We start from the raw sequence: 121,896 nt of genomic DNA, 5'->3' as shown, positions 1-121,896 counted from the left end.
TATTAAATCCATATATTTGCTTTGTAGGCAATAAAATTTAAGCCTTTTGGTAAATCATTTTGAGGGTAAAGAGTCGCCTAGAGCCCATACCATACACACACTGCGGACCAATCTGTTGCCGGATAGTCTGATAGTTGGATAAACTATTCCAACTTTTTAAGTTTTTAACCAATTCTAATATAATAGGAATTCTATATACCATTATTCGGTTTCTCTTACTACAGTGCTTTGTACTGATAGGCTAACCGTAAATGATTGAAGACCTGAAACCGCGCCCGTCTTTCAGACCTGAAAGGTCGTTAACCTCTGTAACTGTAAGGTGATGTTATCGTTATTTTTGTTGTGAATTATTATCCTTTTGCATTTTTTCTCGTACCCCACGTTTTTTGCTTTGGATTTTTATGCCTTAACAGCCGATCACATGAATTTGAAGAAAACAAAATGTATTCGAATTCGAGGCGTCACATTTAGACGTATGACTATTTTCAAATCTGGAAAGATAAATTTACGAACTCACTGCTTTACCTTTTGACGTATAAAACCCTCTTCTCAGAAGTGGGATAAGTAAATAGGCGAGCAGATACTACAGTATACCTAAACATCTGTCAATATTACAATTATTTAAGCATCGTGCAAACATCTACAGTAGTTATTATAAAATCTACATTATCATAAAGTAAATTGAATTGTAATCATAACTGTTTGGAAAGGAAGCATATATTTGCATTATTTGTGACTGATAAATAAACGAGAAGAGTTACTGTTTCACAATAATAGTATAGGCATTGTCTCCCCTATTGATGATGGGCAAATAATAGGAACTCTAATATACCTACGCTATTTTAGAAAAGGTATCATAGCCTGGATGCATTATTGTATTTTTGGTCATCAGTCATGCTTATTATCAAAATGCTGTTGCATGTGTCTGTTAAGAATAATTTACAATAGTTCCAAGAAAAATACCGTTGTTTCGTATGAATGTATCAGGAGTTCATTGACTAGAAAATAAAAGGCGACTGTATTTTACATTCCAGACTTAGCAGCTGGTATATCATAATTGTAATAAAAATTAATGCTACAAGCTAAGGCTGATGCACTGGTTCTAATATTGTCCTGGAGCCCGATTCTCCTAATTTTACTTAAGCGACATACGATTCACATTCGAGTGCGATCCAATCACGACTCGATTACGATTGAAGCGTATATGGCATTCCGCTATTTTTTCATTAAAATAAACGTTTTTATCCTTTTCTGTCATTCAATAATGAATCATTTTGTCTGCAAATGATTTACGATTGCAATATGATTGTAGAGCAAACTACCGTATAGACCAAAATCACCGAAATAGCAGACCAATCGCAAACCAATCGAATGTCGATGGAATACGATTGGTTCATATTAGTAGCTGAATGCCCGATATGGTTAAAACTGCTATTGCGATCATATTGCGATTCGATTTCTATTCAATTTTGATTATTAACTTAGGAGCGGAGGAGGATCGGGCCACTGCTATTTACATGAACCATAACATAACAATGTTATTGAAGTTTAAGTTTTTCTTTTATCTATTTACTTTATGGTTGTTTGCAAAAAACTAAAAGATAGAGAGCGCCTAGTTAAATATTTACAGCAATACTGCACAAATCGGTGAGTAGGAGTAGTAGCAAGTGTATACCACCAGCTAAGACGTTATACATATTGAAACTCGTAACAGATTAACAGGTTTGAGGATATTGATTTCTGATACTTACGCGAATATTAGACATTTAAATAAAACTACTTTTACGGATTTTATCGCGTTATATTAATATTATTTAATCCCGACGTTTCGGATCCATCCATGGTCACGGGCAGACTAAGGTGTTGGTCGTCTTGATATATTAGTTACAAACAGCTACCCTACATTTTGTTGATTATTATTGACAATCCGATTCACGCAAAACGAGCTCACTGTATCCATAGGTCGAGCAGTTGTAGGCTTGGATTTTGATTTAATAGTTTCTATGATGGGATTCCAAGCAGGTGGTATGCACCAGCCATCTTCTCTATTGAAATTTGGATGTTTTTTAATTTCAATAGCCTCGCGAATCATCCTAGGTAGGAATCGGTTTTCTCTTGCAAGGACTTGTGGTTTATCAAATCTGATGTAATGCTGGGCCTTGTCTAGTGTGTGTTCACAAACTGCTGACTGTCTGGAACGGCGGTGTTTGACATCGGCGATGTGATTGCCAAACTAAAAGAAGCATAGGGACCCGCGTAAAAGAACACATAGCCAAACTAAAAGAAGCATAGGGACCCGCGTAAAAGAACACATCGCCGATGTCAAACACCGCCGTTCCAGACAGTCAGCAGTTTGTGAACACACACTAGACAAGGCCCAGCATTACATCAGATTTGATAAACCACAAGTCCTTGCAAGAGAAAACCGATTCCTACCTAGGATGATTCGCGAGGCTATTGAAATTAAAAAACATCCAAATTTCAATAGAGAAGATGGCTGGTGCATACCACCTGCTTGGAATCCCATCATAGAAACTATTAAATCAAAATCCAAGCCTACAACTGCTCGACCTATGGATACAGTGAGCTCGTTTTGCGTGAATCGGATTGTCAATAATAATCAACAAAATGTAGGGTAGCTGTTTGTAACTAATATATCAAGACGACCAACACCTTAGTCTGCCCGTGACCATGGATGCTGTAAAGGATCCGAAACGTCGGGATTAAATAATATTAATATAACGCGATAAAATCCGTAAAAGTAGTTTTATTTAAAGGTTTGAGGATGTTAAATCCTCATTTGTCAGTTGTTGATGGAGCTATACTTTCGTGCCTGTTAGAGCACATACAGCCAGCCTCACCGACTGTAACCCTTTAGCTGTTATTGAAGATTCCAGATCAGAAATAGTCAGATGGATTTGAGAAGTCTGACATCCCGGCTTATTAGGTGATTAATCCCGCAGTTCCGCAAAGAAGTAATTGAGAAATAAAAAGCTTTGTGTTTTGGTTGTGGATATAATTATTTAATAGATATAAAAATATAACAGTATGACTACAGGGCCTCACGTGGGCCGCTCGGGGCGTGTGCTCTTCGGAAGTATTATACACAGCAACCCGCTCGCTGGAACAGACAAACACATAGTTATACAAAATCCAGACATTCAAGTACCTAATAAACAGCTTTCTAAAGTCAGAAAAATACAATGGGAGAATTGGAGAGATCTAGCGCAGGACCGACATTTACGTGCTCTCCGATACACGGGTGTATCAACCACGAACTTGTAGACTACGGGCTGCTTTTGTGAAAGTTTCTAAAACCCAGAAAGCGATTTCAGCCCGACTCTGGAATCGAACCCGAGACCACATGTTCAGCAGCCGCGCTTGCGACAGCTAGACCAACGAGGCAATCTAACTGAACACTCGCTTATTTACGTAGAGTATTCAAAACAGACCACTATCCACAAAGCTCAAGCTTTGTACTAAAATATGAAACACTTAATCTAAAAGGACCAAAAGACCCGAAGTACTTACTTATAAGCAATGTTCCGAACATATATATGGGCACCACGCAGTGCTCGTCTACCAGGGCTCCGAAGACCACGTTGCCCACTATAGCCCCTATCCGGCCACACATCACTGTAACCGCCATAGCTGTGGCACTGTGGACAAAAGGAAATATGAACATAGAATTTTTTCTTGTCATTCGGAGATGACAAGGAATGAGTCTAAGTACTAACAAAATGATTATATGCTCTAAGGTGATGCATCTATAGTCATAGTTATTTATCCGCTCTGGTACATAAACGGCTCCAGAAGGAATACGATGGGATTAAATCAGTAAAAGTCTGACACTGATGATGAATATGAGCTGACTGATGAGCTCCCATCTTCACTTATTTTTAGTAGTCTATGTATCAAGAGATGGGCGTGCCTACTTGGCACATATCTAGACATTAAACCAATATGATTTAGGAATAGTGGAGACTTCAATGCTAAAGGAACCATTTGTGATTTCAGAGCACGAACTCATGTAACGGAGTCTATTAATGCAATAAATCATATACCAACCTAAATAGAGATTAATTTAAAAACTGCAATACTATTTAACAAGCAATTTAAAATTGCCGATCATCATTCTGATATGCAATTCTTTAACTGACTTCATTTGCACGTCATCATATAGCACTTCATTTGCACGTCATCATATAGCATATAGCACGCTCAGAATAACCAACTAATGTGGCCTGATGCATGACGAGGATTCCATCTTCAGTCTTGATGGATTTATTTATAAAAAAACAATACGTTAATATCATGTGACACCCTAAATTGAGTGTGCTAATGACGCTAGTCGAATGCGTGGGCGCATGGAGGCGTGCCCTGGGTGTGACTGTGGTGCTATCTGGGTGACTGATTAATGTCATCTCGTGATCAGGGTTTGAGGAGTCAGGAATTTGACATGTGACAAAAAATTTGTCACACCCCCGGACTGTATTTTAATGATAGTTGAACTTGATGACGGATTTTTAATTCCTTTGAAAGTCTGGCAATTGTTTTCATTCTTACATTGTGCCACAATGTTGCTCCAAGCAAAGTTCAGTTCTAGAATTCTAATTTCTAGTATGGTCAACTAGGAGTCGTTTGGATTTTAGAACATGCTAATGTTTGTGTATTCCAGTTGCAGCATTCAACAATATTTTAAAAGCAGCAGTTTTTTTGTGGCAATTGGTGGCGATATTCCTTCTTCTTGTAAAGAAACTAAATTGAATTTCAGATCCTTTATAAAACAATTGACAGTATCAGATTTGCTGATGAAAGGAAACACCCAGCTGTAACTAAACTGGCGTTAGGTCCGCTTTTGTAAAATGAGCTTAAATCCTTTAATTAAGGAAAAAATAAACATTTAATGAAAGCGATCTTTCATACTCACGCGACTTTAGTAGGGAATATCTCGCAGATGACACAGAACAGCACTGCCTCAGTGCAGCTGACGATGGCTTCGAACACACACGACAGGATGAGGTTCTCCAGCGAGGAGCGCACCAGGTTCAGTCCTAGCGCTGCCAGCCCGGAGCTGATCAACATCATCACTGGAGGAGAGGGAGATTTGTTAGTATTTGTGAAATCAGGTGGTAAAAAAGTCCATTAGAGAATAATTATACAAAATAATGCACTTGTTCATCGTATTATTAACTTGGTCTGAATATGACAGTAATTGAAATATCTTATTCTGCAATTGTAAGCCATCTTCATTAAAATAGCATATGTTTAAAAATATTATGATGATCCCAACCGCTCATATAAACGCTAAAATGACTATCTATTTGATCATGTTAATTTTCTGTTACAGGATGCTTTCTTAAATCCAGAATTTTAACACAGAAGAAACTAAATAACTCATTCCATATTTACATGAAGAAAGGTTTATAAGAAAGGACATGATTCAACATTCTATAAAAGACCAGGTATTTACTTACCTAACATAAGCTTCTTGCCGACTACGTTGATGGTGAGACCGACCCACAGAGCAGTGGGCACGCAACTTAACGCTACTACCAGAGTATGGATGTAGACTCTGTCATCTAGTGTCTGTAACTTGCCCTGCAGAGAGAAAATAAGGATATATATCAAAATAGATCACATTTTGTAATCATAGAAAGAAAAGAAAGAAAGAAAGAAAATAATTTTTATTGCGCAACAATAGACGCATACACACACTTAAAATTAGGCACATTATACAGAAATAATGATAGAAGGGGAAAATATGCGTCTTAAAGCGCGCAATACGGCCCTCGCTCAGCATAATGCTGCGACCCGAAACGAGACATAGGTTTTTCTTGTTGCAGTGAAAAAACAGAAAATAGAATTTTTTGCTCAAGTGATCCAGTTATCCATAGACTTGGAGTTTCAAAACGCTGCTTTCAGCAGAAATACATTATACCTCTATATAAACTCCCTGATTGTAAACTTTATTACGAGTAATTGTCAGTCCTATGACAGTTCCTATATATAAAAAATATAATATTTCAGAATATATTGTTGTGTCATTCATTACCATAGACATAATATTAGTAAACAGGACTGCGCATATAAACCCAAAAAACGAGCCGAGTGAAACAGTTAGTACGGAGGCTGTCTGTCCCTTTCTAATAGGGTGACTATGAGATTAAGCTATGTGAGACAAATCCGAATTTGCTAAGATTATTAAACACAGATTAGTATTGAAGTTTTAACTTACGCAGTTTGTGACCTTAAGATACTAATAAAGGCTTTTAATAATTAGCGGAAATTAGCAGTATAAAAGCAGGAAGATTCGAAGTGAAGACTGTTTTTTTTGTATTTCTACTTCATATATAGACTGCTGAGCCATTTATGTTGCCTTTCTTCATTTTTTTGGAAGCTATAACAATAGTACAACAGTTTTAAAATCCATCACCCATATTTTGACTCGTTACAAGAATTCATGGGCACCCTAGTTGTTTGGTTTACGAAAATGTTATTATTAGCTAACCTGTGGAACGATATATTGCAACCACTATAGGATTCACTTTTGCAAGTAGAAACGCAACACTTTTTCACCATTTTAATAGTTTAAATTGATTTAATACAAAAAAATATAAACAAAATTTTAAATGCTGATTACGCGCCAAGAATGTTCAGGGTTACCGCTAGAAAATAAAAAAAAGCAAAATAAAAATTTATGTTGTTTATGTTTTAATAATAAATACGAATAAATTAATGCGATTGCTATTAATTTGTTGACTTACAATTGTTAAAATAAGATAAAAATATAAGTGATTCAATTGTTTTTGGGAAGACAAAACTTTTGATCACAACATTTTTTTATGCTGGCAAGGTGTTAGAAAGAGACAAACAGCCTCCGTTCGAACTATCCCTCTCGGCTCGGATTTGCCTCTGTGTATTATGCAACCAATTTAGTACTTTATTGCGTTAGAATAGAGTTCATTTTCGTAAATATATATTTTGAGCGTGCGCAATCTTGTTTAGTAATATTATATCTATGTTCATTACACACACAATTACATACATAATTATGTATTTGACACTATCCTACAAGGCACGACATACAAGAAGGTGAAATAATACTCACAGTCAACTCAGCAGTATCATTAGCCAAGGCTAGTGACACCTCGCATACGCCGGCAGACACGTCAGGGTACAGAGACGAGAACTGGCTGAACCGCTCGAACAGGTCCGGGAACCACATCATCAGTGTGTAGTAGCTGGAAGAAGAAATTACGTTATTTTAGAGAAAGAAAGTGGGATAGCAAAGTGGCGTTATAAGGAACATCCAAATACTGTATTTTTGAGCACAGTCTAACTCTCCTATGGAAAGATATGTTATTTATCAGTGAAACATAAATGATATATGGTTGTATGATGGAATATCTCATGGTTTGTGGATTAGTTTTTATCCGGATAAAAGAGTAGTCCTCTCGGGACGCTATTGAAGCAATGGAGGACGTCTCGTTTATAATTAAGCTTCAACACTATTCCTTTATATATAGAGGTATAAGCACCGGTTTAAAGCTCTTTCTTCTTTTAGATCAAGACTATTCACCACGTATTTAAATATCAAGTTATTGTAGTACCTGAACATAAGTCCAAAGTCCACGAAGCAGCACAGCACCAGCAGGCCAATATAAGGAGGCATGACCAGCATCTTCTTTCTGACCCAGAAGGCATCCCAGCGCTGTGCCCACGTGAGCGGCGCCTTCGTCTCATTCCCGTTGTTGTCTGCTGACACCACCTCCTCCTCCTCACCTTCGTAGGCACTTATCATTGATTCTACCTGAAAAGCAGAATAATATTTTAGATCGTCTGCATCAAATAAGTCAAAAGTATCTTTTCGTATTTTATTGGTTGAAGATTCTGCAAAATATTGCTCGAAGTAATTTTATAGAGGTTGAAGATTTTTGGGATTTATGTGGTGTAGTGTAAAGCCATGTAGATGCTGAGACCTTTTTTAAGGATGGTTAACAAAGTCATGTGCAATCATATGTACGATTCTGATATCTTTTGTAATACTAAAAAAAGTCATATACAATAATTAAAAATTAGGCTAATCATCACATCGGCAACAGTGTCCTATTACTGCCAAATCTTACACAAAAAACCATTTATCTCCAAACTGAATCAAGAAAAAATAAAAACATGGTAGTAAAGCAACTTACAGGAAAGTCCTTCTCACTAAGCTTAGTATTGACCACAAATATCCTCTGCAGCACTTGCAAGGCCTGCTCCGCTCTGTTCGCATACAGCAGGTATCTTGGACTCTCCGGGAACGGTATGAGGAGCAGCACCACCAACAGGCTGGGGATACCACAGGCTGCCACGAAGACTCGCCATGAGGTGTACTGGAAGTCAGCTCCGACTGCTGTCAGGTTGAACCTGGAGTCTGGGATGATGAGGAATGCGATACCTGGGGAAGAAGATGTACTTTAAAGTTCCAATATTGTAAAGTATATCGTTTGTTATGTTAGGGCTCATTTTACTATTGGAATCCACTAACATTATAATGGATACCAGGGCAATTTTTTTGTGGTTATCATTTAATGTTAGTGCCTTCTTTTCTTCGTGGCATGGTCAAAAATAATTCCATTTTGCCTTTTTCCAGCTTAATTTTTTAACAGCATTTTGTGCCCTGTTTTTGGTTACAAATAGGTATATACATATGTTTCAAATGATTTCGCGGTATATACAGTTGCTCTTAAATACTTTCATGATAAAATAAGTTTAAATTTTTGTGAATCGTTATCAATGTTTTTATTATGTAAAAACGCTATTAATTGTAATAACAAATGCACCAGTATTTAAACATCGTGCTACACAATTGGCAGTCAATGTTACGTCTCTCGTGCCAGCGATATCATTCCGGGTGGCCTCACTCCGGCGCTGACATTCAGATTCCTGCTCCTAATATGCGGCATCATCAATTGTTTGTTTGTGTGGACTTTATTTCGAACTGATATATGAAAAAGATATTCTTTCAAAAATAAGTCACCTAAAATAAAAAAATAAAAAAACAATAAAGACTATAGATATATCTTGGACGCTAAAGAAACGCGAAATCGTCAATCCGTCTCAAGTAAACATGGTGATTAAAGCGTATTCTTTTTTTCCTGCGAGATGTGTGCCCTGCAGTGGGACAGTAAAAAAGACAGATGGTGATTTCTAGAGAAACCTTTCATAGACTTTCATCTGACAAAAGTATACTCAAATTTCATGCGCCATAAAAAGTTTTTATTTAACAAACACTCACCTGGCAACAAAATAGTGCCAAAAGTCCAGAAGACCTCAAGCCTGCACAGCATGACATCCCGGTGCCTGAGAGACAAGAAGTCTCCGAAGTAAGGGAAGATCAGCCCTGTGGCTCCGATGATGCCGAACCCGGAGAAGAACCTGCAAGAGGCACAAGTCTACAACGAATAGTTACGTCAAGATCGGTACAAATAAGGTTCAGAGTGATTGATTAATGATTCACCAGCTCCTTTAGTTTACCTGAAGTTATTAAGTTAGGGTGTTAAATGTGTTTTGCCCTTTTATCTAAAATTAAAGATATTTTTTTTTATCCCGATGGAATAACCAAATTAGACGCCAAACGTACACTCCACACATACCAAAATGAAATTATACGGAGGGATAAAGTTCCGAGTATCTTGATTACCTTAGATAATATTTCGTAATGAATTGGGCCATGGAGTCCCAGACAGGATCTCCAATATTCCTCCCCGTTATTTGTAGTAACAAATAATGTTTAGATACCTGCAGGCTAAGAACGCAGGGAATGACTGCACCACGCTGGAGAGGAAAGCAGCCAGTGCATCCAGCAGAAGCGCTCCGATGATGGCCTTCTTACGCCCCCTCGCGTCTGCCAGGTTGCCCCAGAAGTAAGATCCTACGCACATACCTGGAAGAAATTAAATATATTGTTTATTAAGTGTTTTCGAGAATGCAATTACAAAGGATTGAGAGGAATAGAGATAGAACAAATGACATGCATTTTAAGCATTGTGACATAATGTAATTGCAATGTATAAGAATCAAAAGGAAATGGAGGGATGTATAGCTTTACATAAAATCAAATTGAAAATCAAAGTAGAGGACTGATGATACGATAAGCTGGATAAGGGCGAAGACTTTAGTTAGACATTGCAAAAGAAACATATCCCACATATATTGTAAACCTGGTAAAACTTACATACCAGAATAACATAAAGCCTACTATTTATCTAAATGCAGAAAGAAGTTCACCCAGGACGCAGTAGAATTCTCTAAACAATTACACATTATAGAACTTACCAATAAGAGGCGTAGCAGTAAGCCTGCCCTTGTCACTGGAGGACAGGTGGAAGTCGTACTCGGCAGCCGGCAGCACGAAGCTGAGCGTGGTGGTGCTGAGCGCGCACACCGCGTAGATGGCGCCACATGACATCAGCAGCAGCCATTGGAAGCAGCCGTAACCTGGAATGAGAAATACGATGCAAATTTAATTATTTTCTTGGTGCTCTTAGAGCCAACAAAGATGTAGAGCTAGAACACAAGAATATATATATATATATTTTGCATTGTTTATCCTATATTAGCGACCCGCCCGATTTCGTACGACGCAGGGGCTAGTTGCTAGTTATGCGTATAAACCTTCCTCTTCAATCACTTTATCTATAAAAAAACATTCACCCTAACTTAGCTGCATCCAGTCGAATGCAATACTATAAAAGTAGAAGGAGGAAAAGAAATCATTTTTTTATTTATACCGATAGCAATTGCTAGAATATTTATAGCATCATTATAAAGCAGAAATCAAGGACAAAACAACAATAATTTATATCTGTGACAGTCTTTTTTAAAACCGATTCCAGACGCTTGGTCTAAATTGAAGGGGTATTGAAAACACTTGGACTAATGATCTTCAATAGATACAAATGCATTACGTACATATGGACAGATTGATATAATATTACGTGTATGTGCCGAGGTTGGTAATGGCTTTCAATCGATATGGCAGGCTAAGGTGTTATTCCAAGGTTGGGGTTTGGATGGGTGGTTGCGGTTGATTCCTGATGCAGTAGCTTCGTAAATGTGATTATGCCCTTTAATAGGACATTTTATTTTCAGGAATCAAATCGATTCTCTATGTTTCTATGCACGGTATGTGCAGTAATAAGTACACATAGCGCCAACATAAACATAATGGTAAATATTGTTCATACTGATAAGTACTATTCAAAAAGTTTGATTTTCCAATTCCTGCAGGTAGTGACTGACGCATACCATATAGTATCTGAAGTGTGTGCTTATATCTTAAGTGAGAGTTCTCCCCCTGCTCATAAAAGGGTTGTTCACACCACTTAAAACTAAGTGCCGATAATATTTTTCCGATACTTACTACCAACTTTATTTTCGTTACTCATAGAACACAATATGCTCTTTTTGTGTTGCATGATCTTAGAAAATACTTTATTTTTAACAAAATTACACCCACATCTTTCTTTACGTGTTAATCTTATATCGTTCACACTCAAGAACAATAAATTGAATTAATCAACTACATAGCTACTTTAAAGCCCAAATAGATGACTTAAAAGTAATTATCGAATCTAATAAGTACGAAAACCTGTGACATAAGCAGTAACTTCGCTAAGTCGGCTAAGCTAGCTAAGCAGAGCCACAAATTAGATTTGTGCTTGACGAAACCGAATCCAATTAATTGTGTAAACGCGACGGGAGGGCGCCTGTAACCGCTGGACTATGGGGGAGACTACGCATTTGTCGTTTAACTCAACTATAAAAGAAAACTGGAAATGTGAATTAAGGCAAGGGAAAATCCAACGTTTTCTGTAGAGAAACATTATTTTTTCTCACGTATCTGACTATGTATCAAACATGTATAAATATATCTACTGTGTTTAAATGTACGGGCTTCAAAATGCCTAACGTTAATAATAATCGGTCGAGCTCCCCTAGTTTCTGCCTTATACCATAAATATCATCTTAAAAAGTTGGCTGTGTAAGAAAACAACTCCAATAGTCACGGTGTCTTCCCCTGTATAAATTGTGTTCATTTTTTGTGACTGACAATGGTAATTGCTTAAAATTGTAAGTTCTTTCCGAAATTACGCTAATTGCTGAACCGCTATCAATCTCGAACTCCAAGGATAGACCACTAACCGTCTCACACTCTGTCCTGGGTTTCGCTTTTTTGCACCTAATATTACAAAAAGGTTTTCAATAATTTCATAAATAAGTACCTGAAAGTATAGAACATTTTCGTACTGTAAAAAAATTTCAAAACAAGAAATTCAGCGCTACCAAATTGTATATTACAATTTACCCTTGAACGAATTCCATTAATTAGTATGTCACACAATACAGTTTAGTTTTCAAGGTCAATACGTATCAAAACGTACAAGTCCGTCACTGTTATCCACCCTTACAAGGTCGAATATGTAACCTTAGTGATAGGTAACTTGTAAGTACTACTGTGCGAATAAGTTTGTTTTAGAAGGCTGTAGAATAATGTTTTGTAACTAAAAACAACTTATATCTCCTGGACTATTCAAAGTAGCAAATTAGGTAGGTAAAATAGGCTGTCTTTTACATTAAAGTTCAGATTCTATCTACCTATAACTAATCAAGTTTTATCGACAATGGTTTCTAACCAAACTCTTAACCGTTGAAGAATAAACATACGTTCCTCCAGCCTAGACAGACAAATAATTAGCCCTATGTCGAAATAAGAGCTTCTAAATCATCAGCGAATTAGTTGCTTTACGGATAACATAACGCCCATACGAATATACGATCCCTTGAATTGTGTTACAATTTGTGTAACATAGTGTTACAATACTTTCAGTTCAGTAAAATCGGAAACATTTCATAAAAAAAGCGACACTACAACCACAATTTAAATATCTATATATAACATTTTCAAAATAAAACCCAAAACCATGACGCAATAACCCCATAAGAATTTTCAGTAGTAACATCATGAACTTCAAGTCGAAGCGTGGCGGTAAAATAGTAAATAAATAAATATTAGTGAAGACGTAACAGTCTATCTGTACATGCGCAGTGTCACGGGAGACTGTGCACTTTGTACTGCCCTTCCAAGCTATTTTCGACGTAAACAGCTCTAAAATTAACTCCATTAATACTTTGTCTTGTTTCGATGTTTTGATTAGATCATTCGTTGTGATTGTGTTCATGCAATTTTTGTCATCGTCGTCATTAAGCTATTTTAAAGCGGCTAATCTAACGTATTTATTATTACCTATAGAAAGATGCTCATTATAGGGAGTTATTTTAAGTCCCTTAAAAATAGGGGGTGAGATTATCCTTATCATCAGCCTTGAACGTAAGCACGTCTGGGTCCAGAAAGATGAGAAAGGGTCTTCGTATCATTAAATCCAGCAGTAACATTGATTAATGCAGTCACCTACTTATTACCTACATTTGACAACACGCCAAATACAAAATTCGGTAGGTATACGCGTAGTAGTGTAGCGTAGGTAGTGTAGACCCCACAAACCATATTTTTATCCTCAAATATTCATAGAACAAAATGTCATATTGTATACTTTAATTTCAGTAGGAAGACGCTCTAACCTCACCCAGGGCCACTCAATTAACCGTGGCCCGCTGAAGTAAATTGTTGGCAGAGTTTCCTCCTCAGATATCTGACGCTGCTCACGTCACAGCCCAGCTTTCATCTGTGCACGAGTTCGCTGGCTCTCGTCAATGCCAAGTGACTGGGTGATGAGGAAGGGTTAAAAGTCAATATTCGAGACTGTCGAAGTCCGTATGACACGTCAAACTGCTTTGTTTTTAGTGTTGGTCGACTTGGAAACTACTTTGGCGCTGATTTCTAATATATAGTTAGTAAAAGTTATTGTGTGATTTCAAAAAGATACTTCTCAAATGTAGAACAGTTCTAATAAGCGTATAACCAGAACTGTATTTTCTCAGATATTAAAGAGCATAATATACAGAAACAGGTAAGCATAATATACAGAAACAGGTAAGCATAATTTACAGAAACAGGTAAGCATAATATACAGAAACAGGTAAGCATAATATACAGAAACAGGTAAGCATAATATACAGAAACAGGTGAGCATAATATACAGAAACAGGTAATTAATTTCGACATGCTTTATTGGTGTCTAGGTTTAAGTTAAAACAAAAGAAGCTTTATCATAACAAAGAATACTTCTTACAAGACAATGAGACTGAAAGGTCTTATCGTTTCGGTCACGTATCGTACTCGTTACGTCCTTTGTAAATAAACTCCATTCTTACAGAAAACTTTGTTACAGTCAGTATTTTTCTATGGATAATGGGAAATGCACTAAGTAATACACTAAAATGTGCATCTGTTTCCACGTCAATAAAAAAACAGTAGGTAGTCTTTAGTTAGTTTCATAGGTATACAAGTATATAAGATTTTATAGATTGCAACAAGATAACAAAAGAAATCATAAAATGTTAAGAATGGGATACAATGCTTAATGGTGTACCATAAGACCTGGTACACACGGACTCGCTTTAAGAGTAACAATGGTGATTTTATCGCTGATAACGATAGCAACAAACAACACATTACAATGTCTCAATAAGAAAAACACAAGAAATAGCTAAATGTCTTTTTAAAACAAGACTTGCTTCTCAAATCCAAGTTCCAAGTCCAACGTTTCAATAATAACAAAATTTAAAATAAAAGTTCTTTTTTTTATAGTGAGTGTAAATAAATTAAACCTCAAGTAAAGGTTGTAAAGTTTATATTTATACACAAGAATCAAGAGCCAAACCTATTTATTAAAAAAAACACCAAAGTGCATTGACCCTCAAAATTAGAACAATCAAATGTCATATTAACGTAAACATTCTCATAAAGCAACAAAAAAATCTAGACGAAAATTCTTCAAAATAGATAAACAGTGGAAAATGAAAAATAATGAGTTTACCCTCATTTTCTGTTGTCCCGGAGACTTCTGAAAATAGCCGAGCAGTATGGCCAAGATGAGACGGTATCTGATAAAGACTTGGCAGTCACTCTTGTTTCCGGAGCGGGGAAACTATTGAAATTACTAAGTATTACTACTAAGGAATTTCGGGAGACAAATTAAAAGCGTGTTACCGATTCTGAGGTACTTTTAATTGTAAAAAAACTAATCTACTGTCTGACCCATCTCGGCGCGACATCTCCGGTGGGGCGACTTATCTACCTAAGTTCTTAAAATTATAGTCAGCACATTATACATGTGTGCGTACAGACTTAATCTAGGGCCGAAGGCTGGGTGGTCACCATAGCTCCTCCGACCTTAAGAGGGAAATTATCGGGAGAATCGATTTTAGATTGGTTCCGATAATTTTTCTTGAAACACGTGTATTTCAGCAATTTGAGCCGAACAACATAAACGGAAAATACAAAAATACTTAAAATAACTAAACCTAAGGTCACGTACACCAAGGACGCACTGAAGCTACTGTCCCTTTTATCAAAAACACTTTCGATCACTTCACTATGTTTTAACGAATACGCCATATATTTCACTTCGTCTAGATTTATGCCCTTCATATCAAGTGCACGTGTACTGGATAGCTGTGCGTTAGTGCGTAACTGAGGTAAGGCGATGATTGGTACTCTTTTCACCACATCGGACTCTATGAAGATACGATGATTAATGTGTATGCCATGAATCTCCACCTCACAGGGTTCTTCGATGGTCATCAGGTAAGTACCAAATACCAATTGTCTACTGGTCTCATCCTTGCATCGTTCTGTTAGTGTGGTCTTCTCTTCACTATACAGGATCCAGTTGTTGTTAGCGACTTGTTGGACTCTGACCTGTTCGATTTCTATTGGATGTTGTTTGCAAAGGGTAAGGTCGTTTTCGAAATTCATAAGCTGTTCGACACAGGTAAGTTCATAGAAGGGGATCCTGTTGTCTGCAGTGCAGAGGAAGCGAGCACCGGCAGAGAATGGTCTACACGGTATTGCGATTGGTGAGTATCTATTTTCTTTCGCCAATAGGTAAGGGTATTTGGGGAAAATAGCTAGGGTCTTATTTTCGGTGTCATGGAAAATTGGTAGGGAGTAAATCTTATAATAGTTATAAGTAACATTATCGGTAAGTGGTATCTCCATTATAAACGTTATTTGATTACTTTTAATAAATGATTTAACACATATAATCTCTTCTATTTTTAACAAGTTCGCTTCGGCGGGAGGATATATTAAGCTTTCATATTCGGATATTAATTTAAGATGATATAAAAGTTCTGAAGAATTAACAATTGATTGATGTAAAATAGAGACTCTGCTTAATGCAAGTGCAGTTTCGATTTCACTTAATCTAATAAATATAGTACGAAAGTTACTCATGAAAACATTGAACAACCCAGTTAAGTACGTCAGAAAAATCCAACTATTTTGCTGAGCAGTTAAATCTTTAATTAATGTTTCAATTTTAGTTAACCTGTTATGGAAGTTAATTGTATTCTGTTCAATAGTTTCAGTGGCATTAATAAAACTGTCAAACATTTTAGAGACCAATGTTAACCTTTTAGATATAGTGATTTGACCTTGATTCAATTTAGAAATGAGATTATCATACTTCAACGCATCATCATGATCCAAATTACCGGTAACAATTTTTATAATAGAGCCCAGTGGATTAATGAGTCCTCGTTTAGATCGTTTGGATGGTATAAGCTGTTGGTATTTTTCTACAGTTAAATCACGTATGGAATCTGTATGCATTTTAATAGTCATAATTTCTTGTGAGTATGATGCATTCCAATCAATTAAATTACAAAGCGCTTGATAGTTGGTAGAGATGTAGTTAAGGTCAGTATAAATTTGATCTAGGCTGATGATCTTTACAATAGTCCACTGATCAGTTTGGAAATATGCATGACCTTGTTTCACCGGTAAAACTCCTGGATTACCTTCAAGATTTTGCAGATGAAGGGCCAGCGACAGCATCGTGACTGTCATCAATAATATGCCGCACCTGTGGAGGACGTTTTATATTTTTAATAGGAATTTTGGTATCCCTTTCTCCTATTTTTATAGGTAAAATATTTTTATCTGCTTTGCCTGTTACTACAGCTTTTATATATCGGGGCTTATCCTTACTTTTACGCTTATTTATGTCTTTACCGAAAACAATTTCTCCTTTTTTAAACTTTATTTCACCTTCACCACCCTTACTCTCTCTATTCTTTTCTTTAATATTAACCATTTTGTCTGCTAAGTGTTCGTATAATGTTTTTATTCTTTTTGCATGATCTTTTACTAATTTTTGGAAATAACGTTTTTCTAATTCTATGCTAAACGGACTGCTTGAGTCGGTATGTCCGAAGACAACTTCAAATGGTGCAAGTTCAGTGACTGAGTGAATAGTGTGATTGTATGCCAGAACAGAATAAGTCATAACCGAAGCCGCATCAGTACATTGTTTTTCGTATTTGGCCAGTCTGTAAATTTCTATTATAGTGGAGTGGAACCTCTCAATAAGACCCATTGAATTGGGGTTATTAGGGGTTCCAATGTGGAAATCAATTTTATGTAAATTCAAAAATTCCTTAATTAGTTCATTATTAAATTCGGTTCCGGGGTCTGAGCTTATTCTTCTGGGTGTACCGTAATACGAAAAATATTTCATCAGTGCTCTAGTTACTTCGGGAGTTGATTTTCCCTGAGTTTCGATTGCCTGACCTAATTTGCTAAATGCGTCAATTATAGTTAAATAAGTTTTACCTTCTATACTAAAAAGATCTATAAATAGCTCTTGAAAAGGCGCGTCTTGGGTTTGTGTTAGTTGTAATATAGGTTTGATGGGTTTCCTATCATATTTCATTCTACGGCACCCATCGCAACTGTTTATGACTGCTGTTACAGTTTCCTGCATTCTATTCCAATAATAATTTCTACGGAGCCTAACTAGCGTTTCTTTTATGCCTCTATGACAGGTCTTTCCTTCATGGTGTTTAAGTATAAGTGCCTTTTGCTCTCCTTCATCTTCTACAAAAATAACTCTTTCTGTACATTCAAATAGGTTAATAGTTCCCTTTCTGAATAGTTCAATTATTATATTGCTAAATAGTTTCCGATGTTCATTCTCCTCAAAATAAATGAAATATTTTAATTTTGGCTGTATGTATTCCTTTAAAAAGTCCTTTACTAATTGCGGATTATCTTTTGGCAGGAAAACTTCTAATATCTTTTGTTTGTCACGTGACAGGTTCTTAACATGCATTTGATTTTTAAACCATGAAAATATTAAGATTTGATTCGGCTTGGTGTCGATCGCCTCATGTAAAATAGGTATACCGGTTGATTCTAATTCTACAGCGGAATGAACGGTTTCGTTCGACTTACTGGACACTGATCGTATTGGATACTCATTTGTATCGTAGTGAACTTCTCTAATATTGTCGGAAAAATCTATAGGACTACAGGTCATAGTTCGACTAGAATCAGATATCGTTACTGTTGATGAACCTTTACTATCTGCACATTCATTTAGATTTTTATCTTCCTTCTCATCAATATTAACTGCTAGAGACTGATTTTCGTCGTCTGTGAGTAAGGCATTGATTTTTATTCTGGACAGAGCGTCTGCATTTGTATTTTGTTTGCCGTTTTTGTGAATTAAATCAAAGTCGTAATCTTGCAAACGTAACCGCCAACGTGTGAGTTTGCTACTAGGGTCTTTAAGAGATTGGAGCCAAGTTAAGGGACGGTGGTCAGTATATATATAGAATTTTCTACCGTACAGATAGGGCCTAAAATGCTTTACTGCCCACACTATAGCGAGCAGTTCACGTTCGATGGTACTATAACGTGATTCTGTATCACTGAGGGTACGACTAGCATACGCAATGGGCTTGTCACTGCCAATCTGTCCTTGTGACAGCACAGCGCCTAGAGCGACATTGGATGCGTCGGTCGTCAGTATAAATGTTTTGTCATAGTCAGGGTATTGTAACAGTGGGGCATGTGTCAGGAGTTCCTTGCATTTGTTAAATGCGTCTATGTATTTCTGGTCAATAACAATTTTGTTGCGCTTTTTTAAGCAGGCTGTCAATGGTTGAGTAATTTTTGCAAAATCTTTTATAAAACGTCTGTAGTAACCTACAAGTCCAAGAAAGCTCTTAATCTCTGTCGTTGTCTTTGGTAACGGGTAATTCAATACAGCGTTTATTTTGTCGTCATTAGGCTTTAGCCCGTCTTTAGTTATAGTGTGTCCAAGGTAGAGCACTTCTTTGCGTAAAAATTCAGATTTGTCTAATTGAATTTTCATGTTAGTTGTTCTAAGTCGGTCAAATACAATTCTTAATTTATTTATCATTTCGTCAAGGCTATTTCCGTAAATTATTATGTCATCCAAGTATACCATGCAGTGGAGTCCTTGCAGACCACGCAAAATATTATCCATGGTCCGTTGGAAGGTAGCAGGAGCGGTTTTAAGTCCAAACGGCATTCTGAGAAACTCAAAATGGCCATTTTGCGTCGAAAAAGCTGTCTTCTGTCTATCCTTCTCTTCTACTTCTATTTGGTGGTAGCCGCTTGCTAGATCCAATGTGGTGAAGTACACACTCTTTCCTAGTTTGTCGAAAAGGTCATTAATATTAGGTAGGGGGTATTTGTCGTCTATGGTTATGTCATTCAGTCGTCTGTAGTCTATTACCATCCTGTATTTAATTTCACCAGACGCATCCTTCTTTTTAGGGACAAGGTGAACTGGAGCACTCCAAGGGGAATGAGATTCTTGTATAACATTTTCATGAAGTAATTTTTCTACCTGATTATTTATTTCGTTTTGGATGAAAGGTGCCTGTCTATAGGGTTTAATGTATATAGGATCTTCATTTTTGGTACGTATGTGATGTTTAACCTGATTAGTAAACGTAAGGGGGATTTGGTCACAGTAGAATATGTCCTTATATTCCCTACAAAGTGCATAAATTTTCTCACGTTCTTCGCCATTGGTATGATCGAGTCTTAATTTATCTAAATTTTCTTCAAGTAATTTGTCAATTTCTAGAGGAGTATTGGTCGTAGTAAAATTAATGTTGTATTCTGTATTTTCATATGGCGTTACTGTGAAAGGTTGGCAAATAGTCAGTTGTTTTGGGCAATCTGAAGTGTTTTGAATTACTGTAAATGCGTATCCACTATCACAGTTTACTAAAGCACTAGGCATTCGTAGTCCATTTCGAAATTCTTGGTAGTCAAGAATAGCGTCACCTGAATATTGATCTACTGGCAATTTAAATCGTTGTTCTGAACGTGGCTGTACAGTAATTTTATAATTTAAATTATTATTGATTATTGGAATACAAGTGGAATTCGTTTTTAAGATTCGTTCTTTTAGATCAATAATTGCACCTAATTGCTGTAAAAGGTCGTTACCTATAAGCCCGTCATACCGTGGATCTACTTCGTATACATAGAACTTATGCCAATCGTCACTAACAAAGGTAGGTAGAAGAGGAATTTCTATTACTTCATTATGTCTACTAGTAGCATGAGTACTAACCACCTGAAAATTTTCATTACGTATATAGTCGTAAAAATACTCATATGCTTTTGTAGGACTAATGAACGATCTCATACTACCAGTATCTATCATCATTTTTGCGTCTATCTCTTCTACATAAATATACGGTAGCTCTAAATTAGAGTCAAAATTTAATTCTAAGATTTCTTGTCCGTCGAGGCACTCTCCTGAAAATCCAGTGCCTGAATTTCATTTTCTGATTGTAATTCATAGTCAACATGAGTCTCGTCATGATAATTAATTTCATTTGAGTCACCATAATAGTCATCGTCATAGTTAGAGTAATAGTTATTGTAATAAGGCTCATAGTCGTCAGCAGACAATTCATTTAAATTGAAACCTTGTGGTACATTCGATTTAGGTTGGGCTGTTCGCATAGACACATCAGTAGTTTGCGTTTGAGGTTTTAGTATTTGTGGGGTATTAGAATTATTGGGGGATTTGTAACCAAACTGCTGAGGTTGCAACGGTTTATAGCCAAACTGTGGCGGTGGCCTGTATCCTAATTGTTGGGGTGGCCTGTACCCAAATGGTTGAGGTGGCCTATACCCGAATTGTTGAGGTGGCCTGTACCCGAATTGTTGGGGTGGCCTGTACCCAAATTGTTGAGATTGGGGTAAGTACCCAGGCTTGGGGCGTGATGTTAATGCATTTGGTAATTGACCTTGGGGCTGATTGAATTTATTCTGTGGAATACCGAAATTAAATTTAGGTGTGGTAATATTATTTGGCAATAAAGGTTTGTATCCCGCTGGCGTCATTACCAATTTTGATCCGAAACTGCTAGATTGACCGTAAATGCGATTCCTAGTATTATACTGCTCTAAGAAATTAACTTCCTCAAGTACTATACTCAAGGCCGCTTCTAAACTAGAGGGTGCCTTAAGCCTTACAATACGAACCATATTCTCTGGGAGATTGTATAAGAACACATTCAAGGCCGTATTGTTATAAATAATTGTCTTTGCACTCTTCAAATCAGTATCCTCAATCATGTTGACCTTGGACATCAATAATGATCGAACACTTTGGATTCTATTACAAAATTCTAAATAACTTTCACCGGATTTAATTTTTAAGGATTCTAATTCGATATTAATGCACGCTTCGCTACGCGGGTCTCCAAAATGTTGAATAAGTAGATCTTTAAAAGCAGACCATGTCACAATATCTTCACGTTCTGATAAGAGCGCTGCGGCGTCATCTCTCAATCGACTAGTTAAAACATTATAAACGTAAAGATTTTGTTCGTGGCTACCCTTATATCGGTCAAGGACATACTGACACTTTCGCAAATAAAGATTTAACTGTCTTTTATCACCATTATACAAAGGTATTAATTGAATAATTTCTTTGGGTATTTGTTCAATAGTCACTGAAGTCGTCATGTTCACAGAGTAGAGAACGGAACAGATAAAACAATTCGTGAGAGTACAATTGACTATGCTATGAAACACACAAGATAACACAATTCAAACATAACACACGTAAATCAGAAAATAATTAGACGCAAAATGTATGTAATAGTTTAGGTAATAAAATTAAAAATATTAATGTATAAAATATATATATTTTTTTATATTAGGTGTAGAATTACATACACTTTACTTATTACTTTTAATAAAACACATTTATAAAAATATCAATGCAAAGAATACACTTGAGATAACAATTAATTGGCGTCTCTGAAAGTTTAACTACTCTATGTCGGTTCTATTTATAGAACACAATGAGATAAGCCAATAATCTAAATGAACACGTTATAATGAGAGAGGTTTAATCTCAAAATAATGTAGGTATTAAGTATTGGGGGATAGAGGAACATGGATTGGCGAAAAAATCACTCACCAGCCAGCTGCTACTCTAATCCTTGGTATTCCTTTGTTTGCCCACACGCACCAAGAGTAATTTATTTGGTTCGTCGGATTTCACTCGTCCTTAAATTCCCACAGCTATCGTGCAGCTCGTCCTCGAGACACGCGACGAATTTAAAACCGCGAAGAATTTAGGAATATAACAGCGAAATCCTACCGGCTGCGCCACTCTTGTTTCCGGAGCGGGGAAACTATTGAAATTACTAAGTATTACTACTAAGGAATTTCGGGAGACAAATTAAAAGCGTGTTACCGATTCTGAGGTACTTTTAATTGTAAAAAAACTAATCTACTGTCTGACCCATCTCGGCGCGACATCTCCGGTGGGGCGACTTATCTACCTAGTTAGCGTCAGGAACGCCGTCACAATTCTCCGATCCTCTCGAAATACATATAGAGAGTTGCTACCTAATTGCTACCAGCTACCATTAGTTGCTACCAATTGCTACCCTCGTGGTTTTGAAGATATTCAGCATCCAAAGGTGACAGCCATTCTGATATCAGGATGGCTGTCACTTTTCCCAGTGTGAAGAAACGGCGCAAAAGTATTGAGTTTTTTTTTCACCCAGAGTTGCTACCCAATTGCTACCCTCCAGAATTAAATTTTGGGCCACAACGATTCCCTGGATAAAAAGATATTTAAAAAATGAGTTTTTATGCCCTGCCAAATTAAATTAGCAAGCAGTCAGTTAATACAAATGAGTACTTTTGACGTAGGCGCTATCTATTATAATCCGACAGCTGATATAAATGCGGCCGAAAAGTGAACTAAAGCAAGCCACCATCTTTGAACATCATTTTTGATTAGGTGTATTTATAAATGTTACCTGTTGAATGAAATTTCCCGAAATGCATGAAAAAAGTATTTATTATAATTACCTCAGCCTTCGATTGTTAACACGAAATAATTCAAAATTTATTAAATCATGTCAGGGTATGATATACACTCTTTTGCAAAAAAAGCGGGCACCTATGCGAAATCTTAGTTTTAAGGACTTTATGTGTGTTTCAAAGGGTTTTAATGATTGTAGTATATTTCTAGCATCAAAAAGGTTAGCCAAGCATGCGTGAGAGTGTATTCTAAATTTGAATATTTTAAAATTGCTAAAAAATTGGTAAACCTTGTTTTGGACTAAACGCTGGCAGAATGTTCGTCGGTGTTTTGAAAATTTTTTAGTCCTTAAAACTAAGATTTCGCATAGGTGCCCGCTTTTTTTGCAAAAGAGTCTATTTTAAGTCAGTGACTGAAATAAAAATATTTTTTAATAAAATCAATATTGTTTTACTGTAACCAAATCAGTTCATGTTTTACGTAGAGTTGGGTATGATTTTTACACGACTGGCCTTACTGGATGTTTTCGTATTAACAATCGAAGGCTGAGGTAATTATAATAAATACTTTTTTCATGCATTTCGGGAAATTTCATTCAACAGGTAACATTTATAAATACACCTAATCAAAAATGATGTTCAAAGATGGCGGCTTGCTTTAGTTCACTTTTCGGCCGCATTTATATCAGCTGTCGGATTATAATAGATAGCGCCTACGTCAAAAGTACTCATTTGTATTAACTGACTGCTTGCTAATTTAATTTGGCAGGGCGTAAAAACTCATTTTTTAAATATCTTTTTATCCAGGCAATCTTTGTGGCCCAAAATTTAATTCTGGAGGGTAGCAATTAGGTAGCAACTCTGGGTGAAAAAAAAACTCAATACTTTTGCGCCGTTTCTTCACACTGGGAAAAGTGACAGCCATCCTGATATCAGAATGGCTGTCACCTTTGGATGCTGAATATCTTGAAAACCACGAGGGTAGCAATTGGTAGCAACTGATTGTAGCTGGTAGCAATTAGGTAGCAACTCTCTATATGTATTTCGAGAGGATCGGAGAATTGTGACGGCGGTCCTGACGCTAACTCTACCTAAGTTCTTAAAATTATAGTCAGCACATTATACATGTGTGCGTACAGACTTAATCTAGGGCCGAAGGCTGGGTGGTCACCATAGCTAGTCTGACAATTGTTATGATGGAGACTAACATGTTATGTAAATAAAGGTTAGCTAGCTTTTACGGAGAGTTGGTTTTCTTAAAATTTTCGTACTTTGGAGGGACTTTTTAGTTCGGATGAAAACCTATTTTATAACATTAATTATTTAATCATCGGCACATACGTTTACATCATTTGATACTTACTAAAAGTTTTTAATCAATTAAATAACACAGACCTATAGAACAAATTCAATTTCACTGGAAATTACAAATATTTGAAGCGAATAAAAGGGATAAATATTCGGATTTCCGAAATATTTTTCTTTCTCAACTTATAATGATACTTGAACTTATAATGACTGCTCAGGTTAGGTATCTCACATTCACACAAATATTAACGACATCAAGCAATAAAGTGCAGTCCATTAATTCGCGAAGTAAATACGAAGCTCTTCGTAACTGTAAACGGAATCATAAACTCATAAACAAGTCATAAACTGCAGTTTACGATCATATACAAATGACAAGGAGTCTGACATCTGTAGATAGTCGTTTGTTTTTGCTAGACAGTTTTAATTGGGAAGGCTGGACCTAGGAATAGTACTTCCATTTCGGTTAAAAGGTGCATATATTTTAATCAATGCTATCTTAAAGTTTTATAAGAAATAGAAATGTTATTGTCAAACTCACAAAACCCTCTTGCATGGATTTATCTAAACTAAGTTATACAAGACGTTATACACTCAGCGGCACGGAATCTGGCCCAAGCACATTTGAGCCTTATAACCATTATTTAAATGAAAAATCTGAATTTTTATTTTTAAATTGTTTAATTTACTAATTTTCCAAAAGAAAATGACTAACAAACAACAGAATTGTGAGGATTTTCATTAAGTTTCATTGAGTTAGAAAACAGAGTCCTTTATCGCAATAATCACCATAAACTTTTTAAATTCAACATTTTTAACAAAACAGAAAGTTATCGGATTTTAATAATGGGTGTTTCTTCCTCTTGATCTGATGACTGCCTGCATACGATCTGGCATGCTCTGGATGATGTTTTTTATCTCCACCTGAGAGATCTCCTCTCAGGTAGCTACCAGCGCGGTTTTCAGTTTACTAAGAGTCCGTGGTGGGTTACGACTTGCTTGGACCTGTCTTTTAAGCATGTTCCAGACATGATCTACAGGATTCATGGCTGGGTTTCTTGCAGGCCAGTCCAATTTTTTAATACCGACCTCGAACAAGTAATCCGTTACGCAAAGAGCTGAGTGAGATCGAGCATTGTCCTGCATTATACGAAATTCTTCCCTTCCTATGAATCCCTGACAGGGTAAAACATGATTTTGAAGGATCTCTTCAATACACCGCACAGTCAGACGACTTTCGAAAACCAATAATTCAGTACGGGCTTCTGAACTTATGCCTCGCCAAACCAAGATGGACCCACCATGAAAACCGACTGTTTGCTTGGTAGTGGTGGGAAGAAACCATTCTCTGCGCTTTCTCCATTCACATTCACGGCCGTCTGGAGCTCTTAAGACGACTCTGCATTCATCGGTCCATAAAATTTTACTCCATTGGTCATGCGTCTTATTTGCATGTTCTCTTGCAAACCTAAGTCTTTCTAGGCGATAGTACGGGAGAAGTTCTGGGCCTCAAGTTGGTCTTCGAGCACGCAGATCCCGTTCCTCCATCCTTTTTCTTATTGTGCGCTTGCGGACGTTGACTCCTCTTGCTGTTTGCAAAGGCTGGCGTATCTCTAACGCAGTGAGAAACCGATTTTTCATTATTGCACGTACGATAAATCGGTCGTCGTGCGCCGACGAACACCTTACACTCCACTTTCTGGTCTTCTTGTGTAAAGGCCAGTCTGGTCATACATTTTCTATGCATATCTTTAACTTCTACGCGGTGCACTTAAAGTTTCAACCATCTTCCGCTGCTTCCGCCCTTGACGTCTTAGCAACACTATTTGAGCAACTTGAGCTGCAGTAAGGATAATTTGAGATCAAATTGTGAAAAAAAGAGAAACAAAAAACGATCATAATCATAATTTTTTTTTGGCACGTGCTTAGTACTTCGGCAATTTCGATTTGAATTTAAACTTAACTTTCTGCTTTGCGTTCCAACAACGGAATCTGTTTCTAGTGTTACAAAAGTTAAACAGACACTCATTTTTCTGTATTTTAATTAACAATTACGAAAGGACTGACAATATGTCATATGAAATTAGAATTTACAACAGCTATCTGGGCTGATATCTACTTGTATTCGTTTGGGCCAAATTCCGTGCCGCTGAGTGTAGTAATAATTAGCTTCTGCCAGCGGTTTCACCCGCATCCCGTGGGAACTAATTCCCGTACCAGGATAAAAAGTAGCCTATAGCCTTCCTCGATAATTGGGCTATCTAACACTGAAAGAAATTTTCAAATCGGACCAGTAGTTCCTGAGATTAGCGCGTTCAAACAAACAAACAAACAAACTCTTCAGCTTTATAATATTAGTATAGATTTGGCTGCTTGAGTGTAAAAAATATAACATATTCATAATGAAAATAACAAAAAAAAAATGAAAGTCGTAGATTTTATTTCCTCCAAAACTTTTAAAAGTATTCCAGTATTTTCAATTATATGTGTTGTTATTTATCTATCGGCTTCCCAATTATCTAACAATTGGGTACGTTTTATTTTGTACAAATGTATTTTTTATAGTTTTAGTAAGAGTCATAAAGAGAAGATTGATCCACTTTTTTTGGCACCTAGTTTAATAGTTTTCATCAATGTCACTAAATAGGTCAAATTCTTTATAACTGCCGAAGTATTTCTTTTTATGCAATTCTCATTGTTACTGCGCACATTTTCTGAAATTATTTTACAGTGGAAACGTATTTTTTCAAGAAGTTTAAGTAACGTTTTTGGCAAATAACCCATAGGCACAGCTGCGGGTCTTCTACTGTTAAAACCACCAGATTACCTCTATTATTTTATATTTTCCACCAAATGTCCATTATGGTATGCAATTAATGATGAAAATATATTTCGAGTGATTTTTCCTACGAGATGAACGATTTTATTATCATTTTTTGAAAAAAAAGGACCAAAGCAATTTTATCCGTCATTAATTAACAACACCTATTAATTAACCAACCAATTAACATATCTATGCTCCAATTTCTCAATGTCAGCTCAAGGAAACTTCAACTAAAATGTTCGGAGGATATTTCCTTCATTTGTTATTTCCTATAAATGTTTATTTGTTCGTCTTTTTGTTCAGAACGCGAAGAATTTTCGAAGCTGTATTTCTTTTAGCGATTACATACAAAATGTTTTGCTTTTGTCTGCAGATTGTTGCAGTATGATGTAATTTTGAAAAATAGGTTACATTGAACTGTGAACTTGACTGAAAATCTTACAACTACACTAGGTAACGTAAACGTTTTTTATTTTATATCTTTTTCTACACTAATATAATAGAGGAAAAAATATAGGTACCCTAAAAGTTCCAAAACCACTGAGCGATTTGAAAAATTCTTTCACTTTTCCCGAGTAACATCAGCTATATTTTATCCCGATACGGGAAGAATTTCCCGCTTATAAAAATTAGGTCATGAATCATCATGTTTACTATAAAACATCACCTAAACCAATAACAGATCTGCCCACTCTTTGCTTTCCAAAGTTCAATCCAAAATTTCACCAAAATAGACCACCGCTGTGTTTTATACAGGCCGTTAACAATTTATCTGTGTGCCCGGGCACTAATGACGGACAGGTGAGGTCTTTGAACCCAAATATTTATAAAGAAACTAGATTTCATTCTAGTACATATTTTTGTTTATTTTTCAGTGCAAAGATACCACACATTACAAATACTAGAATGCCGTTCTTAAATCTAGTCTTTCCTAAAGTGAAAATCTGCTGGGTTGTCGATTTCAGACAGTGAAAGTTTCTTCAGGATTTCAAATCTAACGGGCTACCTGTAAAACTGTATATCATCAGCTGCCGAGCCTTTTCTCATATAATTGGTGCGGCTTCCAGTCCAATCGCATGCAGCTGAGTGCAAGTGTTTTCAGAGTTCCGGGCAAGCCAACACACCTTGGGACAAACTCCTCATGATAAGATTGTCACCCATCCACGGACCTACCACACCAAGCTTAACTTCATGATCAATCGACATATGCGGCTGTCACTTAGTCACGGGCTCTCTACACGCTTTATATGTAATAATGTATATCTACAGCGTAAAGTGTACACGAGACAGACAATTAAGCTATATCTCAACAGCCTAGCCATAACGTCGTAAACTGAACCATATACTGTAAATTGAACTCTTGATGTCACCACTCCAGAAACTTTCCGTCTAATGAAAAGCTTAGGAAAGTTTTAAATTGAAACAAACTTAGTTTAGGTAGGGTTTCTTCGAATTATAAACTTGCTATACAGGCATTTAAAGTCACATTTTGACTAAATGAACAATCGCAGGAAAAATTGATGATTTCTTTTTTTAGAAGACTGAAGATTAATCTTGGCTTTATTACAAACTAAGGAATTTGTAATTTAAAAACAATGAATAACAACAAATATTTTTTTACTAATTTACTTGCTTTAAGCGCTGAGACCGAACTATACTAGGTCCATATACTATGTTCTAATATGTATCTACTCAATTGTAACAGTACTTAAAGAGCGCTTTAGGGAATTACCTATAAAAGTTATTTTTAGCAATGGAAGCAGACAATCTATCGTAGATAACGTTACAGGCTGTCTCGCACGTCTCCATTAATCGATCGATTACGATAAAAACGTAACACAAATGACCAATGTTAGATATGGGAAAACTTTTAACTAGGTAAGAGAACTTTGTTCGTTCATCATTAACAACACTTCTTTAATAACTGGTACTGATGCAGAGATGCAGTAAAGTGTCACATTATAATTCTTGTACTTTCAAACAAAATGACACTTTTCTTGGTAGCAAGTAGTCATCTTTTTTCACTATACTATTTCGTATTAATATCTTATTTATCATCAATAATAGTTTTCCTTATTCTAGTAACATGTGTATTTAAAACATTTCTAATAAAATCAAGTAAACACTATCCATGCTTCCCAATAAAATAATATTCTAACCACATAAATTCATTCACTTCTAAATAAGTATAGTGTTAATTAATGTAACAAAGAAGTGGATACTTGTGTCATTTGTTTTGAAAACAGTCGCCAAACACGGCACTATGTGGCGCTGGCTATGCGTGGAAAACTACTCCATGGAATCGCTCTACCAATAACAAATTGTGACTGAAGGATGCATTGAGACTGTCCGTATATTCAGACATAATACTAAGTCATGTTTTGAAAAGAGTTTTCAGTGTATTATTTCTAAAGTTGGAGTTTGCTGTTGAAGTTGCCCTTAACATGAAAAAATCTTGAAAAGGAATATAGATTGTAGATATTTGGCAAAGGTCAGTATGAATTTGAAGGATTCTGTATCTCAAAAAAATCTGGTCATTTGGACTTCGCACTGTCAAAGAATACTACTCTGAAGTTGGTTAAAATAAGTCGGAACATTCGTTACAACGTTCGAACAATTAGAAGCCAGAAGGTCTAAAAATCAGTCTTATAAAGAGGTATCTCGAAGCTCGAGTAACTGGGTTGACGAAAGACAGTTACTTCCATAAAACACTGGTACTCTGCTTCATTTAAACTGTAAGACAACCCTTTCACAGTTTTTTTTAAAGCTAGGCAGATGGTGAATCTAGAAAGGTCTATCACATCAAAACTTCATGTAGACAATATCCAGGAAGCTTTGAAAGCTATCAATACCTTTCATGACGTATCAGTATATTGTCGATACTATAATTATCTGATATCGGTCAAACAGTAAACTTGCCGGTTTAATCTGCTTCATGTCGGAAAACTGTCGGCTGTCGGCTTATATTGCGAATTATGTCAATGCTCTGGGTATCTATGCTTAGTCCTATCGTAAAATAATAAAATGCATTCTTATTGTTTTATATACTACTCTTTGTCTTCATGAATTTGTCAGCTATCGTATATATCCATGGTAGATCTTAGGTACTTGTCCTTACGAATATTAGTAGCACAAAAGTAGCTGTATCCGTGTGCTTGTCACGTTTTCTCGCCGAACATCAGAACGATATAAATGAAGGGTGCATAGGCAGTCTAAAGCCTGAGAAATTACTCTACTTCTTATCCATATGCGGGAAGTATTTCCCTCGGCACACAAACGGAACCACGGAGAACAGTTAGATAGTATAAGTGAGGAAGAACGATTGACGAGCCAATTGGTATAGAGGTATAGTCACAAATTACTTTACTTAAAATGTATCCCATCACGCGATATTCAATCTACAGAGCTATATAAAATAGGAGCTGGGTGCGGCTAATCGCTGTATCATAATGGTTCCCGTTAGAAATATTGTTACATCCATCACTTTGTCAGTCAAGTGGGCCATGATGGCAACACTGACACACTAGCAGTAGAAATTCTACTTTGCCTAGTATATTGTAAAAATTATAATTATTTATTTGGTCATTCTAGAAGGAAATGAAGCCAAACGCAATGCCAGTTACCCTAATAAATACAATTAGCACGGTTTTGATTACCAAATCGTTACCATTTTTAGTATACTAGCTGACGCCCGCGACTTCGTCTGCGTGGGCAATTTGGAATTGTCAAAATACTACTTATGCCGTAGCGTAGGTGTATTCTTTTACATAACAATATAATAGGATTACCACTTAGCAGCAGCACGGGTTGATCAATCAAGGTGGTGTCGACGATGTGTGACTATTTATCTAAACAAAAGAAGTAAAGTTTGTGACGTTGAGGAAATCTCTGGATCTAGTCAACCGATTTGGAAAATTATTACGTAATTCTCACATAAAACAAAGGTCTGACAAAGTTGTCATTTGTACATTTTCTGCAGCAGCTGCGACAAATCAGGAGCCAGAAAGTCTGTCAAACAGTTTTACTTACCATGGATAACGCGGTGTCTAGTTCACTGGGTTGAAGAGATCAGATAGGCACTCCAAGTAAACATTGGTACTCAAAAAGATTCGGTTTGACTGGAAGCCAACACCCACACAATTGAGGAATAGCTGATGACTGAGTCATCAGGCAAGCGCATAGTTTCACTACTTGTGTTTCGGGGATTTTCTGTGCACTCACTCACTATGTTATGTTGGAATTCCACCGAAATGTTTGCATTAGTTCACGATCAGGTAAAGTATACGTCCGAGAGAGTAAGGGTCGGTTCATATCTGACGGAAAATGCGTCGAGCGTATTGTAAATGTATGATCGACGCACTATATAACGCATCATCGGTTAGGTGTGAATGATTGAATGTTTTATTGTATATTTGTCTGTTTTGGCGTTACGCGACCGAAAATACGCGACGTATGTTCGGTCATATATGAACCTACCCTAAGTCCAATTCGTGTGTTGGCACTTGAAGCCTGCAGTTCTTCCAAGATTTTCAAAATGTACGCTCGCAATTTGTCATTTCTTGGTGGAGCCAGCAGATCAGAAGAAACATAAGTGCTGTGTATACTGTGCGTCACTACTGCACAACCGTAAAATTTCGTCTTTATAAATAGCACAAACGTTCGCTCTCTTGCGGAGGACGTTTAAATACCATATTATGTGTCACACGTAGGTAAACAGGACAACAATATATTATCATCGAACCGCTTTCAAAGATCTGATGAGCGAACAGACCAGAACTGACTTGATCGCCTCGAGAAAATCAGAGCTCTATGAAGCGATCATTCGCTTTGGTTCCTACTGTTATTGTGGTTTCTGAAAATGTATTCAATTAACCAACGATGAATATAATTCTTAGCCGGCCAACTCTTTTGACTTCTCGAAAATCATAACGTTGGTTTTTGTGCAATGCACAAACGGAAATTCGATATATTACACATTCGATATTCACACTTCTACAGAATTGATATTAAAAGGTTTGACAGCGGGCTATAGTAGCGTAGTTAAACTAACTGAAACCATCTTAGTGATCCTTCAATAAAGTTAGAGAAGCGGGTGTGCATGATGAACATTAAGAGTTGGTAAATACGTGATGAAGATGACCTAATTCATTACTATTCTAATTTGTTCATGTACCACAAAACTCAAGTTAAGGTGGAGAAAAGGATTACCAAGCTCCCAAAGGCCTGGGCATTTGCAACACGTTGCATGGCATCCTGGAAAGTTACGTAATTCTCAGCCATCAGTTTGAGCAGCGTGAGGGAGTGTCAGGCTTTGGCCCTAGTGGGCCTCACAGGGGTTTGCTGAATCTCCTTGAGGTGCGCGTGAAATAACGGGTCTCCCAGAAGCCAGAAGGTCGATGACCCACTCAAAACTAATCGCTCACGCCTACGGTGGCCGGGAGTCGTCTCTCGACATCCGGCTTTCGTGGTGTCTTACCGCAGTGGCTGGGATGAGAGTTGGGAATTTTCAGTCGCTCCGCCGCCTCATTCTTTGTCATCCCATTTCTTCTCGCTCCAGATCATGGTTTAAACCGGGGCCGGGTGCGATAGGTCGCACAGTCCGCACAGTGGTGACACCCGCGCGCCACCTCCATGAGATCAGAGTTGGGAATGTATGTTTGCAAAAACTAATAGAACATTTAGCGAAAACATGTTTGATAGTAACATGTCTTTGTAACTGAATAATATAAATGATATAAACGTAGCTATATAAAAGGTGTTTTTTTAGACTCAGTCCGTGGGTCTGACTGTGACTGTTCGTAATTGTGAACGGTGTATTTGTGATATAATTCTTAGCTCGATGATTTGTGATCAGAAGTTGAAAGCAAGTATGTCTCTGGCCTGCGACGTGTAATTTGTGCGTTTTCAGAACGAACGAACTCTTGTCTTCTGTTGACATCTTGTTGACGTATTGTGACAGGTAGTTATTCCCATTGATGTTAATTTTAGAAGTGACACAATGTTTTCGGTCGTATTTTGCCTACATTCTTCATTACTCAAAAAGTATATTAATAAGGACCTTCTATTTATATGTAAGTGAATTCAAAATAATGTAATATATTAAAACCAGGAACTTATTTTTAAGGATGTTTGAATATTAATTACAATGTTTTTTTTTTATAATAATAAAATCTTAGACTCGCAATGCACTTTCAGTGTGATGCATGTTTGTTATTGGATGAAATGAATGGATATTCATGTTTATGAGAGGTATAGCTTATATTATGTCAGAACAACATATGTAGACTTTTTAAGAATGTGGGGAAGTTCATAATTTCTTCGGGACGTGGGTGCCGTTCCCATGGGAACTACTGCCCGCACCGGGATAAAATATACCCTATGTTACTCGCAGATAGGGCTGCCATCCGTCCGGGTTTCCCCGGATTTGTCTTCGTTTGGAGGCCGTCCGGGGGCCGTCCGGGCGGGGTTTCAAGAAGTGTCCGGGGAAAACCCGGACATTTTTCATGTAAGGAAGAACCTCATTGAATTTAAGTATATGTTAATAGTAAATGGATTACAAATTAGGTATTATTTTGTTTAAAGAAAATCGTACTCGTTCGGGGAAAAATGCGATTTACGCCAAATGTCCGGGTTTTTTTTAATGTTTGTCCGGGTTTGGCGAAATTCGAGATGGCAGCCCTACTCGCAGATAATGTAGCTTTCTAATGGTGAAAGAATTATAAAAATGTCCCTGATGATGCGCTGATATTTCTTGTAGTGTTTTTATAGTAGCGAAATACACACGTTGTCATATAATTTTTTCTTGAAAGTAAGAACATACCATGACAAAGTGAAGTCTGTTTTCATTGATATTTTACCTACTACCAGTTTTATGGCACATCTGTTTCTGCATGATTTTCTTCATCTATAATTTTAGGATATCATTTCTTTAAATTCAGTTTTTTGCTCAAGTTACTTATAAAAGCGTTATTTTCTATGTAAAGATTGATAATAGGCCGATAAACTTACAAAGTTCAACATTCAAATATGTGTCATTATTGCACCCGCTGTTGCAGAAACGTTAACAGAAATTATCGTTCATTGCTCATCCCCCGTAGGTGATAGCGTGATAATATATATCCTATATGTTGAACCGGCCCCCAGGTAATATTCATGCAAAATTTGATTTAAATCTATGCAGTACTTTTCGAGTTCAGTGAGACCAAACATACAGACAAACAGACAAACAGACATACAGACAAAAATTCTAAAAACTATATATTTGGGTTCAGAATCGATAATAGATCACCCCCCAAGTATTCTTTTAAAAAAATATTCAATGTACAGTTTTGACTTTCCTATCATTTTATTATATGTATAGATAAAATAAAATCTCTGTTTTAATTTCTAATTACTGTTAAATAGTATTAATTTTGCGCATCATTTTTCGATTGTTCTAAAACATCTACAATCAAAAATCGCTTGAAATAAAACAGCACTAGGATTATTGCGCAACAAAAAAATACCAGCTAGGTACAATGGAGTTTTTACATAACAGTGTGTAGCTGTAATAAATAACAAAGAACCAGATGAAACTACAAAAGTATCTTCAAAAGAAACGGCTAAATAAAAGCTACACTTTGATCGCAATGACAACGTTTGTTTTGGCGGCAAAACTTATTTTTGGTGACGTTTCACGGCCATCTTGGATTGCGGACAGTCGGCCACAGAGTATATATGGCGCTTTGTACATTGTTGCATGAAATGATACAAGACATATTTTGCATTCCAAGTTAATTTTACGCTTGTTTTTATCAAGCGCGCGAATTTTTCGATCTCAATTTTTAAACAGGTACTGTTTAACGTAGTTTCACCCACGCCCGAGGCAACTTCTTTTCCATCCCCGAATAAACCATAGCCAATGTCACTTAGGGATAATTCAGCTTGCCAACAGTGAATGAATTTTCAATTTGGCTCAATAGTTTCGGTGCCTTTTACGTTGTTTACAAGCAAACCAAGAAATCTTCTCTATAATATTAATGTACAAGTAAAGATTACATCACTTCATTGATCACAAAACATTTAACTTAATTAGCTTCTTTTCTAGAACGATCCATTTGATTCAAGCAACAAGTATACGTACACATACGAAGCGCAACAGGTCCTGAAACCTTAAAAACTGCTGTGTAATGCGTTTCATTACTGAAGCTATATCAAGGATTTCAGTATCATTGCTATTAATAGAACACTGGTGGAATAAGGCATCTAAGTACTAATATAGGTTTTACAGTGCTGTCTATCATGTCTAGACTGCACGTAGGTATTGTAAAAATATCTCATTATTTTATAGACTTAAGGTAAGATTTTTGTTTTTAGCTCTTCTCAATAAAGAGCAATCCTAACTATGAAGAAGAATTATATCTTTCTAGTTTACCTATAATTTAACATCCCCAAAGGCATGCATGTTTCTAGGGTATTAAACAATATTATTATCATTCCACGTTACCTTTACTCAGTTGGGAAATGTCTACTTTTATTCAGTTCAAAATCAGTTTCCCCACACATTTTGAACTACAATCTTCAACCACCAAATACCATAAAGAGACAGACATCTATATTTATCAAAGACAAACCTCGAGTTACACTAATAGCCGGCCTTGCCCCATAACCTTGATGACGTCACGGGCCCACCCCTAGTTAGCTAAAAGCTTACGCTTAATGTAATGAGTGTAGTTATGACCACCTAATGACTGGATGATTGAAGGCCAGCCTTGAGGTGAAGCAAGGTCTACCTGACATCGGATGCTAGTTAATTACGGGCTTCGATACGAATCTTTAACCCCGGAAATAAATGGACTTCTAATTTTATTGGTGACAGGCGTTTTAGCTAAATTGGTTCGGTTTATTCGGTGGTTATTGGTTTTGTGCGGATTTTGTTATTTTACTGTGGTATTGACCTGACATCTTTTATGTGATTTACGGCCGTTCTACACTTAAATATATATGAGACATTGGGTCTCACACAATTTAGAAATGACCTGTAAATATTTAAATCTAGATATTAAAACTACATCTCTCTGGCCACTAAAATAGTACAAATAATACTAAAGATGTACCAATGAAACAGCAAGGAATAATTTTGCACCCTGTACTTCCGGGAAAAATCTTATAGGTGTTTGTGGCACCCAATTTTTTTATGATTGTCGTCCCAAAGTAATTTTTTTTAGGCCAGAGTGAATTTCCATACAACTTTTAAATCCTGTAATTTATAACCCCCCATATTAACGTTCCCTCAAATTCTTTCGTCTAACAACTTCCCCATAAGACCACCATACCATATCTTCGTACAATTTTCACCCTAACACGAGGTTGTCACGCATGGTTTTCCCAAACACCATGGATGGAAAATCCCGTAAGTTGCGACAATCATTACTTTACGTATTGTAGCGCCCTCTGGTGGAGCTTTGGTGACGAAATGGTTTATTTGTATGCTAAAGGACTATTTGTGGTAGTGTTATAAGTATGTTTGTGTGTAGGATTGTGTAATTGTTATTGTTGATTGTTTATTTGGTTGTGAAGTTTTGTAGTCGCTAGAGACCTAGGCAAAGTTTGATGTGAAAGTTTACCCCTATCAATTTTATTAACATTATATTCGAGGTATTTTTTGGCGAGCCTATTGTCTTAGGACTTAACATTACAATTACCTACATAGTTACAAAAAGATCCATAATAAGAAATGTAAAATTATGTCACTTTCACACAATACTATGTAACTCACTATGTTATGTCTGTCCTCAAAATGTGCACAAAATTAATTAAATTATTTTGTATATCCCTATACAAAAACCTTTCTACTGAATTCACATATCAAAGAAAACCGAAGAATAAAACAAAAGATTTTCCTCAAAAACTAATCCATCTAATTAATCATAGTCATCACCGATAGTAACTATAAAAGGATGACGTCACAACCAAGATGGCCGCCCACAAACATAGTAAAATAGATTTACAATGAGAATAACAAAGAATATAAACATTTGTGAATGATTGACAGCCGCGGTAGGCTGGTTACTATCAACATTTACTACTTAGGTTAATGTTTAATTAAATGGCTGAAACTGTATTTTAAATTGTCAAGGTTGCTGTTAACATTTGACAGTGTAGTTGTACACTATAACAATACGACTCCGAAGTTGGCTACTAGCTAACTTTACAATAGATAGTATGTACAAACTTCAGAAATGCACAGGCTATGCATCAATTGGCAAAACTGTACTATTCTTACTCGAAAAAGTCGGTTTCCGAACTACACATCCCTACACATTTTGCATTACTTTTTGCTGTTCTCATGTAAGGAGATCAGCCAGCTGCGCAGGACATATAGTACACAAACATTTGCGCAGACACAGGTGCACACACTATTCCTTCACTCTCATAGCTCGATGGGACGGCAATCCGACACGACCGGAGAGAGATTAGGCGCAGGACCGACATTTACATGCTCTCTGATGCACGGAAATTTATTTACAAACCTATTTGACAACCAAACCAAAAGTACCTAAAGCTACTATAAATTACCTAATATTATTTAACAAGCTCCTTAGTTCGCTCTTGACCGATTCTTTATTTAGCTCAAAAACAATCGCAGGCACGTTAAATGCGCAGAACATAATATTTTACATATACAAATGTTTTCATGTATTACTGTTGAAAACAACGGGTTACATGTAATTATAAAACTAAACAGCTTTTTGATTTGTTTATTGTTGAGCTTTTTATCAAGGCTTTAGATTTTTCGATGTATGCCAAAGATAATTAAACTGCTCTTGTCTGAAACGAATATATTATAACTGCGAAAATATATCTGTCTGCCTGTCACGCTTTCACGCCAAAACTACTGAACCAATTTAATTGTGGTTTGGCACACAGATATTCATATGCCAAAGAAATGTCATAAGCTTCATTTCAACCGCGTAGGGGAAGTAGTTTCCACAGGAAGTCAATAAAACAGCGACTGTTTTTCGCTAGCTCAAGAGTTCATGTGTTTTCTTTTACCCTATTTATCCAGATATTTTGATCCAATTAATGTTACAATTTAGTATTAAAACAAGCACCCGTGCATCACATCTACCCAGAATACCGTATTTACCTGCAGGTTCGGTCAAACCGTGACATACAGTGGAACAAGGTTAATAGCTGCCTGAGACCGATTTAGACGCAGACAGACAAACAAACCGAACGGAGAAAATGTAAGTAGGGGAATTGTGTGATTGGAGTTTTTGGGTGTTATTGGATTATAAACTAGTCGACATGGTTCCACACTTGACTCCAGGGAAGTTTTTCCCGCACTCGGATAAAAGTCCTGTCTCAGGTTATAAAATCTGTGTAGGGGTTCCTTTCATTTAAATCGGCTCTGTAGTTTTGGCGTGCAAGTCGAGCGGACAAGTATTTATTACTTTCGTATTCATAATATTTACAGAGCTTAGTTAGGGTGTTCAATATGTCTATGAAAGATATTTTTATTATATGATAAATTATTTATTAGGAAAGCATAATATGCCATAATTGTTACATTGAATTATATGTATGTCCAGAAAGCACATAATACCTAATTCTGAAAATGAAATTAACGTTTGTAAAACCTCGTAAGACCAAAAAATCTCAAACCAAAAATAAAACAACCACAAAAATGACATTTAAAAATATTTCACCAGCAAAGGTAAAAAATGCCAAATCATTTCTTTCAAGGTCGCTTTTGTATGCGCAGGAGTTCGCGCATTGTCGCGTTCGCTTGTGCAGGTCATTGACCCCGCGGTTCCCGATATAACGAGACATGTGAAATGTGCTGAAAGTGTTATGTGCACAGAAAATTGTTTTTTTTTTTTGTGAAAATGTGAAAGAGTATTAATTATGTTTATGAAGTGAAATGTTGATGTTTTTATTGATAGTTCTTGGCCTATTTGTTGTGATATTAATTTCAAGTTTTTGTTAATAGAGCGTTCAGTGTGTAGAAATTGCGAAATAGTATTCTTATAATTTATTCAGTGTAGTTACGCTGTCTTTAATTTATTCTTAGAATCTAGCGCCGACTTCTACATCGTTGGGAAAAGGCTACGCGGGTGATGCTAACTTAAAAGCTGCAAACTGCCATGTTATGTTATTCATAAAAATATGGGAAAACCCTTCACAATTATTTAACTAATCAGTGTATAAAACACAACAAAACATCTTGTTTTCCTGAGAAAATCAAACAATAATTAAAAATAGTACACATTGGCCAGCCTCAAACGAACATTACCATAGTAATACAGAAGCCAGACATAAACAAACGAACCAGAGAGACAATGTTAGTTTTTATTGGACATTGTTTATGCTATGACGTACATTAGCAGTCTTGCTTCTTGTCTTGTTTATTGGTAAATCGACTGGACTGGTAGTTTTTTAATTAGCTAGAATTATAGACCAAGGTAAAGAGTAGATAGAATAAAAATTTTGACATTTTGACATACTCTGGCCCTTATAAAATTTGACTCAGTCAACGCAGCATGCTTTCATCTTCCATACTGTTCTGACGTCTCACAAGTAACACTCTTTCTAGCCATATCGACTTTCACACAATCCATCCATCGCTTCTGTGTTATCATCTTCGTGTACTTATGTACCTATATCACGTACATGCTATGCTACAGCCCGATCAGGAAAATAAACTTTTCAGTAAAGGCATGGGTGGTATTTGATCAAAAATACATTATTTTGCGATTCATACAGGTGTGATATGGTATACAATATCTTTTTCTCTCTCTTTTAAAATAACACTGTTAAGCCTACTGAAATTCTACAGGCTATAGTAGGCTTGGAATTCCCATAGCTATTAGTCCCATCGATCCCCCGTCTAGCCGACTAATCGATGGTGTCGACGCGTCTGGACCGGGAATGCAATTCCTATGATTTCCTCTTTACTTATAGTTAATTTTGAAGATTGAAGCGTAAGAGTACCTATACAATTAAATTGTTCCTAATTCTTCCACATTACTTAGTTAAATTTTATTTCTTCATCCTTCTTTTCTATCTTTGTTTTACCATGAACTCTGCTTCTCAAGAACTTTGAAAGTTATGGCATACATTATGTTTATTTTTCAAAACTTGAAAACTATACTGATTGAAAATGACTGAGTGAAAAAACATTCTAGCTCTATACATAGACACTTTTATCATTTTGTTTTCCCCCCGTATTTTTGACGAGTAGTTCTTGAGCATATTTGATATACCTACTTTTTACTTACTACTGCTTACCTATCCCGCAATTTTCTCAAATGAAATTTTCTTACCTTCCTCCCAACTACATCCGAACAAAACAGTAGTCATTAGCACACTCACCGGCGTGATGCAGAGCGGTCTCGAAGGGCGCGCGCTGCACTCGCTCCTTGCTCTCTGCCAACAATATATTAATACATCAGTATTGCTGCCAACAGCTGATTGGGAGTGCTTCACGTTACGGTGGATAAGGAAAATTTGTCATTTTGTATTTGGTGATGTGTACATTTATATGAAAAATGAAATGGAGAAAGAGAATTACTTTACTATTTTGAATATCTAAATCAGACTGTTGAATGTTCATAATTAAATGACATAACAAATTTTGCATGTAAAAAAATATTATATTAAAAATAAGAAAATAAATGAAAGCATAACTTTAAATGCAGCTGATGATAAGAGTAATTAGAAGTTTACAAGGACTAAAACAAGATTGTTAAAAAACGAAAGACTGCTATAATTATAACAATGAAACCGTCTATAGAACAATTTCAATATCGAATAAAAACAAATGACTAATCATAAAACGACAATTTACAACTTCCTAACACAGGAAAAATGTACACAATAAACTGCTAGACAATACTATTTTTATCGATTTACGACCCCAGATACGAAAAGGCTAGGCTTTTAATTAACTAACTGAAAAGAAAATACAGCTCAAACGACCCAAATACCTTAATAACCCACTTTTCTAAATAAACTGAATATTTCGTGCACGGTGAGTTCAAGAAACTCCAATGTTTTCGTTCATAAATAAATACTCGTTTTTTCTTCACGATAGAGAATTTATTTAAAACTGCATAAATTGTACTCGTGTTGAAATGTGTAAGATACACAATATGTGTTTCGGTTTAGATCTTATTTATTTTATAACAGAAAGACAGACTGGAATGTCCTTTGTAAACATTTGAAAGTATTGTAGATGCTATGCATCTACATGGTCTACGATTATTTTAGAAATTTCATTAATGGTGAATATAGCATGAAAAGCCATCATCACCCTCCGAGCCTTTTTCCCAACTATGTTGGGATCGGCTTCCAGTCTAACTGGATGTAGCTGAGTACCAGTGCTTTACAAGGAGCGACTGCCCTATCTGACCTCCTCAACCCAACACCCCTTGGTTAGACTGGTGTCAAACTTACTGGCTTCTGACTACCCGTAACGACTGCCAAGGATGTTTAATGACAGCCGGGACCTACAGTTTAACGTGCCATCCGAAACACAGTCAATGGTGTCTAAGATATACTTTGAAAGTACACACAAACTATAATTATATTGTGATGAGAAGCATGTATTCTTTAAAAACATAAAGTTATAGGTTTATAGTGCTCCTTGGCCCTCTTCTATATTAATTTTCTCACTTTAATGTGATTTCTATTTGTGTTTATTGCATTAATTATGATCTGCACAAATAAACAGTTATTTTTACTTTTAAATAAGATCGTGACACAATGTAATTATATTTATGTTGCGTTAATTAATTGGTCAATATTGTGAAACGATAGATAACGGCATAATGTTTACGTATTATTTCATTAATGACTACTATGTTTTGTTTGACACCTGATATTGCTATCAGTTTCAAGTCAATGATCTTAAAAAGAAAGTTTTAGTAAACAGAGATTACTTAGTTAATATGGCACTGACACAAACCAGGATATCTGGAACTCGAGGCTCGAAAAATATGTATATTTCTTGTATAGTAGGTACTTACCTACCTATATATATATTTTTTGGTTTTGGTAATGAGAGTCTGACACTAATACCTAATTAGATTGTAAAGAACAAGTTTCCCATTCACAATAACGTTCATGGGCAAGATATACGGATCATTTTACAAACCACATTTTACAAATGGCTACGCATAGGATTTTCAGTTTTACAGTAAATTAATAAAATACTCGTATTTTCAAAATTGCAAGGCAAATCCACTAACTTATGCTCAACAGTTGGGATTATCATTTATAACAAACTGTCTTAAAAAAAGTAAGTTATGTTGAAGAAATAGTAAAGTATGTAAGAGGAAGTCAGATAGGCAGCCTCTTCATATAAGACACTGGTATTCAGCGGCATCGTTGGGAAAAGGCTAGGCAGATTTTAAGATATGTATGAAATCTACTTCTGAATTGATACATGGAAGTTTCTAGAACATGTAACCTTTACATTTAATTAGGTTACATGACATACAGCTCAGTAATGACGTAGTTAGCACTATTTCGAACCGCGGTCTTTATCAATGACAGTCTGTCTAGGTCGGCTTAACGTCACCACTTGCGGTCAATGAACTCTGCGCGAAAATTATAGTATTAGCCTAGGATTTTTGAATATATGTTGAGGCTGACTTCCAGTTTATTGTGTAATAATATATACTTCTACAGGTAGGAAATATGTTGCAAATGCATGTATTTTTACCTATTGTACTAGCTGTTAGTCTTCCTTTATATAAATAAATAAATAAATCATCATCCTCCGAGCCTTTTTCCCAAACTATGTTGGGGTCGGCTTCCAGTCTAACCGGATTCAGCTGAGTACCAGTGCTTTACAAGAAGCGACTGCCTATCTGACCTCCTCAACCCAGTTACCCGGGCAACCCGATACCCCTTGGTTAGACTGGTGTCAGACTTACTGGCTTCTGACTACCCGTAACGACTGCCAACGATGTTCAATGACAGCCGGGACCTACAGTTTAACGTGCCATCCGAAACACAGCCAATGGTGTCTAAGATATACTTAGAAAGTACATACAAACTTAGAAAAGTTGCATTGGTACTTGCCTGACCTGGAATCGAATCCGCGCCCTCATACTCGAGAGGTTGGTTCTTTGCCCACTAGGCCACCACGACTTTTTTTGTTTTTTAAATAAATAAATATAGTAAAAATACTCGGAAAGCTGCACTCTTCCCTAGTAACATAGGCTATATTATTATATAGTAGTTACCACGAGACGCAGGTAACACCGCGGGAAAACGGCAAGTTCGTTATATAAGAATTAATTACCTAAATACCTAAGTATTTAGAACTTATTATGTAAGATCACAACTGTAAAGAAAAACCAATGTATTTAACAAACACTAAAGATAAGGACACAATAAAACTCAAGGAAGGAAATAATTAGAAAACAATATTTTACGATCATGTACAATTTTATAGGTTTATATTAATTACAACTAACCTTCACTTAGAATCATCGGTATTTTTCAAGGAAATATTACCTACAGTTGAATCTCAATAATTATTTAAAAAGACAGAAATGATTTGATGCAGATAATTTAAGTCAATACTTATTACCATCCAATGCAGATTAATGACTACAATTAATTTAACCTACAACGCCAAAAAGGAACAAAGCTTTTTATTAAAAATAACTTGAAATAAACTCCCAACCTTCAGGATTACCCAAATGACGCAAACGCGACCTTATCAATAATCCTGCCATAACAATCAAGTACCAGATCATCTCACTAAACCTCTTAACTGAATGTTAATTGAAAACAAACTGTTTAATCAAACGACTGTTTAACTAAACAACGTCCACTGTTTATCCTGCGGCTCCCGTTTAATCTTAAATTAATCCCATGTCACATATATCAACACCAATTTAAGTTTAATTGCAAAATATCTCACGACGCCAAAAAATCCGGACCACACTGGTCGTATCTCGATTGATCCGGTTCAAAGTGGTTCTCACCAGTTTGAGCGAGAATTGGTTATGCTTGATCGATTGTTAAACAAAATATGATGATTGCTGATATCTGGTAATGATTAAATGGTGATGGAATCAATTGGTGACTGGCTGGTCTGGGAAGTGTAGACTGGAGAATTGCTTATGGGTCAATTTGTAGACGGGAAAAGTGTAATGTTATTGCGAAGTTGCATAAGATTCAGAAAAATGGTCTTCAGTCATAGCAAAAGGACAATCAATCTTACTAAAAAGTGCTTATTACGCCAGTTCTTCTTCGTCGCAAGACCACGTAAGAAGTGCGGAAGGGCAGGTATCTTTGAGGACTGTCTTATGTTATTATGACATTCGAAAAGCACAGTTTTCAGCCTATTTTGAACCAATTCCTTTTAATTAAGACTTCCTCATCCCAGTTATCCGGGCAACCCAGGTAAAACAAAAATTGTAAGACTTTCTGTTCAATGACAGATACATAGAGATCGAGAAAGTCAAATAGACAGTTCAGAGAACCATACAAATGGACATTCAACAGACAAATTAAAATTAATGAACCAATCATCCGTACATTCTCCATTAATGAAGACGAACCATGTCCTACCACAACAGCTGTATTACGCAACTATTCTGAGAAGTCATTACAATAGGAGAAACAAAGGAACTGCCTGCGAATCTTTCCATTGGACGCATTATACTGAAATTGTAGCAAAAACTCATGATGTTTTGTACTACGTAATTTTGCGTGAAGATTGAATGATTGATATGAATGGCTACCTTTATATCCATCTATACTTCTCTACTGATATAATAGAGAGGAATTATATAGTACCTTAAGGGCTCCGAAATTACTGAACTGATTTGTAAAAATATTTCACTGTTGGGTAATTTGACTATCCCCGAGTAACGTAAACTATATTTTGACGAGGGTGGCTGGCCCTAAATATTGTGATAAATGTTAATTGATTTGCTTAAATAGGGAACAATACATTCTATCAGGAGAGTTTGAAAATCTATACTATAAACACAGTTTATCAATGACCACAAAATGCGCACCGTCATACATTTCATAAGATTAAAAGAGTACCTTCATACTGCAAACTTTTAGTCGGCCGATAGGTGGCTTGGGCTCTTAAATCAGTATGAAGATGAATGATAGTACTCACATTACAAATATCAAATATTAAGCCGGTATCAGACCGACTGAAGACTTTGATTGGAATCAAGATTATCTTTTAAAAAAATTGGCCATTTTTTTTGGTTGGGAAATTATCAAATGACCCTCCCGCTATGAGTTAGCAGCACGAGGGAGTGTCAGACTCTTACTGACTAAAACCCATCATAGGCTTCGTAGGCCTTTTATGTACCAGGGCCGCGGTAACTCTTTCGAACAATCCCGCAGCATTGCTAGCCTTCGGGTTAACTATTGGCCGACAGTTTTGTCTGCAATGTGCAGGTACTTTAACCCGCAGTTTAACAATACTGATTACAAGTTACTTGCTAAAGTGAAACGTCAGCAAAACTGGTTTGTTATCGTATCGGTAGAGTGGTTCAGTTATTAACTGATAACTCTCGCGTGGATCTAGATATTGTGGCAATCACCTTGGGAACTTCAATGCTGTGTTGTACTTCCTAATTTCAAAAAAAAACCACTATGTACTGTGGTTTGTTGAATGGTAACCTCCTGAAATGTCTTAGTTTTCAGTATTTGTTGTAACAGTGGCAACAGAACTACATCAGACGGAAAATATCAACTGTCTATCTAAATATCACGGTTCATGAGATACAGCCTGGTGACAGACGGACAGTGAAGTCTTAGTAAAAGGGTAACGTTTTACTCTTTGGACCCTAAACGTACCCTTTTCTTGTTATGCATGCAATACCTAGTAAAAAATAACTGCACTTTCTTTACATAGTTTTCAGGCTACACATTTTATTTTTATCTAAACTGGTTTGGTAATTACATGCGAAAACCTATCAACACACTATCAGAATTACTCCACAATTCTTAAAGTACTTACTTAAATATGGATCTCAGTAGTCATTACATTAAAAGATCATAATAATTATCTCAATTTAACGAACCGACCTTGTATTATGTCAACCGGTGATTCAACTATTGTTTATAAGTTAGCGGTTGCATCAATATTATTTTGTTTATAAGGGTCGATGGTTGGGTCACTTTCGGTGCAGACAGTTTAACGACTTGACAATTGATAGGTATTCGGTTGCGGCTAGTTATGAGGTCATTAGACTGAGCTTTTCGTGAATAATCTTTCTTCTGTTGAGTATGTTTATTAGTACTCTTATTAAGAGGATATCAAATTACGTAAACAAGCTTGCGCCAGCGGGTTCACCCGCGTCCCCGGGAAACTGCTTCCTACACCCAGATGAAAAAAACCCATGTGTTATTCTTATGTATCAACTGTATTACTGCTAAGTTTTATCAAAATCCGTTCAGCCGGTACACTTGACAAAGATACTCACAAACTTTCTCCTTTATAATATTTGTATGATATCGTTGTGGGCATTATCAATTCAATATTGCAAAGCAAGATTGTATTAACCGAGTATTCTTCACAACTTAAGCAATTACATATTATTAAACAAAAAAAAAAACAACAGAGATAAAAAACAATGTTGTGTAAAAAAGTGCATTCACAGAAATGACTCACTGTAATGGAATACTGCGTAAATAATTATCTAGAACGCATGTCGTATAAAAGGTTTCTTACTTCAGAACTGAATCAATAGATTTTACCCGACTGCGTGACGCAAAGGAAGGCTATGATTTAATTAATTCATTTGATTGGTTACTTTGATGGTTCGTTGCAAGTAGGACTTTTGTATTGCATTTTTTATCCGGATCAAATGCACCCTGGATTGATTTCTTAGCCAGATAATGTGGGCTACAGGATTGTTAAAAAAAACTTTTTGTGGAACTGGTACATAAAAGGTGGGTTTTGTAGTCTGTAGAAGACTGACACTCACTCCCACTGCACCCACTGCGGAAAAGGTTATCTAATAGTTTAACACCTCAAAAAAAACTCTGAAAAATATCGATAGGAATATCCTCGGCAGTATACATATGATAATGTCCAGTTTATAAAATTCATAGAATTCTGAAGGACCTTTTTTTATCATTATTACATATTTATTAATATCACTAAGAGACACGCACATTTCAAACTAAACAGTTGACCGACAGCCTGGTGGTAGGAAAATATTTTTTAAAGAAAATCGTGGATTCAATCAAAGCTTTCAGGCAGTCTAACCAGCCAAATACCTGATGCCATGTCCGGACTACCATTCATTTCCATACTGATATTTATGAGCCAAAACAAACTGTCGGCCGACTAAAAGTTTGCAGCATACTCTAAACATTAACGAACCACGTTCACAGTTACTCAATAAGTCTGTCTTGTTATTTTTACCCGGGAACATTGGTGAACACAATCAATTAAGAGGTTCAATAAGACAGGCGGCGGCCATGACAGTTCCAAGCTATTTTTATAACTAACAAGGAGCATTCACATGTGTTTATTTACTTGAATAACAGTTATTTTCTGTGTAAGTTTTGGGGTGAAAACTACGATTACAGTTTTGAGAGACTACACAAAACATTTATATGATCAATTTCATTTACTGTAAAATTGCTGAATTAAATAGTTAGGTACAAGAGAATAGGGTAGTGTCCAGGGTCGAAATAATGAAATAATATTTAGTCCGCTTTTTAGATAATCAAAAAATATTGGATACGTATTTTTTCTTTTTTTAATTAAACATAAAATGACAAAGATAATACACTTCAAAAATTAGGAGTGGGGGCCTTTTACGTCACAGTGTCCTGAAAATTGTAGCAACTTGTGACGTCACACTCAACTTTAACACGCTATATCTTAACAAGTTCTGATCCAATTTAAAAAAGAAAAAATACGTATCGCTTAATTTTGGACAATCTACAAGACGGACTAATTATTATTTTTTAGGAAACTAGCCTATTATACAATAGGCATCTGATACTTGGGTAGGGTATTGGGTTGCCCGGGTACTGGGTTGAGGAGGTCAGATAGGCAGTCGCTCCTTGTAAAGCTCTGGTACTCAGCTGTATCCGGTTAGACGGGAAGCCGACCCCAACATATAATAGTTGGGAAAAAAGGCTCGGACGATGATGAAGCCGATACTTTCACCGTTTATAAAGTAAGCTGTATATATATGTACTAGCTTTTGCCCGCAACTTCGTTCGCGTGGAATAGTGACTACCAGCAGATTTTTGATTTGACCAATAGATGGCGCTATATGTCCGGAATAATTTTATTTTTATTTTTTTTTTGTAATAAAAACTATCCTATGTCCTTGCTCAAGTTTCAAACTATGTCTGTACCAAATTTCACACAAATCGGTTCAGTAGTTTAGGCGTGAAGAAAAGACAGACAGACAGACAGAAAGACAGACAGACAGACAGACAGAGTTACTTTCGCATTTATAATATTAGTTTGGATGAAACGGCTAGGCAGATGATGATGATGTATGAAACTGCTTAAAACCACTGGTGACGATTAAAACCACACAAGGCTGACCATAATAAGCGCAAACGCAGATTGTTACATTAACACAAATATTTATTAGATAACGTTACTTACGTATTTCCGTTTCCTAGAGTTAGTATGTTTGTATGTATTGGCACATCTGTACAGGTAACTCTAACTACTAAACTTTTGTTTGTTTATTTACAATATATATCAAGATATTTGACGTCATAGTACGCTGTACATAGTTTATGTTAACTATGTGAATATAACATGGATACAAGTAAGTTTGTTTGTAGGACTATTTTATTGACTAAATTCAGTTGTAACCAGCTTTAAGTAAACACACCTTCTGTGCTATTCAAGTAACTGCTTCTGGCTCTTGAAATAAAAACTATTTTATCACAGCATGTCTTGCCCAAAGCAAAGGCTAGGCCATTCAGACCTTTCACTGCGTTTCACCTATAGCTACATGGTCGTCTGTTACTGTTACAGCCTTTTTTTAGTGTCCCACTGCTAGGTACAGGCCTTCTCTCACACGGAGAAGGTAACGGGATTAAAGCCCAATCCTTCTCCGTCAGACTATGTAGTCCAGGTTTCCTCAAGATGTTTTCCTTCACCTTTTTATCAGCCATTGGTGTCTAAGATATACTTAAAAAGTACATACAAACTTAGAAAAGTTGCATTGGCACTTGCCTGACCTGGAATCGAACCTACTGCCTCATACTCGAGAGATTGGTTCTTTACCCACTAGACCACCACGACTTGGTCGTCTATCGTCGCCTATGGCTGCATAGATAATAAATACTCTTTCAAAATGATAAAGTTTAATATTCAACTGTCAAAGTGAAGAGTACCTATGACGATTGAAATTGTCAGTCTCATGTTGTATCCACTAATTCGGACGCAGATTAAGATGAAAAAGTTTTGTATGGTTCAAGAGCGTAAAACAAGCATAAATGCGGAAATTCATCATCATCATCAGCCTTTTCCCAACTATGTTGGAGTCGGCTTCCCGTCTAACCGGATACAGCTGAGTACCAGTGCTTTACAAAGAGCGAATGCCTATCTGACCTCCTCAACCCAGTTACCCGGGCAACCCAATACAAGGGGTATTGGGTTGGTTGGTTAGACTGAAATACTGGCATAAATGTGGAAATTACTGATATTTAAATGTTTGCTCTCTCTTTAATAAAAATATCTTTAAGTCCTATTTAAATGAGATTCTTTTCTTATATCTGTGTAGAGACGTGTCTTGAAAGTAATTAATAACTATGATAATGGTTTCAATGTAAAATATTCCTTTTAATATAAAAATGCACGTTATGAATTATTAATAGTCATCTTATCGCGGTAATAAAAGTATTACTTCCTGTTAATTCCTTTCTTGTGTCTTTTGAAACGTTTAATTTTTACAACGGCGTTTTTAACCGACATCCACAAAAAAGGAGGTTTTCAATTCGAATGTATGTGATTGAAAGAGCTTTTTTCATGTGTTTATCTAGAATAACTCTTATAGACATATTTTTTTCAAAAGGATGGCTCTTTTTGCAGTGACTACCTATTGACTGTCTCTAAATAATTCACACACTTTGAAGATCTATTCCAAGCTATTTTCATAATTTTTCTACTATTTTTGCCACCAGACAATTAGCTGTTTTTACCATTCCACCAGTAATATTAGTCCTATACTGGTTATAACCAACAAAAACTGCCCTAAACCAGATATTTCATCAACCATATTATTATCAATGAGACACATAACAATACTATTACAAATGATTGAATCCGAATGTGTTCTGCCAAAGGTTAACAAAGCTTGGATCTCTGCCCACCCTACCAGGAAAAAAACAGCGAGACAAATAAATAAACAACAAACATTAAAAGTTTTAAATAACAATGAATAAATCAAAACAATATTTTTGATAAAAACATGTATAAAAGACTAGCTCTTCTACCCACGTTCCCACGGAAAATACATCCCTTACCAGTATAAAATATAGCCTATGTTACTCAAGATAGCGTTCCTAACAATGAAAGAATTTTTCAAATCGGATCAATAGTTTTGGATCATTTAAGATACTTAAACAGACAAGCAGTGTGTCAGTTTCCTCATGAAGTCTAAAAACAAAAGACACTAGAACCTTCCATGATAAAGAAAACTGAAAACCTAACAACTGAAATTGGATGAGTAATTTGGAACATTGACATTGACATACATGCTCGTACATATATTATAGTAATTTGGAAACTATTAGTATAATTTCAGTACCAGAACTTTGTACTTAGGCTTATTGCTTATTTTATGAAAAGCTTAAGTTAATAGTTATTTATTTGTTAGTAAATATTGACCTTTATACCTATTAAGAAAAGCCATTACACTAAAAGATTGGTTGTAGTTAGGGAGTGTCTCAGGACTCCTTAATCAATGTGCTAATCTATGACGTCAGAGACTAAGTACAGCCGTTTTCAAGATGTTTTAGCTTATAAAAGCTTTATATAATTGCAAGGAGCTTTATTAAAAAAATGAAAAAAATAATGTTTTTTTTTTAACTTTTTTTTTTCAATAAATAATTTCAAAAAATTAAACTCACCTCCGTGTTCTTCCATAATTAAAAACTTACACTTACACTAACAACGAAAACGAAAGTACCTAAAAACTAATATCACACAAAAAAATCGTTTGTCGACAAATCACCAAGTTTTAACACTAACTTAGAAGTCAATCACCACTTTTAATCACCAGTTTATTTATCCCATTTGTTGTTGGGTACTTTTAGTTAATATTTTTACTTGTGTATTTTTAATTTTACTCGAGTGCGGTAAGTTGGCGGCATTGGTTGGGCACGAGTGAATACCGTGGGGAGTTGGGCGCGACTGAACACTGCTCGCGGCGGTTGTCCACTGTGCACTGAAGCCGCTGAATACTGAAAGACAGTGGGAAATCAGCTAGGACAAACCCTTGAAAACTGTTGCGCTTTTGAGGTAAGTTTTTAGTTCCGTTTTGTTGTTCTGTTGGGGAGGAAAATTTGGTTTTCGAATTTTTAGTTCCTGTAAAAACTAAGTTAGAAATGTAAATTGTCGTAGACGCAATATGGCGACCAGAAGTATGTATTATTATTTTCTTTTTTATATTATTTTCGTAGATACAATGCACTTGATAGGTAAGGTATTTTTTGCATTTAATCAGCGTTTTTGTTGTCACACTACAGGGCACAGGCCGTTTTGAATACAGAGAAGAAATGAGCGTTAATCACCACGTGCGCTCAAGGCAGAATGGCGATTTAAGACTTTAAATGCCAGGTCTTCTCGAGATGTGTTCCTTCACATTCCTCAATCATTGATCTCCAAGATACACCTTCTTACATTAGTACCTATTTACAATATCTGATATCGATCTCGTAGTCTCGTACTTGAGAGGCACTTCACCCACTTCCAAACCAAGAAACACTAATATACCCAAAATAAACGTATTGATAATGATATAAGTCGACATATAAACGACGTGTTCAGCTCACTAATTATAATGCGACCTTCACCTATTTTCCTAACCTGCTGATAAAGATACCCTCGCTAAATATATTTAGCACTGTCCTTCGTCGCGGGAGAAAGTGTATGTAAGTATATATTGATGAAAATCACATGAAATATTGATGAATCGTTTTCGAGGTTTCTCGGCGTAGGACTTGTTTTTTAGTCTAACCAAGGGGTATTGGGTTGCCCGGGTAACTGGGTTGAGGGGGTCAGATAGGGTAGTCGCTCCTTGTAAAGCACTGGTACTCAGCTACATCCGGTTAGACTGGAAGCCGACCCCAACATAGTTAGGAAAAAGGCTCGAAGGATGATGAGGACATGTTTTTAGAAATAGGTAGATCATGTAGTGAAGAGTATGCACAATATGTTTCACTACCGGTTCCTAATTTTTTCAGGAATTTATATACACTAGCTCCTCCAGTTTTCTATTATAGTTATCTAATACTGGAAGAATTTTCCAAATCGGCATTCAGCTACATAATATTAGTAATAGTATCTCTTGGTACTTCTAGGTACCTGTTGCGACAACTGAAGATCTTTGTACTCCTAACTGGCAAGATGCCAAGCGTAGTTTATAACATGATTAAGTATTTTACTTACTGACTCTGACCTTCACGACTTGTTGCTTAATACATTAAATATGCTTGAAATAAGCCTGTTGCTTATTACTGAAAAGGCAATCACTACATGAATTAAATGACCAATGACCAGCACTTTTGACTCGATAAATAAACAGGACAGTCATACAGATATAATTTTATCTTCACGTACCCAAAAAAATATAAAATAGACTGTAAGGCGTTCATTTAATCTTAATGAAAACTGTAAAGTTCATAAATTTTTCTTTATGAATAAACCTTAAAATAATATACACTTTATTTCGTGTATGATAAGTCATATAATATTTAGAATAGAATAGAATAGAATATTTTTATTTGTAAAACATAGGTATTGACAAAATAAAGATCTTACGTATGTATAATTAGAGCACTATGTTTTGTCATTAAGACGTACAAATGTAATAGAGAAAGGTAAAGCTTTTAATTTAATTTTTATTTTTTAGGTAAAGCTTTTAAAATATAGGGCTCCTCCTATCTCATAAACCTTACCTATCTACATAGAGGTATACCTTGACAGCCAAAGCCAAGGGCACACCATGGCTAAGCATGGTGGGTGGAGGGGTGAGGGGGGGGGGAGTCAACAGGCACAGCTATGTCATCTGACCTCCGACCCCCTGGGTTGTAACATGTAGCCATTACCCTTGAAATGTGGGTAAGACGAGTATACATCTCTATAGTAATGGGTTTTATTTCATGAGAGTTACTTTGAGCTGTTGATTGATAATAATATAGTATCTTGAGAGATTCCTATATTTTAAAAATAATGTTATGGCTTTGATTTAGAAGACAGCTCTATATCTGAACATTTAAACCCAAAAGGGACGGGTTACTACTGTTAAAAGAATTACCAAAACATATAAACTATACTGTTATCATATAAAACACTTTTATTTCACACCTTTAGTATTATAAAAAAATATGTATCTTTATTATCCTTCTCCGTGTGAGAGGAGGCCTGTGCCCAGCAGTGGGACGATAAAAAGGCTGTAACAGTATGTATCTTTATTAAATACTAGCTCGTGCCAGCGGTTTCACCCGCATCCCGTGGGAACCTCGGCACGAACACGGATAAAAAGTAGCCTATAGCCTTCCTCGATAAATGGGCTATCTAATACTGAAGAATTTTTCAAATCGGACCAGTAGTTCCTGAGATTAGAGCGTTCAAACAAACAAACAAACTCTTCAGCTTTATAATATTACTATAGATGGATTCAAGTCTACTTTTTTCTATTGGGAATATAATATTATTTTAACATCTTTATCCTTTAACAATACAATCACCAGGGTAGGTATTTATCACACCCCCTGGTCACCTACCCCCACACTACCTCACCAGTCCCCTGTTTGCTTGACTCGTTTGGGCTGACCGTCCACCTACGGGTATCTTTACGAGCCTCACCTTCCCAGAATATCTTCCTAACTGGCTCTATCTTTTATAGCTAAGCGTAATATGATGACTGGTGTTCGCATACTGGGAGAAATACGGCCGTATTTCACATAAACGTGTATTTTTTTCGGCTATCATGTAATTTTACTGTCAAATATCATGAATGCAGTATTTTTGAAAAGGTATTCTGACCTTTTCTCTTGTTTAGATTACCTTAACAAAGTTTACAGTTAGTTATCTAGTACTATAAGTATCGGTGTTAAGTAAAAGCTACTTTTTTTATTTGGGTGTACGAATTAATCCCCCAAGGGACGCGGACGAAACCGCTGGTGGAATTTATTTATTTTATTTTTATTTATTAGTAAAACTTACAGCTAGCACTAGTGTTGCAAAAAAACCGTTTTTTTTCTAGTGTGAAAAAAAACCTTGAAAAAAAACCAGATAAAAAACTGTTTTTTTTCTGGGCCTTGTTTTTTTCAAGAGTATAATAACTCTTAAATTGTTAGGGCATTTACCGTTAAAGATTAATACTTAAGGTTACATAAAAGAGTCTTAGGTTTATTCTTGAATCTACGGTACTTTTCTGATAAAACAGAACCAAATTTCATGAAAATGTTGGCAACATTCATTGATATTAACTCAACGAAAGGGAAATTTTGAAAATTGAACTAAAAAGTAGGCTAGAAAAAAAACCAAATTTAGAAAAAAAACAACGATGCAAAGTTTTTTTTCATGTTTTTTTTCAATAAAGTGAAAAAAAACAAATCGTTTTTTTTCATTTTACATCACTAGCTAGCACAAATTTTAAATAAATATATTAGTAGAAATAAGGCCAATAACAAGTTTCCACTGATTACAATCTAGTCATAAATGTATTATTCTAATATTAAATAAATCAATATCATATATGAAATATGGAAGGATCTCGACGTGTCCATTTACGGAAAAATCTCCGGTCACTACTTCCACAAGCCACAAAAGGACAAAATAACTAAAATAAATAACCACAAAATGTTTTAACAATCAATATTACTCTTCCACTCTAAACATGGTTACGTAATCCATGTTAATAGTTATAGAAGGATGAACATACAGACAAATTGTTTATATTTGTATTTATCATGTATCTTACAACTCACTTTTTGTATAGACGATAATTTATTATTGGTGCTACGCGAAAACAATAATTAGTAAGAAAATGTTTTGTGTCAATACTATGTAGTTTGGAAAATTGTAGCAAAAATACACTGTCGTCAAAAGCCCTTTGTCTGGAAGAGATCGCTCTTAGCAATTAGTACCTAAAATTAATCCCATACATTTTTACCCGGCTGCCTAGGAGAGTTGTTTTTTAAGAGCAAATTCATGGCTTTATTACTCTTCTTTTTCAGCAAGAAAGCCACTTTACACTCCCAAGTGTCATAGTTTTCTTCATAAATATCTACACTATCACTATGCTATTTTCACAATTATAAGGGTCAACAAAAACTCTGCCTATAGGACGATTCTTCACATCTTTTACGAGTAAATCGTCCACCTAAAAACCATAGTTGCAAAAAGGTTATGTTGTTCGCGACAAACCGAATCCTTGAAGCGCCTATCAACGATTACAAAGCAACCTGTTTCTTATCAGAAAGTGTCGTGAAGTGAAGATTTTGATTAAGCTCATCTCAATATACTTTCACATACACAAATTCAGGTCCGATAAGTAAACTATGTGATTCATAATATTTTATGTATTTTCTTACTATTTCTTATTTACTTTTATGCTACTAACCGCACCTACGCTAGTTTATAAAGATGTGGTATACTTTTGGTACTTTCTAAGTGTATTTTGGACACCTAATCAATCTGCCTCAGGGCTCTTTGCTAAAATCTGATGATGCTACGAAATTTTGGAAATATGTTAAAAGTATTGAGACACAATATAAATTAGCTCAATCCTGTAATTTTTGTTATTTCAATTAAACATTTTTTCTCTTATATTTGTCATGTTCCTTTGCTATAGGTATCATTCTCTATACTGTGATAAAAATTCATTAGTAATATTATATCAATGCAGCAATTTTTATTCTACATAGTAGATCTTTAGTTGTAGATAATAATTTAAAGTTTGTAAATTTGGTTTTAGTTTTTATTTTAAATATTTCAACTTAACTTATAAATAAAGTCTCCTATTTCAATGCAGCTTACAAAAGCAATATTATCATTCTCTCGTAGCGTCAACACACACAGTCACGTTAGCCTCGCGTGGTGCTAACAATCAACTTTGTTCGGCTTCGCTGTCACCAGTGACAGTGATTCCTTGTACCGACAGCAGAAATGTCTTAATTAATGTGGGAGAAAGTTTATTTATGTGCTATTTACCTATATCTACATAAATCTATAGATAATTACTAATTTGTTTGTTTTAACGCGCCAATCTCAAGAACCACTGTTTCGATTTGAAAAATATTTCAGTGTTAGATACTCCATCTATTGACAAAAGCTAAATTAGTTTGTTAAGATATTTGTAAAGTAGTTTCAACGGCACGCGAGTAAAACTGCTATCAGAAGCTACTCTCCCTATATATACCAATGTACTCATCTGGCGTATCTATACTATAATCTATACATATAATAAATCTGTAAAAAAACTGTGTCTGTACATTGAATATATTAAAAAAATAATAATTGGGTGGGGTTTAGAAACAGTAATGGAGCACAAATCCAAAAAAAACATTCTGTCTGTATGTCTGTATGTCTGCATGTCTGTATGTCTGTATGTCTGTATGTCTGTTTGTTTGTACACGATAAACTTCCGAACTACTGAACGTATTTCAATGATTTTTTCTTTGTTGTATCAGTATTAAGCCTGGTCAACATATAGGCTATAATTTATCTTCGAAACTTGAAGACCTGATGCAGAACTCCAACAGACCAACAAAACTATAAGAGATACAAAAATGGTGCCATGGCAAAAATTGTTTCATGTGATGAGCATTTTCAGCTGAGATAATAAATTTGAAGATCTGGAACACCTGATGTGGAACCCCAAGAGCCCAGCTTCTCTGTACCATATACAGGTATGATGTTTTAGCAAAAGTTGTTCAATTTGATAAGCACTTTCTATTTATTGACTTATACAAATTGAAGATCTAAAACACCTGATGTGGAACTCCAGGGGCCCAGCTAGACTATAGCATATGAAGATATGACGTTTTAGCAAAAGTGGTTCAATCTGATAAGCACTCTCTATTGACGTATAAACATCGAAGATCTGGAACACCTGAAGACCTCAAGAGCAATACTACACTTGAAATGTATAGAAATGAATGTTATGAAATAGGTATGGCGAATCAAAAAAAAGTAATTAGTCCGTCTTTTAGATAACCCTAAAATAATGGACACGTATTTTTATTTTCTCTCTCTCACAAACAAATAATAACGAAGATACAACGCGCTTGAATTTTGTGTTAAGTCACTGCTTAGTACAAATTTTACATACCTAGACGTGGCGTCACGAGCCCCCACTCTCCGACTTTGTTGCGTTATATCTCATTATTATTTTGTATGTCTCTTCCAGACCTCGGGACTACAGAGTTCCGAATTTTTGGGAGGCAAACGTGGGGCCGAAGCCAACACGCTGAAGCCCTTTTGAGACAACTTTAATGAAATGGTGACACAAAACCGACGATTATCCCTTTATACGCTATAAAAATGAACCCAAGGACAATCCCCGGTGGACGTCGTTAAAAAAAGACAATCCCCGGTTCTGTGCTAAACTATTGCTAACTATGGAGGAAAAGTACTTGGGCTATTGTGATGGGATGTTAGTGGATGACAATGTATTAGGTACATGGAAAAATGGCAGGTGGAGACTTGCCACCTCACTTACTGGGCCCCCGGGAACCAGTCACTGAATAGCAACAAGAGGGCAACAGGTACATGAGCGGCTGTAGGGTGAGGATACCTCGGTGGACTTTAAACGCTGATTACGCGCTCCCTGTGCTTACCATGAGACACCTACCCTCCGAGCAGGGCTACTAATCCTGCTCTAGCGACTCCACTCTGGACGGCCAAGCCAAGCCAGAGGCGTGAGACCTACCCCCGTCATGGTTCACTCCGACCGGCCGGAGATGGGGGACAGTATACTCTCCCTGGAGAACTCAGTATATATAGCCCCGCGGGGTCGCTACTCCCCGTCATCAGCCTCAGATGTCCTGCGGTGCCTGTATCTCATTATTATTGTCGTTATTATCTCCAGAGCCTTTGTCCCAATTATGTTAGGGTCGACTTCCAGTCACGATGCAACTGAGTACCAATGTTTTACAAGGAGCGACTGCCTATCTGACCTCCACAACCCGGTTACCCGCTCAACCCAACACCCCTTGGTAAGACTTACTGGCTTCTGACTACCCATAACGACTGCCTAGAATGTTCAATGACAGCCGGAACCTACAGTTTAACATCCCCTCCAAATAACGGTCATTGGTATCCAAAATATACGTAGAAAGTACATACGAACTTAGAAAAGTTGCATTGGCAGGCACTTGCCAGACCTGGAATCAAAGCCGCACGCTCATACTTGAGAGATTGGTTCTCTACCCACTAAACCACCACGACTTCCACTAAGTCACCACGACTTTGTCATCTATTTAATGTTTTTTTACGTAATAATACGTGTACCTAATATTTTTGCCACTCACAACTTAAATGCGGACTAATTAGAATCACCACTTTTATCCCTATGGTCACGTCTATTGCGGTTCAGTTCTCAGCGTTTTGTTTAGTCTGCTGTGCTTTTGCCGTTAAAGTACAAAAATTAAATATATGGAACGTTTCTAATGGTTATGCGTATTCCGTTGTTTCCAAGTCAACGGGCCCTTAAAATTCAATATCAGACTATTCAGATCTTTGATTTTGCTGACCCCGTAGTCGCTGGCATAAGGGACAGGATCCGCGTACGAAGTCGCGGGCAGAAGCTAGTAAATAATAATAATAAAAAATCTTTATTTTCTCTTCAATTACAGTGTTAAGTACATTAAAATACAAGTTGCTTTTGTAAGAGAATGGTGTCTGTTTAAGGTTACCCCTGTGTTACAGATCACCATTTATCCTTTTGAATGTTATACAGCATTTTGTAAGGAGAGAGGCAAAGAAAAATCCTATATACCTATTATCATTATCACAACGCAATATTATAAAGAGGAAAACTTTGTTTGTTTGTTTGTTTGGTTGTAATGGATACACTCAAAAACTACTGGACCGATTTTTAAATATTCTTTCACCATTGGAAAGCTATTTATCTGCGAGTAACATAGGGTATATTGCCAAGGTGTTTGACAGTGTGCTCGATACAAATCTCGGTAGGTATACAGAGTTACATGACTCACAATTTGGTTTTAGACCGGGGCTATCTACTGAGAGTGCTTTTTATGCGCTGAAGCACACTGTCAAATACTATACCGATAGGAAGACACCCGTGTATGCTTGTTTCCTGGACCTCTCAAGGGCCTTTGACCTGGTTTCGTATGGTGTCTTGTGGGGCAAGCTGCGGGAGGCAGGGATACCCGATTCGTTAATATCTATACTAGCGTTATGGTATAAGAATCAAAGAAATTTTGTAAAGTGGTCAACTGCATTGTCGGACCCCCATAAACTAGAGTGTGGTGTTAGACAGGGTGGACTGACGTCCCCTAGGTTGTTTAATATTTATGTTAATAATCTACTTGTTGAACTCAGCAGCACACATGTCGGATGTCATGTGAATGGAATTAATGTAAATAACTTAAGCTACGCTGATGACATGGTGCTGCTGAGTCCTTCAATATGTGGAGTCAGAAGGTTACTTTCGATATGTGAAGTATATGCTGAGAAGCATGGGCTGAAGTACAATCCAATTAAAAGTGAGCTGTTGGTGTTTAGAGGTAAAAATAAAAACCCATCGTATGTTCCGCCTGTAACACTCAGTGGGTCGCTCTTGAGGAGAGTAACCAAGTTTAAATACCTAGGACATATTGTTACTGAGGATTTAAAGGATGATTTGGATATGGAAAGGGAGCGAAGGGCGTTGGCTGTTAGGGGAAATATGGTGGCAAGGAGGTTTGCTGGTTGCTCAGTACCAGTCAAAATAACGCTTTTCAAAGCTTACTGCCAGACCTTCTACACCAGCAGCCTCTGGGCCAATCATACCCAAAAGGCTGACAATACCTTGCGCATCCAATACAATAATGCTTTTAGGGTGATGTTGAGACTGCCACCATACTGTAGAGCATCGGGCATGTTCGCGGATGCACAAACGGACGACTACTTCGCTATTATGCGTAAGAAAGTTGCGTCGCTAGTACACAGAGTCAGGGGTAGTACCAACAGCATCCTTAAAGTATTCGCGGATAGACTGGATGGGCCTGCACTGGATAGGTTTATCAGGCTGCATGTTTTACATGCAACTTGAGAACCCTTCCAGTGAATCAGGCGGTGTATTTTTTCTATTATTATTATTTTATAGATTGTAATTATCTAACATAGGTTAAGTTGTTTTTTGTTACTAACATTTTATGGGCCTTGGCGCCTGAATATAAAAGATTTTTATTTTATTTATTATTTTTATTATATTTTATCCCGGTGCGGGCAGTAGCTCCCACGGGACGCGGGTGAAACCGCGGGAAAACGGCTAGTTATTAATATTCTGGGTGCAAGTCCAAAAAGCATAAAAATTATTACACCAACTGTTTTGCTATTCCTACATTTGGACTTTACCCACAAGTTCAAAGGTTGTTTCAGCAATGTTTACTGAAGGGCGAAGTACAAGGAGCCTCGACCCCATAGCTCTTTGTGGCTAAACGTATACCTTCGTATTTATTTGATAACATTTCCCTTCATTATCGGTAATGGATTAGGTTTGAAACAATGGAGTTTCTTGCCCGTTCTTCGCCATAGGAAGCTAGTTTTGGAATGGGCAATCAGCTAACTATGTACATATATTGTTGACATTCATAAGTAAAAGCCAAAATAAAATAAAATGATTTTACTTTCACCTTGTTTAGAAGTAGAAAAGTATTAAGTTTTCAAAAAGCAATTAGTATAGCCTTTAGAAAAAATAAATATGTTTAATAAGGTAGAACTTCCACAGTACCTGTTAACTTTCTTCTTTTGCCTCAGAATGACCTCGCCAAGATTTGCTCAACTATATGATCGCTCGACCCGTGCGGCTATTTCTTACGCATGTATCTCATTCAGCATCCCTTACAAACAAAATAAGGACAATAAACCCGATAACGCCGTACTTTAAACCTCAATACATCTTCAAAGTAACATAATGACATTGTCAAGTTCTGCGATATTCGGTCATCGTCCGTTATCTGTCGTTGTGTTTGACGCGCCCGCGCACGTGGACGTCACGCTTATTTGAGAGGTGAGCGCACCTGCGGGGTGCTGTAGTGGTGAATATTGGGATGGGTAAGTTGATTGGAGTGTACTGTTAATGTGGCTAGAAAATGTCTGCATAATTTTGTCGAGACGAAGAGTAGAAGTGACAGGTAGGTGAGGAAATGTGGTCACTGAAGTCTGTAGGTGCCCTGGAAAATCTTGTACACAATTGTGGAAAATAACATTTTCAGTAACCTGTCATTATCATTCATCATTATGTGTCTAAAGCCTTGTCCCAATTATGTTGGGTCATAACCTAGTTACCTGCGCAATCCAGTAATCTTTGGTAAAATTGTTTGTCAGAGTTTCTGGCTTCTGACTGCCCCTCTTACAGTCTGCCAAAGATGTAGAAATGACAATACTGGTTGTCAACAATGTCCACATTTTATGTGTGTTCCAAAATACGGTGCAAAACTCGCTGGTTTATCATAATGGCGGATACTTCAGCAGCTAAAATCAAGTGGATCAAAGATAAATCAATCAAAGCTAGTTCGTGAAGCAAAAACTAGCTATTTTGAGGTAAATTTTAAATTACATAATTATGACGCAGGAGTCGAGCCTACAAGCTGATGACAAAACCACTGCGTATATAGTGTAAAATGACGAAATCTCCATTTGTCATTGTGATTCACTCATTTCTTTTTTGACAAACAAGAATTCTAAGATTTAGGATTCCTTATAATACTAAACATTTCAGTTTATTTTTGGTTTCGGAGAAGCTCGTGGCTAACTATGTAATATAGGCCCGAGTCGCTCGACCGAAAATGTTTAGCAGATAGGTGACCATCTTGATATGACGGGCTCCTCCGTGTCTCGGAAGGCACGTTAAAATTGTGGGTCCCTGCTGTCATTTGAACATCTTTGCTTGTCACTACGATTCATAAGTAACAAGCGTTGCTTTACCTTATGATCGATCGACCCGTGAGACAGTTTCGTAGCAATGATCTCTAAAATCGTAGTTATTCCTTTTTATACGGAACCCTTTAGGTACGAATCTTTGTCACTTGACGCCTTAATGGGAGCATATATGTACATCATGAATTCATGACTTTGATATGATATTACATGGTTGTTTACATGTCACAGTTTGTTTACTTTGCATCAGTGTCATCAGATCTTACTTATTGCCATCATTAGCAAACGTTGCCGTTCACGTTTTTGGCAAAAATACCTGCGGATGAAACAGAAGTACAACTTGTAAAGCATTTATCTCCTTGGCAGTTTTATGTATTAATAAGCATGTTTTATATCATAAGATCGTGTACATTTTTGTAAAATAAAAACTTTTCAGACTGAATTTAATTAAAATCCGTACCAAGTTCAAATGGATCTTCTAACTTTATATTACCATCTCATTCATAGGGATAATTGGATTTGAAAAAATCATAATACTAATAAATAACCATGAAAGTATTTTTAATAACGGTCTCTTTCATAGTTTTCTTCATCTCATAGTTACCACTACATCTGGATCAGTTTCTAATTGTACCTTGTACGTTATTTCCTACATCTTCTATTTATAAGTAGATGGTATTTGCTCCTGATAAGCCAGTCTCGTGTATCGGCTTGGCTGCTTCCACTTTCATTTTGTTTACATTTAATGATGTTGTGACGGCATTACACGTTTTTATTAGAGACTAAAATTAATTTTCCATCTATGATTATTAAGGTACATTAAAGGATGTTAAAATTTTGCTTAAAGTAGGCGCGTAAAGAGAGTATGCTCTTACATTTGGTAGACCTCGTCCTAGTAGCTGTTTTGGAGTATAGTAATAGCTAAGTTTCCCAACGCATGATAACGTAGGTACAACCTGCTTGAAGGTAAAAATAGGTGGAGTGATCACAAAAATTAAAAATCAAGATGCCTTTGAAAAAAATGCATAAAGTCTACCAATACCGCAACCCCATCGCATCTAAAACAATCCAAAAACGCATAATAAACAGACAAAGTCAAAGATAAAGTCTAGTCTTATCACTGAACACATAAAACCAACTGTTGTCATAGATACCAGCTTCTATATTTGCTGAACAAACTCTTTAATCCTTAACAAACCGAACGATACATAATATATTCTGGTAACTTTTGTTATTACCTCATTACTTCAAGAATGGTCCTTTCGTATACTCGTAATATACATAAACAATTAGATATACGGTATTTTAGAAGTATATTTAGAAGTATATCAAGATGGTGGTCGTGAGGAGTGAAGCCGGGGTGACAGGAGCCAGGGAGGAGATTTCCCATGACCACCTCTTCAAGGTGACTGGATTATCATCAACGAATTTGGAGAAGTTGGCCCAAGGTATGCTGTGTGCTATTTTTGGGATTATGACGTCGTTGTTTGGTTATGTTTTCGATTTTCTTTGCGTTGTTCGCGCTTAAGATTAAATTGGAATTTGTGGGTAGATGTTTTACAGAGATTTCAATGTTGGTGGAACTTTAATGTACATATATTTTTTAAAACACCCGTGATTCAGATTTTAACTCTATTTTCCAGCATTACCCCTAATTACGTTGCAATATGTTTTCCAATTGTATTCCTCTTTGTCAGTCGTCATATCCTTAACATTCACTCCCCTCTTATTATTATCATCTCCCAAACATTCCATCCTTCTTTTATTTGGTCTTCATTCCCTTTCCATCCATCTAGTATGTTCATAAAGAAAAAAATACTCACCTTCCTAATTGACTATATTCACTTATAATACCACAAGAGCTTCAAAATTATCGGGTATTTTCCGATAGGTTCGTTGCAAACAAATGAAGGAGTCAAGTTTTTCAGGTTAAAAAATAACGAGCGCGAAGCGCGAGTGATTTTTCCTGAAAAACTTGACGACTTTATTTGTTTGCAAGGAACCTTGAGGGAAATGCCAGATAATTATGAAGCTCGTGTGGTATTCGGGAGATTATTTTTCCGTCCCAAATGTCGGCCACAACCTGTCAGTTTGACGTAGCAACGACCAGAGAAAATATTCAAAAAATTTTCAGTATAATACCATGTAGGTTGTACCACGTGACGTCGAATGGTGCAATTCTATTGGTCGATATTTGGGTCGGAAAAATAATCAACTATATTCAATTTACTCATAATTTCATCTTCTTATGACGATAAATGCTTAGACGATGACAAAATCTCTAAAAACAAAATCTAATCGTAAATCATTCTTCCTTCATCGATAGAAAACTCATTAGAAAAGACCTTGAGTACCTGAATAGCTTTAAATATTGTCATAATTATATTTGAAACTAACTTTTTCCTGCGGTTTACTCGTATCTATTTTACACACTGGGATAAAGAGAGTGTCCAGAAACCGCTTAATAATTTACCAAACCTTTTGAATTCAACTTTAAATTGATAAGTTGACAGTGCTTTAAAATATTTTATTATAGGATAACATGATCTACCTCTTGGTAAATTTAATTTTCGTATGTCCTGACATTGGGATACCCTTAGCAATAGGCATGATGACAAATTTTTAAATTCCTTTGTATGATGTAGGTATACGTCTATTTTATATGAAAAATTATTAATTTTAAGAAAATGCGAAGTTTTTTTATCAAATAATTGCATTTTTCTCTGTCCACTTTGAATCCGGCGCGAAAACGCTTGTCAGTGTCATGTCGTCACTTGTGACGTCACGACTGAAATTACAAGACGCAAGTAAACAACGCTCGTGCAATAATTAAGATTTTTGTGTTATTAAATATGAATTCGAAAGGGCATAGGTGTTGTGGGGTCCCCCAGTGTAAGAACACATCCAAAACAACTCCTGATAAGTTATTTGTGTACGTTCCTCACAATAAAAAAATACGAAACAAGTGGCTTAAACTTGCAAGGCGAGATTCAAAAGCAATATTGCCCAGGGTACAACTTTATTTTTGTGAAGATCACTTTGATGTAAGTTATTACATAGTTCTCTAGATTCTAGCATAGTTTATAATGTAAATAACTATTTCGAGGTTAGGTTTCATCTCTCATTGTTTTTTAATTAAACTAGTATACTTACATGGAAGTTTTAACATTTCTAAATTCAGCTGAACAAAAATCTTTATTTGATGCCAAAAACTTTCCCAGCATTATGATATCAATTCTAGGCAAATTAGCGCTGTTTGCCTTGATAAATCCGGGCTCCATAACTCGTGTTATAAACAATTAATTAATTAAAAACAAAGATCGCAGTGGAAGTTCACAATAACGAAATGTGACGTTCGCGCGCTTTCGCGCGAGTTGTTTTGAGAAATGACGTCACGAGCTCTGATTGGTGTTCAAGATATCATGGCGGATTGCCTTATTTCGTAATTTTATTTTATAAAAATACATATTAATCACATTATTAATAAAGAAAACAATGCGCGTTTTATATTCCAAGCTTCAAGTTTAATTTAATAAATATATTATTTTAATGATTTTTGATTACTGTCATCATGCCTATTGTCAAAGAAAAGAGCATTAGTGTTCTTCTCGAGGTACGAAGACGGTTACCCGTCGCCCAAAAGCATGACAAACAAACGAACACTCCCACTTATAATACAACTAAAGATCACCCAGTACTAATAAAACTAAATTGAGTGACATTTATTGGTAAAAGACGCGAAGGCCCAAACTGGCACAGGTCCAAAACTACGGGTTATAACCAGATGCCTGCGCGTGAGACCAAACTGTTTTCATCTCAACGTATTTTGGCGTATTTTAGCAAGAAATATATTCTGTTATTGTACTGAGAATGTTGCTATTTGTTTTTCAGACTGCTTTTCTAGTGTTTGGGTTAGGTCTGGCAAATTATTGGATGATTTTCCTCATTAGCTATTGCTTTGAAGGTGGAGGTTGCTATGAGATACTTGTCAGGACTTTTAGGGGCTGACCTATCACTAAATCACTAGTAATACTTACCTACACGATTATTCCTGCAAGAGCAGTGGATAAATTCCTATTCAAATTATAAGCCAGAAGTTAAAGAACATTTCATTAGCACTTTTGTTCTTTTATTTTTTGCGGGTATCATCCATTTACCTTCTGACAAAAAAAACTACCTACTTCACTATTACATACCTTTCACTATCTCATCATTATATCTCAAATTCCTCCAAATCATTTCAGAGCCCGAGGCCTCCGACTTCGAGGAAGCTATCGCAGCGACCAGCTATGGCAAGTTCAACATCGCTCTGATGCTGTGCACCATCCCAGCGTTCTGGAGTTCCGTCTCCGTCACCAGTTCCATCAGCTACATCTTCACGAGGGCGCAGTGTGATATGGGGCTCAGTCTGCTGGATATGGGGACTATTACTGCCATGACTTATGGAGGTAAGTCGAAGAAGTGAGTTTTTTGCATAAGATGCTTTGGAAGACTTGGTGGTGCGATATTTTCATTGATAGGAGAATTAGACGGTTTTGTGGGCTAAACATAATCTAGACCTACTTTCTTTGTAATTAATAATAAATAATATTAAAAAAACTGCAATCAACTGATCCATAAACTATACAGTTTATCGTAAAAGGATTCACGATACATGTAACATGATGAGTTTTTTGGAATATAGCAACCATAAAAGGCAAGTTTAGAAAAGCCATTCACTACATGTAAAATAAAGACTAGATTTTCATCGAGAAAACCCGCATGAAAATACTGTTTCTGCAGTTAAAAATTGACCACTGTTAATATGCATTCGGTCTTGCCACAAGATCAGCTAGGAAGTCATTTTCTCTGAAATGCAAACTAAAAGAATCATGACATTATTAAAAATTTCATCCGTACATCATGAAATATGTATTTTGCTTGTCAATCAGCTGTTGTTTGTGTGTTTTACTGTCAAATCTCCATCTAAACATTGGAGGTGTGTCACTCCATTTAACAGTGGCAATCACGACACACCCCACTTCTCATAAAACTAATCTTATCAACTAACTAAACTTTATTGCCTAAATAAAGTATACTGACTTTCTTACTAACAGTCAAGTTAAATATATGTAGACTGATAAAAATGTGTTGTTAGGGGGATGAGCAAAATTTGCGAAATTGCAGACTGTTTAGTGTGATGCAAGAGGTGACTGATTAGACTAATTAGGGGAGATAAAACGGTAGTTCAGAAGAATAATTTTTAATCAGGAATGTAATAAATTGAGTGTGAAATGAAATCATCTAGCTAGCCTTTTCCTAACTATGTTGGAGTCGGCTTTCAGTCTAACCAGATGCAGCTGAGTACCAGTGTTTAACAAGGAGCGACTGATCGTTTTTCAACTGTTTTTTTGTTATGTCAAAGAATAATTATGAGGTCACGAACCCGATCATGACCTACCACAATAAGTTATTGAACTTACATAGAAATGTACACTACAGTTTTTACAATCAATTTGGGAATTCCTGAGTTTACCTTTAACAAACATTGCCTTTAAAAAAATAAGATTGTAGGTATAGTTAAAATATGTCCTTTTTGTCTATTGATCGCAATTGAGACGCACAAAATTGTGCAAATATGCACTGTGTTTAACACTCAAACAAAGAAAGGAACACCTATAAATAATAGTTATATTTACTTAGTAAATAATATACACAGGATGGTGCAATTAACGTGAAATAAATATACATAGTTTAATCACTAATTGTGATATCAAGATGACACGAGATAATTGTGAAGTTTACTGAAAATAATTATAACACTGTCAGTTTGTAACATACATTACGTTTATATATCAGACGAAATGAATTGATTTGATTTACAGTCGACTCTCGTTAATTCGAAACTCGAGGGACTCTTAAAATTTTGAAATATTAAATGGTTCGAAATTTGTGAAAGAAAATAAATTAAACTTCGAATTATTAATTGTTGATCAATTATTATTTGTTAACTGCTATTTTATAACAATGTCAAAAGTTTAAAGACACATTTGTGTGCATATACATGTATTCATAATGTGAATTATTTAATCTTTCGAAACAGCTCCGTCATACTGCTTTAAAACAGATTGCTGCTACTTAGACTGCTCTCTGACTCTGACTTGACAATCTTTCCGCGTCTTCCTCTCTGCAACTTTGAATCCTCGAGTGTTGGACGACTAAGAATTCGAATTAACGCGTCGTTTTGTTATATAGCAATGCTTTTTTCGTTCGAATTACTAAGTGCTTAAAAATGTATTGATTTAGTTCGAAATATAAAGAGATTTTGTAGGGAACTCGTGATAACTTTGAATTAACGAGAGGTTCGAAATATCGCAGGTTTGAATTAACAAGAGTCGACTGTATTTCAATACGAAACCGAAATGGACTTATTAATCTCAATTTGAGTAAGCCAACAGTGGGTTGTAATTTTTTTTTTTTTGTAAAGACCATCTCAATTCCGTTCCTTATTTTTAGTCCGTCAGATGCCGGCTAAATACTAATGGCCTTACTACAAAAACTTAAAACCCCGTTTTACACTTGTCTAAAAAAAATTTGGCTGCAAAATGAACCATATGTCAACGTCATAATTTGATATTTTTTAGACAAGTCTTAAACTGACGTTTAAAAATTTTTGTGGTAAGACGGCTAATCTCTGTAATGTGCGTACTACCCTTCATCTTCATACTGATTTATGAGTATATAAGAACTATCGGCCGACTAAAAGTTTGCAGTTAATTAATGCGAAGGATAGTAATCGGCATATGAAGACGATATTTCGTTAAAACAATTTTTTTTAAATTAGTTTAGCATTAAGTATTCACAATGGTTACCGCTTTCGATAAACATGGTTAATGTTTACTGTTTTTAACACACACGCACGTGATGTGGCTAATGTCATAACACATTCTGTTGTTGGACAGTTACCTGCGCAGGCGCCTGATAAACACTGTTTATAGTTTTAAAATTAAAGTTCCGTAAAGGTGTACTATTATTTTTGGTACTTTTGTTAAAAGGCGACCTCTACCCATAAGAAAGTCAATCACACTTTTTCAGTCAATTTTTCCATAGGAACATTTTATTTATTTATATAAGACACAATCCTGTTTGAGAAAATGGACACCAACAATGACCCTCAGACAATAGCTTCTCAATGTTTATTTTAAGCTAAAATCGACAGAGAAATCTGTACAGATTTTTCGAGAACTACTTATTGTCCAATAAAATTATTTCTTTATTTAATCAAAAATGAAGCCTAATTCTAGTAGGTATGTAGTGCAACCGAGGGTAACAACAACTATATTTACCACCTAAAATCCCAAAAACAACAAACAATAATTTCAATAACCAGACAGTATTCACACAGTAAATATGTACCAACATCACCTGTTCCTATCACGGTGACAAACAAACAAACAAACCGAGCAATTTCCACTCAAACGACAAACATTTGTCTAGTGACGACAATGTTATGTAAAATTACATTCATTAATACCGTGTTTGTGTTATTACTATTTTAGTCATACCTATATTATGGTTAAGGGTAAAAACGTTAAGGTTGAATACTCTCTCTATCATATTTTTTATAGGAATAATTTACCTGTTTAACACTAATACCTACTTACGTACCGCAAACCTACTTAACTTTTTCATAATTATGATGATGATGATGTCCACCTACCCGATTATCGGCTACGGCGGCTGTTCTCATGTAAGGATCAGCCAGCTGCGCAGGACATATTATGCCCAGGCATTTGCGCAGACGCAGGTGCACTCACTATTCCATCACTCTCATAGCCCAATGGGACGCTATGCGACACCACCGGAGGAGGGTTCATAATTTAAGATGTTATCAAGTCTTGTAACTACCTCATTGGTTTTTGACGAATGCAAAGGTCGTAGGTTTGATCCTGATTAGGGTACCTTTATTAATTTCTTAGTTGCCGTTTTGAAATATGCTTCATATGCCAACTACATAACTGGTACTCAGCTGAATCCGGTTAGGCTGGAAGCCGACCCCAACATGATTGGGAAAAGGCTCGGAGGATGATGCCAACTACATAACGCTAGAGCCACTGTTAAATTCCTCTCCAAAATTCGCAGAATATGAAAATTAATGTTACTTATCTATTTAGTAAACATAAACTGCTCTCCTGTTTACTAATCAAAGCTGATTATTTTCCCCAAATGACTCACTAACGTTTACGCAATATTAACTGAATTTCTCTTGTGGTCTCAAAAACAAAAACAAAAGTCAATAACATGTTATTTGTTATTTTGAATCACGTATGGTATGCACTACGATATGGGCAAAAAGCCAATTTCATTAATGAAGTTACTTGTAACTAGTTAATATAAGAATATCAAGGTTAATATGAATTAAAGTACCTCTTATGCACTTTTAGAGATATATGGAATTAATTTACAAGTGATAAAATATTGTTTAATCTGAATTAAAATAGTGTGACACTGTAGACAGTGTGTTTTGAGCACGCATTCTACCCCAAAGACTAAGCCACTAATGACGATGTCGCTTAGAACAATGTTTCTAGGACATACATTAAAAATATTTAATACCTATTTCCTGGATATTAATATCTTTAAGTACATCACTGAATTGGTTTTACCCACCCTTCATATACCTGGGTGAAATTATGAAGTCATCACACTACGTACCCAAACTGGTCATCATTTTCCTAAATCTTCAAAAACCAACTGTTCCAGGCATGATATCATCAGCGATGGTATGGGGTTTCCTGTCAGACACCCTCGGGAGACGACAGATCATGGTGTGGGGCTTCTTCTGCTCGGGGCTGGTGGAGATGACGGCAGCCATGAGTCAGAACTTCGCCATGCTTCTGGTTACGAGGTTCGCTAGTGGATTCCTGTGAGTATTTGGAGAAATATTTAACAAATTAAGCAAAATAGTTACCACAGTGAATGCATAATAAGATAAAATTAAAGAATAACCTTTTATATAAGGAATTCTAAACAATCTTCTAGGATTACCTATTTCAATCGTTTTTAGAATATCATAATTACTTAAATGCCCGATATTTTGGAGGTATGTACTCTGTAAGTATTCGAGTTATTTTTATTATCTAGCCAAATCTATTATCGAGACTGACTTAGCAGCAGCTCTCAAACCTCAACAAATAATGAATTATAAAAAAGGTCGAAATTAAAAACCAGTGAACAAAACAAAACTGTGGAAATCATCCTGATAGTATTCGTGGAAATATTTCAAACTGCGACAAACATTTCCATTTAGTGTAGCTTCATTTACGTATTCAGTACTTAAGGCCTGGCAGTGGCACAGACTTTATGAGAGTACTAAATATTAAAACTATAATAGAGCAGCCTTTGTGTATTGCCATTGTGCCAAACTTGTGTGTGACAAAAATAAACATTTCACAATGCAGAAATAGTTCAGATCTTCGGGCGTCAATATAATAACGATGTCTTGAACCGAAGTATATCGTTGTCTGCAAGACAACTTTCATATATATAGTGCAAAGGCTCAGTATATTTTCTATTCCTTCGCTCTAAACCTTTATGGAACTACTATCTGACAACCAGGAAGACATAAGGCATCATATCTTTATATAGGCTTCAGTAATGGTATCGCATTTCATGAAAACCGCAACTTGAGCAGTGTGACCTTTCTTACCTTTAGTCAACGTTATATAAATAAACTGTTCTTCTGGTCTTCTGCATCCTGGGGTACCACCTGACGCTTATGTTTCTCTACCAAATCGGTCGGAAATCGGTTCAACCTTTCGATAGCGTGAAAACTATTTGCTATTGTTAATACCCTGAGGACCAATTTCAAGGTAATCTGATCAATAAGGTATATTTACGCTTCGATTAAGATACAAGTGTTGAGCACATGCTCTTGTCTGATTTATAGTACATACATTACTAATCACTACGAGTAATCAGTAAACAGACTTATCTGTTTATGACTAGAAAAATATCGTGTTATCTTTCGCGGAAATCAAATACTTTAGGAGGCTTTTGTCAAACCATGTAAAATGGCAACACCTGCAGATTTGTTTTGTCCAGGTGTAAAAAAGGTTTTGGTTTTCTATAGTTTTGTTTGGAAAAAAGCTTTTTTATGGATGCTTTTTAATTTGAAGGTACTTTAGATAAACTTTCAAGATTCATCTTCAACATCATCGTCTTCTTCACTCCAGAGTATCTTTCATAGTCCCAGCGCATACTTCTCCATAAGAAACTACTTGAACTTCAATCCTGTCCTTATCAGCCTCAAAGTCCTGTAAACTTTTTCGTAAACTCCAAACTCCGGGTCTCATTAAAATATAATTTGCACTTTCAGTTTCAACGGTCCCTTCGCAGTCCTGATCTCGTACCTGGCAGAGCTCCACCGAACCGAGCTGAGGGCTCGAGTGATCCTCCTCACCAGTCTGTTCTACACGTTCGCCAACACCACCCTCCCTCTGCTCGCCTGGGCTATCCTCACTAAGGACTGGGACTTCAGTATATTTGGGGATACTATTGGTGAGATTTTTTCTTAAAATAGGTAATTGAAAATTTCAATGTCTTGTATCTTTATTCTGACCTTAACAATATTTTCTTTTTTGCCACGATCATGTTTCTCCACTCAAAGTATTAACTATATATTTTTTTTATTTAAAACTTCATTCTCAGGCATCAATGGCCCATAGATAACTACATAATTATACATTATGTTATGTACAAAATCACAATTAAAATGTCACAACTTAGAATCTCCCGAAACAAAAATGTACTTTCACTCTAAAATTCTTGAACTTCAGACCCAGCTAAGCTACAGTCATAAATGATAATTTATTTAAAAACCACTTTCTACTTAAATCTAAAATTCCAATCATAATTTTTCAGTAATCCACTCCTGGAACCTGTTCCTCTTCGCCACGGCGCTGATGCCTCTTCTGACCGGCATCGCATTCCTCTGCCTCCCTGAGAGCCCCAAGTTCCTGATGTCCAGAGGAAGGAACGAGGAAGCCATGGCTGTCTTCAGGATTATCTACCAGATGAACACAGGAAAACCTGGTGAGGAGTTCCCGGTAAGTTACCTGGTGATTTCGTACTTTCGTAGTGATTGATGAATATAACTAAAGCTTTTCTCTTTTATCTATTATGTCTGCTATGTCAGCGACCCTGAATTAAATGAAACAAAATTTGAATGAGTATTGCACAATTGATTCGTTGTCAGGTGGTATACGCAATGCCCTTATTAATTTCCATGCCATGACTACCCTAATGAGATTTGCCCTAAAGCACGTTTTACCCGGCTACTTAGCATCTGCCCATTATTACTAATCACTATGGCCTATCACAATTTAGAAGCCAGAAAGTTTGCCATTGAGTCACTCAAGGGCATCATCACAGGATGGCTGAAGACTATCTCGACCTGATAACTGAAGGCTCTATCCTCACATTTTCCAGGTGAAAGTCCTAGTAGAAGAGAAGAACGAGCAGCAAGGTCGAGGAGTTGCAGCTCTGAGAGGGGGCTGTGCGCAGCTGGCGCCGCTGTTCAGGCCGCCACACGCCAAGTGGCTGTTCCTCATGTGTGCTATACATGCCGGATGCATGTTCGGGTACGTTGAACTAAAGGAACAACTCCTGAGTTCATCTATGTCATTCTGATGTAAATATGCTATGCTACTGCCAAGTTTCATTAAAATGCGGTGCAAGTATTAGGCATTTTCAACGAAGTTGATTTAGCAGATTTATAGTAAAGCACACAAAGACATTAAAAAAATAATACTTATTAAGAATGTACTGCTTCTAACAGGATAAGCCCCAAAGCGTCGTATGACTGTTATTCATGAAATTCATCTGTGCTGTAATTAATTAATACTTTAGCCAACTAACAAAATCTAGATTGTTGTCTGTTATAAGCAGATTAAAATTAATTGTTTCAAAAATTATGGTTTTGCTTAGTTTCAAGCGGTTTGAACATGGAAAGTGCTGGGAACAGCAAGATATAATTTCAGCTAATTATTATTACAATCGAGAACACTCGCAACTATAGTTCGGCCATTCAGAGAATGCGTTCCTGACACGTCGCGATTGAACTGACGACGTAACTTTGCAATGGCGTTGCAGTTACGATAAAAATATTTTTGCTGGTTGTTTACCGTTTTAACAATTGAGGAGCATTAAAACAACATTATTATATCAATAATCAATGAATGTTATTACGTCGTCAGTTCAATCGCGACGTGTCAGGAACGCATTCTCTGAATGGCCGAACTATAGTGTCATCTACTTGTTGATGACTTTATATCTGTTATTTATCTCAATTGCTCTCTCTTATCCAATACATTTAGTAAATCAAAACTATCTCTGCTTCTAGATCCAACACCATCCGCCTCTGGTACCCCCAACTGGCAGCCATGATCAGCAACGACGCCAAAGGTCTCTGCTCAGCCATCGCGCCATCAGCCACGCCAGTCCAGGTGGATGACATCTGCGTGCCCATAGTGACTGATATGCTGACGTACCTGCAGAGTGCTGCGGTGGGCGCGGGGTCTGTGCTGACTTATTCTATTGGAGGGGCTTTGGTTAATAAGTAAGTTGGGGTTTGAAGTCTTGAGGTTTAGGTTGACTTGATTTTAAAGGACTTTCTAAGTATATCTTAGATACCAATGACTGTGTTTCGGATGGCACATTAAACTGTAAGTGCCGCCTATCATTGTACATCCTTGGCAGTCGTTACGGGTAATCAGAAGCCAGTAAGTCTGACAAGAGTCTAACCAAGGGGTATTAGGTTGCCCGGGTAACTGGGTTGAGGGGGTCAGATAGGGCAGCCGCTCCTTGTAAAGCACTGGTACTCAGCTACATCCGGTTAGACTGGAAGCCGACTGGAAAAAAAGGCTTGGAGGATGATGTAATTTAACAAAAGATTTTTCTCAATCGTATGTGTTTTATGTGTAATAACCAAATTACACAAGCATGTGTTGTAGTTACATAGGTAATCGAAAACAATCAAAGTCAAATGTTTTTATTGCAAGTAGCCATTACTAGGCTCTTATGAAACGTCACAATAGTTGCACGGCTCCAAAAAGTTGGTCTCCTGGAGAAGAGCCGGTAAGAAACTCCATAGACAATCGTAGAGTTTTTAATTCATTATTTATCATTTCTCAAAAACACACCATGTAATCAGAAATTAAAATTAATTAGCCACTAATTAAAACAATTTTTACCAGCTTATCTTATACCTAACTCCTGTATTCTTTTCACAGATGTGGCAAGCGCCTAGTATCAGGTTTCTGCGGAGTAGCTAGCGCATTCCTGATAGTCCTGCTGCCGTTCCTGGGCACTGACGCGTACGCAGTGGTTGCCATGGTAACGGCAGCATTGGCCTTCACCTCGCTCTGTGGAGCTTCGCTGTCCAGCACTACTGTGGACTTGTTCCCGACTTCACTAAGGTTTGAATCCTTTATGATTAATTAATAATTGTTATCAATAAACTATCTTTTTCAAGGACTAAAACTTTCAAGGATAAAAATAGCACTTCTCAAACGTTGTTTTTTGTCCAATCAACACAACAAAAAATTTACTAACAACATGACGTGCATTGATTTGGTATTTATTTATTTTCAAGCATATAATTTACATTTTTAAATATTAAATATAAAAATAAAAAACATTTAAAAATATAAAAAATAGGTTGCCACCGATATCGGGCACAGGGTCCAAGGTACCGGTGGTTAGGGTCCCAGAGACAGAAACCTCCTCACAATACGTGCCGTATCAAGGAGTACTGCCTTCTGAATCAGTCCCTTGATCCAGCCGCCCAACGAGAGCCTCCTGAGGTGTTCGTCGAGGCTCTTGGCTATTAAACCATTGGCACAACAACAGCCGTGTCGACACTCCACATGGCGACAACCTCGTGCGCTAAGTCGAGATACTTTATTTGTTTCTCTTTCTCAGCTTTCACAAGGTTCTCGTCATGCGGAACGGTGACATCGACTATCATCGCGCGGCGCGCTGATCTATCTATCACCACAATATCAGGCTTATTGGCTACAATAGCGATGATAGATCAGTGATGATAGATCGATCCCAGTACAACGTGATATGGTCCTTTTCGAGAACTGGGTCGGGCGCATACTTGTAGTACGGTACCTCAAGGTCTACAAGGTTGTATTGCAGAGCAAGCTGCTGGTGGATAATCTTGGCCACTTGGTTATGTCTGTGCAAATATTCACCATTAGCCAAACGAGAACAACCAGATATAATATGTCTGATAGACTCACCCGGATGGTGACATGCCCGACATATGTCAACCGTCCCGACTTTCACGATATATCTCCGGTAGTTATTCGTAAGGATAACTTCGTCCATAATTGCACATACAAACCCTTCGGTTTCTCCAAACAAGTCACCGAAGCGTAGCCAAGATACGGACGCATTGAAGTCTACATCGGGGCCATGAAGAGCCCCGAAGAAGCGTCCGTGTAGCTGTTTCCTCTGCCTTACCTCCTTGCGATCATGGGTAGTTAGTACCACAGGTCTGCGCCAGTTCTCATTTGCCAACGATAGCGGGGTGAGTCCTTTGTCCACTGCTACCATATCACGATGCATACCCACGTCGCTTTTGAGAAGATATTCTCTGAGACTGCACACCTCACGGTTGTGGAGTGACGTGCATTCTTTATTACGAGGCATGAAACTTCTATAATATGGATGCTTTATATGCCGTACCATAATGTGGATACTGTAATCCCTGCAATTAGGGGCGTTACATTATGCTGTGTGGATATGCTATGAGGAGTAACAGGAGCCCTATTTATACTAACATTAAGCTCCATTTTCCAGAGTAATGGCGATGGCAACATTCCTGATGAGCGGTCGCCTGGGTACCATCACCGGCACCGTCATCTTCCCCGCACTCATAGACTACGGCTGCCTCCCGCCTTTCATTACTATAGGATCCGTTTTAGCAGGTAAGAAATACACCCTCTATGGAAAATGTTTCACAACGGCAATGAAAAAAAAATGAAATTTTTATTTGTGGCTGCTTTATTTAGCGCCCTCTACCCAAACGTAATCGAATTTGTGAACTAAAACTAAAAGGTTGCCAACCAATAGCAAGTCATGGGTAACACAGCTGGTATGCTGCTTTAGTACGCGTTGTTATAACTAGATAGCGTTGTTTTAAGTTTTGTTCTTCTCTTGTTTCAGTGTGCGGAATGGCGTGTTTCTTGGTACCAAACACCACTCTCAAGAAATTAGAATAATTTATATTTAAATTCTAAGGAAAACATCATTGTAAATATTATTGTTGTGGCTGTTAATTTGTGTCAATGTTCTTTTGTGAGTCCTATTGTTTTTCGTAAAATATTTATGTAAATATTCTTATTATTATCTATTTTCGATTCAAGGATGTTTTTGTGTTAAAATATCAAGGCAAAAAATGCGTATTGACTTGATATAACAGGTTTAGGAACGTAACATTTGCTTGTTAATACTATTATAAGCTCGATTATAATTATTTTGTATAAATTATGCAGGTATGTTGTAATACTGTCTCGTCATGTTTGTGTCTTTGTGTCTAGTGTATATCTATGTAAATAAATTGGTAAATATATAAAAAAGGATCGAATGAAATGGCGAAAATTTTAAAAATATTTCTCTTTTATTTATAATTTATCATAACCTAATCTCATCCATCTTCTCAGTCAAACTCACAACAATTTACCGGCGAATCAGGGAGAACAATTACTATCTATATTATTAAATTTTATATTATTTTAGCTTTTGACATATTTTTAATTATTTTTATAATTTAACGAAACACGAACAGTAGAAAAAAAAAACAAAAATAATCAAGATTTTTGAGAAAATACTTAACAGTTTATTGATCCCAATATTTTAGAATGAAAAATAATTAAAAATATGTCAAAATATATTTTGTTTAAGGCGCTACATCAGTCTAACGCAATGACTAAACAGCTTTTACCCAAAACATTAATAAATAAATCATAATTATGCCTTTGTGACTGCATAAAATACATTTTACTGTGAACAAGCTGCCATTCGCATTATGTACATTAATTTAAGAAAATAATGCTATACATTTTTTTATACAACGTGACCAACGTGAGTAACTACCATAATGAAAACTGGAACTACTATAATGAATACAAAAAATGTATAGTAACAAAACTGAAGTGTGAAAACTGACCAGAATGTATAAATTGGTTTATTATTAAGTACATTTCGCGAAAGAAAACATTTTTTTTGGTCACGCTGTATAAAAAATCTGATAGACAATATTTCAGAATGTCGGACTTTATCCTATCCCAACTTGCTGCGATTAACCAACGATTGACAAAGCACAGTTGCTATATAGACTAGAATTTACTTCTTATTGTCCAATCACTTTGTCTAAGCGATTATACACTTAAATTCGAGGATTTTTACGTGCCATTTACTAAAGCGTAACAGAGTGGACATTTTTCGTAACAAAGTGGTAATTTTTGTAACATAGTAGGCTATTTCGTAACATTTAACAATGTTTTACTTGAAAAAACGGTAGGGAAAATTTAAGTATCAGATGGTTTTCTATACAAAATTGTTACGCTTCAGTAAAAAGCAAGCTTCACAATAAAAATCGTAATGTATAGAATTCTTATAGGCCAGTGAAATTGACTGTTACTTACACACGACTCAGGATTACCTCATTAATTATATTATTATTTATTTCATTATAACGCAAGGCACATTTTTATCTGTTATTATAACTATATAATTCAATAAGATTGCACTTTTATAAAAGTATTATATCGGCAGATCTTTTTTTTTAAACATAAAATTGTTTAAAATTCTAAGCTTCCGTGTTGCTCCCAAAACTCACAAAACTGAGATAAATTAGATTGTTTTCAAGAAATTTTTAATCATCTTCATAAAGACATTTTTTAAAACATTATTCCTGATTAACTTATGTGGTCGAATAATATAAAATATACAGTTTTGTATTGTCAAATTTCTTTCATATTTCATCCATGATTAAAAAACCAAGATTATTAAAAATCTCTCAAAAATGATTTTAGATTTTTTCCCATTTGAAGTCAATAAAAATGCTTTTCACACAGCCTTCTTCACTTTTAAACGAATTCTCCAATACAAAAGTTGTGTCAAATTATATTTCAATAACGCATATATTTTTGTAAAAAAAATGTTTGAAATTATAAACTAACTCTTAAATAATTTACTTGCTAAGGTAAGGCATATTTCATAATTATAAATAATTAATTACAAATATTTATAGTACATATATGTAACATTATATATACAGTCTCGCATGTCTTAAAGCCGAGTTTATACACTATGTACAATTTTAGAAAACTTGTATAGTTGACTATACAGCACGAGTTAAGGCCTCAACATCGGTGGTGTGACGTGCATGTGAACAACTTGAGAGTAAGGGGACTTGGTACTCCACAACTAAATTGGCTAGCTCCAATCTAAGAGAGTAGCTTAAATGGCACTTTGATAACGGAGTCATGAATTTAATGATGCAATGAAATTACTGAACAAATGAAGATAAATTTGATAAACGCGATAAAATGGAAGTAAATCTTACAAATTCCACAAATTTTTCACATGCACATCAAAATAATGGAATCACCAGCAATAACCGGTCATTTCGCGAAACAAGGCCCCTTTTATTTATTACGCACAGTAACCACCAGTATTTACATTATTATGGTAATTGTCAACAATGACTATTTAAAAAAGTACGCATTTTGCCGTCCTGATACTTTTATACGCAATATGGTGTAAAAGTAGCTGAATATCAAGTAGACTAGTGTATATAAGTCTCTAAGAAGTTAATAACGGCATAATGAGTAATAATTTAAGTAACAAATCCATAATGATAACAAAACATAATGTACCATTATTCCCAACAATGTATAAACATCACCCAGTAGGTACTGGGCTCAATGTGCATCGCACAGTCTACACTCAGGGCCCTGAAAAATTGGTAAGCTAGAAGAAAATATTTTCATAATTCTATTTGTTAACTAGGTACTTCATAAGTATGTATGTTCGTGCTCAATTATTTAAAGGGAATGAGCAGATTCCCTATTGCTTTTTTTATTTCTAGACAAACATTTTTTCCGCGGCAATGAGTGTACAACATATTTTAATATTGTCCGTAACTTTACAGAGTTCATTAGAAATGTTCACTTCACTTGTAATGGTCCGTTTTCCACTTTTTTGAGTTCATAATATTTTTGTGCCACTATTTGTTTTGGGAGATGCGGAAAGAAATGGTGATTATTAAAAATGTGTTGGTCCTTTTTTGCTGAATAAGCTACATACACCGTATATAACAATTGGCCATATCACCAAAAATTTTCCGCAATCTCCCAAAACCAAATAGCAGCACAAAATCCACAGCACTCTATTTGCGTCAGCTCGGGGGGGCTAACAACACCTCCAGCCAGCATGGACACGCCGTCACATCCCTCCTCGAGTACTTTGGACCCCAACCTTTTGCGAACGAGATCCTGACCGACCTGGGGTCAACAGGACCAATGTGGGGCAGTGACACCGCCGGAGGAGGGCAAGAAGGATCGAAGATGCATAGGCAGTGGCCTGGGGCGACCCTCCAGACTAGGAGGGCCTTGGCTGCAGCAGCGTCTAAGGCTGGGGAGCTGACGAACACAGGTTCTTGGCTCCGGTTGTACAGCCAAACCCCGTCAGATTCTAAGGACAGGGTGACGCCTAGACCAATTTTTGCTCTTGTTTTTTTCACCTGTAATGAAAAGATAAACCGAATTAGTCTCATGAGTATTAAGTGATTATTGCAGGGTTTTTGTGGCTTTAAATGTAAGTGGATGCTTCTCAAAATGTTGTACTTTAGCCGCTGCTATTACTTTAGCCAACTCACTGTTGACAACTACCACTTATCCTCAGCTACTTACACTTTGGATTAGATTAGATAAAATGTCAAAAGAAAGGTGAATTGTGTTGTTGTTGAAAGGTGACATCCCCTTGTTACCTAAGTAATTATCTGCTATCTAAAATCGTGTGCATATCTTTTATCGGGACTCACCTATTTTCATTGCTTGAGATAATGGCTTAATCATCATATTATCAGCTAAAAGTCGTCGACTCCTGGTAAAGACCTGAGACCTTGCTAATACTGCAATAAAAAGTCTTTCACTATCTAATTTTGGTCATACTAAGTATAAGCCTATTTTGGTCATGAGGTAAAACCTTCAGAGAATCTAAAATTCTCAATAATGCTTTTTTATCCAATTGAAATGAGTGAGGTTTACTAAAAAAACATTTTCAACATACTTCTATATGCGCATATATTTGCTAAAATCGTTGGAAATCACTTAGAATATCGCGTTAAGTCCGACAAAGATTCTCTGTTCTTACGAGAGGCTATCGGGGGTTATCGCGTCGCCTTCCTACTCTCAATCAATGTAGCTATCTGCTGCCATTGTAATCGAGCCTTTCAAGCTTTTGCTTTAATTATTTACAATCTTATTGAATTATGCGAAAAACTTTGATTAAAAATACTGTTTTTTTTGCTCAGGGTCAAATATCTTATCAGCTTTATATTATGCTATTGAATCCACATAATATATACTCCTCAAATATGTTTTACATATTCAGTAGTTTCACATGTTAACATATCTTTCGATAGCCATAACTCTAACACAGCCATTTTACGCATATATTTTTTACCAAGATAAAAATATTTTGAAAAACCAACCTGTTCAGCCTGCGGTGCATCTCCCCTTTGGTCCAAAGCGTCTAGGCACAGCCCATGCCTTCCAGAGCCACAAGCCCCTCCTCCCCCTCCGAACACGTCCACTGCCCTCACTCGGACACCAAACTGACGACCCACCCGCTGGGTCAGCTCCCAGTACGCGAGCCGACACCATTCTGACTCCCAGCTCTGACGTTCTGGAAAAAGGAGAAGATGGAATTTTAGATACAGAAATTATAATATTTTGTAGATGGATATGATGACATTATTATATTTGAAATTTCGTGGATGGAGATAAATAACAATAAATAATAGAGTAAACAATATGATTATTAAAAACTTCTTAAATCAAAGAACAATCACGGAAGAACTAAACTCTAGACTCTAATAACTCAAAAGCCGTAGTACTTAGTCTAACCAATGTTGCATCATCCAAAGAGGAATTGATAAAATCATCCAGATTGTTCTATTCACAACAGTTCCCTCACATGTAAAACTTGGCTCCAACCAACCGTTCGATGCCAACTGACTAACGCTGATATATCTGGACAGTTAACTCGTAACCTGACGCCAGTGCTGATAGAAACCTATTGTCTTAAAACCATTGTGTATGCCAAAACTTGAGGAAATTACTATTTTGCTGAAAGTGTTGATTTCGCATCCTATTGATGAAGTCATTGATGTTTTCGAAATAGACGAAACGATTTGTTTTGAGCTCTGAGATAATGCTTTGAATACACTCAAGGGGGTGTTGTTAAATACCAAGGAAATTTCAGAACAAGAAGGCGATAAGACGAACCGATTGACGTCTATAGCGAAAAAAGTTATCAGAAATTAATTCAACACGTGAGATCTACATCAGCAATCATGCAGATGAGTATTGGCCAACAAAATAACACCTGAACATAAATTAAAAAAGTCCAATACAAAGCAATCGATAAGTCTGCTAGTATTGTCCTTGATATTAACTCAATAATTTATTTATTGTAACAAATCGATATTTTTATGCATGAACTTATAAATGTTTAATTACACATGTCTGTCTGTCAACGGAATGTCGAAATCGTTATCTAAATGACTGTGCAAACACAGATCCAGTTCTAATGATTCGTTCTGGTCTTCAATGTGATTCGAGAAATGCCCAGGTGTCTAAATCAGGCATTTTTTTGCTTTATGTCTAGCGTCAATATCACAACATTCTATTGCTACAATACTTCTTACTAAAATCTTACAACCAACGACCAGTCTCTTCCCAAATAAACCCAAATTCATTTCGCAACAGAACCAAACCCATTTCCCCACTCATATCATCATAACCAAGACAATACCATCACGATTCGATCCCATGGCTAGCATGGCGCCGTGGTATGGGGCGGCGCCGCCGTGGCGGGCCCGATCGATCGTCAAGGTTACCGCCATCAGACATGGGTTTGGGACACCACTTAGCTAACTGGTGGTGTTTGTGGTGGGTTCATGTAAATACGGTAGGCTGGCATTTTGTTTTGTCGTTGGGTTTTTGGGACTTACATTTGTGGTATTTGATTTAGAATCCTGTATGTAGGTAGCTGCTTCTTTGACTACTAGAGGTTTTGTTAAACTGCATAGGTAGAATTTTTACCAAAGTATAAAGGCATCGTATAACACAGTAACATTGATATGTAGACCTATTCAATCTTGCTCAGATACAGAGTATTTAAAAGTGAAAAGCTTTCAAGATATTTACCTTCTCCGTCAGTAGCCAGGGACGCTGATACAAGCCGCTCGTGATCCGTCCTCCTGGCATCCTCTGTACTCTCTCCATGCTCTGAGGACAAAAAGAAAATTATGTTAGTTATGCTATTGATTTCGTAAGGAAAATAATAATGATACAAAAAAAGAGAGGATTTAAATAGTTGTGGGAATTGGAGAAGAGCTTTTATTACATCAAAAAATTATTTAATGTATTTTTTTTTATTTATTTATTTACACAACCTTACATCTACCCTTACAGGACTTGCCTAATGCGGCAGATGGGTTCTTATTATGTAATCTTGCTAGTTGAAACATTTAAAATAATAGTTAATTGTTATAGAGAGTGTGGTGGAAATTAAAGCACCTCCTTAGAAATTGAAGAACTTCTGTAGAACTTCTACATATAAAAACTAAAACCTAACACAGTTAAAAAATAAACTAACAGTTAGGTTATAGTAACTTTCCTAATCACAGAAAAGAGTCAGATCATTAAACATTTCCTACTACAGAACATGTTTGGACAAGCTTCTAAACTATTAAAAAATAATGGCGATCCTGACAGGTTTGAGAGTGACATCACAGCTTCTCACACAGACACACCTATGTATCATAATTTATTATACACATGTACGTATTCTTGTTTTAGTGTCAGTGACAATTCAATTTGGATATCTGAGGTCCTCAGAAGGATAGCAAAACTTGCTGCAATATTTTCTTTGATCCTTCCTATTGAATTTGATATTAAGAATCTGGTCGTTACCTCATTGGTAGATGCATTACATGAAATAGCTAATGATCATTATTTTCTACACGAAGATGATTAAAATTCAGGGTTTACCCACAATAAGGATTAATAGTCTAAATGAGTCGGTGGTCGCTTGATTGGCAACCACAAGTCCAGTCACAATATTATTAATTAATCAAATATTCATCACATTAAACCCTACACTTATAATAAAGCGCCATAAGTTATTGTGCATACATTTGTATTTATAAAGCCGTACGTATTTAAATTTTAATAGTCAGCTATAGAGTGGGCCATGGCGCCTACTGTTTATCTTATGTCTGCTACAGAATTATAAATAGTTATCACAATTATACAATTTACTAGTTGTTTCCTGCGGGTTTATTTGTATCCTGTGGGAAGCATTTCTTGTACCCGGTCAAAAAGTTCCTTTCTTTTTTGCTTTAGCACAATCTAACGCTATGCAACATTTGGACACTCAACATGATCAGTTTTTTGACCTGCGTCAGTTATGTAATATTCAGTGGGACTCCTAGTATCGCAGCCAGACATACACACAGACGAAGCTACTGTTGTATTTACAAGTTTGATACCATCCATCACGCTATTTGTAGTGAGGTGAGCAAGTTTCAAGGGTAGGTGTTGGCGCCATGCTGTAATATGCGGAAACAGTACAAATGCTTTGATATGGTGATAATATTTACTTCCGACAGGGTAAAGGGCGATTCTCTTGGCAAGTCTGGTTTTAAGAAGGTTATTATTGTCGTTATGGCTTAATTAGGCGGCATTCTAGAGGATTAAGGAGTGTTATGTGCTCAGGAAGGTGCATGACAATCAGTATTGTTTAATCCTGTATGTCTAGCTGCTAGTGGGAAAGTTGCAGACTATAGAGAATCTTATTATTAGCTGGTTGACGATTTCATCATAGAGGAACCTATAATAGCTATAACAATGGTTTCATCATGATCAATATCATCATTTCTTTCAGTCTTACAACTTACTCGCTGTAAGATTCAGTAGAACAATATATTCCTACTCTTTCAGCAAAGAACTTGTCTTAGTCACAGGTTTGTACCCATTTTACTGATTGAATAGAGATTCGAATCGAAAAATCGAGATCTATACTAAAAAAACATTCTAAAACACCGGCTCACCACACTGAGCGACCGAATCTCTAGGTAGCAACAAGTCCATGTTCAAACTATGAAACATAATCTTCGTTTTGGTCAAGTATATAAATAATGTATAGCTAGGTATGTGTAGTTGTGTATGTAACGTAGCTGTGCGTAAGATAGCATACATTAGCATATTGCCGATCAAATCAAGGTCGTATACAAGCCGCGTTGTAATTATACATATTTATGTATACCACTCGCTAAAGAAATACTTTAGAAGGCACAGTTTCATGTATTAGTAAAGGTAAAATAAGGAGTACTTGCTTAAAATGCTCTTGAAAACAGTACGCTTTACTGAGGAAATTGAAAGAAGATAACATAATTATGCTGACTCTATGAGAGCAGCTTTCTTTAGTTTTTTTTTTTTTAAGTAAGTACATAAACTTTCTGGAAGTCTCAATGTAGACCATGTTGAGGGTGGATGGGACCAGATCGTTTGGTGCTCAAAGACTTGAAACCATCTTCTTAAGACTAAACCTAGGTCCTGCCCATACTGATTCAGACTCACAAGTGACAGGCCATAGCAATGATCATATCACTCAGATTCTACACCATTTTGGAATTATTTTGAATAGGTTTATATTTTTAAAAGATTCTTCAAGATATTTGATGACTTTTTCGTTTATAGTGAATCTTCTGTTCACAAATACTTTGTGGTCATGCCACACTGGTCGAGAAAGATATCCTATTAAATGAAATGTAATACTTTGCTGTGTTTCTGTGGAGATGAATGTTACCGTCTGTTCATGTAGTCTTGTGTGGTTAGACGGAATTAAATACTTTAATGGAAGTTGATTTTTGACTTATCTAAGTTCAAAACTCTTTAATACTTTTTATGTAATTTCAATAGTCTAGCTCTAGTGTACCTTATTTCTAACAAGTGGGTCTCAGTCTCAGGGTTTGAGAGCTCATGCTTGATATATCGGCTTTCAGAAACTTAAGTTTTTTGCTATTTTCCATCTTATTAGCTGCTATTCTAAGTTGTAATTTAGTAAGTCCCTCCTAAAATCTAAGCACCAGATCTTTTACTTTAACACTAGAACAAAATTGTACCTACGTGCTTTGGAGAAGAGAGAAGGGGCATAACCAACTGCCCCGTAACATGCTCTTTCATTTGTTTTACCTACAGAAAAAGAGATGTCATCACTTTGTTGTTGTTTTGAAATACACTCAGTATTTATTTAATAAAATCCTCCAAACAAAAGTAAAGAAAATGTCTCTTCAATGACTTAGGTATATCCACATAATACTGTGTCGCATAGCAACCATTGATAGTTACAATAGTAGTCCATGTTTGTACACTGGACTGGCTGCTTCCACGTGCATGGAAGTTTACAAGTTATCGCGTTCCTTTGTAATAACAATATTTAACTTTATTCATTCAATAGATGACGGCTCTTGTGTTAAGAGTTACTATGAGAAGATTCTGTTTGCGTGGCTGGGTATTTTCATACTTTAAGAGAGAAAAAAAAGCTGTATAAGTGGTGTATGTGTAAGTGGTGTTTAAACGACGAGGACCCCAATTTTCTCGTGATAAACTAATATTATCTTTGGTTAACTTCAGATTATTATAGCTACAGGGATTATATTAAACTAGGTACCAATTGTGTTGTGCCTAAGTTTCGGGAATTTGAAATAGTGACATAACTAGGTACCAAATACCAAAGTAACACTAGTTCGGAGCATATTATGTGGTAAGCAATGAATCCGGGTTATTTACATAAATCTCAATATCTTCGATCCTATGAATGTTCGCTTAATTAAGTAGAATCATGTTTAGCGTATATTTTAGACAATACAATATTTAGGAATTTATTATAAAGTAGTGGCCGCTCATTGGTCGAAATCCAACAGTAATTCATTAAATTATAAGTTCGATAAACATATCTACATATTTTAGAATTCTGCACACCTCCAAATAAATATATACGATTCATATTCTCACGCTCCTTCTTGCTCTAAATTACATTAATATTAATACAGCATAAATAACTTCTTTTAGTATTTCCTAATTACTGCATGCATAAAAATAGTCGCATGGAGAACTGAGCACATTTTATTGGCCTCAAGTGAGGCGACCACAACGAGATAGAAATTACTGTTCCTAGCATCTTAAAAGTCATAAAGCTTTTATAATTCTTGCAGTATAAGAACATAGGAATACTTTCTCACAGTCATTTAGTTGTAAGTACCCCAGTTAGTGGAAATATCTTGTGAAGATTGTCAGTAATCTGTTTGGTAGAAAAAGATGAAGGAATTCGTCAAGTATGCGGCCTGATAGGCGAGCGTCCCGCCGAATAGTTGAAAGCTCAATGACACCGCTACGAGGCGGTTTAGACCTCACGACTCGCAACGATCGGGAAGATTTTTTTAAAACCTTAATAAATTTTGAAAGTAATGATTAAGAATTTTAAAAAAAGATGTTTGCTTTCATTTTCTTTATCTACAATTTGTTAGTCTGTCGCCAATTTGACAGTACAATCTTGAAAGTTTAAAGTCAATTTTGGAATAAGTCTTTAGTTTTTAACTTTTTAGAGGCAACATTTTTGGACGTGACATGAATGACTCTTTTTTTTAAGTGTTACATACATAGTTAGCCATAGTTTGTTCTAGATTATTAACACATTTACGCATTCTCCATACATCGTTTCGTTCCCGCATCGTAACATCTAACATGCGCAAGCGCATGACACAGAAACGCGAGCGTTTTATACAGCTTGTTTACAAGCCGACGCTGCACGGTTCCCGAGCTCGGTGCCACGATACAAACACACAACTTATAACGTGATATAACGCAGTGACGATGCACAGAAACACTTTAAAATTAACAGGGAAAACATTGCGTGAATTAAAAGAAAATGTACAAATACTTTTGGAAAAGACAGAGATTGACAGTTATTCTCAAATAATTTTGCCTGTAAGAAGTTAGGTGCTACTGTCTTTATCGTAGTCGAAATGGACGAACAAAATACTACTGTATATGTGCAAGGTATCATAGCTAACTTCAAAGTTGACTGCAAAGCTGACGGCAAAGTTATTTGATTAGAACTACAACTTGCTACTTTCAAACTTCAAGATAATAAGGTAGAAAAAGCAATAATTAACACTTTGGAACACTCATCAAGAACATTACAAGCACATAATGCTCTCTGCCGTCCCCCATATGGTCCAACCGTTAAAATACCCAAAATCACTTTGAGAATACCACTCACCAAGATAACTTAGGAACCTGATACAGCAACATGGCAAGCTAATATGGACCTTAGACTAGTTAGAATAAGATTTAAAGTTGGATATCAAAGAAACAATCGTAGGTGGAAGAAATATGATCCCTTAAATTAGTTATCGAATTTGAACTTGCTTTTGGACGTGGTTTTGTTCGTAATTAAGTTAGGATAAAAACACTTCTTTTGGCTTAGTATTTAACTATGATTTATTTTGTAAAGTCCCAATAGAATAGATGTATGTCATCGTTAAGTTTGTGCCTAGCCTGTTGATTATTTTTTGGGACAAATTCTTGCAAACCCTTTCTCAATATTTGAACCAGATTCTGAAGACCACTCAAACACAGTTACATAAGAAGAATTAATGTACTTCAAAGCATTTCCCAGAACTTAAGAGTTTCTTTTAATAATCATGACTAACAAATACCTGATAACACTCTTACCCACGTTTCACAACATACCCTTAATGACGTTATATTTTTGGACGTAATCAACTGCTCAATCAAAGATAATCATTTTGAAGTAGGGTTAACGATAGTCAATTGCGTCTATTACCAGCTGATTGTAATTATCGCACTATTTTTATGTATATTGGCGTCAGAGGAGCACTTGAGGTTGAGTACCTATTGGTGTCACGCTGCCATGCTGTCGGCCTATTAATGGTCATTGGTTGTAATGAGGCTGTTGTTACGGGGAGTGATTCACGTGGAATAAGTGGTGTTGGTGATAGTTTTGGTAAAACACTGATACAGAGAATGATGAGAAGAAAGCTATTGACAGGAAAATAGGAAACTGTTTGGTGACAAATAATGAGTTTAAATAATTGTGATTTAATTATTGCTGATATTGTAGATGAAGTCATAATTTGTGTATCGTAGAATTTAATACTCACAAAAAAAACGTGTGTTTATAAGTCGCAAAATATTCAAGATAATATAAATTACATAATAACGATGAACTAATAAAATACAGATTTTGAATGGAAACGTTTATTTCGACTCAACAGCGTAACGTTTTAGCACATTTCATAACGGCACTTAAACTTCTGTTTACCCCAACAGTGACATAAGCTTGAAGGCTCACACACTTACTAACTGCATATAAGAAAAAGACAAATACTAGCAGTATATTTGTGTCACCCGAGCGGCGCCGGCGCCTCGATAAACGCAACGATACCGCCACGATAACATTAATGGATACACTCTTTATCACCGCACACACACACCGACGCACCACCATTAAACCTACCGAAAATAACTTCTCCACAAACCAAGAGCGAACTACAGTTTCCAAAAACAAGGTCCAAAATTGAAGACCTTAAGACTGAGACAAGAGAAATTTCATACGCGACAAATTGTGACTTATCGAGCAAAAAATAAGGTTTAAAATCAATTGACTGGGATGTTAGGTGATTTTAAGGTATGAATGGATTCGGGGAAGTACGGTAATGGGTTTGACCGGAATGTCAATGTCATTCCTATCTGGAAAAAGGATGGGTAGAGGTCCCATTCAAAAAAATCAAGGTCCGAGCCGTAAGTGGTCTGATATAGCTAATGTATACCAGGTCCATCGGATTTGTCTTAAAATGTAGTTTGATGAGGATTCCGCTACTTGGCCAACATCCTCCCTTTTCTTGAAATGAGATAAGAGACCCAACATCTGAATGAGAAATATAATTTTATGCAAACATCTTTAGCCTACCTGGAGGTTTGAAAGAGGCTACATATTTAATTTTTGTGTATATCTAAAATGAAACTAATCTTCACATTCAAAAAGAAAGTAGCATTTCTCCACAGTATTGTATTCTAAAGTTATCTCCATCAATTTGTTCACAACATCCGCACAGTATCAATGATGTAGGTAAACCTACGCAGTAGTTTGGTTATCCATCAATGGATTAAGTACAACAGCCAAGATACGTGTATCATAAGATCGGTCAAAGATCATAGTACCAGGTTGCCAATAATATTTAACTATACATTCTAATAAATGAGGAAACAACTTCTTTGAAACCAGAAAACCCTTCGAAATTCGCCCTCGAAAATATTAATCATGGTCCCAAACCTGTGACTAACAGGGGAACAAATCTTAACCCTAAAAACGGAAGCAAACACAACACGGATTACGTCGCGACAGGCGCCAAAAGCAATGAAAAACGAGGGGTTAGCCAGGAACCATGGGAAATCCTATGATGAACGCTGTAAGGGAATCCCGCCGATAAAGAGTAAATTTCGCACCCCCATGCTTGCATGCATTGATTGCACAGGGATTTCCGGGATGACAGTGTTTAAAGGGTTACGCCTACAATTAACGTTATGGAAATTGTGACAGGAAAAAAGTGGGTAAACTGGTCTTTGAATTGATTGCAGTTTTTGTTGTCGGTCCTATTAGACATGTTTTTGTTTGGACTTTGTACCTTCTGTGATCAATTTTAAATTGATCCTCAATAAAACTTGTGATTTATTCATCGAACTAAAAATTCCCTAATCAAAGACAAAGATCTAATTCCTAATCGTAATTCAATGACCGATCGATGTTTAGAAGCACGTGCCTCCCTCATTATTCAAGTCTAAATCCCTATTACCGAAAATAATACGGAAACATCAACGCTGGGGTCTTTATTATAAACAAATAGCTTACTCCGCGTGGTGCCTTCAAAGGGACGTGGAAAAAACTCAGTCCGTTTGCCGAGCGGCGCAAGCATTAATAATGTAGTTTAAAGATGGCGCTGGAATGCGCGCGCAGGCTGAGACGGTGGGGATGCGCGGGAGTCGATAGTGATGTGCACTTCGGAAACATGTTAAGTTTTCAAAGTAAGGAATTTTAATAAATATGACCGTTTTACTTCTACAAACATTAAATTAAAATGCAGGTCACCGTCGCATTGTTTTTACAAAAAATGAATCATCGAATAACTGTATTTGTACAAATAAACATTATGCTTATTGGTAACGTCATTACAGATTTCTCATTATCAAGTAATTAACAGTGCACTAGTTCAGAAACAATCGCCGAAATCATAGAGCATTATCTTATGAGCGCAGGCGCACGACCGCTGCGGACCCCGTGTCTATTAATTATAGTATTTAATTAGCGCTGATAAGTGTGTTTGCGAACTTCGTGGTTATCGCGTCCATTATCTGTTTGTATGACAGAAATTACGTAAACATGTGATTTTTTGTTACCAAGATTGTCGTTAATTGGTCACGGTGAATGAAGCGTTGATTTTTACTCTGATATTCGGCTTTGAATGAAGCTTTGCCGAATTATCTTGTGCCTCGATAGCGCATTCTGTGTTCAAATATTAATTGGAGTTTATGGTTTTTGGAAGTTTGATAAAATCATACTTATTTCAACCAAAGAAAATGTGTTTCATCTTAATTGACATATTATCTTCCTCTAAACATCGATAGAGTCAAAAATGCGTCACAGGTACAGCACTACGCATCCCTAATTTCCAGGAAGCTGCGCGGGCGCCGCCCGCTCCGGTGCGGTCGGATTCCACGATCTACCGACTTTTGTCAGTGACCGTCTATGATCTATGATTTTATACTGCTCGAACAATATTTCTATTAGGAAACTGGATTATGTGACGGATGTGATAGTTTTAAATGATATCGTCCATATACAGTTATGGAACAATAAGAAATTTAGCTCAATATTTTTATAGTAATACTTAAACTTCTGTAAAGACATGATTAAAATTACTTGTTCTGCTTAAAATATATTTTTATCATCAGAACCATACGTCGCGCATTTGCAGGATAGTTATTTAAGTGATCATCTACACTTGACAGTATCTATGAGTCGAGTCAATATGTATTTAGGAATTTCATTGGAAGAATTTGAATCTGTTTAAGATTCTAGGGTGATTTAATATGACTATTAAAAAGTATTTAACTGTCACTATAACATAAAGAACTGCAGAATTATTATTCATTCTAACCAAATACGCTTCATAGTGTTTTAAAGTGAATAGTTATTAAATGCTCACCTTTAGGTTTGAGGTCTTCCATTGCGTAACGACTGTAAGGTGGAGGAGGGGTTTCTGTAAACAAAGAGAAAGTATTGTTATTAATCAATAATAATATTCCATACATGAGCTAGCAGCCAATAAAGATTTAAAAGATGAAGCTTTAAATACGCCTAACTATTACAACGGACTATTGCCCTTGATTCTGCGATAACTTGCTAAGCAAAAAAATATGTTAACCAGTTTTTCCTGACATAACTTGTAACATAATTGAAAGAGTATTTTTTGAACTCCTCTAATTCTTAAAAGTCTATTATTAAAACAGACACGAATCGATCACCAATAAAGTTGTGATTAAGTAACATATCAGGTTCCCAAGTTGATTCAACGGAAAAATTAAAAGTGGAATGCAAAAAATCGTTCAGAACTTTTTTCAATCGCCACTAATCACCGCGTTACCCGTCTCGACCAAAAAATAAAAGAAATCCAACTTAAAACAAACAACACGTAACCGGATCAGGTAAAAACGATCCCAGACCGCCCGCAATTATGTCCAACCGGGGAATCGAACCATGATCACCGGCTAAATAATGACTAACCTATATTTTGACCTTATAACGACAATTTTATACGTTCCTTTGAATCAAGCGCCGCTGTCATTTGTGACGGATGAATAATTTACTACAATCAGAATAGAATTCGTCCCAAAATTAGATTGCCGCCTTTTTTTGTGGGACATAACGACGAAACAGATTTCCAATTCAAGTAGAGTTTAAGAGACAGCTAGGAAAGGAATACCAAAATAGAATAAAATACACAAAGTAGAATTTAATAAAGCCGTTTGAATCCGGAGCGCGATCTATTCCATTTACGAACAAACAGGCACGCGCTATTGGTCATTTAGAATTTCGAACGCCATTAGTATTTTCGAATTCTGAATGTGAATTGTGCAATTGTCATTTGCAATTCGGCGCCAGGCGGCGGTGGACGTGTCAACATTGTTTTTCAACTGAATCGATGCCGCTGGACATTTTGAATACAAATTATATGACCATTATTATCACTGAATTCAATATGATTTTATGATGTATAGTGTGCGCGCCGTTCCCAGAAGTGTTTAACGGCGTTTGCACAAGAAATTTCAAAACAATCGTCGCGTCGTGCATGCACCTGCATATCGAATGGATGATAAAACTTGGAATTTTGGAAGATGCCACATAAATCATGTGAGAGTTTTATTAGCATTTTATTGCGAGGTACAATCGTTAAGTGCGCTTAAATTCATTTTATTATATCAAAACGGTACGATTTTGTTGACAGCTACGTAGATTCGAAGTGCTTGTCGACAGCATCTCAAATAAGATTAAAGACTTCGGCTTTCAGTGTTATGAATATGATAGTGTGAGTCACATGTTTTCGACGCGCTCCCGGCACATTGCAGCTGAAAAAAAGAGTAAACGATGCAAGAGTAAATGACCCTAAACGCCTAGCGTACCATCTAGTAGATATAAATAATATCGTTGTTGAACTTTATGTCCATACGAGTGCGCGCGAGAACAACCTTGCAGATGCCGAACAGCCAAAACAAACTCTAATCTGTCGCGATAAAACTGATATTTAAATCACCGACGCCAGCGATATCTCACCTTTTTGCAACAACAAACCATCACATATAAATATATAGAGAGTGGCGTGACTGAAATTACTTTTACAACTGTTACGTCATAAACACCATACATTATTAATGAAAAAAAGACTTTGCCGTGATCAATATAGAGTGCAGTTTCCTAACAGCTTTAATTAGAAATCATTAGTTCATTTGCTTCAAAGCTTAAACTTGCAACGAGTGCAAATTGATTTGTATCGAATGTCGAGGGGCGAGGGTTTACATTTCAGTGCTACGTGGTGGTATATCGTGTTTCAATTTGAAGGGACCCGTCAATGAAGAATGGATCCTGTACGAATTTAGATAGAGTTTAATTTTGATGTGCACATGATGGAATGCTGTCTGATGAGGTAGATAAGTATTACGGTAGGCGCGTATGGAGGCCCGGCATGTGTAATTAATCTAAACATTCAATCTATAGCAATAAATACCGTAGGTTGTCAGTTTGTCCTTCGATTACTATGTAACTGGCGAACCGGTCAGCGTGGCCGGCTCCCTCGGCGTCTATTGCTCTATTCATAGTATATTCTGCAACCAGTATGGCGGCGATAATAAATATCAAAAAATTTATTCAATTGCTTTGATCAGTGCAGGACAGTTAGCCTATTAAATGGTACAGTTATTGATAAGCCAGTTTTCTTGGTTTATTGCAATGGCTTACAACTTTATGTCGTTCGGACAGCAATGTGAAGTGATGTTTATTTCTACACTTTAGTCTAGTCATAAAATCGATCTATGTAATCTAAAATTGCAGCAATAGTATTTGATCCCGCTGGTCTATGAAAATTACCTTTACCTAAATCACGAGTGGAGTAATCGAGAATAGATAAGACAGTTTTAGAGACAATTCCAAGTTGTAACGTTTCAGATATAATGGTAATCAAAGCTTCTATAAAGGCAAAAACTGTGCAACCGAATAAATCAGAACCGGGTATAGAAATAAAGCGGTACGATTTATAAGTGTTGTACAATCGAGTAACGTAGATGGGCTGCCAGCTCGGCGCCGGCGCACCGCTCCTCCAAATTGTAAATATGCACTGATTCATAGTTATGTTTAGAAAATTATTGACTTTGTTATATTGTGGAATTCAAGATATTTCTACATTTGTTTTAGGATAATGGGTTTCTGTGGCGTTACTTTGTGTAACTGCAGACTATATAGGCTTTGGATTCCAGTGAATGCATTACTTGATAAAAAGTAAAGTTACGTAGAAAAAGTCATTCCTTTCGTATCTCGTCATCTAATTCTTAATCATGCTCATAAATATATTCCTCCTGATTATTATTCTCATCTACCATATCTTTTTGACTTCTGCTTTGTTCATGGTGAAATTCTTATTTTTCAATATGATTTTCCTCAAAAAAAGTTTTATATGTTATATTCTGTCTCGGAATGGCGTCAATAGCGTCACATTTCTGGTCAAAAAAATTAAGCTAACTACAGCATCAAACATTAATATGCTAAACGAACATTTCCTGCGTTTAACACATCTTATAATAGTTATCTCGGTCGTGCAAAGTCTCGATAAAGTTCTCCGTAATCACTTATCCTTTGTAAAGAAACTAGCTTCTGTCAGGACATTGTGCTCAATGCAAATTCATAGAAAACATCTCGTGATAAGAACAGGAAAATTGAAGTGAAAGACAACATTTCTACTGAAGACAATCTTGTTGATTCAAGTGGAGATCAATTAGAAAATAATGATATTATTTGAAGACTTAGCACTGATCATACAGCTACAAATACAGATGAAATTGTCGTGCTAGTGTTCTTAGCAGCAATAATTTATAGCAAGCAGGAAACTTGTTCACTATTTTAATTCAGAGCTGTAGTTAATCAAATAAGAAGCGGCACGCTCTGCCAACATGCGGTCGGTAGAAAGGTGTGTGACAATGTCCCCTGAGCAGAGAGTACGCCCATATTGTTGACTGAATATTTTCTACATCACATTGCGTATCGAATGACGTCGGTCGTCGTACTGACGTGCCGTTTGGCTCAACACCACATGTCATTGCTAAAATAATTACATCTATTTGTTTTTCTCTTTCAAACTTTTATATTTCTGTTCTAAACTCTGTTGTTTTGTTTTCATAACGTCACCCGAATTATATCAGAGATAAGTGGTCGCATTGAGATGCAACACTGGTTCCGGCTCTCGCCATCCATCTCTCATAAATATTTTCATGTAAGTCTATCATAGAAAAATAAACATTGTTTACATTGATTGATAAACAGACTGGACTACAAATCTCAGTCTATTACTTGAGAAATCTAAATCGAAAACAATAAACAATCAATAAATCCACTTTAATACAGCATAAATCTGCCAGAAAACTGTGGAAACGCGTCACGGCGCACCATCACGTACTCGTCTCAAGGACGGAGCCACGCGCCTCTACATTCTCGGGACACATCATTGTGAACACACTAGTAAGAGAATATAGCACTGAAGATTTAAGATAATTACCGCACAAAAACAACCAGGAACTTCAAGGTATTTTCAGTACTAATGATGATTTTTATGGCACAAATCATTGCCAAATGGGACAAGTGAACAACAACAAATTTGCAGACTTAGTAAACGAATTACGACAACCTAGCACAATACAAATCTTTGACGAAACACAGGATCAGAACTATTACTAACTATTTATTATTCTAGAATTAATGCAGGAATTTAAGAATAACAAAGGACTAACTACTACAGGCTGTGTGAAGACAGTGCCAAAGAATTTAAGGTCTTAACCTAGCAACAAAAGTCTAAAATTTAAAAAAAGTCGGTTATACGCATGGAACGTGGCGCGCGCGCGTGTGAATCGACGAAAATAGCCCGCCCGAATTATAACAAGTCGGATGGCGCCTCTGACGGCGCCGGGCGGCCGCACGTCGCTCCCACGCGGCTGCTAGGATAAACCCTAGATACCATTGGTTATTCATCAAGGTTCTTCTGGTTATCGCAAGCCTTGCTCTCAATGAGAACTTAGATAAAAAGTTCTGGACTCTATATCTTCTAATTGGGTAAGCCTTGTACTCAATCATCAGCGACTATGCTTGCATGATTGTTGTTCAAAAGGCTGTCTTTTAAATATGATTTCCAGAATTCCTCTATCAATAATTACTTATTTCGAAATTAGAATAGCTAACAACCATCCTTCAGCAATTTCAGGACTATTTCGTATTGATATTTACTACTGCCTGACAATATAGTTAACGATATAAAAACTAGATGGCGTTGTAAGCAATTGACGTCAGATGTCACAGTGAACCTTGCTTGTCGGCACTAGGAAGGACCGGAAGGCAATGACGTACAAACAATACGAGGTGAATTTATATGATGCAAATAGTCGGGCATTGATTGATCGGTAAAATTAAATGCAGGTACAGCCAATTGTAGAATGAGCACGTGCAAAGCTTAACAATTATTAAAAGTACAAACACAGAATAAAATATTCAAGAATAACTTGGTGAAATGCATGAAAATAAAATGTTGATTCCAAAGACATAATTCTAGATTGTGATGACGTCAACGATCAAACTTGAAACTGATAAGTTTAGACCAGAGACACTTGACCACAAACAACAGTCGACACGAATTAAGAAAACACAAAAATTGAGATGATCATTTTTGTTTGTTCAGCGATAATTAATGAATATCAAGATAGGTCTTACACGATTTAATTAATTATAATGCCATCTAAATGACACTGAAGAAAATAAATAATCCTAAAATATTTTCACTGACTTGTCAACCAAAACAAACATTGTTAATACGACACTAAAAACAGAATAAAATATTAATAAAAATCTAAAAGTTCAAAGAGCCCTTTCTGATTGGTCCAAAAACAAATTATACCCAATGATAGCTATCAAAGCTATGGCCATCATTAGTTTACATATTAAAGCATCGGCACTTCTGATGATATAATTAACGCTCATTAGTGAAACTTAAAACGTAAAGTTAAGCAGGCATTCATTGAAATGGTAACGTGAGAGAACTTCCAAGGTTCGTGCTGTTTCATAATCATCAGATTCATTTCATGGGATGCTCATGTTTCTACTAATAAATTATTCTAGACTTTGCTTCTCTTCATCAAAAGCCACAGAATATCACAACCATGCAGCTGGCATCGAGTAACTGAGTACAACAAAAAAAAACGGAAGATCAAACAGGTGTTTGAGCAAAAAATATGGACACTTAATAAGCATTATTTAGGAATAATTTGATTTCAATATATTATACTCAATTGGTAACGGTTCCATTAATCCCAAAAAAGGCCTCTCGTAAGAGATAACCTGCCGTGCCGCCGAAATACTTGTAACATTACGAAAATATTTATTAGTGTGACTCAGGTGGCTATCACCAACTGTTTTAAAATTATCTGCAATCTAGTCCTCGGCTACCTCGCCAGGAACTGATTCATGAATCAAATCAAGACTTTGAAGAGCCCATAAATTAACAAGTAACGGCACGTTGATAACAACGTGACACAGACGACCAAATGGCAACATTTCTTCCTAAGTTGCAACAAGAATTAGTAGAGAATTTCAACTTGCCAAATTGTTATGATATATCCTCAAGGCATTCAAATAATTCCAATGTGGCAAATATACAAACAGTAGAAGGTGAAACATCAAGTAGCCGAGAAGCTAATGAAAGATCAGCACTAAAACATGGCGAATTGGCCAAAAGACCTCCTAACAAGCAGTGAAATGAGCGATCGGCAACACGTCGGCTCCGGTACCTGTAGGTAATAAAAGGCGACAATTTTTCCAGTTTCGCAAGAGCCGCCGACGGGAGCGACCGGTTCTGTCACAGGTGCCGCCAGTCAATGGGCTATTTTGTGACACAGTCTGCGACCACGTACTTAAGTCGATAATATAAATCGGAAAGTAAACTCGCCTGAGATTAATTACGTTTGTCGTTCGTTTATCAGAAAATGTTTAATGTGCACGCCACTCACTTCACTACTAAAAGCTTCGCTGTGTTATTGTACTACTGTATAAACAACCATCGATAAGCAACCTCAAAAACGTTAGCTGTAAACGACTTGCTTTAATGCAAACCTATTCTCTGGCGGGCGTAATAAGAGAACCATTCACAAATTCAACAAAGCAACCCAAAAACATGACCAGACTACAATAAAACAAGAAAAAAACCGATCACGAAAATCGAGTTGAGCTTACGCAGTGCGGCGGGCGTACCTGCGCCGGCGCAGGCGCGCCCCCGCCCCCCGCGCCGCCGGCCCCCGCGTGCGCGGCGCGACACGGCGCCGGCGCCAGTCAGCCGACAAGCAATTATGGCTAAATAAATATCGGCCATGCCGCCGCCTCCGACGCGTCGCTCACATCAACAGATGGATTCTCATGCTGCTATCTAGACGACATCATTAAATTTTGGACCCCACTTGTAATGGCCCGGTGAAATGGCGTGTGGGCACCAAATTACTTGTAAATGGTAGTTAGAATTCTTCGTTAATGTTTGTCCGTCGTGGATGTGGGTTTAATTGCCGGATGTGGGTGACTGATTTCCGTAATGGGTAAGAGATGTCAGACCGGTGGACAGTCATGGCGAATGTGGCCGAGCGACCGCGAGTTCGTGGCAATCTTTGATCCTGTGAGTCGGCGGCGTCGCGTCGACGCCTGCGCTCGATAAGATAAGACCCCACTCCTCCCACCAGCAGGCGTACGAAAAGTTATAAAAACATTCACAGATAGAGGCCGCGGCTTGATTGCTGGTGATTGGCGACCACAAGCCAAAACTGATCAGCGGGGATAAATTGATGCTAGCAATCTAGACTGCACAAGGATTTCCTGTTCGTCCAAAAAAACTTGTCTACAGTCAAAACAAGAAAAAAAGTGATGAATCAAACGAAGCAGGTGTGCGACAATAAACATATCGATGATTAAATTTACGATGAGCCGTATTACGATCCACGAGCTCGTAAAGCCGAAATCATTACCCGTATTACTCGAGTTTATAAAAAAGCTTCACTGTGAAATTGCGTGGAGAATGTGAATCAAATGTAGCGAGCAAAAATGTATTAATTGTTGCAGATCAAATTAGAGCCAGACCAAAACATGAACGGTTGATTGTTGCGTCGGTTGGCAATGTGCACACAAATCAAAAGTGCGACTAATAATGGCGACTATATTTAGTGAGCGCGCTGTGGGAACAAGACGGGAAAGTTGACAAAAACACTGGCGTCGCAAACTCGTCGCGACAGAACGCGGAAAAAGTTCACCTGCATTCGTGCCGTCTGGTAACCGAAGCCAGGTGGCGTTACTAACTTACTGACGATCTCTTCATTAGTACAACGCAAGAAATGAAAACAAACGAAGCCGAAATCAGGAATGCGACCGTAAGATTTTCAAACAAACACCATTTTACGGATGTTAGTGAAATTGGAAACAATAGCAATAACATTGTTTTCGTGGGTTCCAAAATTACCTCGTCATAAATGCAGATTTTTGGCCGAAGCGTTAAAATTTTAAATGCTCTTAGACAAAGACCAGTATAAATTCTGGATTTGATAGAGCTGTTAATTGATCCAAAAATCAAGGATCAGCCAAAGTAAGGTAAAGCTGGTGTAATAGAATAATTTAACAAATTACGCAACCTGTAATGCCTTTGCAAAACTGATTTGACCAATTTGATGTCCATTTAAGGCGATTCTGCAGCGAAAGTGAACGGCAAAAGGACTAGACGCTCAGGTATCGCGTTAGTCATGTTTTTGATGTAACTTCAGGTACATTTCTTGGTCACCACCAAGATATCGGAGAATGTTCCAGTTAGTATAATTCATGAACAAGAAAAAAATATATTTTTGTACTAGCACAACCAAAAAATATTCGAAGAGACAAAAAATTAAGAACACCTGCACCATACCAGAACAAAACGCGAGGATCATGAATATTTTTCGAATTACAGTACACCTGATACGATCGAACACATGTACACTAAAGGTCACACAAAGCTTCCAGCCACTAGCCGAGCCTTTCCTCATAAGGAAACATAAATATTCATATTTTTAGTTGGCTTTCTTCTTAATTAATATGCTAACAGGCATTGTCAGCACACCCACGGGCAGTGAGAAGTATAAAGTGGGCGTCGATCTTAAGTAGGCGACGCGACTTGCGCGTGAGTCGATGTCATGGTCACTCATTAGTTTCGAAACATGAGTGAATCTCTGTTACTTCACTTGCCTGTTATGGTGTATTTTTATATGGACGATTCTTGGGAGATTTGGTATTTTTATGTTTGAGAAAATGGAAATATGTATGAAGCATTTTAGGAAGTGTTGTAGACATAGAAAAATTTATCTTTTGAGACAGTAGATTTTAGGATAATGAAACGACCTAATAGCCCGATAAGAACATTTTGGGAGATATCATCTATTAAAATGTTGGTGAAAGTGTTTTAGAAGTCACTGCAAGAATTGTGATATCTCATAATTTTTGTAAACCAAAAGAAGAGGAAGCAGAATGGGTTCAATCCAATTAGTTTTCAAATGACGTCTTCTGGAAAGACTTATGGCTAGCTATTAAAGTGAGTTTGTATCTCTTCTAACACAAAGTTTACGAGCTTATTGAACTCATATATGAATGAGAAATAGAACATGAGAAATTAAGATCAATTCAATAAAAATTAATGAAAAAAACACAAAGTAATAACTATTATAGGAGATAAGAGGAGCGAAAGAAACAAGTTTAAGTCACATCTAAATTAAGACGCGATTAGGTAAAAGGAAATTTACATAAATTATAACTAAAGTGACATCACAGAAGTGATTGTCAGTCTCTGATTGGAAACGGGTCGAAAATATGATCACGCCCAAGTATCTACGATGATATCATGTAAGGGTCATTTGTTCGACCTCAGGAAGCGCCGGGCGGCGGAATGTAGCTATTTACCTAACAAAGGCTGACGGCGGTAGCGCCATTGCCTGACGAATTAAAAAGTTAACGGGCTGCGCGCGCCGAGCGTCGCGGCACGCCGGCGCCGGCGACTCGACCTTGTCTAGTTATCGCGAACGGGTGACCCTCGCAACGGCAGATTAGGCGAGCCGCTTCTTACACACCCCGAGTACGCAACTGATGCTGGACACTATCTTAATCATTTGCATACACTAGTTTTGGAGAACTTTTACTTTCTCAATGAATTCCAGAACTCCAAACATTCTTGAGGGACCATACAAGAATGCCATTATAAGCTTTAACATTTCGCGTAATATAGGAAGTCTTCTAAATACTTTAGCATCGAAGGAAAGTGTTGACCTTTGAAATTTCATACAACAAATCCAAGAAACTACTGCTGATGTCACAGCTATAAATAGATCGCCGAAGACTAATGTTTACACTAACAGTCTAATGTAGGGATGGTGTTATGTATCGTACTTGTGTCAGATGCCGGTGGAGTATGTGACCGGAGCCGCCTGACGTCACTGGCAACGTAACTATAGATACAGAAACAAACAGTAGCGATAATACACTGATAACAAATCGCACTGATAAATAGGTGCAACCCGCGTGAACGAATCTACGTAAGTAAGAAGCACACGAATTTGAAGATTCTCCAAATTCCAAGGTTTGATCATCACATCTAACGAATGCCAACACTTATTCCGGAGCACAAACTGAAGTAGGTGATAGTAACAAGGCAGTAGGACCATTATAAATGCAAGACAATCTAGGTTATGTTAGGTTAGAAGAGGTTAGGTCGAATTAGAAACGCTTCGACGGCCGAAAACATCCAACAAACTCGTCGCAGCGACGTTCTTGATTCAAATCACAATCTTTGGCGACCATTCATTCGTTTTATCATCCATTCACATAAACTGTATGAGCGAACACGTTCAAAACACGGCATAGGAACACTGAGCCCGAGATTGGTACGACTTCGATGTTTACTTGATGCACTTGTTGCGCGGGTCAACGTCCTGATCACGTCACACATACCGGGCTTGCAGAGGCGGCTCCAGTGGTACGGGTTGCAGCACTGCTGGTCGGAGCAGAGGGGCAGGCGGCGCAGTTCGCTGGAGTCTCGTAGGTCGGGGAACCTGAAGGCGCGGGTAACTGCGAGTCGGAGTTGTGAGGCGGCGTGACCGGCCGGCACGCACTCCCCGCCAGTGGCGCCCGCGTCCAACGCCCTCGCGAGCCGCCGCAGCTGGTCGTCCGGCAAGGAAGGCGCACCGGCCGCCACCAGCCGCCGCCGCAGCGCGCGTCTCCGGAACATCACATGCCGACGACGGGGTCACAAGTCGCGCGGCCGTTCGCGCCACGCGACACACTCACGCTGGCGGCACGTCATCGCTCGCCGCGTGCGGGCACTCGACTGGCGGACACAGCGTTCCGCCGGCTAGTGCAGTGACGCGGCCTGGTGTGCAACACCTGAATACAATTTACCCTCAGTCTGATACCCTGCTTCACTTCATTATTTATTTTTAAAGACAATAACCTTAGTCATTTTATTAAAAACATCAAATATATCCTCGACCATTATTTACACATACGACCCGGCATCTGAAAATAGGCTATTTACCTTTTGACCACTTAACTGACCTTTCAGGTTTACAGGTTGTAAAACAAATTCTTTCGTTTCTTTTATTATTTTTGGTCATACCTGCTCAAGTTCATACCATGTTTATGGTTGTATGATTCGTTAGGTTTTCTTTAGATTCGTAGGTTGGGTCTTGTAGTAAATGTATTTCAATTGAATATTATGTATTTCGTATTTACTTAAATCCATTACACCCTTTATATTATCTAATCAGGCAAAATTATTTTTGGTAACAACATTCCTTCAAAAAGTAATGATTACTCTATTTATCTACAAAATATTTATAGATAAAAGTCATTTAAGGTACCCGTAAAGAAGACATTCGATTCGATTTTTTAAGGACTTATCCTTATGGGTTCGACTACAATATTGCAAAGATTCAACCAAACCTAACTCCTACAAACACCAAATAATGTATCAGTTGTATTAGTCACACACCAAAAATCTCCCCATTATTCTCAACTTCTACCAAAATCTCCCACAATACAGGGAGTCGGTTGGCATCGTCGCCCCGGCGCGGGTGAGCGGGACGCGCGGGCGGGGGCGCTCGCCTGGCGCCACCGGCGGCGTCAGGTGCGCGCGCCTGTGTGCGTGCGGCGCCACCGAACACAGACAAGCGCCAGCCGACCATGTAGATGCGACGCGGAACGCAAGCTTGGTAGAAAACTATACGAGCCATCTGTGAGGCTGACAAAAGATCATTCACGCTTCATTGGACCTAATCCAACAATGCTAATTGAATAACAACCGACGTAAAGTTGATTGAAGCTGTTAATTTGAAAATCCTTTAATACTGACTTGTTATAAGCTTTTGATAATGTTAGCCTTTATTATAGGTCAAAACCGTTGTTTTCCGTTCGGTATGGCAAGTAGTTAAATCTCCTAGCACCCATATAGACATACAATATACTATTAAACATAGAAACAATTGCATATTTTATAATAATTTCATAATTTCAAAGAATGGTATGCCCCAAGGAACTCATGTTGGACCTTTGCATAAAACCCTACGATGTAAATGACTTCAATTACTGTGAGTAATTTTCTCTAAAAAACTTTTACTTATTTTTAGACTGTGCAATAACAAATCCCATCTTAACAATTTACCTATTCTATGGCTGCTCATGGGTCGGAATGCGCAGAGCTAAAAGACACATCAACAAAATAAACGTACAAGATAACTAGCGGCGTGCCGCGGCGCCGCTCACCTTCACGCCAGGGCAGCTGCGAGATAGGCAGAGACGGATCTAAGGAGCATGGCGCCTGCCATTAAGCTTCCAGAATGTCAACCTGTGTAAGTGCAATGCCTTTATGTAAATGGGAAGTTACATGAGCCTATATGCACGTATGAATGTGTGCAGTCCTCGGCTTGGTTTCACCTGCTTTGGACTGCAGATGGCGGAACTTGACTGAGATAAATTGCCAGCTGTGTGATTGTGGATGTCAATAGGCGCTTTATAATTTAGGGGAGATTTGAAGATGAAACAAATAGTAAATAATGCAAAAGACTAAAATGGATCCTTAACTTTCGTAAGCTTACACCGAAAGTTTCGTAGGATCTAACTCCACACAAAACGTAAAATTTTCGTCTTCAGCGGAATTTGCAACAAAATAAAAATAAAAAACATATGACACACTAGCAATAGCGCCTGCTTATCCCAAAGAAGAATAAAACATTGTAGTGTTAATGTCTTCCACACGTAAGTTCACGAAAACCCATCGTAGACGAAATTTTTAAAGACATAAGAACACTTGGTTTAAATTCTCTTAAATTAAATCTGCTTAAAGAGATGAGATCATGATTCATTTTGGATCAAAAAAGGAGCAGTGCAAAGAAAACCTGGCCATTCATGGTTTGCACCAAAACTATGTGTTTGTTAGTTATGCTAAGTTTCTAGTAGATGGCGTAGTGTGTCTATGGGGATTTGAACTATAGTCATTCGAACTGGATAGACTGTAGCTTCTAAAATCAGGTGTTTGAACACTTTTACTTTCAAACTCTCCTAAATTACTAGTTGTGTTAGGTGTAGAGCAAAACAGGACTACTACAAAAATGAGCTGATTATAAAAATAAAAATTTTGGGGTTTTCAGAAACAATCTTTTTGGGTTTTGTATCTCCAAACATTTTTAAAGTTAATTTATGCATGCATTCTTACAAATAGCAGAATTTTCCTTCAGTTTTATATTATTTTAAAAGCAGTTTGTAAAATTTTAATTAGGCACACGTAAGCCAAATTGCCGGGTTTTGTTTTTTGACATTTGCACACCTGTGTCTTTTAAAAATTAAAATTAGGTACAATATTTAATTGAAATTGTCAATCAAAAATAGCTATTTTTGCACAAGCTTGTTTTCATGGTCACTTGCATCCTGAAAAAAATACCTACTTCATGTGCGTTAGATACCTAAAAAGTTGGCTAAACCCTCTTGGGGTAGTCCCATCGCTTTCAATACTCAATATATTGACCTTAATAAAACAGAATTATGTCCTTTATAATTATTCATTTATTTTTAGATCATTATCTTTACTAATAGTATAAAGAGGAAAACTTTGTTTGTTTGTTTGGTTGTAATGGATAAACTCAAAAACTACTGGACCGATTTTAAATATTCTTTCACCATTAGAAAGCTATATTATCTGCGAGTAACATAGGCTATATTTTGACCCCGGTGCGGACAGATGCTCCCACGGGACGCGGGTTAAACCGCGGGAAAACGGCTAGTAGATCCATAAATTGATGAAATCTATTATAAAGTCTGAATAGTTTGTTTGTTTGTTTAATCGCGAATCTCGGCAACTATGGATCCGATTTGAAAACGAGAAAGGCTACTTTTTACTTTTTCAACTGAAACGCGGGTATAACTACTGTCAGAAACTAGTTAATTATAATAACTATTATATGACATGACAGCACACAGGACCACCTCGTAGTAAATGGTCATGTTGCACCGGAGGCATTTTAGATGCAGATGCATTGCTGTCAGAGACAAGACTGCAACGTCTCAACAACTTGAGTTGCATCTATTCCCTTAAGCAATGTGTTGCTGTTAATGTAAATAAAGTTGTATGTAATTTCTAGCTTCTACCCATAGTTTCAGCCGCTTCCTAAGGATATTAGCCCATTTTTAATGAATTTATCAGATAATTCTCCCATTTGACGTTTAAGGAAAATTTTATTTTCATAATGAGTACTTCATCATTAATAGTTTTGTTTTCTTTAAAGTAATTGCTACTCTTGTGTTTAAAATAGTTAATTATTTAATCTATTTAATTATTTTATCTTCAGATTTATTTTCCTTATAAAGAGAACCAGTTATAATTCTATTATTTTAATGCTTCGCCTCTATGATCAAGCATCTTTTCTTCTCTGTATAGATAAATGCGTCTTCCTATAAGACCCACAATATTGTTTAAGACCCCAAATCCTATTTAGATCTATCAGTCTACAATCTAAAAAATACTCAACAATACGGATACTAGTTCTTTGAAATGTCAACATGTTATTGCGTATTAGCTATCGGAACGAGTCGCCGGCGCTTAAGATGTGGTTCCAATACGGTATGTGACGTCATACGGTCCGGTTCGCAATGACGAAATTTTTAATAGACTCCTTGATAATTGGATATAAGGGGTAAATATTGAATATTGATTTGTGTTAGATCTTATGTAGATAATATTTGTGTTCGTGGGAAAATCTTAGTTTTTATTTGGTTATTAATAGATTTTTTTTATGTAGTCTATTCACGTGGTTTAAAAATTAGTTTACGGATGCAATAGAGGCCGTAATTAAATGTATTGATATGGCCTATTTTCGGCAGTTACATGCAGCTTTGTACAAAGTAAAAAAAGGTACTTACGACCAACGAAAATAAATGGAAATTGCGTGTGATGTTTTCGATACAGAAAAATATAAATACGTACAATAACTGTCCCATGTTACATGAATATGATTTAGACTTGTGTATGAGAAAGTAAATTGTGAAAAAGTATAATTTTCCTACCTACTATCTGGAAAATCTTAAACAATGGCATTATTTGTTAAATCCAGTGACAAGCAACGTATTGTCCTGTCTATCAACAGAAATACGCAAAAACTACTCAACAAACAGACGCAAACGAATAAAATAATCATTTTAACTTCTCAATAGACTTGTTTACATTTATTAGCCAAAACGAGAATTTCAACAATTACGATTTAGAATATTTTATAATTTGCCAATGGGAAGGCGCGAGAACTTACATAAAGGATTATATTAGCATAAGCAAAGAGATTTATATCAACATTGCATTTTAAATAGTTGTCGGCGCCATCTTTAATGTACAAGCTGTCATAAAATTAATTTGAACGCAGCCAAGCGGAGACGAACTAAATGAAAAAGTCTCGTAAAATATAATGTATTGCTATATTTTTCATATTTTTTCGCGGCTTGTAATATTTTTCTATGTAATAAAAGCGTTTAGAAAATGAAAATATCAAGCGTAACATAAAGAGCAACTCGGAATATGATATAAAGTTTATAAATGATGTTTCAAATTATTACTGCAGTTGAACTTTTTTGTTGATTTACAAAGCATGTACAGCCAACAGAAATAGTCACAATTGTTACGAAGCTTTTTCTCAATTACGATAACTTGCCTTTTCTTTGAAACTTACCTCATAAAATCTTAAATATCCTTAAAATCATCCTTAAATTACACATAAAATTTCCACTATTACGAATATAACAATTATTATTAAATATAAAAATTACATTAAAACTTCTAAGTATTGTCGTGAACAAATTCGTATGTTTTCCAATATGGCGGCGCGTGTCATGGCTGCCAGTCGGCGCGGGAATGGCGCGAAAACGCGGAAAATCGCGCTATTTATGCATCCACGGCCGGGAATACTGAATGAAACTGAATGGGATTGTAAACCCCGCGATTTGAGTGAGTAAGCACGCAGCGGGAACTAGGGGATTGCTTGTAAAGTGACAATTTGCCGTGCCTGGGAAAACTTGCTAGGTTGTATGAGAATGGCACTCTGATAAATCGTTGCTTTAGAGACATGTATGATTAGTATTCCTGAAATGTTGAATTCATTTATTGTTTCATTAGTGAAGTATTACGAGGCTCTGTCCTGAATTTTATAATCTGATTTCCTTAATCTGGGTAGGCATAATCTTTAACCCGGTTAGTATCAGCCTTACAGCAACTATGAGCTTATTGAGTTAGGTACTCTGTTACATTAGATTATATAGGGTACAGACGATTATTCTCCACGTTCTTAAGTTGGCATTACCCTTAAGAAACATTGTAAATCTAAATAGATCGTCATCATTAGCCTTTTCACTATCCTACTGCAGGACACAAGCCACTCTAATACAAAGAAGGAACGAATTAGCGACTGCCGACTTTACAGTCCAGGTTTCCTCAAGATGTTTGCCTTAACCTTTACTCAGTCATTATTGAGACCTACTACTGAAAAACAATCTAGAATATAATATCAACTAAGTATCTAAAAACAACCAAAATAAATAAAGACAACTTCTAAGCACTAAAGCTAGTCTGTCTATATAAACTTTAGCTAGAAGTTTACTACTAAAGAGAAATAATTTCTTAACACTAACAGAAAATGGGGTGTTCAGACTAATTTGTCAGTTTCATGGGCGAATGCGTTCATGTAGTATCATCTTATGTAGCGAATAATAAAGTAACGAACTGTAGATTGGCAGCGATCTTGGTGTTGCTAGCAGGGAGGGCAAATTTTTATTTATTTTTACATTAATTTTCTAAATGCTACGTTTATTCACCTTATTTAGCAGTCCACTGTTCCTCCCGTAGGTATATTGAGAGCTTTTTACTACTTTTGTAATCTCTGTTTCCTTAGGATCCATCTTACAGGTTTATTTTAAAAGCTGATTTGTCATCGAGGTGAGTAGAGAGTATGAAAACCTTCAGGTGTATACTTTTATGACACTCTTTTACCCACTATTTTCACGGGAGCCTTCTTACATAGACGGCCATCGTGTTTACAAAATATCAATTAGTAAAAAAAACGCTAAAAATATCACTGACTCCACATTAAAACCACACAAAATCTAGCAACAATTAACTTTAAACAAGCTTATCATCGTTTAGTTTGTTTGTGACGAGATAACGCAGTAGGTGGTGAGCGATTGTATCTGGCAACCCTCGGAAGGTGACCGGCGGCGCCACTGAGCGCGCCACGCCGACGCGTCCCCGCGCCGCCGTCGCAAGGGGATGATGCTAATAGATGTGGGGTAAGCAGATATGTAAGACCTGGGATGGTTAGGGTAAGCGACACCAGGTGTTAGATGATTGAAGAGGTGATTGAGGAAGTTGTAGGTTAAAAAAGTGCATAATATAGGACTAGGACTATAATTTAGGTGATAGTTGCAGAGGATCCTTCTTGTTCAAAACAATGCAATTATAGTGACCTTAATGAACATTAAGACCTTTACTTGAATCTGCAGCTTTTGACAATAGAATTGACAAATGTTAACATTCTAATCTTCATCAAAGTTCTAGTTTCTACACCTGCCTAAAGCCTACGTACAAAGGTAAATAAGGTAATCATACCACGTTATTACCACCTACATAATATTGAAAATCTCGTGTAGTGCACTTCCCAGTTCGTTATCTCGCATGGTGGCATAGGTCATCCCATCGGGCAGTGGCGTGCGTCGGAAAGTCGCGCCGCGCCGACGCGTCTCATCGCCGCCGCTACGCTCCGAACCGGGCTGTTTATCTACAAGCTTTATGTCTTACCGGGTTGGATCATCGATGGTTGTTAGGTTTATAATGAGGGTACATTTTTGAGTTGGTTAAGTCTAAATTTGTCTGTTCTCAAATTTCTTACTGTAAGTAGCGTTTGTAGATCCTGTCTTCAAGTTTGATTTGGAGCCTTTGGCGGGCATTTTGATCCAATCTTGACTATTGATGCAGGTATACTAATATGCACCTTAGGGTGCAGGAAATAAGGACGAATGTTAATTACTACTGTTGCAATTCTGGACTTGTGCTCTACTTGTAAGGAGACAAGACAGTCAGAAAGACTTTAAGTTATTGACAAGTAAAAATAAAGATTACTTTTACTTTGCAATAACTACCTAGGTACTTACTTTATATTTCAAAGCAACCTCTACAATATTCTTTATTGTTTTTAAACTATCCTTCAGGACAGGATGTCAGAGAAACGGGGTTGACAGATTATCTAGCTACAATAGAAATTAATACCAAGTGTTACAAGACTGGAAAAGACTGATTTTGATCGAAGAGTCTGTATGAACAGTTCCAGTCTATATGATCGACCTAATTTAAGTTAAGAGTTAAGTTTTGGCTAGCTTGTTGGTAGAACATTACTTTTGTCAACAACTTATGTGGTGTCATTTACTCAGCTGGATACAGAATTAACTTTGTTTAGAAAACTTGAAGATGGAGTAGGTAGAATACTCTAGTTATCGTTACTTACATGCTCTGCAGTTAAGCACATTTAATGGAGTCTTTCATTAAATGATCACAAATCCCGAGTTTGGCAAAATTTTGCCCTATATATTGATCCTTGATCAGCTAAGATGCTAAACACTTTCCGGCTTGTCATGTCTTGCCAATAAACGGTTTTGGCCTTACTACAAAAACTTTAACCACTGTTTTACACTTGTCTAAAAAAAATGTGGCTCCAAAATGAACCATATGTCAACGTAATAATTTGACATTTTTTTAGACAAGTCTTAAACTGACGTTAAAATTTTTTTGTGGTAAGACGGTTTATGTTTAGTGAAAGAAACGTGGGAATTTTAAAAGCCATCTCTAATTTTAAGTCTACACCTCTGCCGAATAGCAATATAAGGCCAACATAAGGCCTACTTCACCATCAAAACCTCCCACTATCATCCCCCAATCTTCCAACCTTCGAGCTCGCAGTCCGGCGACACTCCGTCGCGTGATGTCGCACAGTCGCAATGTCGCGGCGTTGTGTCGCGCCTTCCCGCCGCCGATCGCACGTGCTGTAAACATCATGGTGTTTACACCATGCTTACAACATGGGGTATGTGTTCTGTGTGCTGTTTGTTTGTCTGTTTGTGTTTTTGTGGTTGTGAGGAGCGTGGGATGGGACCTGTGCAGTAGTATTTGTAATTGGATGACTTGAATTGAATTTGAGTAGAATATAATAATACGATAAAATTATGATCTAGTAATTTATATGTTCCTAAGGTGTGCCGTGTGCACCTGAAAGTTCCTGTAATAAGTCTGCAAGTTATCTAAATATGACCAATATCTTCCAAAACCTACCCTTGATTCATTATTACACAATTCAAAATAATCCTAGTTATTTTTCTATACTTCCCATCCACGGCTATTTACCCCCAATAAAACACAATAGTTCTACATTCGCAGGACGGATAACTTGCAGAAAGTTGTCTGGACCCCTGCCCAGCACCGTTGGGCGTAGCGTGAGGATCACAAACATTGGACAGTCACCTTTGGCGAGGGATCGCGACGGAACGACGCCTGCCTATATTGGTGCACTTTTAAATCCGATTGTTATAAGTATCTTAGATGTAATTGGGGTATATTGTGATAATGTTGGAGGTTATTTTATTAAGGGTTGTTTAATTTACTTATAGGAAAATTATGTAATGGCATCAAAGATTAACTTAACGGCTCCTGTTTTACAGAAAATTGCATTCTCAATTGTAAACTTCTAAAAGTTTCGGATATGAAAAAATTAGGTTAAGACATGTTTTGAAAGTTGGAAACTATTCGTCACTTTTCAAAACTTCTAAAAAAATTACCTTCAAACAATTTAACAGTTTACATGCAGATGGATGAACGACAGATTGCAAGTTCGACTCCCACTTGTGACACAATCTATGAAGCTTACTTAGGCTTACGTTCAAGCTATGTAGTTATACATAGATACTTGCTAAAGATACTGTAATTAAGTAGAGGCATAGGAAGACGCTGGATGCAGGTCGCCTCCAACAGGTTTCTGTGGGGATCTAAGGGGGAGGCCTATGTTCAGCAGTGGACGTCCTATGGCTGAGAATGATGATGATGATGATGATAGTAAGAATGACTTCTAAACCCAAAAAATCAACAATGACCCACGTGGGAACATAACCCCGTCCCTTGCAGTGTCCTTCCTGCAAGTTCCACGGCCAGCGATATTTACGAGCTCAAATGTAGAGGGAAACAAATATGCAGTGTTTGTTTGTTATTCCTTTATTCGCATATTAGCATCGGCGACTGCGGGTCCCATGGCCAGACTAGTGCTGTAAAATGATGGCTTCATTATACATTACAAATATTTGTATGTTTTAGGTGCTTATTTATTTTTTGTCTGTTTTAAGGCAGCAGTGAATTTGAGCTTATATTTGAAACAGGCTTAGGTATTAGTGACACTTACCAGGTTCAATCAATTATAAGGAAAAGCAACGCTTGGGGTGGTTTGTCTTGGGTAATCTTTCAAAGGGATTGCCCAGGTAACTGGGTTGGGGAGGTCAGATAGGCAGTCGCTCAAACTAAAGAACTGGTACTTAGCGGCATCCTGTTAGACTGGAAGCCGACACCAACATGGTTGGAAAATTGCTAGGCAGTAGACACCGGTCACATATCAAAAGCTGCTCAATAAATATTTAAAATCGCAGACCTTACAACATATATCATTCAGAATTCAAAAAAACTTTAAAGTAAGTACATCTTGCATCCGGCACAACCCTTCACAAATCAAATTGCAACGACAGCTTATTCATATTCCTAATGAATACTTGTTTTAAATCACCAAAAGGAGATACGTATGATTCACCGGGGCTGGTGGCGACTGTCATCCTAGCCGGCGCTGGGCGTCTTACTGTCGGCGCGCATCCAACTCGCTACTATGCTGCTTTTATGGCACAAACATTTTGTTGCTATTGTAATTTGTAGGTAAGTACACAGGTAAATATGTTTTGTTTTTATTTAGTTTTGTTTTAGAAGTTTTTTTTATGACGGGGGATAATGATAATTAGTTGAGTAAGTCCTGTGTATGTACACATTTTTACCCTACTTATCGTTGCTATTTAGGAGTTCGTATTTCAAAGAATTGACTTTCTATTAGAAATAATTCAGGACCCGTTTGCTGATCTGTCTGCTGTCTGAAGAATCTGAGAATCGAACTGAAGACTTCATGCTAACGGGTACAGCCAGTTACTGAACCATGGAGGTGGTAAAGCTTGATTATTTTTGCCAAAATAAATTGTTGAATCCTATCAGTGCCTATAAACGTATTTCCTGTCTAATCTTAGATGCAACCCAATGAAGACGAAAAGCTTTAACAAATACATATTTACAACTTCACAAAGACAAGGTCGAATGCGTCTCACAAAGCTTAGGTACCATAAACAAAATAACTGAGCGAAGTGCTAAACTTTTTCTCAAACACAACCAACTGTAATATACTAAACTATATCTAATGAAACTAATGAAATTAAGACCGAAAACTATTGTGTAACTCAATTTCATTGGTTACAAAAACAAGAAATGTTCACTAACTCTTCAGCCAGGGAATCGAACTTGAGACAGCAGTCGCGGTTTACGAGTGCTAGGCCAACGGAGTACCGAGGAAGATAAAAATTTGATTGGGATTTCTTGGGACTCCTTTTACACGAGGTATGGTTAGCAGTAGCTCCATGGTAAACAACTAAATAGCTTGTAACTGATAAACTACAAATACCTACAAATATATATTTAGGTAACAACTGCCAACAGACATGCTCATCACACAAAATTGTTGACCGTACCGGGGATCGAACGCACGACCATATTTCGGTAGTTGGTTTTACCTCTGCACCAACGGGGTCGTCGCCGTCGTTACGAAATTCTCTTTTATTTTTCGAACTTTTTTTCCTAAAGATTATTTTACCATTAATTAAATATGGTATTATGTTAAACGGTTGGTTGTAATGATTTATTCAGCACCTCTCATCGATATTCGGTTAGTTTGATTTACGATATGGTTGCGGAAAGTCACGGTTTGAAGATCCATCGGCTGAAACCTGGTATGTAACTGTGCATGTTTCAGGAGGTAAACTGTATAGATTTCAGTTACTGTAACAGATATAGCGGTTTTGAACCCTAATTATATAGGCTTAATTTTGAACTGCATAGATATGTCTCAATCTGCATATCATATCTCATGTGATAAATTGCAGCAAATATACCTCTAGAATGATCTGAGTCTTCTTCAAACATAGTTTTTCGAGTTAAATATATTATGTGATCTGTGAAAACCTGTTTTCCACATTTTCAGAACATTACAATGAAAACGATTAAATTCCTGATTTCCAGCAAACTCTAAATCAAAAATCCAATCAAAATTAAATGAGTTTTACTGAAACTACTGTCTCACTTGAACTGCGACAAAAATTGTAAGTTACGTTTGAGTATTTCGAGTTTAGTCATTTAAATTCCTGAAACGTGCAAAGTAACTCTTGGCCTATATTTGTTTCATAGGACTTGCTAATGAGATCTCCTCGGCTAAGCTGAGATTTGATGCAATCAATCATTATAGCTACAACATCGGAATGTGTCTGTTAATAAACATGTATCTATTAGTATCGTGTGGATTTGACGACTGAAAAGTGGACAGTATCTATTTTTCAGCTACTGAATAAGGTGCCTGTGTAATTTTTACAATGCATTTTGAAAAAAAACTAAAATTTTGTTGAAAATTGAACTTTTGAAGACCTTTTTGAATTAAATTATGTATTTATTATAAAACTCTAAATTGGCACCCAAAAAAACTGTCGGTGTGATATTTTATCGACAAAAACGGCAATTTCTATTGTATCAAACACTTTATTTACGTCCAATTTTCATCAGATATTATAACCAGCATCCAAATAATTAATCAATAGTAAAACATAACAGAATTATTAGCACTAGCTGAATTGTTTACGTCTTGGCCGCGACGACGCGACGCACCGACGCTACTTTTTGGCGCCAAATTCAGGCGCCATCTTGACACATTCACATGATTCTTGACAATAAAAATAATTTGGATCGGTAATGTGCTTTCATTGATATTTAATAAGTAGCTAGGTTGCTATGATTAGGTCTAAATATAAGAGAATAAATAAGACTGTTTTGCTGAAATTATTGGGAAAACAAACTGGTAAAGTTCAATGATATCTTGTCTTTGACGTAGTTCGGCTGTATAGAATTTATTTTTATGATTAGTTGGTTATTACCTACCTACTAAACTTCAGTAAATAACAGGTCACCCATGCAAAAATCTGTTTCTAATTTTAAGTTTTATGAAATCACTTAATCACGGGACCAAAAGACACAAACGATTTTCGAAAAGTTTGCTGTCGGAAACAAAAAGATTTGTGCGTCCATATTTTTATGTAAAACTATAAATAATAGCTATATATTAGGCAAATATTATAAAAAGGGTCTTGGTGAACGCATCAGTGATCCTGAGTGATGCCCAACGTCCTTCGTCTCGGAAAGATATATCTAAGTATTATTTACTTCCCTTTTGGTCATTATTGACCAGGAATTGTGAAAAGTATACAATATATACGGGTTGTACGGTACATAATTATTGTTTTGGCCCATTTCCAAAGCTCTCCTTGTGATTAATCAATTGGTTGTGTTAAATTAATTAGAGAAAAATAAGATTTTTTACACGTAGAGGTGAAATCGTGTTGCTTTTAGGGATTGAAAGAAAAAACTGGTATTAAGTAATGTTATATAGGGGTAAATGTTTTAGAACATAAGAGCCTTAGAACTTTGTTAGCCTTTCTATAAAGTTACTACATACCAAAGTAAATCACGAAAACTATCTTTTTCAAATAGTAATTAAGTTTCTTTGTAACTGGACACCATTCTGAAGATACACAGACGAAGTCGCAGGCAGAAGCTAGTCAGTCATAAATAAAAGAAAAGCTATAGCTGACTGAACGAGGAAAAATGCGGAAACCAGTTGAAATACATTCTCAGTCAGTGAGTCAGTGGAATTCTCTGTTATTGGTGATGCTTATAGGTTTACAGTCATTGTGAAATTAACGATGCTTATAGTTCTCATTATATAAATGGTCCAAAAAGACTATGTTTGTTTGAAGATGCAACCAAGATAAAAGCTACTGATAATAAGGTAAGGATTAATAAGGTACCTACTTGTTTTAAGAGTCTTAGGTACAAGAGCATATCAGGTTTGGCGGGTAACTGGGTTGAGGAGGTCAGATAGGCAGTCGCTTCCTGTAGATTCCTGCATTGGTCAGACCGACAGCCGAAAGCGATGCAGCTAGGCAGGGGATGATGACTTACTTTATGATTTTAGCAATAATTTCATTTAGTATTTGCAGTGTCAACTAAACTTTAAACGAATCTTTGGCTGGAATCATAGTTGAAAGAGAGGTAAAATGGTATGTAATGGTAAAACTTTTGATTATTGTTGAACCTAACGAGTTATATAAGAAAGAATTTAAGTTTGGCATGCTTTGTATTGTTGGTGTAATCATGAGAAGATGTGTCACAAAAACGATGACAAACAATTTAGTTTCCACACACCAAGTACTATTACTAACCTACCCCACTATCTCAAAACATAAATAACCATTACTTATCAGCTGACGCGGCTAGATCAAAAAGAACTGCCGATAGCATTTCAATAAGTTAAACAAATAGCAAATCATTTCTATTTTTAGCGATGACAGTCTTTCGAGTATACCGGATGTCCTTAGGGGATGACTTCCAACCCTCAGCGGCATGTCAAAGGATCGATACCCCCCCTCGCTCCTAATTTATATAATAGTGTCACAATGCAATGCAAACATTCAAAAACTGTTGGACAGTGATGCGGGGGCCAGGAAGTGGACGGATTTCAAGTAGTGTGATAGTTAGTTGCACGATTACATGGGGTTTGGCACAATTTTTTTTGAAAATTAATAACAATTGTTTTGATAATTTTACCTACTTAGATTTATGAGTTTACTACACAATGCATTAATTATAATAAGTGCTCAATTTAAGTAAATTTTTTCCTAAACCTATCTTGAACTTTTTTGTCATTTCATATGTCATGGTTGGTTTTTTTTTTGGTTGTTTTTCAGGTTTTAATGAGTTACGACCTCTTTAGCTGATAAGAAGTAAAACTACATAAATCTTTAAAAAGTTCACAACAGAGATAAAGTCGTGTCACAACATACAGGAAGCAAGAATTTATGTAAAACATTAACAGACTGAGATGAACCCCTCTTAATTGAGTTCTACGAAAGTGACGGTGATCTGTCCCCAGAAGTCGGCATCCGGCTGCAGTCATCAGTTGGTACAAGTAACCAGTGTTGCTAACTATTTGAGAACTTCCCAACTAGATCAAATTATGAGCAACCCAACGGCAGACTCGTACCGGGATATATTTTTTTTAATTTTGACGATATAGATATGTAGGTATGTAAAAAAATATTGTGAGATCCTTTCCTTAAAATTACTTCTACAAAATGCCCAAATTAACTCCCAAAGTTATATAGATTTCTGCCCTCCACTTTTAAGAACCCTCAAAGTTGGCATTACTACAAGTTACACCAACTCGCTTCCCGCGGGTTTCATGGCCGCACCACAAAGCGTCGCCGCGCTCGCGACGCAGTCGGCGCCGCCGCCGGCGCCGCCACGACGCAGCATCGCTCGCCGTTTATTATAAACAACTACACTCACCTAATATTGATTATTTTGGTACATTAGCTATCGAGAACATGTGGGACACGAGAGGGGTAGAAAAATTGGACGATGAAGTAATATGCCGGGAGAGATGACAGTTTAAATTCACTGCGAAGGGTGTGATCGGCCATCAATCACTTTTAGTGCATTAATTTTATTTTGGAAATAATATTACTTCTGTATGATTCAAAACGCTGAATTGACATTTATCTTGTCTATACTTTTACAACCTTTTTATCGTCCCACTGCTGGGATGCGGCCTCCTCTCACACGGAGAAGGATTGACCATTAATCACCATGCTTGCTCAATGCGGGTTGGTGATTACAGACTTTATAGTCCAGGTTTCCTCAAGACCTAAGTATCTGGTCTATAAGAACCTGAAAAAATGTGATTTTCCACACCTTCACTAAGTTTTCTCTACAATATGGATGCAAAGATGAAATATCAAGACGCTGAAGTTACAAAAATAAAAAGAAATAGACACTTAGACATAGACATATATAGTTAATCTCCTATTTACTAAAAAAATACACTAGTTACATACACAGTACCTAGCTATTAAGTGTACGTGTTAAGCGAACTCGTAGATTGACCGTTTGGCAGACCGTAGCGTCCGCATTCCTGCAGCAGTTACACCCGGGACAGACAGACAGACATTTACATGTAGCTACTGCATGAGACATGTTTATTGCTGTTAGTATAGTGCTCGCATGCGCATACGCAAGGACTGTGGGTCAATGAATATTTTAAGTAGAGTTAGTTACATAAGTATTAATAAAGATTCAAAATCCTGCTTGTGACAATGATGATTAGATTACCTATTATTTAGAACGAAATTATCACAAGTTCTTTTCAATAGCAAAAAAGCAGTTACTTGCTTCAACTAATTAAATTAAAATTACCTTGTTTAAAGTTGGGCACTATAGTAAAAACTTGCCTCATAGAACAGCATTCACAATGACGGTATAACTACTTCGAAAGGGGTTGTGTCTTCATCAGCCCTTTCATTCTCCCACTACAGGGCAGAAAATTCTTCTCAGAAGTTTGTTTTTCAGAGGCCTCTCCCTTCTCGTGTCGAGATTGCGGATTGGTTAGAGGTTTTCGTTATTAGATAAGACAACTGTCACCAATCCATGAAATTATCTTACCAATCTATCAACCCTTTATCCATTAACTTTAAGTTAACAGTGGTCAATATAACTATCATAAAGTATGTAAATAACAACAGCTGATTACAATTCCGCTCGAGTTGGTATCATAAAAGGAGGGTAACGCCTGTTTGACGCGACTAGGCAGTAACAATACATCAGGGCTCGCTATTGTTTTCTTTTAAATCAATTGATTATTTGTAGACGTGAATGTAGTACTAATATTGTAATTCAAGCAATAGCTGGTTAATTTAGGTCTATAGCCTTTGCACCCTGTCATCAGTGGCGGATTAAGAGTATCCGAGGCCCTAAGCACAGAGCCTGTGTAGACCCTCTATTGCTTAAATGGAAATGGAAGGAATGGAAGGTTGAAAAAATTGACCGAGCGAAGCGAGCGTGATGCCTTTTGTAGTTAGAAATGCGCGAGCGAAGCGAGCGCGAAATTTTTTTCTTACTCGTACGGAGGTAAAATGTATCCCAAACATACATAGTTTCTGAATACGCGAGCGAAGCGAGCGCGAAATTTTAATTATTTTTAAGACTCAGAACCAAAATTACGTTCAATGTAGGCCAAACGTACGTACTTAACTTTTTATTTGTTGGCAAATGTAAAAACGAGGACATACAGTTTCTGAATACGCGAGCGCAGCGAGCGAGAAATCTTCATTATTTTTTAAGACTCAGAACCAAAATTACGTTCAATGTAGGCCAAACGTACGTACTTAACTTTTTATTTGTTGACAAATGTAAAAACGAGGACATACAGTTTCTGAATACGCGAGCGAAGCGAGCGAGAAATCTTGATTATTTTTTAAGACTCAGAACCAAAATTACGTAACAGGGCTACATGTCAAACCTTCATTTCTTTCTACAAGTTTCGTTGGACAAGTAAGATGGATATATACGTAAGATCGATAACAACGTCAACGCGACGTCGGTCCGCAGACCACTTGGAAGGCCTCCAGGGACCACCAGTCGTCCGCGGACCACCGGTTAAGAACCACTGATCTAAAGCATCCAAAATTTTCGGATATGTTTGTTGTATTGCACTCGTAGTTACAGCGTGAGCTTCCCAACGAGTGTCCGATAGCGACTTCAAAACGCTATCGTTGCCTATTAATTCTTTTAAAACTGCCCAACGATGAGTAGAAGCCGAAAAAAAATTGTAGGTATAACAACTGGGGCCCGATTCTCCTAAGTTAATATTGTCAAAATCGAATAGAAATTGAATCGCAATATGATCGGAATAGCAGTTTTAACCTTATCGGGCATTCTGCTACTAATATAAGACCAATCGTATTCCAACGAAATTCGGTTGGTTTGCGATTGGTCTCCTATTTTGGTGATTTTGGTCTATAGTTTGTTCTACAATCATATTGCAATCGTAAATCATTTGCAGACAAAATGATTTATTATTGAATGACAGAAAAGGATAAAAACGTTTATTTCAAAGAAAAAATAGCGGAATG

The 121,896-nt window shown here is 36.7% G+C and overlaps 3 protein-coding genes and 1 long non-coding RNA gene across 4 annotated transcripts; 1 reads left to right on the top strand and 3 right to left on the bottom strand.

Annotated features, from left to right (window-relative positions):
* Positions 1-3,001: 3,001 nt before the first annotated feature.
* On the bottom strand, positions 3,002-51,847 carry LOC124634406 (synaptic vesicle glycoprotein 2B-like). The gene is made up of 12 exons (XM_047169979.1): positions 51,525-51,847; positions 40,788-40,841; positions 10,324-10,485; positions 9,787-9,931; positions 9,284-9,423; positions 8,196-8,443; positions 7,614-7,813; positions 7,112-7,244; positions 5,478-5,601; positions 4,931-5,090; positions 3,532-3,659; positions 3,002-3,121 (listed from the first exon to the last, which is right to left on the bottom strand). Exons 1-12 carry the CDS (start codon positions 51,538-51,540, stop codon positions 3,063-3,065), a joined length of 1,569 nt encoding a protein of 522 aa, XP_047025935.1. The 5' UTR covers positions 51,541-51,847; the 3' UTR covers positions 3,002-3,062.
* On the bottom strand, positions 22,718-24,487 carry LOC124634407. Its single transcript, XR_006984864.1, has 2 exons — positions 24,391-24,487; positions 22,718-22,809 (listed from the first exon to the last, which is right to left on the bottom strand). It is a non-coding gene; the product is annotated as an uncharacterized LOC124634407 (long non-coding RNA).
* A 12,148-nt stretch (positions 51,848-63,995) lies between the features above and the next one.
* On the top strand, positions 63,996-78,393 carry LOC124634392 (synaptic vesicle glycoprotein 2A-like). The gene is made up of 10 exons (XM_047169961.1): positions 63,996-64,181; positions 66,978-67,181; positions 71,476-71,638; positions 73,091-73,272; positions 73,636-73,820; positions 74,203-74,354; positions 75,116-75,331; positions 76,005-76,190; positions 77,584-77,711; positions 77,950-78,393. Exons 1-10 carry the CDS (start codon positions 64,067-64,069, stop codon positions 78,003-78,005), a joined length of 1,587 nt encoding a protein of 528 aa, XP_047025917.1. The 5' UTR covers positions 63,996-64,066; the 3' UTR covers positions 78,006-78,393.
* Positions 78,385-109,252, bottom strand: LOC124634393 (mothers against decapentaplegic homolog 6). Its single transcript, XM_047169962.1, has 6 exons — positions 109,227-109,252; positions 103,972-104,403; positions 93,371-93,424; positions 84,225-84,305; positions 82,505-82,698; positions 78,385-81,532 (listed from the first exon to the last, which is right to left on the bottom strand). Exons 2-6 carry the CDS (start codon positions 104,246-104,248, stop codon positions 81,188-81,190), a joined length of 951 nt encoding a protein of 316 aa, XP_047025918.1. The 5' UTR covers positions 104,249-104,403; positions 109,227-109,252; the 3' UTR covers positions 78,385-81,187.
* Between the last annotated feature and the right edge of the window lie 12,644 nt (positions 109,253-121,896).

This window comes from Helicoverpa zea, chromosome 11 (assembly GCF_022581195.2).
Source record: "Helicoverpa zea isolate HzStark_Cry1AcR chromosome 11, ilHelZeax1.1, whole genome shotgun sequence".
NCBI lineage: Eukaryota > Metazoa > Arthropoda > Insecta > Lepidoptera > Noctuidae > Helicoverpa > Helicoverpa zea.
This window is presented reverse-complemented; position numbering and strand designations above follow the sequence as displayed.

What these genes read in the sequence shown, in the direction of transcription:
- LOC124634406 (XM_047169979.1), bottom strand. An exon ending in ATGATACTGCTGAGTTGACT is followed by an intron (nt 5,602 to 7,111) that starts GTGAGTATTATT and finishes TTCTCTCTGCAG; the next exon opens with GGCAAGTTACAGACACTAGA. An exon ending in CGGCAAGAAGCTTATGTTAG is followed by an intron (nt 5,091 to 5,477) that starts GTAAGTAAATAC and finishes CCTCTCCTCCAG; the next exon opens with TGATGATGTTGATCAGCTCC.
- LOC124634392 (XM_047169961.1), top strand. Translation starts at nt 64,067, where the DNA reads ATGGTGGTCGTGAGGAGTGAAGCCGGGGTGACAGGAGCCAGGGAGGAG. An exon ending in TTTGGAGAAGTTGGCCCAAG is followed by an intron (nt 64,182 to 66,977) that starts GTATGCTGTGTG and finishes AAATCATTTCAG; the next exon opens with AGCCCGAGGCCTCCGACTTC. An exon ending in TATATTTGGGGATACTATTG is followed by an intron (nt 73,273 to 73,635) that starts GTGAGATTTTTT and finishes ATAATTTTTCAG; the next exon opens with TAATCCACTCCTGGAACCTG.
- LOC124634393 (XM_047169962.1), bottom strand. Translation starts at nt 104,248, where the DNA reads ATGTTCCGGAGACGCGCGCTGCGGCGGCGGCTGGTGGCGGCCGGTGCG. An exon ending in GAGCCGCCTCTGCAAGCCCG is followed by an intron (nt 93,425 to 103,971) that starts GTATGTGTGACG and finishes CTTTGTTTACAG; the next exon opens with AAACCCCTCCTCCACCTTAC. An exon ending in ATGCACCGCAGGCTGAACAG is followed by an intron (nt 81,533 to 82,504) that starts GTTGGTTTTTCA and finishes TTTTCATTACAG; the next exon opens with GTGAAAAAAACAAGAGCAAA.